Below are 120839 nucleotides of genomic sequence, written 5' to 3'. Positions count from 1 at the left end.
AGTGGAGCTAATGACCGCAGCAAAGACCAAGGAACCAGTGAGTAGACTGGTTCTTTGGAACCTCTCTGGATAAGGGGAGGATGGGAGATTGTCCACATGTGCTCCAGACAGCTGTCCCTTGTGAGGAGAATACAGGGCAGCGGTTTTCCACAGGGTTGAGTGTCAGGAGATCACAGGATTAGCCATCTTGCTCACAACCACAGTGGAGACTTTTAAAGGACGCTAAGTTCACAAACTTCCCTTTCTAATCATTTTTAGAAATTGCTCATCAAGTACTTCTAAGCTATTAGAGAATTCAGAATGAAGAGTTTGAAAATGCAGGGTGAGTCTGCTTTCAGTTGTGAACGAAAGAAAAATTTAATCATAAGCCTAAAAATTTAAAGAATCTGAAATAAACAGCAAAAAGCTAAATAAGATTTTGATCTTAGAATGTTATAAATGGACTAAGGGTCAAGATAAAATTGGATTACTGAAACTTTTACAATAAGATTTTGGAATTGATGATGAACAAACAGCTTCTCATGGGAAATATATCCTGTTTTAGTTTTTACAAGACATAACAAAGATAAGCAATTTTATGATTTCAAAAACTGGACTGTAGTGGGGACTAAAGATTTTAGATAGAGGAAAGATATACAAACCTATAAAAGGATACAAAATATTATAACAATAAAAATACTAAAGGAGACTTTTACAATAAACAATAAAAATACTAAAGGAGACTTTTGAAGAATGGAATCAGAAAATCGTAGCCACAATGTCACTAATGATGTCTGCTTCTATGGGTAGACTATGTCCAAAAGATGTTATTGAAGACATGACAGATGTAGAACAAATTTTACCTGACAAGATAGAGATGGTATTGAAAGTGGATTTACAACTGATAGGCCAAGAGAATGACTTAGAAAAGGATGTTTCACTGAATCTACCAAAGAAACTGGCTGTGGTTTTAAAATTTAAAGCAGAAATACAAATGACAAACCAAGAGAGTGACCTGGATCATTTTTTCCTATTGGATTTACAAAAGAGGCTTGTTAAAGCCTTGAAGAACTCTGTGATGGGACAAAGAAGAAATGAAGAGAAATAAATCCTATGACAATATTTGAATGAACTAAAGATTAAGACTGTTAGAAGTAAAAGGAAGGAATATAAAATTGGTTTATTTGATCAAAGTTAAAACAAGCTATGTTGTTACTTCTAGCAATCCTTTACGGACTTTCTGCTGATACCAGGACTGAAAAGATGTTTTATGGATTTGTTTATAGATAAGAGTTGGAATATGGGATGAAGAGATAAATGTTTGTAACCTTAGAGGGGGTGAACAATAACTAAATTTGTTTATACTTGTTGTGATGAAGGTTAGAAGTCACTTCTTTACGTATTTCTTTATCATATTCTTACTTTTCTCTTACTTCCCCCCCCCTTTTTCCTTGCATTTTTACTCCTTTCTCTTCTCTTTTCTTTCTTGTATTATATATTTTCTTGTATTATATTATTAATACAGCTATAGAAATATAAATAAATGGGGGTTACTGCCAAGATCTTCCCACCTCCAGGGTCTTGAGGCCCAGGGGAGGACAGCAATGATATGATACTACAATAGTCTTAAATTTAAAAAAAAAATCCTGTTTTTTAGATTTTACAGTCTGGATGGTAATATATAAACAGGATGAGGTTTTTTGGTTATGTAACATTTAAAAGAAAATATTAACAACTTTTTCTCCAATTCTTTTCCTCCCCAGGTTTACAATTTTCCAGAAGGGTTGGGGAAATATCTCCCCTTTTTGCATGAAATCTACATCGTGAACCTGGGATTTTTGCCTCTTCTCTTTTGGAAGAGAAATTTCAGTTTCCATGCCTCTTGCTACCAACTGTGGCAAAAGATGCCAACAGGCCAGTGTAACCAGTAAGGCATCCTATTAATAAGTTAGAACAGGTCATCTTGACCCAGTATTTTCAAGCAACTGTCAGGACACGGCCGACCAAGCAAATGCAAGTCCTGGCTCTGAGTGAGAAAAAGTTAATATTTTTTTTAGGTTTTCACAAAGCCCCAAGATATTGTTGCATTGAAGGCACTGTAAGAACATTTAAATGGCAGTTCAGAGTTTTCACTAGGACTCCAGAATAATTACTGTCATTAACCTAAGATGGTATAGAGGGTGCCAGTCTATGCCAAAGAATATCACCTGTGAAGCTGTAGTCCCAGTCTGGCACATCAAGGTACTTGCAACGAAAATATTTTGATCTGTGTAATGCAATGTCATATGGATTAATTATGTGCCATCAAGTCAGTGTCCACTCTGTCCCTCACCTGGTTCTTCAGGTCTTCCAACGATGCATCCATCGCCACTGTAGCCAAGTCCAACCACCTTGCTGCTGGTTGTCCTCTTCTTCTCTTTCCTTCCACCTTTCCCAGCATCAGAGCCTTCTGCGGACAGCCAGGTCTTTGCATAAAGTGTACGAAGTAGGATAATTTGAGCCTGGTCATTTGTGCCTTGAGTGAGACCTCTCGACTGATTTGTTCAATGATCCATTTGTTTGTTTTCTTGGCTGTCCATGGTGTTCTCAGGAGTCTTTTCCAAGGCTGAAGTTCAAAAGTGTCAATACTCTTCTTATCCTGCTTCTTCAAAGTCCAACTTTTGTTTCCATAGATTGTCACAGGGAAAACTATTGCCTGCAGAGTTCTGATCTTTGTAGCTATAGACGCATCACAGCATGTGGAACATTGCATCAAAACCTTGATTTTCCAAGTACCATAAATACCCTTGCGGGACTGTGGATTCAGTAAAGCAGACCACTGTTTCAAACATTTTAACTCATTCCGTTTCTTTGAATATTTATCCTAAATTTCTTTACTTAGAGTGTAAAGTTGAAGCTACCAGGGCTTAATCCTTAATTATAAGTGAAGCAGACATGTATATTTTGTCATCAGGGTCTTTTTGAATGAAACTTATTTTTACTATATATTTGTAAAAGGTAATGCATACTATTGCTTATCCTGCAATGGGCCTGAATGAGAGTAATAGATGGTGCCACAATGAGAGGTAATTATATCTATATATCATTCTATTTCTATTACAGATGAATTATATGTTAATCACCTTCTAGCAGATTAAAAGCCCTAAAATATACAAGCTCTTCCTAAGTGTGCATGTGCAGCCTGTAGAACTCATGCTTTACTAATGTCAAGTTAACTTTGGATTGATGTGGGGTAGAGTGTTGAAACATCCTTAGCTTATTTTTTGTAACTTGGCTTTGCCATTCTGCCCATTTTCTTATCTTATTGCACGTTATCTTACTGCATTTATTTTGATATGCTTGTTGGGTCTGGACCTGTAATGCTGTGTTTCTGAATTACTACTTCTACAGGTTACTTAGACTAAGATAATTCCCATGATCACTTTATAACAATTTCTAGAGTCATCCCACCATCACTGTGCCCAAATAGCAGTAATGAGGACAGGCTTCATATCACTTTAACAATGACCGGATGATGCTGTGATGATGCTTCAGACTGTTAGTGGGGAGTTGGCTTAAGTCAGCCTATTATATTTCTCTGGTTGTGCTATGGGATACAGAAGCCCAGCCCCTTGTTTTTACGGGTAATTCACATTAAATACCACATGGAGGTTGCTGGTGGTCTCAGTATAATGAATATTATACAAAGGCACCCATCAGAGAAGTCAAATGACCACAGGATGACAAATTTGGATTAATTAAAGGACAATATTTGCAAGGACTGTGGGAGCCCAATATGTATGGAAAAGATGGATGTCTACACTATAGCCAGTGGAAGTTGACTTAATTTGATTTCCAGAAATTTTTTTTTTAATCCAAGCAGAAGGTAGCAGCAGTAATAGGAGTAATCATTATTTTTATTACTATTTATTAAATGTATGTATGGCCACCCACCCCAAAAGACAACAATAAGAATAAAAATACAAAGACCTGCAAAAAAAAATAGAATGACTGTGGCAAAAGAAAGCAAAGATAGTCCCAATAGTAATAGGCGCCTTGGGTCCCATCCCAAAAGGTCTGGAGCACCCCTTGAAGACCACCGGCATCGACAAAATCACCCTCAGTCAATTGCAAAAGGCAGCTTTACTTGGAACAGCTTATATCCTGCAACAGTACCTTTAACACCATCAAACAACAACATCTGCCTATCCCAGGTCCTTGGGAAGGGCTCAATAGGTGGATAAAAATGCCAAATCCAGTCTAAACATCTGGCTGACTGTACGACCCATCATCATCATCATCATCATCATCATCATCATCATTAGATTTCTCCCCCGCCCATCTCCCCCCAATAGGGGACTCTGAACGGTTCACACAAAACAATAAAACCATAAATACATATAGATACATAAAACATAAAAATGTAAAAAAAGAATACTAAAAAAGAGGAAGACAGTCCAAGATGAAGAATCTGGGGCTGAAGACAGCAGGCCTCTATGGGGCTAGCCACCTAATAATAATAATAATAATAATAATAATAATAATAATGACACTTTATTATTTTATTTATTTTTATTTATTATTATTATTATTAAATAATATTTAATTATTTCTTGTTGGCGAAAACCCAGACCAGCCACAACAGGCTACAGTCTGTTTGTCCTTGGCCAGTAATTGGCACGTACTGGCAGGAAACAAGCCATGTGACTGGCTGGCCTGTTTTTGCTGGCAAGCATGGAACAAGATGTGTTTTCAATGTGCCTGAGCATGTGCAGGGTTGCCATTACACAAGTCCCATCCCACAGCAGCATCGTAACCCAAGCACATAAAGGAAGAGCTTATGCAGTGATGTCACTGTGGAGCAGGAGTTTAATTTGACCTGCTTTGCTGTGAGTAACAAGAACTCATTTAATGGGATGAGAGAAACCTTCATCAGTCATGCAGGTTGGGAATTTTGGAAAGCAACCCCTGGAAAACCACCATAGACCAATCGTTCTCTTTCAGCCTCAGCCATTTGCTCTGTAAAATGGGAGTAATGATACAGAAAACACAAGATCAAAGTTGTGAAACACTTTGAACCTTTGAAGGATTACATCATCGTAAGGCTGGTCTGGCATTGCGTAATACAATAAATGTTGTTAAAATGGAGAAATCTACTTTGTAGCTGTATGTAGGGGCTTCCAAGGAATGTCCAAAGAAGTCAAGAAGGCTGATTGTGTAATCAAAGCCCCACCCCTGTATTCTGTGTGTTGCATGCATGGGTCATGAAAACAAGCAGTGGGGCTAGAATCATGTGGTTGTGATGGCCAACAACCACGCCCGCAAGCTATGCGAACCCCGAAGGATGGTTACGTGCATCCGGACTATTGGGTTATTCATTAACATGGCTCAGTCCTTGTCCAAAGAATGGGTGGGGCAGCTGGTTAACTTGGTGGCTTGGTTGTTGTGCAAACTTGGGGAAGACTCTTGCTGACTCAGCCTCACCTGCACAGTCGGACCACAAGCAGTAAAGCCAAGGACAGCTAAATCTCCTGGGGACTGACTCCCTGGCCGTACCCATGCTTGGCAACAGCATGGAAGTGGTCGCCGCTCTTTGCCCCAGAATGTTTTGGCGAAGTCGCAGCCCTGCAATTCCCCGGAGGCCTCCCCTCCAAGCCCTAGCCAGGCCCGACCCTGCTTAGCTTCAGACCCCAGTCCCCCGCCTTGGGCCAGGGGACCGAGCCCCACGATCTTCCCAAAGCGCCGGCGATCGCGCTGCGGCTCCGGCTCCGGCTCCGGCTCCGGCTCCGGCTCGGGCTCGGGCTCGGGCTCCTGCCGTTCCCGGCCAGAACAGCCCTGCGCCGCGCCAGCAGGGAACGGCTGGGAGAAAGAGGGCGGGAGCTCCCCTGACTGACAGCCCCGACGAGCTCCGGCGAGTAGCCGCGCCTGGGAGGAGGGCAGCAGGCGAAAGTTAAGGAGCCGAGCCAAGGATGGGAGCTGCGCCGGGAGGCGGCGCCGCCGCCGCCATCCCTGCCTCCCACTGTTAATGGTCTGGTGCGCCCCGGCTCTGCGCGGCTGCTTCTCCAGCGCGAGGCGGGGGCGAGCGGGGGGGCGAGGCGAGGCGGGGTGCATGATTTCCTCTTCCCGCAATCCAGGGAAGGCGGCCCCAGGCACGCAGGGAAATGCAGTTCCTGCAGCCAGGCGCAACGGCGGCGGTGGTGGTGGTGGCGGCGGCGGCGGCAGCGGGGGCCCCCACCCGAGCCCAGTGCAGCAAAGATGGCTGCGTGCGCCAGCTGCTGGAGCGTCTGAAGCGAGGCCCTGCGAGGAGGCACCCCTGAGGCCGCCCCGCTTCGCCCCGTCCTCCCGCCCCCGAAAAGCTCCGGGCCGAGGAGAAGTTGCGCTGGGCCGGGCTCTCGCGGCGGAGATGCAGCCGGGAACGCTTGGCCCGCAGCGGAGCCGCGCTCGCCTTTGAAAAGAGCGCAGGAACTCCAGCTTCGGCCGGGGAGGAGAGGAGAGGAGAGGCGAGGCGCGGAGAGGACCCCAGCCGCGAGCGCGGACCGGGCGGTGGGGAAGGCGGGCGCGCTGCCCGCGGATGGAAGGCGGCCCCGGGCCTTTCCCGGGCTCCCCACCGCGGGTCGGGACCTAGGCGGGAAGCGAAGAGCAACAGTTGCCATCTCTCGGCGTAACTTTGTCCCGAGTCGGTCGAGGAAACCCTCGTCCTCTGCTTCGGAGAGGGGATCGGCGGGCCGGCGCGCCGCGCGCCCCTCCCGCCGCCTGGCCTGGGCGCGGGGCGAAGGGAGGGCGAGGGCCGGCGGAGCCCCGCGCTGCGCCCATTGTCTGGAGGAGGCGAGCTGGGGCGAAAAGTTGCGGAGCTCCCTTGGAGAGTGGGAGGGGCCTCTCCATCGGGAAGGAAGGAGGAAGGAGGGCGACGCGAAGGCGAAGCGGGGCCGCCGCCAGCCCGCCAGCATCTTCTCGCTGCCGCCGCCGCCGCCGCCGCCGCTGCTGCCGCGATCGCGGGCAGGGGAGTCGCGGAGGTTCGGGGGGAGAGGCCAGTGCGGGCGGCGGCGGCGGCGGCGGCGGCTGCCATGGAGCCGAAGCACAAAGAGCTGCTGGCCCAGTGTCACCAAAGCCTGGCCCAGGCCATGACCGAGGTGGACAAGGTGATCGACCTGCTGGAGGCAGCGGCGGTGCTGAGCCCGCGCGACTTGCACGAGCTGCAGGAGGCCGGCATGAGGACGGCAGCCGGGGCAGAAGGCGAAGAGGGCGGCGGTGGAGGAGGAGGAGGAGGAGGAGCGCGGGAGCCGGTCCCCGCCGGCGTCGCCAAGGCCGACCTGCTCCTCAAGCTGCTGCTGGCCAAAGATCGGGACCACTTCCAGGACTTGCGGGTGGCGCTGGAGAAGACCCAGCCTCACCTGCTCTCCATCCTCTACCTGAACAGCCGCGAGGCGCAGCCTGGCGAGTCGGCCGGTGAGTGGAGGAGCGGCGAGGCTCCGGGCCACCTGCGGGGAGGGGGACAGAGCCGGGGCGGGGGCGGCGAGCGCTGGCTGAGTCGCGGGCCGCTTTGCCGCAGCGCCAGGAAGGTGGGAAAAGTTGAAGAAGCGCAGAAGTTCCCTGTGTGGATTCCGCCTTCCAAAGGCCAGGGCAGCGTGTAGACCCAAGCGGGGAAAGCCTCCGGAAATAGTAGGGAACGAGAATGCCCTGGCAGCAGATACAGTCCTAATGACAAACAGATTTTGAACTTCTCGTTGCACTTTGAGGAATATTTTAAGGAAGTACTTCCATGCCATTGGTGGGGTAGAGAAAGGGAAGGGTTGGGTGCACCCGAGTTTGCAATGTTGAGCTTCCTATGGGGACACTAAGAGGTACGCTATGGATTTGTGGCATCTGGATTTGTGGCAGCACTGGACAGGTGGAGAAAGACCTGTGGTTGTGGCTATACGTTTTTTATGCCTTTTGGGGCCATCAAATTGATTGATGGTTGGTCTCATCAGCTTCAGGCCCTAAGACAGTGTTCCTTAACCTCGGGCACTTGAAGATGTGTGGACTTCAACTCCCAGAATTCCCCAGCCAGCTGGCTGGGGAGTTCTGGGAGTTGAAGTCCACACATCTTCAAGTGCCCGAGGTTGAGGAACACTGCCCTAAGACAATGATCGGGCCAGCTGTAAACCCTAGGAGTTAACCACCATTGCATTGTCAGCTGAGGGATGTTGAAACATCTTGCCCACCTCTGGCCTTAATTAGGTTTCTAATCTCTCTCAGAGAGAGTGTATTGTGTGAATATATGGAAGGAACCAGGTTTTCGATCTGTTGAAGATGTCCATAGAGATTGATTTATGCAGCCCATCTCTCAGAGGAGGAAACCAAAGCTTGAAGACTTTCCAGCCGGAAGGACTTAGTCTTCCATTTTGTTCCCTTGGGCTTTGGCAAAGGTGTTAGAAGAACACGGCGAGGGTTGCATTTCTTCTGAAAACCTAACACAGAGAAGTTTGCAAAAGGAGGAATTTTGGAGATTGCAAATAGCTTCACCAGAATTAAAGAACTTGTCCTGCTAAAAGGAGGCGATCCATCTGTGCTCACAGCCAGAGATCCCTGCCATAAGCCTTCCTTCTGGCCCCAAGTCTTGCTTTCATTGTGACACCCCCCCCCCCAATTTTTCAGAGTAGTAATAATACTGATTTGCAGGAATTAAAAACATTTCACTTCCGTTATCTCAGTAACCTTTGCAACAGTGCATTAAGGTAGCTTGGATAAAGACGTAATCCTGACCATTGGGGTTCCAAGGCTGAGAGATCTCTCCTTGCCTAGGACCGTCCCATGGATTAATGTCGGAAGCAAGATTGAGTGGCTAGATTTTCCAATGAGCCTCATTACCCGAGTAGTTTTAGAAATACATTTTGTGTAGGCAGATAATTCCACTGGGTGCTTCCAGAGGTTGGATTATTTGACACCAAGAGATACCTTATTTTTGTCTTTGCAGATGCTCTAGAAATGTCCTGAAATCTAAAATATTCCTGCAATGTCATATTTTCAGAATTTGTTACTCCATGGCTTTCCCACCTCTCCTAGACGTTGGGTCATCTCTGGGCCCAAATTAAAAGTGTTGGTTATTGCCTTGAAAAATGGCATGCGACCATGTCTGAACATTCACCTTCCATGTGATAAGAACAATTGGTGCATCCTGTCGCCCTCTGAAATATAGTTGCTGGAGAAGCCCTCAAGGCAATTTCAACTCTACATGTCTTTGTAGAGACTGTGATTTTCATGACAATAATGTGGAAATCTTCCATGTATTGTTCTGTTTTGTTTTGCTTGACTACCTATTCTAGTTCCTGGTGGTCTCCTATCCAAGGAAACCTAAATCTGTTCTACCTGGCTTTTTAAGCTCAGCCATGGTCAGCTGAGTGCCATCCCCTGCTGAGATGCTTGAGATATGCCTCTGCCTGCTCTTGACATTCCTCTAAAAACTGTTTGCAGGTTTTGGTTCCTTATCTTTTATCTGTAGGTTTGTTTTTTTTAAGGGGAGGAGTTCCTTTTATATTATTATTACTTTTTAGTCTAGTAACAACAAGAAGAGGTAACAAATTATAACCATGGAAGTTTTTTTTCTGGAGATAGAATTGGAGAATAGAAAATGTTTGATCAATAGCTACAGGTGTGTCTTTTTCCAAGGAAAGCATTGATGGTGGATGGAAGTTCGCCTCCTCCATTCGTTTTGTTCCTTGGGCTGTCTAGTAGGGGGAATTGGGAGATTTCCTATTACGAAAGAGAAGATCTTCAGCACAAGACACATTGCCACTGCCATAAGGTGTGGTGGTGATCACTGATTTTCAAAGTCGGTTTGACCAATTTGGGGAGGATGTCTAATCAACTGCTGGTTGCTGCGGTGTGCAATCTTCAGCTTTGGGGATCACAGGCCTGTTGATATCACTAGGAACTTGGGTCTCAGCTGTAATTGGATCCGTATTTCAGTGTTACAGCCAGAAAGAATTGGGGCACTTCCATGAAAGGCTTACATGGCAGTTCACAACCAGCTGCTGATTGATCAGGTCTTACAGTAGAAGCTCATTGGAGGAGCTGAGTCCAGTGATTTCAGGCTGCATGTTCAGGCAGTTGGGAGATCTCTTGCCTCAACTACCTCTTGGCTCAGTGGAATTTTTTTCTCTCTCTTCTTCTACCCTCCCTATAAAGTTTCAAAATTTCAGCATCCTGTTTCTGGTGCCCATCAATAGGCATTCTTTAGAATATATCTCCTCCATTCCAGCAACATGTCAATTAAGGTAACAGCTACTGAGAAAAGTGTGTGGTTGCAAAAATGATGTGTCATCATCTCATCACAGCTAGTAAGAAACTTTTAAATGGAGCACAGTAATGTACTGCTTCTTTGTAGTTGGGAAGCTTCTCCTTGTAGCAGCTACTCAGAGTTCAGCATCAGAACGCACTTAGGGAAGGACCTCCAAAGATCTCAGGAACATACAGGAAAAAGTGTTCAGAAACATACTTCTACTTCTGCTTCTACAAAGTATATTGGGGAGAGGGGAATAGGCCAGCATATTATTATTGTTGGTTGCACAGTCAGCCAGATGTTTAAACTGGATTTGTCATTTTTATCCACCTATTCAGTCCTTCCCAAGGACCTGGAATAGGCAGATGTGGTTGTTTGATGGTGTTAAAGGTATCCCCGCAGGATATAAGCTGTTCCAAGTAAAGCTACATTTGCAATGGACGGGTGGTGATTTTGTCAATGCCAATGGTCTTCAAGGGGTGCTCAAGACATTTTGGGATTGCACCTAAGGTGCCAATTACTGTCCGTACTATCTTTGCTTTCTTTTGCCACTTCTATATTGCCTACTTCTATTTTCAGGTCTTTGTATTTTGTGATTTTCTCCAGTTCTGTCTCTTCTATTCTGCTGCCTCCAGGTACTGCAGTGTCCCCTATCCAGACCTTTTTGTCTGTCTTATCAACAGTTGTTAAGTCTGGGGTATTGTGTGCCAGGTGCTTGTCTGTTTGAATTCTAAAGTCCCAGAGCACTTTAGCTTCTTCAATTTCTGTTACTTTGTCTGTTTTCTGGTCCTACCAGTCCTTGATTGCAAGCAAATGGTATTTCTTGCAGATATTCCGATGCAACATTATTGCTACTTTGTCATGTCATTGTTTGTAGTCAGTCTGTGCCGTCTTCTTACAGCAGCTAACAGGTGGTCCACTGTTTCTTCAGCTTCTTTGCAGAGGCGGCATTTGCTGTCTGTTGCTGTCTTCTCAATTCTGGCTTTATATGCATTTGTTCTTAAAGCTTGATCTTGTGTAGCCAGAATTAGCTCATCTGTGTCTTTCTTCAACCTCCCTGCTCTTAGCCATTGCCAGGTCTTGTTGTTATCTGTTTTGCCTGCTAGTTTCGTGTGTGTGTGTGTGTGCTGGCTATGTAATACTTTGCCTTACCATGTCTCTTTTCTATTCTTCATTTTGGTCTGTCTTGTAGGCCAGTTTGGTCTTTTCAGTATTCGGTAAGCCTTCACGGTGTACTAGCTTCAGTGCATCTTCTTCACTGTCCTTCAGATATTCTTCCAATGCCCTTTTTTCTTCTTCAACTGTCTGGTGTACTTGCAACATTCCACACCCACCTATGCTCCTTGGTAAGTAGAGTCTGTCAACATCACTGCATGGATGGAAGGCATGATTCATCGTCATTATTTTTCTGGTCTTCCTATCCAGGGCTTCTAGTTCTGCTTGAGTCCAGTCCACTATTCCAACCCAGGTGTTAATCCCCTTGATGGTATTTCCTCCACTGAGTTTGGACTTTTAAGTTCTTCTTCATTCTCATGATGTATTCTAACCTCCTTTTTGGTTTCAATGTGCTTGATGTTGTCAGCCTGAAGGATGCCCAGGTATTTGTAGTGATCTTCATCCAGACTCTTGATGTTATTTCCATAGGGCATCTTGATTCCTTCAGTTTTCACTATTTTTCCCCTGCTGATGGTCAGGGTGGCACATTTGTCCAGTCCAAACTCCATTGCAATATCTTGGCTGTATATTTGGACAGTGTTGAGCAGCGATTCTATTCCAGATGGTGTTTTTCCATACAGCTTCAGCTCCTCCATGCCAAGGAGGTGGGATAGCCCAACAGATGTTCTTTGATGTGTGATAGCCATGGCCTGACTTGTTCAGTATTGTTGACAGAGGAATCAGGGCAATGACAAACAGTAGTGGTGATAGTGAGTCTCTTTGAAAGATTCCTCTCTTGATGTTAACCTCTTCCAGTCTATCACCATTGACCAGCAACTGTGTCTTCCATTGTGCCATTGACCTTTGTACAGAGCTTCTGATGTTTCTACTGACTCCTGTTATTTCTAAACACTTCATTATCCAATCATGTGGTAGGGAGTCAGATGTCTTCTTGTAATCAATCCAAGCTATGTTCAAGTTGTTCTTCCTTCTCTTGTAGTTTTCCAAAATCATCTTGTCAATTAGGAGGTGATCTTTTGTTCCTCTGCTGTTTGCACAGTTTCCTTTCTGCTCAGACGGAAAGAGCTTGTTTTCAAGTAGATGCTGTTGGACTGCATCAGCTACTACACCAGTTAGCAATTTGAAAGTTGTTAGTAAGCAGGTAATTGGCCTGTAGTTGCCTGGTGCTGCCCTTTTTGCTGGATCTTTCATTATCAGGTAGGTTTTGCCAGATGTTAACCAATCGTCAATTTCACCTCCTTGCGGTATGTTATTAAACTGCTTGGCAATGAGTGGGTGCAGAGCAGTCAGATGTTTCAACCAAATCCATGCAGTTCATCTTCACCTGGTGCTGACCTATTCTTGATCTTCCTTGCCATTTTTTCCACTGTTTCTGCTGTTGTTACAAGTTCTTTCAACTACATCAAGGTAGTGCCTCATTGGGGGGATATTACTATTGTTGTTGTTTTGTTTTGTACAGAATGGAGGTGAGTGGATTTTTACTATTGCAGTAGCTCAGGGGTAGGTAGTGCCTTCTTGCACACTCTTACTGGTCAGCTAGAGGGTGGACACTATTTGGGTTGGGGTGTTTTCTGTATGCTCTTCACATTTTGAGGCCTACAAAATTGCAAATCAGTTGCGGGTCAATTTTAAACTGGTTTTTCAGGGATTGGAGAGTATAAAAGGTGTGGTGTGAAAGTGTCCTGAAGTTCCCTAAGACAACAGTAGGTAGTATTGCTGCCTCTTTTTATCAGTGCTGATTGAATAGTCCAACCGCAAGCAGAACAAATGTTATGCACCTTCTTTCATTCTCCAGCAGTGCCTCTATTTGCAGAGTTTTAAATGTTAAACATTTCTAGAGGTTTAGACCTATGTCATTCCAGGTTTATTCCTGTCAGCTTCCCTGGGAATAACACTAAAATATGGGTAACCAGATGTCTACATTGCAGATGTTAGTCTTCTGTCTGAAGTTCTGTTGCGACGCACTAGGCTAAGCAGTCGAAATCCTGGAGGCTAAATTGTGCAGCTGAAGATGCTTCTGTTCCAGGGTTGACTGAACTGGAATGGCCTGATGGAGTATGACAGTTTATTCTGACAGCTGGTCTTTGAGGTAATAATTTTTATCCTAAGATCAGCAAGCTGGCCTTTCTCTATGCAGCAGATGTTCCTCCTTGAAACATGAGAGAGATTAAGGGTTACCTGGATCTAGTCAACTGTGTGTTAGAAGGATGAGATGATGGATGAGTGCACATCAAGCAAGTTTCCTCTATGCATAAAAAGACCTTTGTCAAGATGTTTCTTTGCAAACTGTCTTAGAAAGTCATTGTTTTTTCAATCCACTTCTATAGGCTCAAGGCTTCCTATGGACTAAGAAGGTAAAAGAAGGTTGCTCTGGTCTTTTATCTGAACCCTTCTTCTCCCTTCCCTTTCTAGAGCTAAGAAGGTGCAGTCAACTTTTGCCAGCATGTTCCTAGTCTTGGTTGCACACTCTGGTTAGGGTTAAATCGGTGCTCCAGTGGTACGAACCATTAGGGCTATGTGGAACTTTGGAATGATTCAAGCCAAACACCACTTTGGTGTAGCTTTGCAAAGCAACATGTCTCTTTTGCTATGAGCAAAAAGAAGTTGCCATGTTAATTTTCTTTGGTCTGCTTCATAGGTTGCATACAGAGCTGCCCAGAAGCCTTTTCTAAGCTTTTCCAAATGACAGTCAAACAGGACGATGAGGCATTTCATTGAGGCAAACTGTGTGCCTCTCTGGTTGGACAGAAAAGACTGTATCACCTCTGGGCCATGAAGTTGTTGCTCAAGGCTATATATCTGTCCAAATGAAGTCACTGCAAATCAGGGTGGATTTTATTTTAATAATTCCTCAGGGAAGGCTAGAGATTCATGATGAAAATCTTTATGAGGAAGATTCTGTTGGATTGTCCTTTTAGTAAAAGAAAGGGCACAATCACCAGTTTTCAAGAGGTAGGTTTCATTTTTAGTATATAGTTCCCAACATTATAAAGAAATTATTTTGATTTTTTTTTAATTGCTTTTCATTTTAGGAACAGTTATGGTCATTTTGTACTTCTGAAATCATTCGACTGTAAATCAATTCCAATTTATTTAATAATGGACATTTGGGTGATTCTTTCATCATAGAAAACCAAAATTATCATTACCACCAAATGCTTTTTAAATTGTATTTCAGAATTTTTTATTCTGGTTAGTTCAATGAAGAGGTCAAAGATAATTCAACTATTGTTACATTAATTTCTGAATTCACTCAATCCATCAACTGCTTTATGTCAGCTTATTGACCCAACATACGTACCAGCACAATCAAATTAAATACATTAAAATTTCTGAATTTGAAAGTTGGCTTTTAAAAGTATTTTTTTTTAAAAAAAAATCTCCTTAGTTTCACATTATCTATTCTAGTCGTGTGAAATGGAAGTTGGGGGGTGGTCTGATTTTTAAAGAAAAAAATACATGTACAAAGCAGCTGAAACCTCTCAGCTCCTCTCTTTCATATTCCTATGGTGTATTACTCAGAAGTGCTTGATTTTTGTTTTTTTCCTAGCCTAGTATCAAAACTTGGCTAAAGAAAAAAAAGCACTTAATAGAAGTGTGTGAATGCAACTCACAGGCTGTAGCCTAACAAAGATACATGGTCATATTGTTGCTCCAAAAATCAGATTTACCACCTTCCATTTAAATATAATGAGACAGACTCAGCGAAGATAGGCACACTATCATACCTGGTTTGGCCCCTGAATCCTATTGCATTGGGGGTTTTTTAGGTTATTCAGTTTCCTATGTAAACCTTCAAAGTAGACTCCAGAACATGGAGTTAATTGCCATTACTAACAGTTATGAGAAAGATAAGTCACATCTGGTTTCTGGGTTTCCTTTTTCCCCCAAAAATGTAAGCTACCCAGTTGATGTGAAATAAATTGTAGAGCTTTCCAAGTTTGATCTACTTTAGATGGTGGGAGGATAGGGTGCTAGAAAATGGTGTATTCTATAATCATCATAATCATTATCCACCACATGGGTCAGAAGTTTCTTCTCTTTCTTGCACTGAGGACTCAGTGGGTCCTCTGTACTATCTGCTCAGGACTGTAGCTCAGTTCACCATAGTCCGGTGTAGTGGTTAAGGCATCAGAAACTGGGAGACTGTGAGTTCTACTTCCACTTTAGGCACAAAGCCAGCTGGGTGACCTTGGGCCAGTCAGTCTCTCAGCCCTAGGAAGGAGGCAATGGCAAACCACTTCCAAAAAACCTTGCCAAGAAAACTTCCAGGACTTGTCCAGGCAGTCACCAGGAGTCAAAAGTGACTCCAAGGCACCCAAAAAATCCCCCCAAATCACATTGCTCCTTAACAGCCTCCTGGCACTTAGATAGATGTATTTTATTGTTGTGTTTCCATCCCGCCTTTCCTCTTAAGAGCTCATGATGATGTATATAGAGGGACTGTCCCCCTCATTTTACCTCAACAACAATCCTGCAAAATAGGTTGGGTGATTCCTTTTCCTTTAGGACTCACTGTTTCTCCTGTTTGCTTCTCAAACTCTATTTGGATGCTCTGAAATTGACTATAATGTAATAAGCCTTCCTCCCATCTCTACCTTGCATATATCTGTATATCTTCAGGACAGACGTGTAGTGGCCAGCTTTTCTTTGTGGTTATATGTGCACCAACTTCCCTACAATCCCAAACTATGCTAATGTAGAATTCAGACAGAGGTGGAAGCCAGTACTGTATACACAAGAGGTCTCCCTGATTGAGTCATTCATGTTGTACATGTGGCTGCATGTACACCCATCATGAACATTCCAGCCTTGAAGTGGATCAACGTGCCAGGAAAGATCTGAACTCAAAACAGGCTGCGGTTGGAGCAGCCGTTTTCAAAATCAGGCAGCTTCCAGATCACATGGAATAGCTTGTTTTGAGTGGGAATATTCCCAGATGGAGCAATCTGCACATCCTTAGTTGCCATCACTCAAGTGATGTGTACATAGCGTGTTCTGTGAAGCTGAGTAAGGCTTCAGTATCCTGTTGCTTTATTCCTGATGGTCTACACACTCCAATTGCTGTTTATTTATTTTCAATTTTCCTCCAAGTTATTTGGAATCACAATTTGGGGGTGGCTGTTTAAGTGACTTTTTGCTCAATCAGTTTGTTGACACTTTAGTCCCCACAAACTACTACTTCCACTGTTTCCTGGGACATCTTCTTATTGGCAGAAAAGAGGTAACCGCACACCCAAAGATTTTTGTGTGAACTTACCTTAATTATAACAGCCAAATAAAACTAAGGCCTTGGGACACTGCTTCCCATAAATGATTATGAAGCTTCATCTACATAACAGATCTAGGTTCTGGCATAAGCCTTCTTGATCCATGTCTCCATCAGATATGTGAAACTTGGGAGAGATGCACAAAACGTTTCATAGTCAGAATGATCCAGCTTAGAAACTGCTGTTTTGGGAATTCTGAGCATGAAACAAAATATATATATCTCTTGGGAGTCTCCATTTGGTTCCGAACATGAGACAAAACTCGCTTCTTTCAAGTGGTGGCTTTTGAGAGCGTCAATGTTCCAAACACTGTTATTGTGCTGTTGCTTTCTGGTTTGAAAGCAAGTGGCTTTTCCCCATTTTTTTCCAGCCTGTCCAGTACAGAAGCAGGGACCTGCCATCTCCCTGGTGACATTGGTTGAGAGGGGATGGGGTGATGCAGGAATGGAGGGTAGAGATGAAAGAAGCATTTAAGCACATGGCCAGACACTGGACGGCTGTTTGCAGTTGAATGCCTGTCAGACTGTCTGGTCAGTTACTGATGTTTGCTTTTTTAAAAAAATCTTTGCCGTGGGGAAGTGAGAGTTCATGTGAGTGGATGCGGAGTTAAATGTGGTGCTTCATTCTGCAGTTTGGTCAGTAAAAGTATGCTCGTGTGGGTACTGCTGCCCTTTGCACACGTAAGGCTAATCTGATGAGGTTGTGTACATGTAAAGGCTACTAATGTAGTGTTGCTTCAGTTGATGGCTTAAGCATGTGTATTATGTATTTTGTTTCCTACTGATTTTTATCTTCAGAGCGCATTTCAGAATGCACATAGTTTATATTGGTGTGGCCTGTTTTGAGCTTTGGTGCATGTAGGCTCTGTATGTGCACTCTTATTTCTTGCTGTAGGAATATAAATGCTGTTTATGCAATTAGCCAACACCTGCAGCTTTATTATTTTTTTGTTTTCAGCCAGCAACCATCCTTACGTGCAAGCAGAAATAGCAAAGAACAGCATGGTTGCTTTGGCTGGGCTTTCAGGCCACAAGAAGAGAAAGAAAACTTCCCAGATCTGTTACCTGGTTTTGCTTTGTGGCTTATCAGTGCCTACAGAAAAATGAGTCAAGAAGGTAATTCTTAAAAACAAACAAACAGAAATTAAGAAAACTTCATGGAAGTGATGTGTTAATTGAAAGAAACATTTTAAAACAATTGGCTGCTCTTTGTCCTGAAGTCTGTTGGCTGAGAAATCCAGAAGGTTTAGCAGCTGAAAAGATACCTGTCTCCTCCTCTCTGGGGTGGTGCGCAGGAGGAGGGAAAGCTTTTTTGATAAGAGTTTGTAATCTAAACACTTCTTCTTTCCCCAGGGGCAAAAGTAGAACCATGCTCCCTTTGCTTTCTATAGGGATCTATTTAAATATTCCCAAAACATGCCTGCAGCTAAATGTCCTGCTAATTGGGTGGCAGGTAGCTCTCAACATGGTCTACTACCCCACCTGGGGTGAAAAACAGGGAACAGTTGCTGTTTCCAAGATCCCATTGTTTCCTACAGCTACGGTGCTAAAACCTTCCAAGTTTTGTTTTAGTGGTATACAGAAGATATTTCAAGTTTACTTCTCTGAAGGCTGCTTTGTTCTGCGCTCAAACCAAAAGACACTTTCATGCGCACCCTTGCCACTTTGTAGTTTATATGAATGGGCATAATGCATTTTTTTGATGAAGCCCTGTACCATGAAAGTGTAATAACATATCAGATGCACGAAGGCCGTTTGATGAATTTGGACCGACATAGTTATGCCTCTGGGTGGGATTATTACGCTAGCAGGAATGACAGTTTGCTTAGATTGTGCTTGGAGATGAAAACTTGAGTAAATTGAAGGGCACAGCTCACATCGTGTATTTTAAATGGGTTTAACTGATATGGCTTTTTCCCAAAGAACTCTAGGAGTTGTAGTTAGATTACGGTAGTATGACTGCTGTGTAGGAGGATGCGAGGCCCCCTCAGGGTTTCCTGGCAGTGAAACCATATTTAAGATTTTAGTTTAGGCCTGTCTGAACCTTGTACTTCATGGACAACTTAATCTTCGCTTTGCTGTTACTGGATGGCTCAGTCTGTGCTCTTTCACTGCAATTCCTGAACGTGTCTTTTAATACTAAACACAGAGCAAGCACTTCTGTTACATGTAAAGGAAATAAATACTGTGCTTGTATTTGGCCCATCCCACGTTTGTTTCCATTCGCCTTTCTTAGGGCATTTTTCCCGAGCCAGCTCTGCCTTACTTAGAGTATAATTAATGAAGGAATTTAGGGCAAACACAATTAAATTACAGGCTTGTTTAGCGATAGCCAATGATCTGTTTGAATGTGCTTGCTGGAGTTTCACGTGATGAACAGTTTGCTGTGCCTCGAAGATGTCAGCGAGAACCAAAACGGTAAGGCTCCTGGTCCGTTGTATGAGTAAACAGTGTAAGTAACATTGGAGGGCTTGTGTGAGTGATTGGTTGTCAGATGGATTGGCTTGGGGAAAGGTGAGCCAGAAACTATCTACTTAGAAGCTGACTTCCAAAACCAACGTGATCAACTCATTTTTCTTGTAGACTTTAAGAAACAAGGACAGCTCATTTCAGCTGACGCCAGAACATTCTTTTTGAAACCCATCTTTTAGCTCAAAAAGAGCACATTTCCAGCATTATGTGTTACCCTTGGGCTCTTGGCAAACCAGAGAGCACATAAGAATGGCATCTTTCCCCCCTCCCCCCATGTCATTGCAGTTGGGCATACCAGATCCCTTCTATTTTTGCCAGAGGTTGGGAACTAAAAGGCCATAAGGGCCCCCAAGTACAGTGGTGCCTCGGGTCACGAACGCTTCTGTTCACGACCAGTTCGGGTCACAAACAGCTCCGGTCGCAAAATTTTGCCTCCGTTCGCAAACGCTGGATTGGGTCACGAACAGGATCTGCGGCCATTTTCCCTCCCGTGACCCGGTCCGCGGCCATTTTTCCACCCCTGACACATGTTCCGCGGCCATTTTCCACCCCTGACACGTGATCCGCGGCCATTTTCCACCCCTGACACGTGGTCGTAGGGAGGGGGACTCTCCCTCCAAGCAATAGCCGCCTCCCTGTCCTCCACGCCAGAACGGATTAACAGTAATTACATTGAACCTTATGGGGAAATTTGCTTCGGGTCGCGGAACCAATTAAGTTTGTGAACCGAGGTTCCACTGTATATGGCTGGCAATCAGTGTCTTCCATTGCAAATTAAGAACTAATTTCAACTTCCTCAAAAAAAAAAAAAAATTACTCTCTATCCCAGCAGAGGGGATATAATAAGGGCAGTGAGGAAACAGTGAGAGCTAACCAAAATACTTAAAACCTTAATCTTATCTACATTAATCTTAAGGAAGTTCTGTTTTGTTCGAGAGGGCTTATTCTCCACTATTGAACATAACATTGTCTTAATTAATTGCTTTCACAATTTTTTTTTTTTTTTAAGTACTACATTTGAGGCATTGGGTCTGACAGGCTGATAAATCCTTTGCAAAAATCAGTAGGCCATTTATGTAGAATGGGAAAGCAGATTTTTAAAAATCATTCAGAACACCAGTAACTGTCGCTATGTGTTTTTCTAAGTCATAGCATCTGCAGTACTTTGGGTCTACAGCATTATCAAATTACAATTCTCAGTGAGAAGCAAAACCAAAGTTAGTATTTGGAACTTTGACACGCTATCCACAGTTGATACAAATTTGGAAATACGAATTTGGAAGACCATAAGTGGAAGTCTGCTGGACCATACAAAAAAGCTGTCTGGCAATTGCCAAGGAGAACCTCCGAAGCAGGATCTTAGAACAATGGTGGCCTTTATAAGCTGCTTTCCAGGGGCGTATTGCTTTCAATATTAGAGGCAATATATTGTGCTTTACCTTTAGGACTAAGATAACAGGAGCTGAAGATCCTTTGTCCAACAATGGAGAATTCTGTAGTTTAATTACAGAAGGAGATCCTTTTGTCAGTTATAAATACTCAACATTCAGCTTCACCGAGTGATCTGGGGCTCTGTAGCATTATGAGAGAGCTGGTATTTCTTTTCCCTGCACCAGACCGAATATATAATTGTATAATCTTCCATCGTAATTCCCCTTTGTTTCTTCCCCCAGCTACGCAGCCTTCCCTTAAAAGCAAGTTCCTCTAGACCAATGTTTCTCAACCTTGGCAACTTTAAGATGTGTGGACTTCAACTCCCAGAATTCCCCAGCCAGCCATGCTGGCTGGGGAATTCTGGGAGTTGAAATCCACACATCTTAAAGCTGCCAAGGTTGAGAAACACTGCTCCAGACCCTTCTTTTGGGCTATACTCTTCCACATATTTCCCAGCTGTGCAGTTCATGGTGCAATGCCTAGGTTATTTGTTTGTTTGTTTATATGAAACATTGGCGTCTTATTTTCCATTTAAAAAAATCTTGAACCAAATCTCAGAAACCTTTTTTGCAATATATTGAGTGTATTTGTGCCATGAAATGATACAAGCATTGTTATATATATATATATATATACACACACATACACACACACATATACATATATACACATACATACACACACACACACATACATACATATATATATACACATACATACATACATATATATATATATATATATATATATTTAGTATTATTTAAATATTTGTATGCCGCTTTGCATTCCTATAAATCTCAGATTTTTTTCGTGGTTTCCTGGCATGGAATTTGCCATTTTCACAGCAGGTATGCACAATAGGTTTTTTTTTTTTAATCTTCCTGTTTTAGGTTTTTTGTTTTAAAAAAAAAATCTTGTGCCTTGCTTCCCAAAATCCTTTTCCTATTGTTCACTACTAGCTGGTTATGTCTGAAGTTAGGAGTTTAGCCCATTAAATGTTACTTTCCATTTGTCCATTTGGAATTGCACTCACCCAGTTTGGAAATATCCTTTTGGGGAATTTGCTAGCCTAAATAATTTAAGGTCATCAGAAAACCTGGTCTCTTCACTACTCAGCCTGAATTGCAGATTATTCCTGGTTTCCAAAGATGGGGCCAAAGAAAAGAGTTAAATTCCATCTCTTTCTAGAAGCAGTACAGATCCTTGGGGTCAGTATGTAAGCTGAAGTCACCTATTTTGTGGCAAAAAATTGCTCCTCAGCATGGCCATCATGGTACCCAATGGCCTTGCTTAAATATTATAATTATGCATCAGGTTTTATTTATTATATTGGATTTCTGGTTAATGACTATAATAATGATTAGACTTGATCCTTGGGGAAAAACTCCTTTGTTAATCCCTCTCCAGTGAAAGAACTGGCCATTTATTTTCATTCTTTGTCTCCTGTTGTTTTATTCAATCTAAAACTGACCTTGCATCTTATCCCATGATTGCTAAGTGTGCTTGATGTAAGAGTTCATTTTTTTCATGATTCAAAAAGATTTTGACACTGCTTACCAGATCACCTCTACCCGCACACTTGTAGGTACTCCCAAATAATTGGGGAAAAATGACTGAAACAAGACTGGCTTTTGCAAAAGCTGTCTTGATTCTTCTTCAGCAGGACTTGTTCTTCCACACATCCTTTGCTTTTTAAATTCTATAATGCTTTCATCAACTAACCTGGAATAGGTAGGCTAGTAATTTCTTTAATCACTCTTTAAAAACTAGTGTTGCATCAGGCAATTGTCAGACTTCTGGTGAATTCTTTTTAAAATGCATAGATGTACATTGGGATCCAACATTAATAATGATTTCACAACCAGATTTGCTGATTGATTGGAAATAGTTGCAGGGTTGATTATACTATTTTCCAGACGCTTGGAAACAATTGGAAAAAGATTGTTGCTTCTGGTACCTACGCCTACCCAAATGTTATTGTCTAAAAAGATACTTCATTATTTCTTCTCTTTCTCGATCGGCAAAAGGCTTATGAGTTAGTTAATTAAGAACTTTGTTTCATTTGCCACAGTGTAAATGAGTCACATCTGTAGGTCTTACTCCTCTATTTGTAGCCATTTTTTCCAACTGACAAAACTTAAGATATGCTTAGGAGCATCTGGACTTTAGCCATTCCATGTCTACATTCAAGATACTGAATAGTACGCTTTTCTGTGTGCTGCACCAGAAGTATTTTCTATTTTTAAAATGGTGAACTAAGTTTAGAACTTATAAGAAAATAATTGCCTGTATTTACATTTTTCACAAATTTCACTGGCGGGGGGAGATTTCTTCTCCACTCCCCAAAGGTCCAGAATTAATAGAAAATTTACTCCTGTAGAAGGAACCCCATCGTTGTCATTGTCATTGTCGTCATCATCATCATCATCATCATCATCTTTACAATGCTGTGATTTAATCATTATTTAAGCAGCTTAACTTTTAATGCCTGTAAAATAGTGTTGTGCAATTTCTTTAATATAATTGCAAAACAATTGCGAATAAAACTGCATTTTCTCTTCTTGTTCTCCTACCATTGTTTTTTGTTTTTGTTTTTTTCGGTGTAGGGAGTTAGAACATCCACTAGAAAGTGTCTGAAAAAAAATGAGAGCTGTAAATGGAGAAGTAGGTTGGATTCTTCAGGTTGTTCTTAATATTAAGACTCTGCAAAGCATTCAGAAGAGCTTGTTTGTATGAGTGCAACTCCCTTCCTCAAAGTATTACAGCAACCATATCTTCAAGAAATTGCTTAGCTTTTTGCATGTCTATGTATGTTCTTTAAGGAAGGAACTTGATGAGGCAGAAACCAGCAGTTTCCAGGCTAGAGAGAGCTGTTATGTCAGTATAAATCAGGTAACTCAAGTCAGCAAAGGAGTGACCAAATATCCATTAACTTGGAAGGGCAAGAAAAAAGGGCCTAGAATGTAAGCCCTGACTCACTGACCTACATAAAGGATTTGACTCCCCCATACTGCGGTAGTCAGGTCCTCCTTGTTTATGTGGCTTCATTGATGCTGGTCTAAGACCCTAAGAAAGTTTCTACAGCTGTGGCTTCATCATTTGTCTGCAATAAACAAACTGATATAGCCAAGCTGTGTCTGTGAGTCTTCTGCCAAGAAGGCAGTTCCTGAATTCAAGGTTAAGGGTCTGGAGAGTCAAGATTTACTGCCATGTCTGCCATGAATTCCAATGCCTGCATGGATGGCACTTCTCCTGAGACTGTCACTCATATACAGTATGTGTTCATGTGTGTGTGTGCACGTGCACAGATAGTCAGAATGTCCTTTGAACCATCTAACATCAGTGTTCCAAGTGGCACAGCTGTTTTAATGTTTTGAAGGGGTCTGCTGCACTCACGCTATTATGCTTTGGGAAGCACCTCTTCAGAATGTTTTGCACAGTCCTACCTAATAATTAAAAAAAGTATGAACCATCCCCATTTATTAATTTGTAAAGTGTTTGGTACTTACTACTGAAGCAATACCATGCTTTCCTGGTTGTACAATCACATTAGACAGCTTACAACAGTTTTAAAAATGCAAGTTATAGAGTGTATCAGACCAATGCAGCTAAGAGGATTCGAGTTAGTTTAACAGTTGAAACCTTAGAGAAGGAATTTTTTTTTGCCAAAACCTCCTTGAAAAAAAAAAAAACTTTCTATAGCCTGGATTTCACATACAAGAAGGCCCTTGGCTATAAACCTGATTGTTGGTTCCTGGTGGTGGGAGTGTCTTCAAAAGAGCAGACTCATAGCTATTAATGTGTAAACGATCTGTCACAATGAGAGCAGACACACAATACGAGTTGCCTTGTTTCTGTTTAAAATCAGGAAATATGGCTGGTTGTAGTTGAAGCACAGAATTATAAAAACAGATACATGCAGGTTTAAAACATATACAGTGATAGATTGCCAGAGTTGCTCAGATGTTTGCAGAGCAGTTTTGTTGGAACTCTGTTGCGGCTATACATCTGTGCATTGAGCAGGGAACTTTTCATGGAGTCTATCCATGCTGACCTCAACAGTGCAGTTGATTCCCTTATGGATGAATGGTTCCATTGTTCAGTCCTGTGTATGTTGGACTTCCCATGTTTTGGTCCTGTGTGAGGCTGCAGGCTTAAAGGGTGAAGTGAGATATGGAAACTTGCTTCTCTTTTGTAGAAAGATGACTTAAGGCATAGAATATTGCTCAGACTTGCTCTTCTTTGCAAGCTTTGAGTTCAGCTCCAAAAGGGGAGCATCTCTGCTGTAGCTGGGAACAATTTAGCAATTCTGGATAAATGTCTATGTCCCAGGAAGCTAATAAATAAACATTACATCTGACTCTTCAGAGATCTTACTTCTCAGATGACAGTGGTTATGCTGTTAGTTGTAAACTATCATTGCCAAACCCTACAGGGTATATTTACATGACCAGTGGCTGAGTTAGTCATTAAGAGAAATAATAACTACAGTGATAAACAGCTACAGTTCAAGTATTACGTCCTCTTCATTTCATCTAGATAACCCCCAAATTAAGTAGAACTTTAAGTTGTTGATGAGATAATTAGTTTGCATCGAAGACAAAAACTACTAGTCCACAAATGTTTATATGATGAATAAAGTGGGCAGAAGCAGAATATGATGTTGGTAACTCCTTCCCTAACTTGGTGCCTTCCTAACATGTTAGAGTACAATTCCCACCTCTGTCCATCAGGATTCTGGGGGTTGTAACATAATTGGAGGGTGTCTAGTTCAGGGTTGCTGGACTTCACAGGAAGAGCAAAATCCTGATTTGATATCTCCAAGTTATTCCTTCCCAAATCTTTTTGGAAAAATGGAGACTTTGCTGACCTATGAAATCTGTGGAGCATGTGTAGGGTAAAGTGAGATGCTGGAATCTCACTTCTCTTTTGTAGGTAGGTATAGAAAAATGACTTTGTTACAGATATTTGTGGTTGTTCTGGCTCAATGCAGAATTCATCTCTAACAGTGAAGAATGTAGCCTCCCCTTTGTGTTCTTGATGTCTAAGTCCTAAGCAGACCAGCTGAAATTCTGATGTTCAGGTGTTTGTCTATTAACTTGCTGTCTATAAAGCACATAGATGGAAGTGAAGATGGACAGAGACTGACTTCTTTCTATTCTTTTTGTGAAGAATTGTTGGCTTTTGTTTACCATGTTTTCTGCTTTTCTTCCCATAACAAACAACAGGAACTATCAACTGTAAGCCAGCTTGTAGAGCTGGTCTTCATTTGGGTTGGTGTGGTAAGTGAGGTGGAATCAAAAACTTTAGCCTCTTCTGTTGGCCAACTCCAACATATTCTGTAGTGTACCCAGGTAAAGGCACCAAATAAATAAATATTATAAAACTCCCTTTTAAGACATCAAAGTCTGGGTCTCCCAACCTTGGAAAGATATAGGCACAAAACATCTGAGAGGGGGCCCAAGCATCAGAGTTTCAACTGGGGGGGTCAAGGCCTGTGTCGGACCTCAGAGGAGGTAATTGTAGAATTTATATAGAGCGATCCAGTATTCACTGGAAGTAATGAAGTAAATGCCATTCAGTGGATCACCTCTCACATGACTGGGTCTAGAAATACATATTTAATAATATTGGACTACTGTCCCCATAATCTCCAGCCAGGATGTTCTTCACCTGGTTCAGACTGCAGCACTCTCCGTGCATGTATTACAAACTTAGATTAAATTGAACCCATATTTAATTTGGGCTAAATTTGCTTGGATGAAAGGATTCAGAAAGATAGGCAGGCCTAAGAAAAATTGCTTTAGTTTCATGCATTATTTTGAGTATTTTTCCCCCCATGCAGATTGTGAATACTATACATAGGCTGACTCCTTTTTCCTTTTCCAAAAGTTCTGTGAGCCTGGTCGTTTATCACTTCAGCTTAAACTATGGTCACTTTGCAATCTTCATGGCCAAACAGGAATTTGAACCTACTCCCAGTCTCTAGGGGGCTGTATATGGTGGGCAGTCAGGAATAAGAATCCAAATGTTCAGCTTCTACCCCTCAGTTGATTATATAATTCTCAGATCTTCTCTATTCACTTCTGGAAGGAAAGAGATGTTGTTGGGGAAACTGTGTTAGTGAATCTCCTCCTGCTTCATAAAATTGCTTATCTATTTAAGTTGTAGCTCAACAATTGGCATCTAAATGTGCGTTCTGTTCCATGCATCATTATGGAAAAGAATATTTGAATACAGATGGAGCTTTTAAAAGGCAGGTCTTGTTTTGAAGATTAAAAGATGCCTTAGGAAATAGGGCATGTGTGAAGAAATGCAAATGCCAAGGTTGTTTATGGGACATGAACTGAACGGATGTGCCATAACCTGTATTCCAAGGACTTGAAGGTAGTGGTCAATGTAATTTTGTTACATTGTTTATAAAATCGTGGCAAGATGATATTTTATGGTGTTCCCCCCTCATTGGAATTTGGGATTGCTAAGGGGTACACTTTTTGAAAACAAATTGTTAGAGCTATGTGACTAGTCATATTCATGAAAGTTATGGATACCCCTTTCTCCAGTTTGGAGAAACTCTCTGAATTGCAGATCTTCAGGGTTAGGTTTTTTTAAACAGTAGAAGCTATCCTTTTATGATCTGAGCAATTAGCCTTTTAGCAGAGATTAATTGATTTCTTCCTGAGACAACTTTGTTTTTTGAATATAATATGTATTGAAGATTTTTACATAGATAAAAGATAAACATGAAAATATATGAAGAAAAGTTAGAAAGAAGAGAAAGTGCAAAAAACAGTACAGTTAGAAAAAGAACAATCCTTTATTGTGAGCCAATATCAATAGTTAATAAAATAACAACTAAATGAACTGATTAAGCTGGGAGAGATAACATTCCTCCCTTCTCCAACACACATGGGACTGATGTTTTCATCCAAGCTTAAACCCTGGATGAAAGATGGATTGATGTCCCCTTGGCATCAATTATATATTTTTTTCTTTTTCTTCCTTTTGTTGTTATTCCTTTTACTGTCAATCTGCAGGCTAAGGGATAGTTATTTAACTTGTGTTATTTCATTTGCTTCAGATATCCAGTTGGGGACTATCCTGTCTATTCTAGGTAGGTGCTCCCACATTTTGCCTTAAGAGCAATATTCATCGCTCATTGGAGGACTAACAAGAATAGTACTGTTACCCCACAAATATCAACACACAGCACCACCTGTGGTTAGTTGAACTGTGGCATACTGACTTAACTCCATTGCCCAGGCTTGCTCAATACATTGAATTAAGTTAACCACTCACTTTTCAAAATGCACTCATCCAGACTACTGAACCATATTTTAGCTTAGTGTATTGCACAATGCCACCACAATTCTGGGTGTGACTTGTCTTAGCCTTCCTAGAAACCCAAATTTAAGATCTGTTCCCATAAAGCCCATTATGGTTGAAAAGTATAATAATTACGTCAGATACTTGCAATTTCAACAGACTGTTTGGTGAGGAGATTGTCTCTGTTAAATCTGATTTTGCTTCATTCCCACTAGTTTCTGTCATTTGCATAAATACATAGTAACACAGATTGACAAAAATTACGTATATTACATCATTTCCGTAACTACAGAAATAGTGTAACTTGACTCAGGTAACATTTATTTGCATGAGTTGTCCAAACTACTTTGGATACAGTAGACATTGTCCCTTGATTTGATAGGATGTATGGAAGCAAACATGTAAGAGAAACTTTCTTTTTTTCTTTTTCTTTTCTTTAAGGCAAACTGATTTCTCTAGGCAGAATGAGTTAATAAAGCAATTCAAGGGGAAAAAGTGGAGGGATGGTTAACACATCAAAATAAAACATGGTTTATTGAAAAACAAGAAGTGGCTAGGTTAAACCATTGGGCAAAGTTTCCAGACCATGACAGCTGGATTTTCCAGTTGTAAACCGGACCATGGTGTTCTTGTTGGTGGCTTCATGTGCTATATAAACTTAGGAATATGCTAGAAAATTATCCCTGGCACCAAAACAGAACAATGATAAGGATTAAGTGGAATGACTGCAAGCCAAAAGCATCTTTGATCAGTCTTGAGTTAAGCATAGCATGTCTGGTGGATTTTCAGTTCATATCATACCTTCATTTCAAAACTGCCATTTTTTTTTTTTAACTATTCTTCCCTTCTCGGAGGGGGGAACCCCTAAATATTATTACATCTTTATTACAACTGCTAGTTTTTGTTTTACTTTGTTTTCTATTGCTCTGTGTATTCTTTTATCCCTGTTCTTCCCTTTCCTTTCTTTTTCCTTAGCAGGCAGCTGGGATTTCTGAAAAATTCAGTCCTTTGGCCACCTGAATCCTTACTGTGGCATCAAAGGTTTAATAGATGGTATTTGAGTTCAGTAGCTAACAGCTATTTGTATTAGCCAGTATGAAGGTATCCATGAGCCTATGCGTTGTGTTTCCACTTTTTAGTGAATCTGTCCTGCTCTTCCATCACAGGATGAACAATAACAGGACAAGCAGTATTGTTTATCTTCCTCAAAAAAAACGACTCCCTGTTTCTCTCTCTTTTAAATTAAACATTGCCTCACCTCCTTAGCAAGTATTTCATAACACTTGAGGAACATAGACTCCTTTTCCAAAAAACACAGTTGTTACCACTCTCCCAACTCCCATCCAGCAGCTCTACGCAAGAAAAATGATCCACTCCCTAACTTTTGTCTCACAGTCTCTTCATTCTTTACATCCATTCTACCAGCCCAGAGCTTTATTTGAAGTCTGTCAAAAATATTCTTGCAGCATCCAATGAAGCAGAGAGAACACAGGCTTTTCTACCCAGCAGTAGGTTAGTCTGGCAAATCAAATGTAGCTGATGTAATATAACTGTTGCATTTCCATGAATGGAGCTGATTTTTGTTCCAATTAAGTTTCATTTCTTGCTGTTTATGCTGCTATCAGTTAAGCAAACCCATTGATTTCAACAGGCATAGGAATCCCAGCTTAACTTCCTTCTGGAGGACAGCAAGAATTTTGGCTGTGTCACCAAAAGCTCTGCTAAAAAGAAAGTGAAGTGGTTCAAAGATCCCCCTCTGTAAGTTCCACACTACGAGGGAGGAAAAAGATATTCAACAGAGGCAGGAGTTCTATTATTTTTTCTGTCAAATTATGCCCAGCATTGGGGAGGTCAGCAAGTTCTATCGCTGCATTGTTCTATCTCCATAATTTCTTTTGGTGACAGACTATCCTAAGGTATCCACCCCTACTTTTGTGAGAAAAAGACATATTCTCTACTACGATCTCCTGCCTGAAGGAGAGCTCCCATCCATGGTGACCTCAAGGTGATATAGCCTGGCAGAAAAGAGACACAAGTGGTGCATACTGAATTATTCCAAGGGAGAGGACTTGGCCAACAGCTTCCCATCTAAGCAGCAGAGCTATACTGACAACTTTTATGGGGTGGACACCACTTTACTGCAATTGAGAAGTACTTTCTCCATCCTCTCCAGGACAATTTTTCCCTTTCTCAAAAGGGCATCAAACTTGACTGATATTTTTCAGATCATGGGATGATGGCTTCTGACTCCTACTGCCAATAAGACAGTTCCTCTCCATATTTCAGCTACCTCTCAGTTCTTTTTCCTTTGAATATAGGTCACTGAAGAGTTAGCAGAGAGTATTAATCAGGAGGGGTGACTTGAGGGAGTCACCTACCTATAAAGAACAAGCGAACATTAGAAATACAGTCTCTGAAGAGGGCTAGTTAAATGTCCCATGTTTTTACCAGAAGGAACCTGATGGTCATGAAGAAACTGGGCCTGAAAGAGAGCAATTAGTCATGAAGACAAGATACATTAAGAGAGGCCATAGGCCAATGTCACACCATACAAACCAGCCCATATGTTTTGCTAGGCAAAAGTATGTTGGACCAAGTCACAGTTTACTCCAAGTTACTGATGATTTGCAGGAATTGGATAACGCATAAGACCAATCATTTGATTAATAAGCTTGAGCTGACATACTCTTGGCTATTGTATCTCTCATTACTTTGAATTGTTTGCTGACTGGAATGCAGTCTTTTATTTTTTTTTTCCTTCCTTGCTTTTTAAAAAAAAGTTGTTTCCAGCTGCTACTGATAAAACAAAGGTAGTTCATTTTTCAGTTATGCTTCTTGCTTCCCACCATTCTTATTTCCATATTGGTTTAGCAAAGAGATCCTGATCTAATGCTGAAAATCAGCGTGGCCATGGTAAAAGAAATGTTTTACTTCATTCAACATACATGTGTTTGTTTATTTAAAAAAAAAATTATATAGCTACCTATCTCACACAGTGACCCTAGGCAATCAAGAAAAACAAGAACATAAAAACACACCATGCCCTTCCCACAAAGGTTCCAGAACCCACCAGCTGTTAATCCTCTGACTCAACTTCATCTTTACCTACAAATAAAATTTGATCTATGATTGTGTTGTAAAGCAGTATGATATTGGTGGCTTTGTACATAGAGGGTTGTGTGTGTATGTTTAGCCCTTTAAAGGAACTAATAACTTCCACTGAGTAAGACAAACACCCTGATATGAAAGAGGGTAAAACATCTTATACGTGCTCATGTCTGATACTCCAGTTGCATGTTTTCCCCGCTAATTAGGTAGAGGGTGTTTATTGAAGAACAACTCAGTAGTTGAGTCTCATCTGACTTTGACACCATAGACATTGGATGTTTCTGGGAGCAGGGAAGAAGGAATAACAGAGCAGAACTCCTTTGGGCTAAAATAGGACTTACTTGTTTTTCACCTTCAGTGGTTAATCCAACGTTTGGCACTCTTTTGAGCAGGTCCACCAGATCTGGCCTGCAAAACTCCAGGAAACCACTAGGTGGCACCAGGCAGGGCTACAGAAAACTCAAATGATTTGCTGCCATCTAATGGTCATTTGGATTTTTGCTGTCCAGATTTGGAAGCCCTACCTTTGGAGCAGGGGCTGTATTTGGAGTTTTAAGACCAGCCAGCATGGCTGGCTATGGAATTCTGGGAGCTGAACTCCACACATCTTCCAAGTTGCCAAGGTTGAGAAAACCTGGTCTAGACAGTAGACTTATTTCCAACCGAAGTGCTAGGGTGCAACCTATTTATCCCTTAATTTTTTTTTTTTTTTAAATGACTATGAGGCTTACATGGGCTCAGAATCATTCTTAAAATAAATATAATACTGGAGGGTGGCATTTTTCTTTCCCACATGCCAGCTTTCCCTTTAATTTAGTTGGTTAAAAGATCTTTAAAAAAATAAAGCCAAGTGGGGTAGAATTTAGTGACTGCCAAGGGAAATGTGGTTGTAATTTCTTTTTTAATTACTTTGAGTTGTTTGTCGTTTTCTGGTTATAATTTCTGGTTAGATACACAGAGTTGCAATAGCAAGATTGACAGGCTTATAAATTGTTTAAATCAATCAATAAAAAGCATTGCTTACAAAAGAACTCCCAATTTGCTTGTTATAAAAAGTTTTGTGATTAATTTGGTAAGATACACAGCGTCTAACAGGGCTGTGCAGGATACAGATTGAGATGGGCCGCAGCTCCTTCCAACCAACACCAAAATATTGTGCAACCCTGGTGTTTAAATATTTCTGAGCTTGAAATGTAAGCCTGCTTATACAACACCCTTTTTTTTTTATTATTTGAACTGAGTTCCATAATTAATTTAAATATAGACATGCATTTAAACTGAATTCTGAGCCCTGGAATTATTTTATATGTCAGAATTGTATGGGTCTCATAGTTCTTTTCTTCCAAAATTTATTTAATATACAGTTAGATACTGCTGCACTTGTTTCATCTGAAGATATACGAGTAGCCTCATCTTAGTCCAGCATTTTGCTTCCCATGGAGGCTAACTTCTGAGATGCTCATAAGAGGATACAGAGACATGTTCCTGTCCTGGCATTATACTTCTGCAGTTGGAAATTGCACGCTGCCACTTACTCAGAGGTAACAGTGAATCTTCAAAACTGATAACCCTCTGTGAAATGATCCCCTTTTAAAAATTAGTGGGCATTCCCAAATCTCATTGGCATGAATTCATTCATGAAGTCATTTTGTTTCTCCCATTATAAGAGAGTTTACAGTCAAAAATGAAGCCCAATCAGAGATCTCCTCGTTGTTAGAACAAGGCAGAGAAGAAGTTGACAAAAGAATCCAAGAACTAAGAACTATAAGCAGAACTCTTAAGAGACAATCAAAGAAATATAAATGACAAGGGAAAGGAGGGAGCATGAGAAACAGGCTCAAAATAACACCCCCTTGATTCTGTATGGTGTAAGAGGGGGCAGATGGAAACGTTGCCAGTCTTTCAAGTCAAGTTTTGGTTGTTATACCCTGCAGCAATAGAGTTCCAGTAGTTTTTTGCAATGTCTGCTTCCTTACCTGGCCCATCTTGAAGGACTGGCACTAGTAGACCCAGGCCTACGTTTCACCCAACCAGGCTTTCAACTAAAAGCAGTTTTCAAAAGGTGCTCAAGGCAAATCTGAGGTTCTTCATTTAGGAAGTGAAACAAGTTTTCCTGGCAGGTGGCATATCCACCATGACGAACAGTCTTCTGCGGTGGGCTGCTCAACGCAACAGTGCATTTCAGATAAATAGGCACGTGTAGTTTAACAGGCAGGGATTCTCTGGTGAACTGGTAAATGCATAAAGGGTTTCCTGAAGGTAATATATTTGTAAGAACACAGGCATGCATATACACCTACAAAGGGCTTGTTCAGTTCTACTACCATTTGGATGACTTATCAGTAACTCTACACCAACCTACTAATTTGTTGCTACAGTCACAGCAAGTCCCCCCCCCTTCCCTTAAATCCATAAACTTAGCCTTCTGCAGTAGGCCAACTGGTTCAACCGCTGTGTCCCTGCCGGTGTGGGACAAAAGACCTTTGTTGTATGCTTGGCTGTCCAAAGTACATTGTCAGCAGATTGCTCTGTTCAAAAACGTATTTTTTTGAACCTCTCAGAGGATATCCCTGTGATTTAGGTTTCAGTATCTTGTACTGTTTATGGTGGGGTAATAATTAGAAATGAAGCAATTTCGACATAGCTTTGGCTTTCATTACTAGAAGGAGAATCTGAGAAATATTTCTCCCTTTACACAGAATTCCTCTGGATTATACTTTACTTTAGTTTCCATTCTTACTGCTGATGTGAATAATCCAATAAGTTTTGTTTATTCTTGTTTCATTCTTAAAAACACATTGAAATATATTCTCCCTTTAAAAGCTGAGGTTTTGGGTTTTCAGCACAGCATGTATTCCATCTCTAAAATCAAATTTTTTAAAAATACACCCTAACTTCAAAATCCAGGATATGTTTCAAATAAGGGACGGGTAACTTATTTAAAATATCTCTGCTCTTTGAAGCCTGTAGGGTACTGTTGGATGTCAGAGTCCATCAGCCCTAGCTAGCTTGATTAGTTCTCACGAATGATCAGTGTTACACTCGAGTTATTTACTCCTTACTTCTGCTTTAGTGCATAATTAGGGTAATATCACTTTAGCACTTTGTTTATCTACAGCAGTAGAATAATTCCCTTTGAGATTAAAGAGTAAGGTGTTGATGTTTATTTAAATAATTACAAGACTCTTTATGGTTCCATGCACATATAACAAGTATGATTAAAAGGAATCACAGAAATGCAGTGGGCAAGGATTTAGATTCAAATTTTAACTTTGCATTAACACTTCCAAGGTGGTGTAGGGTCTCTTGCTCATTATCTCCTAATGCAGGGATTCTGTGAGTATAAAAATTCATAAATCTCTTTCTATATTGACTTGGAGAGGCTGAGTTTTTGTGAAAAAGATCTGGATCCTAACGTGATTGATAAATGTGCCACAAGTTGAGTTTGACTCTTGACTGCCTGGACAAACATGTTGTTTTGACAACAGTGCTGAAGTGGTTTGCACTGTTGCCTTCTTCACAGGCTCAACCTAGTCTACAAACCTGGGATTTCTGCAGTGTTTCCCATCCATGCACTAACCATTTTTGACTTTATCTTTTCGGAGATCATCCAAAGTCAACTAGGGTTTCCCACCTGCTGTGACACTTAACATGATAGGTAAACATAACTATATTGATAATCTTGTGCCATTAAGTAGCCTTCCGTTATTGTTCTGCTGAAGGCCAAATCCTCTTTGCTGAAGTCCTTCCCCTCTCTGGGTTTTGAATTGAAACGCCATATGCTGCACTTTGGAACTAGCCCATTAAGCCATTAAACTACTTCAGGCAAGGCTGACAAGCCTACAGAATCAACAAAGAGTTTTCAACGTCATAATGAGGGACAGAACATTTGCAAATTGGTCTCTCCTATCAACCTTGTTTCCCTTCAGCTCCTTTTAATTCGTTCTTCCAGCCAGTGGGAGAATAGCATTGGGAGATCCTTGCAAATGGGAATTGTCAAGCATCCAAAAATGTAAGCATCCTTTCCCCTTCGGATACAGCTTAGATATTTCTTTTGATGGTTATTTTATTTGCAGATAATATCAGTGAAAGTGTTAATTGTTATAGGCACCTAATGAGACAGTAGCCAAAATGACTAACAACATGAAATGCTGTGGCAGTGTAATTGAACTTGAAATGCACTGGGAATTTGAGAGGAAAGGGTAGTATAGGAAAAATTAGTATCTTTTCCAATGCTTTAATCCAGATCTGTTGGTTCTCAGTTTCTATTTTTACAGTATGCCAACTAGATTTAGGTACCCTTTGCACATTTGTTGATTAAAAGAGAAAAGTCATCGTGGTTTTCCTTTCAGTATAGCTAACTCAAAGCAACAAAGCCCTCCTCCCTTTTTATGTTAGATTTAACATTTCTCTTTCCCCTTTTTTGTAAAATATAATAGGCTGAGCAAACTTCAAAAATTATTTGGAAGAAGTATTTTAGATCTGTATAGCATCTCTCTGATATGCATTAAAGCCTCTTTTTTCAGGCTTCTGGAAAACTAAATACAGTGATACCTCGGGATACGAACGCCTCTGCTTGCGAATTTTTCGGGTTACGACCAGCTCTGGCCCCAAAATTTTACCTCGGTTTGCGAACTCCGCCTCGGGGTACGAGCCATTTTCCGCCCGTGCCACATGGTCCGCGGCCATTTTCTGCCCGTGCCACGTGGTCCACGGCCATTTTTCCGCCCGTGCCACATGGTCCACGGCTGTTTTTCCGGCCCTGCCGCGTGGTCCGCGGCCGTTTTCGCGCTGCGCCGGGCTGTTTTCGCGCTGCGCCGGGCCGGGCCGTTTTCGCGCCGCGCCGGGCCGTTTTCGCGCCGCGCTGCACCCGGCCATTTTCGCGCCGCACCACGCCGCACCCGGCCGCTTTCCGTGTGGTCCGTGGACGCCAGAACGGATTAACGGTAATTACATTGAACCTTATGGGAAATTGCCTCGGGTTGCGACCAAATTCGGGCGAAGGGCGGAACGGATTAACCGGATTTACATTGAACCCTATGGGGAAATTTGCCTCGGGGTGCGACCAAATTCAGAGGGCGGAACGGATTAACCGGATTTACATTGAACCCTATGGGGAAATTTCCTTCGGGTTACGACCAACTCGGGATACGCCCACAGTCACGGAACGGATTAAGTTCGTATCCCGAGGTACCACTGTAATAAATTTCACAGCTTGTATATGAGAACAAAAATATGAAAAACCAAAATTCCTTTTGACTTTTCGGAAGCTTGGCCATGTTGCTTGAATTACAAATCAGTATTATAAAATGTGAAGTGCCCTAAGGATGTTGTTAACCAGTATTTAGGTGTACTAAATTCAGTTAGTAAACCAGGCATACAAAGCCACATCTGGAAGGTTGACACAGAACTATTGGTGCTGTCAGAAAATGGCTACATTGAAGAACGCGGCCATTCACAAAATGGCAAATTGTTGGGCCTTGCTCATCATAAACATGCATTTGGAAGAAGACCAACTGTTGAGATGGTGCTACAAGTAACTTGTCTAGGAACAACACATCAAAGGTGTGGTTTATTCCCAAGACCTAATCTTTTCTTCTCTAACAGAATATCTATTTCATAGAATCCTTTTTTCCTTTTTCATTTAGGGTTCACCCATCTTATTTAGAGTAAATTTTGAAAAAGCTAGTACTAAAAAGTGAGATTTTCTACCAAAGTGACATAAAAGTAATATACTTCAGAAGTTTAAAAGATGGTGATGTTAATGAGATTATTTAGTGGGTTAGCAGGCTATGTAAATTAATATGCCATCCATGCTAGTAGGCATCCTACAAGAATATATAAATATTGTTTAACATTCTAAAAAAAACATTAAAATGGAATGCTAAAACCTCTAGAACCGTGAAACTAAAAAAAACCTGGAAAAAGATACAGGTTTCAAAATCCCCCAAACCTACAATAATTAACTCCACAATAATTATTTATTATTGTTCCCTGCCATGGAAGAAGCAGAATTTGCTGTGTCTTGTAATTAGAACAAAACAGGCCACCTATTTTGAGTTTTGCTTGGGCCAAACACGTCTCTAAGAGCTGTTTTAGGATAGTAAGGCTTGAGAAGATGGTTGTTTAAATAGACCTTTGAGCTTCTTCAGTTGACCACAGAAAAGCCATTTAAAGGCCCCAGAGGCTGGTAACATCCAACTAAGACTCTTCACACAATACATTTTGAGTTGAGCTGTTTTGTTCCAAGCTAACAAACCAAATATATTTCCAGTTTTGTTCACTTTTGTTCACAGGCCTGAATAGCCTGTGAAAGGAGATATAGACATAGGTATGTGTGTGTATATACACATGTGCGTGCGCACACACACACATAGTATATCCTTTTAAATGCACACACAGAGATTCATATATGCAAGCAATGCTCTTGTTTGATGTGGAAGGAGAGAAGATAAAAGAGGAACATTGACAGGAGAAGTGAGAGACTGAAGTGACCAAACTTGAAATAGATATTAGGTGTGACTGAGATATTCTCGATTACGTTAGTATGTGTAGTGTCATAAAAAAGCTTGGTTCTTAATATATGAGAAATGTTGTTAATCTTCTTGTGAACTCCTGATCAGTTGTTTTGCAGTGAATTCAGTCTCTGTTATTGTTTTTTCCTCAAGGATTGCCACCTTGAAGTCAGGGACAAGGTGTTCTGCAGATTCCTCTCTGGATTTTGATAATGCTCTTTCTAAAGTCAGAGTTGCATTCAAATCTGTTGCATAGTGATTGGCCCATTTGCCCAGTGCAAAGGGTCATGGAGCATTGTTGGCAAAAGGTAACACAGATCAACAAATAATCTACCCTATTGGCAGATGAGCAACTGTATATCTCCCTGATGCTGGGATGACAATTTTAGGTCCTTCAGTAGGGTTGTCAGCAGAAAAGGGGGTGACCTCTTCCCTGTCCTCTCTTTTTAGCTGCTTGGTGACACGTATAAATAAAAAAAATCAAGAAAATTTGCAAAACATACCAGTTTACTTATTTACATAAATATATACAGAACAATAATTTGCAAATACTGATTTTGCATAGTTCTTTCTGTCAAGAATGGAAGCAAGGAACCATCTGTCCAAGGTAGTACTGACTTTGATCCCTAAGTTTTCTTCTGTGTTTTCCCTTGGAAATTCATATGCCGTACCAGTTTTCCTGAGGCTTACAAAAATCTGGTTAAAAAGTTAGATGTTTTTCAGATTTCAAAACATTGTACCCAATGTTAGCTTCCATGGACACTAATCTTCTATAGATTTACTGAATAATTTATAAGCCTTAGCAAGGAATTGGTCACAATTAAATGTAATTGTGCAAGGCTATTAATGCTGTGGCAAATAAAGTTAGAAATGTGAAGCTACCCTGTTGGAATTAAAAATATATAGAGAAAAATGAGTGCATCTTTTTAAATGAAGTGGCTACTATACCATCGTCCAATGGCTTATACCTTTTTTTAAAAAAATAATTATATTAAAAATTAGAATTGCAATAGTAAAATCTAATACAAACTATAAGAAAGAAGAGTTGAATGGAAGAGTAAAAAGTGCAAAGGAAAAAAAAACATGGAAGGGAGGGAGGGAGGGAATATTGTAAAGAAAAAGAAAAGAAATATATAAAGAAGTGACTTCCAACCTTCATCACAACAAATACAGTGGTACCTCGGGTTATGAACGCCTCTACTAACGAACATTTCGGGTTACGACCAGCTTCGGCAGGAAAAATTTACCTCGGGTTACAAACTCGCCTCGACTTACGAACCGGATCCGCGGCCATTTTCCCTGCTGCCACGTGGTCGCGGCTTCCTGTGGGCGAGGTCACGGTAGCAAGGAGACGTTCGGTGAGGCTTGTGTGTTTTGTGGTGTTTTGCGAAGGTTTTTGGTGTGCGTGTTAGCATGGCTCCAAAGAAAATGCAGAGCAGGCTTGGCGGGAGTAAGGCTCTGAAGAGAAAATTGCCTCGGGTTGCGACCAAATTCGGGAGGAGGGTGGAACGGATTAACCAGATTTACATTGAACCCTATGAGGAAATTTGCCTCAGGTTGCGACCAAATTCGGAGGGCGGAACGGATTAACTAGATTTACATTGAACCTTATGGGAAACTTTACCTCGACTTGAGACCAACTCGAGTTGCAACCAGAGTCACGGAACGGATTAAGTTTATATCCCGAGGTACCACTGTATAAACAATTTTTAGTAACTTATCACTCCTCTTAAAATATAGCAGATGAACTCTTCTTCCTTTATCCCATCTCTTATTTATAAACAAGTCCATAGAGCATCATCATTTCAGTCCTGGTGTCAGCAAAAGTCAATTAAGGGTTGCTAGAAATAACACTATATCTATTTTAACCTTGATCAAATAAACCAACTTTATATTCCTTCCTTTTACTTCTAACAATCTTAATCTTTAGTCCATTCAAGTAATGTCGTAGACTTCTTTTTTATCCCTTCTCATAAGATTCATTCAAGCTTTAAGAAACCTCTTTTGTAAATTCAATATAAAAGAATTATCCAGGTCACTGTCTTGGTTTATTATTTGTAATTCCCCTTTTGATTTTTAAAGCATCAACTGATTTCTTTTTTATGTCGAATGAAACATCTTTTCCCATATTCTTGTAGCTTGTCATTTGTAGATCCACTTTCATTGTCAACTCTGTCTTGTCAATAAAACTAGTTCCTCTTCTGCCATTTCTTCCAAAATCTCTTTTGGACACAGTCTGTCTATAAAAGCAAGCATCACTATTGACATTGTTGTTATTAAGTTCTGATTCCATTTTTCAAAAGTATCCTTCAGTATTTCCAATGTTATAATATTTTGCATCATTCTGTGGCTGTTAATCATGTTTATGTATTCTTCTCTTTTAATTAAAATCTTTAGTTCTCTCTAGTGTCCAATTTTTAAAATTGTTTCCCTCTTCTATGTCTTAGAAAAAATTAAAAACAAGTCGACTTTCCCACAGGAAGGATTCTTTATAATTAATTCCAAAATCTTATTTCAAATTTATCTAGACCCTTAATCTGTTTATAACTTTCTAAAATTAAAGTCTTAATTAGCTTTTTGCTGTTTATTTCAATTTTTTTTTTAAGTTCTTAAGCTCGTAGTTAAAAATTTTCTTTCATTAAGGATTGAAGACAGACTCACCTGTTGTTTTCAGACTTGTCAATCCAAAGGTTTCCAATAGCTGAAAAGTAGTTAATAACAAATTTCCAAATGCAATTAGAAAAGGAAGTGTGCGAACTTAGTGTCCTTTCAAAGGCGCCAACCACAGTTTGAGCAAGATGGCTATTCCCTTGCCTCCCAGAGCTTTAATCCTGCTGGAGACGGCTGTCTTGCAGTCTCCTCACAAGGAGCAACTGTCTGGAGCACTTGTGGGCAATCTCCCGTCCTCTCTTTGTCTGGAGAGGTTCGAAGAGCCGGTCTACTCGCTGGCTCTTCATTCTTTACTGTGGTGGTCAACTCTGCTTTTTGTGGAGCTGTCTTCAGTCCGGCATTTCTTCCTCAAGAGGTCCACCAGTGGCTTATATCTGATGCCAACGTATCTGATGTAATCAGTTAAATGCTGGACTAAATTTGAATAACTCTTGCTTGAATTTTTTAAAAAAAAGTTGAATGAGTTACTACTTTTTAAAATGATCTACTTTGAAAGTGAAGGTACAAAACAGTAAGTTAGTATCAGCTTTTTGTTTGTTTGTTCATTTGTTTGTCCCTTCGAGTCAGTGTTGACTCCTGGCATCTGTCTGGACTAGTCTGCAGTTTTCTTGGCAGCATTTTCAGAAGAGGTTTACCCTTGCCTCCTTCCTAGGGCTGAGAGAGAGTGATTGGCTCAAGGTCACCCAGCTGGCTCTGTGCCTAAGGCAGGACTAGAACTCACGGTCTCCTGGTTTCTAGCCTGGTGCCTCATTAGCAGGACAGATATCAAACTGACTGGCCACTTTTAGTTATATTTGTACTTTACCAAGAGTTGGAAAAAAATGGACATTTCTAGAAGTTCCTTGGGTATTGTTTTTAGAAACCAGATAGACTCATTCCCATAATTCTTTAGGAGTATGTTAATGCCATCTAAAAGTTTTGAGATGCAAACTCAATGAAAAATGATCCCTTCATAAAAGATTTGAAAAATATGTTTCTTAGGCGGCTGGTCTTGATACAATTCCATTCAAGTCTTGTGAAATACAGATTTAGTGGAAATTCTTAATGGGGAATGTCGTAAGTTGCACATGGGGAGTAGATCAGAATGGGATTGTTATTTACCAAAAAAGTTTGATGGCAGCTTCTAGTTGACTATTCGCCTAGGAATTAGGTTCATTGTCATTGGAATTGGCAGGGAGGAAGCCTTGTAAATTTGAGTAGCTTGTTAGTGGAACTACCAGGAGGGAAAATGTTCAGTGTTCTCCAAGGTTCAGGGTCTCTAACATGAGCCATTTCTTTATGGTGGGGTATAATTATGATTCAGTTATCCTCATTTCCTGAAGTTCTGAGGTCTTTCAGTGCAACAGAATGCAGTTCTTGGCTGTTGTAACAGTGGATGGCATATGTTTAGTCATAGCTAAATAAAGTATATATTGACATTCAAATAGACTTGTACTGGACCAATTTTTGTTCAAATAATGACAACAATCAGTGCTTTTGATTTTTTTTTTTTTTAAAGCTATGCAACTGTTTGAGGTTCATGACAGAACAACACTCTTTCATTTAATTGTTTTTAGATGAATATGTTAATCTCCTCCCTAAGTTTCTGAATCTTAATTTCTCTGGCACCTGTTAATCTCCGTATGTTATTTTTTTCCCCCTTTGTGTGCCACCAGCTGCTTGTGTTCTAAGTTGCCCTGTAGCTGTAACTAGACATTGTCAAGGAGAAAGGAGACCTGTTTGTTAAGACTTTGGTATTTTGCAAAGACATCAGTTGAAAGCCTTCTTCTTTCTATCCTTTCAGGGAGCAGAGCTAAACTGTTAACCAGCCAGTGGATTAGAGATGTGAAAATGGGTGAAAGAAATACTATCAGAGGCTTGGGGATTGCTATCACACCCATATAATTCTATGTTTTGGAGAAAGAGATTGGAAAAAAACTATGTTTGGTTGAGTTTTCCTCTGTATGAAACTCGGTTAAGCTATGTATACTGTCTCTTTGTGTATGGACTTGAAAAAAAATTATTCTGCTTGGCAAGGTTGAGGGAAATAGAGGCGAGGAAAGGCAATGGATAAGGCAGATGTAGGCAAATAAAGCAGTTAGAAGACTGTCCTTGGACGTGCTGCCAGGTGTTGCCAGGGACTGGATGAGAGGATGAGCATTTGCCCATGGAGTCACCAGCGGTCAAGCCCAACTTGATGGCATCTAACTAAATGGGTACAATCTAAGGTAGACACAAAAGGGGACATAGATTTATGACATTTATTTTCTTTTTCACAAGTCTACTGTAAAAATGATATGGATGGTAATACAGGCAGAGTTAGGTACTGTATGGATAAACTTGGGGGCAGTCATTCAAATCCTTCATGTGCTGAAGGAACACGTGTGAATCTTAATCGTGCTCTTGATAAGCTTCCCTGCTTGGCTGCCTGGAGGAGCAAGTTGCTTGCCATGGGGATTCTACTACAAATTATAGGGTAAATGGCTGTTGACAACACTGAGAAGATACAGGAAGCAGATAAAAGAGAAGGTGCTGCAGACTGGATTTAATCGCCTTTAATCTCCTTTTTTCAGGATCAACGTATAGTGTTCTTTCTATAATGCCATCGGATTCCGAAAGCAGTAGTTCTCTCAGCAGTACTGGTAAGTAGTGAGGTGCATCTGCTGTGGTTTGGTTCTTTGTTCTGAACTGAATGTCAGTCTTGAATATATGTATTTTCTTAGAATTGTGGTAGCTCTTTGAAAACTCTGAATCAATTGTATGTTTGAGAAAAGATGTCTCTGAATGGCTGTTTCTGGAAAGGTTGAGTTTCCAAAACACAGGTTAAAGATTGAGGAAAAATAGGATTAAGGAGTGGAAACCTGCAAGAAGTTTTGGAAATGGAATGAAAAGATAATGTCACTCCCATTCCTCTCACTTTTGGTCTTTCCTATTACATCAAACTCAAAGAGAGTTTTCCTCGAGAGTAGCTGCCACATCTCAGAGATTAATATATGAGCAGCATCAGCTTGAAGAAGAGGAGGTGTGTGCTAGAAGATGAAATCTGTGTGAGAGCCTGTCCCAACCTCAGTTTCCTTCTCTGTACCCTCCTTTCTGGAACAAAGAGAGAACTTTCATTCCTCTGAAGTGGTTGGGCTGGGATGGGCTGGACAGAGATTGCTCAGATGCAGATACAAAGGTGGATGGGATCATTTATTAAATAGGACATCATTGGTAAGCCAACTTGCTTTCAGACTGGCTAATACCTGCATTTGGATTTGTCCATAAATAAGGATTTTGAAGCATAAAACTACTCATATTGATAAATAGGGCCAGCGTCTATGACTGTGATCCTCAAAATTGTACAGATGATTAATTGCACAAATTGGAGCTCTGCTTATTTATATGTGTTTTTTTTAACACTGACATGCTTTCTACATAAAAGGCATTTCTTGTCTTACAATTAAAATTCAAAATGCTTTCCACATCTTAATCAAAAACTAATTGTACTGATGAAATGCTTAACAAAGTCTAATTCCAACAGAATTCACCTTTAGTCCTCTGTACTGATGAGGTAACAACATACTTGGTTAAGCATATACAACCCTGTTGAGAAGCTGGTTGAAATTTTTGCTGAAATTTTGTTTCCAAAATAAATAGACAGGCACCTGTGTATGACAAATCTTTTTTTCATAATTTGAGTGCCATGCAGTGGTTCTTCTCTCCCTCTCTCTCCCTCTCCCCCCACCTCTCTCTCTCTCTCTCTCTCACACACACACACACACACACACACACAGACATACAATCCTTTCTGAACCACTATATATGCTATATATTTATTTGTTTTCTTTTAAAATGGTCTCTACTGGAAATGTTAATGCCAAAAATTGTTTTATAACACATATGTGTGTGCGCGTGCACACATATATCTTTGTGTACAGTCCTGTGAAAAAGAAAGTACACCCTCCTTGAGTTCTGTGGTTTTACTTATCAGGACATAATAAAAATCATCTGGTCCTTAGCAGTTCTCAAAAGTAGGTAAATACAACCTCAGATGAACAACAACACATGACATATTACACCATGTCATCATTTATTTTACAAAAAGAAAGCCGAAATGGAGAAGTCATGTGTGAAAAACTAAGTACACCCTTACTGCTTCCATGGGTATGAAGAGGCTAAGTAGCAGCCAAGTGCTGCTAATCAAATGCCCTTGATCAATTGATATCAGCAAGTGTGACTACCTCTATAAAAGCCGAAGTTTTAGGAGTTGGCTGGTCTTGAGCATTGAGGTGTGGGTTAGCACAATGCCAAAGAGTAAAGACATCAGCAATGATCTTAGAGAAGCAATTGTTGCTGCCCATCAATCTGGGAAGGGTTATAAGACCATTTCCAAACAATTTAAAGTCCATCATTCTACAGTGAGGAAGATTATTCACAAGTGGAAAACATTCAAGACAGTTGCCAGTCTTCCCAGGAGTGGACATCCCAGCAAATTCACCCCAAAGTCAGACCGTGCAATGCTCAGAGGAATTGCAAAAAATCCAAGAGTTACATCTTAGACTCTACAGGCCTCAGTTAGCATGTTAAGTGTTAAAGTTCATGACAGTACAATTAGAAAAAGACTGAACAGGTATGGTTTGTTTGGAAGGGTTGCCAGGAGAAAGCCTCTTCTCTCTGAAAAGAACATGGCAGCATGGCTTATGTTTGCAAAATTGCATCTGAACAAATCACAAGACTTCTGGAACACTGTCCTTTGGACAGACAAGACCAAAGTGGAGATGTTTGGCCATAATGCACAGCACCACGTTTGGACCAACCAAACCAAACACAGCATATCAGCGCAAATGTCTCATACCAACCATCAAGCATGGTGGTGGAGGGGTGATGATTTGGGCTTGTTTTGCAGCCACAGGACCTGGGCACCTTGCAGTCATTGAGTCGACCATGAACTCCTCTGTATACCAAAGTATTCTAGAGTTAAATGTGAGGCCATCTGTCCGACAGCTAAAGCTTGGCTGACATTGGGTCATGCAACAGGACAACAATCTCAAGCACACCAGCAAATCTACAACAGAATGGCTGAAAAAGAAAAAATCAAGGTGTTGCAATGGCCCAGTCAAAGTCCAGACCTCAACCCGATTGAAATGCTGTGGTGGGACCTCAAGAGAGCTGTGCATAAACAAATGCCCGCAAACCTCAATGAACTGAAGCAACGTTGTAAAGAAGAGTGGGCCAAAATTCCTCTACAACGATGTGAGAGACTGATAAAGTCATACAGAAAATGATTACTTCAAGTTCTTGCTGCTAAAGGTGGTTCTACAAGCTACTGAATCATAAGGTGTACTTAGTTTTTCACACATGGCTTCTTCATTTTGGCTTTCTTTTTGTAAAATAAATGATGGCGTGGTATATGTAATATGTCATGCGTTGTTGTTCATCTGAGGTTGTATTTATCTACTTTTGAGAACTGCTAAGGACCAGATGATTTTTATTATGTCCTGATATGTAAAAACATTGAACTCAAAGAGGGTGTACTTTCTTTTTCACACGACTGTATGTATATATGTGTGGTTGTGTTATTATCAAAATGGACATGTTAATTTTTTTACAGCAAAATATTTCAGCTGTTTTGATGTTAATAAAAGCATTGTAGTTAGTTTGTTACAGAGAAGTAAGAAGGATGTACTGTATTAGTTGCAGATAAATGTTTATTATTATTCTCTAGATAAAAGTCACTTGGTGTTCATCAGATATTCAGAAATCTCCTGTTCTTGAGTTAGGTGACATGTCTTCAGAAAAATTGACCAATTTATAGGTTGTGATTATCAAAAGACCTCTGCAATCATTTGCTTGAAATCTGTCAGAAATGCACAGGTACAGGTCTTAAAATGTCCATATAGGTCATACTGAATGAAGCAACCTGGCCTTTGCATTCAGTCATAAATTACATTGCAGGAACTATGGTAATGCTTTTGTTTGAAAGAGCAAATTCTGCTCAAGAGTGCTGTTAAAGGAAACTGTGTCTCTGAGAAAAAGAGCACTAGTGATATAGTACTTGAGTTCACAAGGCTGTGATCCAGCATTTAGATCAATAATTTAATACAGCATTCACAGTAATCTTCATGAATTTGAACACTGTTGGAATCCTGTAACAGGAATTTTGCTCATTGCTTTAACGTAGACGAGCCTTTCTCAATTGGGGTTGCACAAACAAATATGATTGAAAAATAAATCATTTTTTGAACTTGTGCACCATGTAGTGCTGGAATTCCCAGTGGTGGGAATTTTTATGGGTCCCAGCACTGCTTACTGGTCACACTAATGTACCATGAGCTATAGATACAGTAATTTTTATTCAACGGTTCCCTGAGACCCGAAAATTATTTCATGGATTCCTCCAGAGTGAAAAGGTCGAGAAAGGGTGGTGTAGACATTCAGAGTTGCCTAATAATAGGTCATTTTCTCTGAGAGTGGAAAAGAAGCTGCTACAAATTGTGTTTGTGAAAGTGTGTTGGTTTGATGGGTGAAATAAAATACAAGAAGGGCTGCTAGTAAGGATGGCTTTTAATATCCCTCTTTCATAGTTGTGAAGCTCTTACTGGAGATATATGGGAAATATTATGCCATATTAGCTAAACCCATCATTGAGCAGTGACATTATTAGGACTAGATAAAATGCCACAGAAGAAGAGGGTGCAACAGTTAGGATTTCTGGACAGTGTCTTCAGGAAAAGGGGTAGAAAGACAGGACATGAGGCAGGAAAAATCATTCAGACATTAGCCCAGTTATTGCACCATGGTCTCTGTTGCTCTCAGCCTTGCAAGGTAAACCAGACAGGAAACACAGCCAGATGAGCTAATTCTACTTATTGTGAAGTTATATTAACAGAATCTTGCAAGTCTGAAAGTCCATCTCTCCCCCCATCCCCTTTACAGCCCGAGAAACTAGGGAGGGTCCCTTCTGAGCCACTTGCCCCACCCACATTCCTGCTACAGGCTCAGCTGCCTCTTATCTGACCATTCCCTTGGCTGCGTCTCTTCATCCCGTCTCCCGAGGTCTTTCCCATGTACCGTTGCATGCACTCAAAGACAAGATGGAGACTACAGATGGAATATAACATCGCTCGGAACTGAGTGGCAGCATTTTAAGAAGCAGTTCCCTTCTGAAGAGCAGTGGCTTCTGTGTTCCTGATCTGTTTCCTGTCTTAGATGACATGCAAAGGCTACTGGGCTGGCAGAATAGAAAAGAAAGGGCAGGATCGCTATGCTGTCCCTAAGCTTCCCAAGGTAGGGAAACAGCCGTTTGAATGTGGCACTTTTAGGAATCACTTCCACACCAGGCCTCTTTGGAAATAATCAAGCCACGCTTTTTGCACAAGTCCAGAATCCCACCTTGCATATAAGTTAATCATGTACTACATTTTAAACCTTTCACTATGGCTAAAATATATTGGAGAAGAGAAATGTGTCTGCAAGTAGGGTTTGACATGTTTCTGCTTTTTCATCTTTGGAGCATGTGGGGGTCAAGGGAAATGGTTGCTGTTGCAGTTGAGACTCTACAGAAGCCTTTGCTTTTTTTCCCTGTATGGAGTGCCAAGAAATCCTGGGAATTTGATAACTGTAATGAAGTATTCCATTGAAACTGAGTGCAAAAAGTACCATATACTCCAGCAAAGCTACAACCAGAAGAAACCGCTTGGTTTAGCAGCTTTAAGAATCTACTGGATATTTTCTGGCATCACCATCTTTATGATAATATTAGTAATATCACAAGATTTAATCTAGAAAAGGGTTGACATGTTCTACAATGAATTGTTTGCTCTTGGAAATACAGGGGGTCCCCAAATTAAGAACACCTGGGTTACAGAAGACCCATAGTTAAGAACAGAGACTATTGTAGCAAAATTTGAGTTAAATACACAATAGTTTGAATTTATTATGCAATATTACTTATATAGTATTATACAATAATACTGTTCCATCTTACATACAAATTCGACTTAAGGACAGATCTTGGGAACGGAACTCGTTCTTAAGCTGGGAACTACCTTTACTGGTTAAACCTCCCCCCTGCTCAAAAGCAAAGGAAGAAACATAGCCCCCTTTTAGAAGATCTAGTGACCTCCTCCTTGAGGTGCCACTAAACTGTGATGGAGGTTATTTGCTTCCAAAATTGGACAATAAAGCATTTAATGCTTGAGAAGCAGTATGTTTTGTTAGGGGGGCTTATATGGCTTATCCATTTTTCTCCCATTGTTCAGAGCCCACCCTCTTTTTTCCCACTCAGGGTCTGCCAGTAGCAATAGACTCAGCATTGAGTGCCTTTGGTGATTAGGGATGGGGAAGTGATTGGATTGTATGTCTCCAAGGGGGAACTGAAATACGTTGAAGTATAAATATATAATAGGGATTGAATTTTTTCTCTTTTTATTTTCACAGTATCATTAGCCACTTTTAATATTATTGTAATTATAATAAAAGTAATAAACATAAAACATGGAGTACAATCATAATTATATTTTGTATTATTTTAATTTTAAATTGCACAAAGACTTCTTTTTTGGAATTGTGAACTATTTCTTGGAGCTCCATGTATTATGTCTCGCTGGAAGTTTAATTAAAAATAAACCAGTAGCACCAGAAGGCAATCTACCGTTTCTGGCAGAGCTGTGAATGAACAGCAAGGTTTGGTGCTAGGTCTGCCAATATATGCTCAGCTGGCCTTAAACAGTTGTATAGCATAACTGAATCCCAAACTTGTGGGTTGAAATCCAAGAAAATTGTTGAAATTCTGAATCAGAATCTGAGGTTGCTTATAGACAAGGAGAGAAAAAATGAAAATCCAGACAAGGTAGAAATGTATCTTGCCAATTAAACATATCAGGAAATAGTAACTCAAATGGTGATAAATGGAGTGAGGCTTCCCTTGAAAATCTAGGTGTTGGGTTAGCTCACCCGTTGGCTTGAATTTCAAGGTTTCGATGGTCTTAGTTTGTGGCAGCAGAGCTGATTACAAGGTGCTAGACATTTTGGATTTAAAGCTGAAAAGGTCCTTCAGAGTGGGCATGAGATAAAGAGGCACCAGTAAGGTGAGACAAGGTGCTTTGGAGAAGGCATTGCTCCTCATTAGCTCAAATACATATTTTCCTGGTATTGCACTGCTACTGCAAGAAAAGACACAGCTACTTTAAGAAGGGACCTGGGTGTAGTATGTACCCAGGGCTATGCCAGAGTTCAAAGCACAATGCAGCCCTAATTTTAAAATTACAGCTAGTCTTTGCTTAACAATCACAATAGGGACCAGAAAATTTGTTGTTAAGTGGGGCAATTGTTAAGCAAGTTGTGCCCGATTTTATGACTTTTTTTTACAGTGGTCATTAAGTGAATCACCATAGCCATTAAGCAAATCATGTGGTTGTTAAGCAAATCACACAGTTCCCCATTGATTTTGCTTGCCAGAAGCTGGCTGGGAAGGTCGTAAATGGCAATACGTGACCCTGGGATGCTGTAGAGAGCTGATTGCCAAGCGCCTGGATCATGATCACATGACCTCAGGGGTGCTGCAATGGTTGTAAGTGTGAGAACCAGTTGTAAGTTCCTTTGTTCAGCACTGTTGTAACTCTGAATGGTCACTAAGTGAATGGTTGTTAAGTGAGGACTTCCTGTATACACTTGCCATGAGTGACAGTCTCTGACCAAGATTTTGTCAAATAAATTTTTGTACGTTTTTTAAAAAACAGATCATGTCTTGTATGTCTAGACCACTGTCTGAAACCTGTCTTTCAAACCTCTGTACCCTTTTTCACTGCTGCAAACTTTTCATAGATCAATTGTTCACAAATACAATTATAAGCTTTTTTTTTTAACTTTTCTAATTCTTCCTCTAGAATTTTGATCATGTCTGACTTTAATTTATTACAGACAGCTGTTTTTAATACTGAGTACTGTTCCTATCTGAAGATTTTAAAATGTAATATTAACTTTAGTGTTTGTTCCTTTATTTTCATTTGGGCCAGAATTCTGATGATAACATGATTCTTCTGTTTTGGCTGCCAACTCTAAGACAGTAATTCCAATGTCAGAAATCATGAGTCCAAAGGAATTGGCTTGGCCACATGTTTCCTGCTAACAAGAGTGCTTATGTTTCATTTATTACAGAGTACTTCATTAATTATAGAGTTTCTAGCAAGCTTTATGCTGCTCAAGTACTCTAAATAGCGTGTAAAGCTTAGTATTACATGATTAAGTATATGCCCACTTGTATTTTATTTTCAGAATCTGGTTTTAATTCTAGGGAGTCTTGGAAAACTTTGTGTGTCTGGGGCAAAGTCAGGAAACGGATTTGTCCTATAGTCCTGTGGGAGCTGTTCTCACACAGTCAGAAGTAAACAGCCTGATGCCAGATAATTATCAAAACGGGGAATGGATGAACACTGTTCCTCCCCCACAAAAGAAAATCACTTCTGTCCCTTTACATGGAGTGGGAGAGAGCGACAGGTCCAAGAATCTGGACGCTGATTACAGTATAAATAGAAATTGCACTTAATATTAGCAGTCACTGGATACTGACTTTTTAGCTTTTCTACAATAAATGAAAAGTTTCTGTACCCTTGCTAGCCTGTTTATTTGTTCCAGTCTAGCTTGTTGGAAAGCTGTTGTGTCTATAATAGATATATGCTTCAGTAAATGAAATCATTATTCAGCAAATAAAAACATTGGTTCATCCTAAGCTTATGATGAGTGGTTTGCATTGTTTTGCACTTCTGACCGTGTGGTTTAAATCACATTGCAGCGGTCTTTTTATCCCAGTAAGATGACAGTGTTCTGAGAAAAGGAACTTCATTGTTTATTTAAAAGTGAACTCCAAGGAGCTTTAAAAGCTTATAGAAAAACTGTCATCGTAACAGTACTTCCCATAGCCGCTCTTCAAAGATCCTTCTCCCCATCTGCCAGTCAAGAAATCTCTGCCTTCACTAGAAAAAAAAAAAACGAGGTATTTCTCTTAAGTTTCCACAAACTATACTATAAAGAATGTGTGGAATTGTCATGAGAATTTTTGCTTTTTTTTTTTTTTTTTTTTAAGAAAAAACACCTTTTGCATTTCTCTGAGACTGTGTCATTGTTTCTCCAGAAAAACAAACTGCAAATTCAGTGCCTGATTCTGATTCATCATAATGGAGTGGCCTAAGCAGGATCAGATCAGCAGAATAAATACCTAAAAGATAATCTCTAAAAGCTATAGAGTATCTGAGAGTTCTACTCCCACTATCAGATTACTGTCTTCCTGTCTTGCTGTGCTGAATTTGTTCTGCATCATTTACTGCAGAAATGTTGTTAGCCTTTGACATTTTCTGGAACATGTCAGGAAGTTAACGTTAGATTTTCAGGGTAGTCAGATAATCAACCATTTTAATTTTAGCATCACAGTTAAGTTGCTGAAGAATACTTGGAGGGGAATGATGGTATCGGTTGAATTAGGAATGGAAGTATATGTCAGAAAACTTGAAATGATGACAGTTGTAGGTTTGTGTGAAAGTAAAAATCCATCAGCTGGTGATAGTTGCAAGTTGCACTCCAGGGAATTGTGATCATGGAAGAATCAGAAATGTGCATAATTCTGAATGAATGTGATGCAGGCACAAAAGCGCTTCTACTAAAATTACTGGGACATGCTACGCTGAGCAACTGGATTGTGCCTTTCAAAGGATGCTGCACATTGGCACATGGAGCACCAGTTTTCGGAGAGATGCTAGCACATAATGCTTCCCTGATATTCTGCATAGCTCTGTTGACTGCATTTAACATCTATGAATTTCAAAATACGTTAGAATGCCTCTGTTCTCATATCCTGAGAGATATATGGCCTGTGGCTAACTAGGATATGCAGCTTAATAAAATATACTTGAATGTACACAGAATTGTAGGAAGAAGTGTGCTAACCCATGATTGGAAACTATCTTCAGGGCATAGCTCTGAAGGTTCTGACTTTTACCCAGAAAAAGTTCTGTCCCCCTCTGATACTTTGATGCTGATGGCTGTCAGAGCTGTTCAGACTCTTCTCCAAAGTACTAGAAACTTGTTTTATTCCATAATCTAGTTCTCAGGATGTCCTGTTACAAAATTTAGAGTTCTAGGGAGATTTATAATTTCCATATTCAAACTCTTCCTTGTAGAAAGCCCTGTCTTTCTACTGTCTTAGTATTTTTTTTAAGACAGTATCTTATTTACTGTCTTAGATGATCAATCTATTTTATGAATTTATTTATTAAAGCAAACTTATATAGCCATCTAAAGGAACTCTGGGCAGCGAATAGAGATAAATATAATCCAAATTTATAAGCAGTTAAAAAAAAAAAAACTTAAGTGGAGGCCCCTAAAACGTCTCATTACTAACTAATTGTACACACCCATATCCATGCCACAACTCTGTTAACATCCTGCCCCTAAATGCCTGTGGGAAAAGCCAGATCCTCATGTTCTTCTGGAAGCTCAGCAAGATTGGGGCTGTCTGTATCTCAGAGGGGAGGCTGTTCCACAAGACAGACTCTGATGAGAAGGTATGCTTTCTAAGACTCATTGGGTGACACTGCTTCACCAAGGGGACTCATAGCATACTGTCCAATCTGGTGGGATGGCAGAAGCTATAGCACACAAGACTTTTAAGGTGACAACCAGTGCCTTGAAAATGCTTCTTCTAACCCATGTAATTCTGTTCCTGTTTTTATTTGCTGACAGGTACAACAAGTAAAGCATCATCACCCCCACCTGCAGTTGTGGATGTGAGGCAAATGAATGAAAAAGTGGAGACCATTTTGTTTCAGCTTCGCCAGGTGACCCGCGAGCGGGACGAGTTGCGAAAGCGTCTTGCCCTGTCCTCTCCTGGGTCAACGTTTGATGACTGCAGGTAAAATAATTCAGAGTAGAATGCAGAGATTTATTTCTGTACTTGATATAAAATCTACTCAAGCTTGGGTTCTTAGAAATCTTTCAAAAACGAAAACATTTTTTTCCTTTTTTTTAATTGTAAAAAAATTAATGGACTTGGGAGACTCTCCTTGGAGTTGTTTTTGTCCTGTGCTACTGATAGAGTAAAGAAAGAATTGCTTCTAGAGAGCGCCTCCCTTCCTGTGAATCAACTCAGCCTGCACAGTGGAACAAGCTGGTCCATGACGTAGAAGATATCTCAGTAAAAAGTTGTATTTGATCTGGGAAAACCTTAACTCAAATCCTCAACCAACCACAAAGCTCAGATAGTTTTCAGACTTTCTTAATTCTTACCTTGTTCTCATAGAATGGATATAGGTTCCAATTAAAGAAATTGTGAGCATGTAGTGATACCGGGTTGCTGCTTTCTGGCAGTACTACCCTGTTACACTGATATAACAGAACAGGTTGTGACCGTGTGGATGTGTGGAAGAAGCCCGGAGGTGAGCCTTCTTGGTGGCTATTCTCACTCCATGGAAGCAGCAAAGACCATCCTTTCCAAGGGATTTGATGGCTAATGAGCAATGTTGGGCTGCCTTACTGCTTTTGGTTTGATGTGGCTCCATTTATCTAGTTTGGGGGTTGTGTGTGTTTATGTGAGGTTGTTTGAACATACTGTATATGTTTTTATATTTATTGTAAACCACAGTGCATCTTGGAAGTGGAGGGTATATATAATATCAAGGAAGGAAGGAAGATGATATTGGGCATGTAATCTCCGTTTTCTTTGTAAAGCATAAAGTTGCAGACACACGTGTGCAAATCTTGGAATGTTCCGTGGCACGATTGCACTGCTGTTTTCTCCACATTGTGAAGCAGTTCTGTTGTGAAGGGTATGTGGGTATCTTTTCCAAGATTCCTAATCTGATCCAGAATACACTTTTTACCTTCTAGAAAGGTAAATTAGTGGTTTACTCTGGAGAGTAAATCACCTTTGCACCTAGATATCTTGTTAGTGGATACAGAATGAAGGATAATGCAATCCAGGAAACGCGCAAAAGATTCAGAAAGATAACTTCATTGGTAACAAAGCTGAACACAGAAGGTTAGAAGAAAGTTCAGATGAAGTTTGTACATGTTTGCTTAGTGTATTATTTAAAGCACTGTAGGTAGAGTAGTGAGAGAAAATGAAGCCAATGAAAATGTGCCAAAAGTCTCCTAGCTGTTTCAGACAGTTTCCCTTGATAACTCTGTTTCCAAGTCTGAGTCAACTCACTGCAGATTGACAGTATCACCTTGGGATTCCTCATTTCGCCTCTTAGCTTGGCCATTTCAGAGTTCACCAAGAAAGTAGCGCTCACATCTTCCCATTGGCTGGAAAGTTGAGATTTTCAGTCCTCTGAATTTGTAAGCACTTGTAAAAGTTTTTGGAACGTGGGGATGGGGAGGTGTATAAATAAATACAAGACCAAAACACTCAACTGGCACACCCTGCTCTCTACAATTGAAATATAAGCCAAGCATATCATAATTCAACTATTGCATATCACAGAATGTAGGGGAAAATCCTTAGTGAAATTACAAATGTAATTTCACTAAGCCATGAATGCTAAAAAAAAAAAAAAAATGAAATTACCACACATACTATGAAACGTCAGAGAGGAAAGTGGCATCTGTTCCCAGTTCCGGGGTTTCAGTGCCTGTAATCATTTGTTTCTCTTGATCACCCTAAAGAACTAAATTACACAAAATTGAAAGGTTGACAGAACAGTAGAAAATATACAAATTTGTTCAACTTATCACTCAGCATTTCACACTTATATGCATTTTGGATGGCTGGGATGTAGACAACTTGACATGGATTTTTCTCCCTAAAACTACATCCTTTTAGCTTTCTATATTATTCAAGAGTTACATATATTCCTTAGAATGCAGGCATACCACCCAGAGTCACTTCCTCATCTAAATTCAATAAATAAATAAATAATTTAAAGAAGTACATATCTATGTTAGTGTTGTTATCCATCTGGAACCCTGAAGGGTGGAGAAGATAATAAAAAAATAACAGGACTGTGCTGGATCATACTGATTGAATTATCAATGAAGCTAGCTTTAATTCTTTAGACTAGTAGCTCTTAAAATTGAGTCCTCAGATTGTTTAGACTACAAGTCCCATTAGGCTGGCCATGTCAGTTAAGTATAAAAAGAGATGCAGATACACACCATCTATTCAGATGTTTTTATCTGAAAGCTATGGTTGCAGGCAATAATTTCCCTATGTGTTATGTTACATATTTGCTCTCACATTTGAATAACTTCCCCATTATTTATAATCAAACTAAGTCAGAGGTTATCTCCTAAATAATAACTCTGCAATATTAACCTTGCCTTTTTCCTCTCTGGTTCTTCTTGTGGCCCCCCTTTTATTTGCTGCTATTGAAAACAGCCACAACCTGTCAAGCTCTCTGTGTGTCTCATGCTTTAGGGCAGGAAATATGGAATTTTGTAGCATCATGCAATAGTTGTACTAATTACATGCAGGGCTAAGGAGGGAACAAAGTATGCTATTGTTATTTTGGTTACAGCCATGTATTTATTTACTGAGTGGATTTATATGGCCACCCATCTCAAATACATGACTCTGGGTGGGTAACAATACTAAAAATGATAAAAAGCATACAAAAAAACATAAAACACATACAGTAGCAGCCAGGAAAAATGATAGAAGCAGCAATCAAATGTTCAGCAGAACTAAGAATCAGACTCTGTCAAGCACAGATCCAAGCCTTCAGGGTCTTACAGAAGGCCCACAGGGACAGGGCCAATCTGATCTCCAGAGGGATGATATTCCAGAGCATGGGTGCCATGACAGACAAGGGTCTCTTCCTGGGCCCCACCAGCCAACGCTCCTTAGCAGATGGGACCCAGAGTGTGCTCCTTTCTGTAGGATCAAACCAGCCAGATATTGTTAGTCTGCAACTCCCATCATTAACTCTGCTCACTAGCATCGATGGGAGTTGGGATTTTGCAATATCTGAAAGACCACATATAGGTCATTCTTGGTTTATATGTGGCTTACTGGTTTTGTGAAGCTAGATCTGAACCAGGGATGCTCAGTTACAGTACTGTCTCTCACCTATCAGAGTCGATTTCTAACCAAACAGTCCTGTTTAATTTCAAATTAATCTCTATGATGTTATATAACATATAGTTATTGGATATGGCTTGTATCATGTTTTTAATAGATTCTTTGTTTATGGGGAGAAAGTTAGAGCCTTGTGGCATGTCTGCCAGTATGAGTTAAGATAAAATATTTAATGTAGAAAAAATGGCCATTGGGATCTTGATCTAAAAATACTGTGTAAAGAGGATTTGGCAGTGCTCCAGTCCACTGTAATTCCATTTCTGAGTGCAGATGTATTCACTGGTTGACTAGGTCTTTTCTCCCTCAAGCCTGCCGTCTCTTATTACCATGACATGGTCTGCAGTGGTCATGGATCTTGTTGGCTTGGGGAACCTTGGCCAAGAAACCCCATCCCACCGCAGTCGCAAGGCTCCTGATTGAAATCTTCACTTGATCTTTCAGTCATTGCCGCCTAATCCTTACGCACTAGAATTAGACATTTTTATGTGGCTTTCCATGTCGATTGGGATAACTTCCGCAAAACAAGGTTGCTAGAATGCCGTTGGTTTTATTTGCACAAGCTTGTTTTCAAATCACTTTGCAAATGTTACCACGTGCTGGCGTGTGAATATTTAAGCTTTTCCAAGCAGTGTGTCAGTGGGGATCAGTGTGTCAGTGCTATGTTGAATTAGACAACAGATAGGCAAGTTTTCTGAACACCTCTGAAAGTCATCCCATTGTTGCTGATCCCTCAGGAGAAAAACCTTCCTCCCTGTAACATTTAAGGCCAATTTGTACATGGTCCAGATCTGTAAATTTTGTATGGGATGAAATGGATTGGAGTCATGATGTTTCTCACTCTAGGCACAGTTTATAGTGAGACCAGAATGGAAGCCTACCAGGGTTGTAGGCTAGATCTGGAAGCTGAAAAGAGAGCAGTGGTAAATCCCTTGCATACTGTTGCCAAAACTGCATGGACAAACACTCAAAGGAAACTTTAGCTTACTCATATGACCTTCTCTTTGTGGTAGGCCTAACCCCAAACCAAACCATGATTATGAAAGACTGAAGATACAGTGTATGAAGGCAATGTCAGATCTACAGTCCCTACAGAACCAGCACACCAAAACACTAAAAAGATGTGAAGAAGCTGCTAAGGAAGCTGATTTCTATCAGTAAGTAAACATACACATTAGTACCTTCTTTCTTGTTTTTCCATATTGAATAGATTCTCTTAGAGTTTAATATCCAGAGGCTTTCAATACTAGCTTTCTTATCCTCAGCCTGTTTGTCTCTAGAATGTCCTAATTTTAACATCAGTGGAGAGAGAAAATACAGAGCATTTGGTAGCAGATTAAGGATTAGTTTTTTAATCTTTGCAGATAGAAAATCAGCTTCTAAAAACTCTGATGGAATGTAAATTTGGCTTGTAATGGGATGGAGTAGTCTGCAAAGGTGACTTTCCCGGACTTAAAGCAAAGGGTGTGGTTTTTTCTTTTGATTGTTTGTTTGGAGGGCATGGTTGTTTCCTTTTTCTGAATCGTTTTTTCCTTGGTCCAGATTGGAGTGTGGGTCAAAGCGTCCCCATGGGACAGTTAGATAGTACCAAAACCATCCTTCTTTTGTTTTCAGGCTTGAATGTGCAGTTGGTTGGATTCCCTTCTGTTGGGTTCATTGAACAAATCCAAACAAATGCTCTACAAAATTAATTAATTAATTTCCGCATTTTATGCTTCTCAATTTTCGGCACATTTGCTCAGAACAAAACCTGGTCTTATATTTTGCCCTTAACCTGATTACAAGCGGTGTAATAAGTGACAGTGCAATTCCTGGAAAATAATTGTTTGACTGGAGGAACTGCAGATTGGTGTGCCCCTGCTAACTGCAAAGAACTTGTTTGCCTGTGAATCTGAAGTGCCACACAATCTTAACTCTTCATAAGTTTTTCAGGAGTTCAGGAAGTAGTATTCTCTCATCCCTTTCTTTCACTGTTCCTCTCTTTTATAGCTTGCACTTCTGTGAACTCCTTAGTGTATTTGGGTTTACTAAATCCTTCCAAATCCTGTATTTGCCTTTGAGCCTTTAGAAAGAAGGCTGTGAACTTGATGGTGTTTACATGTACAGGACCTGCAAAATTTGACGGCTCTAATCTGTTATTTCTCATCTTCCTATATTGCTGTTAACATACTCACTCCAAGAATATGAGCAGAAGTTACAATGATACATATTTTGATCACATCTTGGAGTTTAAGAACAGGTTAACATTCAATTTCTTCTAAATTTGAGTGGTTTGATTTTCTTCCCATTGATCTGCCCTTTATAGGAAGAGAGTTGTGAAATCTATGTGAAGGTTTCTGGTAATAACTTTTATAACTAACAGATTTATCATAAGGCATAAGATTTCAGGAACTGTAGCTCATTCCATCCAATGCAGATTTACAGAGTGGCTAGACTGATGTAGGATTTAAATTAGGAAGATGATCAACCTGTCTTCCCCTCCCTTTTCCCTCCTGCCTTACCCCAGTTAAACCTTTTAATAAAATGTGTTTGTTGAAAAGATGCTACCAGAGTCCTTATTTTTATCTGCCCGCTTCTTGATCCAGTATCTCTGGCCTTCAGCTTTTGTCCCTTATCATGTCTCTCAACAGGCAGTCTGGTTTTCTAAAAATAATTATATACTGTTTACTTGGCTCAACAGCATTAGGTGAAAATTCGTATGCCACTACGTCTGTTTATACTACAGTTGTCAGCCAAGATTAATACATAATCAATGGCCTACAACATGTCTGGAGCCTAACAGAGGGACCCCCAACCATTTTGCCCTGGTGAGCTCATGTGCAATTGTGCAAGTATGTTACAGGCACTGTCGCAGGGTGATGAAATGTATGCTCTAAGCCCCCTTAAACTGCGACACAAAAAAAGGGAATTTGAAAATATTAGCCTCATCCGCTCTCTGGACATTTGAAAGAGCTGTAAAAGGGGTCCTAGCAGACCACTTTTTTTCACTTCTGTTTTAGACTGTTTCCCAGTCTTAGTCTCCTCTCCTCTTCTGTTGTATAATTAAAAACCATCCTTCTTTTTAATCAATTACTGAAATAAAAGTGTGCAAAGGATAGAAGTTTAAGTACCATGAAAGCTATTCCAAAAAGCTCACTATGGCATTTCAGACATCTTTAAAACATGCAATGAGTCTTGGTCGTCCTTTTGACTGTTTAATCTACTTTCTCATAAACCAAGGGCTAGAGTGAATTTTGTCAAACAAGATTGCTAGTCTTCTTAATCCTTGACATTCAAAAAGGTATCCATCTAGTGCAGTTTAGTTATCCCTTCAATGAATTTCATAATCCTAGCAACAATTTTTCCAGCTATTCCAGCCTTGAGTATCTGTTTAGATGTTTGGGATGCCTCAAGGATATTTTGGGTATCTGAATCTGCCATTCTAGTCTGGAAGTAGCTATGGGATGAAAAGTCTGGATCCAAACAGGATGTTAGACATACAATAGATATAGGGATTTGCCAAGCAGGGGTTTGCTCTAACCTGGAAGCATTTATAGTTCTTCTAGTTCAGGGGAAGCCAGTCAGCTATCTGCATTTATAAAGTTGCTTTGGATGAGAAAAGCTCAGACCAGGGAGTCTTCTCTCTGTTCTGGGTGCTTTTTTAAAATTTCCTTGTCTCTGGGGGATTTTTCTTCTTTGAAGGGTCAAGAACTTAGGAGAAAAACCAACCAGCAATGTGTTTATTACTGACTGAAGAATAATTAAACAATTTATTAAAATTATTCATATTCCTTTTTGTCAGTAGAAGCATCCAGCATGGCTTGTAAGCAAACAACTTGAAATAAAAATATGATAAATACTGTTTAAAAAACAATTCTAGGGTCTGCTAGTGGTAAGGCCAGAGGCAAATGTGTATAGAGTTTCTTCTCTGCTTGCTCCCTCTCTCATTCTTTCTCTCTCTCTCTCTCTTACCCTCTTTTCTATCCTCACGCAGCACAGACCCCAAAGTACTATATGTGAAGTTGTGCTGTTCCCTTCACAGTATAGTCCAACCCAAAGTGCTCAAAATAATGAGTCCATAATAATTGATCATCATTAGAGCTTGTAGTTTCACCACTACAACCTTAGAGAGATACTTTCTGACAATGTCTTACCCGAAGGTAGCACTTCATAGACCTTGTGGGTTTTGAAGCTAAGCATGTCCAGACCTGGTTAGTGCTTAGATGAGAGGCAGCCAGGGAATCCCAGGACCATAGTTTAGCCTGGAGAGTAAATCATCATCATCATAGAATAAGACAGTGGCAAACCACTTCTATATTTTCTCCAAATTACATTGAAGTGTCTATGAACGTGCAAAAAGTTGAGCTAGATTTAAAAGAAATTTTACTTTTTTTATATCAGAATGCTTGACCCTCAACTCTTTTCTGTACTTTAGCAGAGATGGCTATCAGTATGATTGTTTATTAACTATACCTTTAAAAATCACTTTTAATTTCCAAGCACAAGAGAGCATTTTATTTGGACTTACTGGTGGGCATTTCTCATCTTGCCAGTACATTACACAGTCGTCTGCTGAGTGACCAGTCACAGCTGAAGGAAGACATGGACACCTTGAAGCGGAAGAACAGCCAGTTTGTACGAGAGCACAATCACCTCCAGCAGTTGTGTGAGGAAATGAAGAGACTTCATGAGGAGGATCAGAAGGAAATAACAAACTTGCGCAGCCAACAACAGCAGGTAGTTTCTTTCTCTGCTTTTTAATATAGTTTCTGTAGGAAAGGCAGTTTTTTCACAATTAAAATATACATCTAATTGCATAAAATAACGTTAATAGCACTTACTTTTCATTTAATTAGCATTTTGGTTGCATTTATTCCTGATGGCTTTTCGGCTATGATTTTTGCAGAATGTAGGTACTGTGATTGAATGTTTCCTAAGGGACATCTAAGCAATTTAGTCTTTCAATTTACAGACTCTGGTTTTTTAGCTTTATAATAGCTTGAAGATAATGTGTTCCAAATACAATTTCCTGATGTTAACTAGATCATACTAGAAATGTTCCATAGGCCATTCTGTCTATAATTTGGCTGTCTTTATGTTGAATTTCAGTCCTCTGTAATTCTACCTTAGATCAGCGCATGGACCTCTATCTTGTCAGTCTGTAAGGACTTCTTCTGATAGAATTCAGAAGCCTGGCCAGAGTGTGGACTTCTCTCTGCCATGCCTGATTTCATTGCCTTATGTAGAGGATAACTGATGAATTTCCTGCTCCCTTGCATCCTGTTGGCCAAGCCAGTGGGAACTTACCGAGCAGTTAAATGACAGAAACTTAAGCAAAGTTGTCCTTATCTAGACAGAACAGTATAATACAAACTGATGAGCTTCCCCCCCCCATATTAATAGTTGCGAAAGAGAAATACTTACTAAATTACGATGACTCTGCACTGAAAAGTTTCTTTGTACATTATATATTTCATGCACCAGAAAATGGATAATATGTAACGATTGAATATAAATAATAACTGAAATGGAACCTGGAAGTAGCATTAAAATCCACTAATACTTTCAAAAGAGAGGAAGATGCTGTTTGACTAAACATAGTGTATTACTACAGTTGGCCGATTCCAATCAGAGTTCTGGAATGAAAGCAGATTCTGAAAAGGGCCTTCAGTGGGCACAGAAGAGAAACTACAAGTTGGTGGGTGTGGCATTGAAATTGAAGCTTCGCCCTTTTTATGCATGCATGCATAATAGGTTCTTACTGGCAATCCTGCTTTGCTGCTGCTACAATTGACAAATGTGTATACTGCAAAACCTGAACAGTTGCAAGTATCAGATGTTCTGGTAGGCTATCCTTCCTGAACATCAAGGCAGCAAAGTTCAGTCAAAATAGAAATTAATCTTACTGTTGTGTGATTAGTTGTATACCATAATCTTTGTTTCAGTGTTGAAAGATAATGAGTGGGCCTGATAAATTCCATAACCTTATTAGCTCATATCCTGTGTTTAAACTTTACATGAGGGATTGAGTCTCCATGAATCCACTGCAAATTAATTGTGAATGATTATTTTGCTTTTGAGTTGCAAACATCAGATTACAGTGCAGATTTACTAGTTCACTCACTAAGTGGAATATCTTTACTTTTTTCAGCTCAGCCTTTGCAATCGTTGGGAACTATCTGTGCCCAAATCAGCTTTGATGTCAACTACTTTCATTACAGGTCCTCCATAAATCAAGGAGATCAGGACTCAAGGCAGTAGAAATGATAAACTTGAGTGGGGCTGGGCCCATATAGCTAGTTGAAATCAACTTGATATTCCATGGGACATTCAGATCATTATCGACAAATTATTCATATATTCCTACTACAGTTGAGCATAGAACTATTATGCACAAAAATTACAGCACAGTTCTGTTTAACTTAGATCACTCCTTTGTATAGGCCAGAGTGAACAGTCCTGCATTGCAAGAAAACAAACAACTTAAGCATGATATGAAAATCTAAATTTAATATTACTCAATGTAATTAAAGAGATTTGTAATTTTTCCTGTTGAGATTTATACACAGTTATAGAGTTGAGCATATCCTCAGAATATGATGAATTTCTTCAGAAGTCAAAGCTTTGGCAGGGCATCTGTAATCTCAGAAGTCTATCAGTCAGTGTAGTTCTCCCTCTGGGACTCATCCAGCTGTTGTTTATACCATAATTCTTTTGCAACTTTTAGGCCACTCCTAGAGATCTCAGTGTCCCTATTTTCTGTTCTGGCAGCCTAAAGCTTCCCATCACTTCTATTTTTAGATTTCTAGGTAACCCAGTTTTTCCACAAAGTTATTTTCTTTGTATTTTTATGACTTCTCATTCTTGGCCATTCTTCTGCCTCCTGTACCTTTTCCCATTCATCATCCCTTTATCCTCTAAAATACTTACATTGCATATAAGTTGTACTAAAAGTAATCAGTGTATGTAATCAGTAAATACCCATGTCACAGTTATATGGTTCAACAAATCTTTCTGAGTGCAAGAATTAATATAAACTGCACAAATACACTAATAAGTATGGTATGAATGATTCATCAACTGCCCTCTGATATTTTCTCCACCTCCTATAAACAGTTCTGTGGGTCTGTATTGTGAGCAATTTATTGTTTGATTTATGAAGGGACTGTGAGGCAGTGGTAGAGGATACAAATTAGGATAAATATTTTATCCTTTTGTTAGGAAAAATTGTCTTACTCACTCCTGACTGTCATCTCCAAAACTGTGGGGTCTAGACTTTCCTCTTGCTTTCTGAGGATCTTCAGACAGTGTTTTAGACCAGAAGATCATATTAACATAAGCAGTGTAAGACTTGTTGTAAAAGTGATATATGCCATAAGTAATCACATCTATAGCATGGCATTTGAAGGCTTTGAGGGCCCCATGAAGCTGTGCAAAAGAGCTTTTCTGGGTGATTTCTTGTCATCCATCTGCTAGGCAGGGAAGTTGAAAACCATTGTTGAAGAAAGCAATAGCAAACGATTTCCGTAACATTCCAAGAAAACTGCGTGGATACAGTCACCTAGAGTCAAGTTCAGCATAAAGGTTGGGCAGTGCTGAGCTTCAGGCTCATTATAAAAGCTTTGTCAGCTCATATCAAGTAAATCCTGTGTTGGAGGTCTTTAGAAGTTTGCTATGGCAAGATTGGGAAACCCGATGCTAAAGTTGTTTGGCTCCATACTGACTTTCTAATACAGAATCTGTTGACAGATCCAGCACATGAACTGGTCCAATGATATGGGGCTGGTTTCAGTACTGAAGGCCTTCCAAGGGTCTCTTGATCATTGCCCCCTCTCCATTATCAGTATAGTATAGTTCTAGTTACTTGTGGAGTCTGCTTTCTGATCTGGTCTACTTCATAGGACTGACATAGATGAATGGTTGTACCTTGGGAGAATGTTTGTTAAAGACAAGAAAATAGAAACATTTTAAGACATCCCAATGCTGGTAGAAAAGTAGTCAGTAGTTTGCATGTTGTTGTAAGCAAGAAATGTTTGTTAAACGTAGTGAAACTGGCTGTCATGCCAGATTTTTAAAAATTTAATCCATTTATCGAGCTACCTATTCTAGTGATTATACCCTAGTGGGTAGCTAACAAGGGTTAAAAGAGGTAAGGATTATGTAGAAATAAGAGATATGCGTGTCAAGAGAAACATAAAAGTAAATTGAATACAATGGAAATTAGTTACTTACGTGTGTGTGATTAATCAAGAACAGGTGGGACCAAGAATGAATGGGTGGTGAATGAACATGGATTGAATACAAAGGTGAGTGACCAGTAAGAGACAATGAATGAGGTTCAAATCATAAAATAAATACATGAGAGAGGAGGTTGAGAGGAAGGAGAAAACCCAAAAGCACATAGCTGGGTGGAATTGATGAAATCCTCCAAAGGCAGTCAAAAGTGGGTATGGTGAGAAGCATTTTTTTTTTTAAATAAAAAGATAAAATATGAATTGGTATACTAGCAGAGTGGAAGCAAGGAAGATTTGCAAAGGGCTGGCAGGTACGGAGATTTAGTGTAAACTAGATTTTGCTTGCTTCTTTTTCTTTTTTTTTACCCAATGCCTTAGTTTCTTTTCTGTAATTTTTTTTTTGGTGCTTTGCATAATGTTCCCTGAAAAGAAATGGTGTGAACACTGTATATCTATGCTGGTTCAGAAAGATTGGTCTTTTGCAAAAGAAAAACAAAGGGAGTGTGATTCTGCTGATCTGCTTTATGTCTCAGCAGCTTTTGAATTCATTGGCTTTGATACTGTTCTGGATCATCTGCATGGTTTGGAGATTGAAAAGACAGCCCTGTATTACTTTCTCCCACATTTATAGAAGCATTTCCAAAAATGTTATCATACAAGATGATTGTACCACTTCTCCTGGTAGCTATACAGTAGGGTGCTAAATAATTATTACTTATTCCTCAGTGCAATTTGACATCCATATGAAGGTGTTGTCTAGCTTTGGACTGTAATATCAGCCCTCTTTCAGAGTCTCATCTGAACAAAAAAGACTATATATGTTCTAAACCAATTCCTTGATGCCATGTACCCATTCTCCGTTGAGGATAATTTCGGGGTGTGAGAATTATGAAGATGGAATAATCTAGATTATTGGGTTGCAGTCTGTCATTTGGTCAGGGTTTGCTTGGATTCCCTATTATTTAAAGACCCAAGTAGCATCTGTGCCAAGACGCATCCATGCTTAGTACACCAATGATACTGTTTTTCAGTCAGCCAGGTGCCCACTTGTAATTCGTACAAGGTCATCCCACGCTTGGACAACTGTGCTCTATTTGGGGTTGGGAGCTATACTTTTACTTGGTTAGGAAGCTGCTGCTGGTCCTGGCAGGGTTACCTGAGATATCTGGTCATAACATATAGACCAGTGTTTTTCTCAGCCTCAGCAACTTTAAGATGTGTGGACTTCTGGGCGTTGATTGCTGGACCAATTACACTGTTACTTCTTGCTCATAAAGTAGGTTGAAGATCATGCTTTAATTGCTGTTGAATATATATTTCTCTCCCCCCCCCTTTTTTTTAGCATTTCTTTCACTTTCTTATATAAAACTTCAAGTTATATTTCAGATAGGAAGATAGATATATGCTGACAAAATTTGGTGGGAAACAGGCAGAGTTTCCTGCCATTTGGCAGGCAAGGGACAGTGGAACCAAAATGATGCATAAACCAGGGATGATGAAAAGTCTCTTCTAAAGCAGGCATCAGTAAGCAAAGTGGAAAGTTATTTTACTTACATACGAAATAAACTTCCTATGTTCCCCTATGGTATAAATTGTGGATGTCATGAAAACTGCAGAGATCTGATTGTGACAGTAGAAGCTGGGTTTGGAAATTTCTTCACCAAGAAATTGAATGAAAATTCTTCGTTCAGAAAATTCTTCACCAAAAATCCAACTTGGCAAATACTCCCCAGAACCTGTTTAGCAGTGCATTAACATGTCTGGGTACTTGGCAGCTCCTACCCAACCTTGGCTGATGTTAGATATCTAAGCAGGATAATGGGAAAGTTGAAAAAAAACACCCAGAAGGCAGGGGTAAGGAGTGAGGGCACAGCCAGCTCAAACCTGTGAAGAAAGCTGGAGATAGAGAGGTTCTCTTTGTGTTAAGCTGATAGGGCAATTCCTGGGCTTACATTGAAGTTTTTAGGGTTCAGAATGGCACATTTAGCAAACGTCATAGTGTCTTGGAAAGAGAATCTGGGGGCTGCAGATTGCCCACTTCTGGTTTCATTCTCAGCCCAGTCCCTTTTAATTTATAAAATATTTGTTTATGAGTTTATAACAGTTCCTGAAATCACTGCAAGCCATTCTGACTCAAGCATTATTAGCGAGCTCTATATCTCTTATTCAACTCCAGGAGAAGCTGTTTTATTTTTTATATACATACACAAACATGCATATTTTATTACACACACACACACACACACACACACATGTTTGAATTCTGTTACGTTTTGGTGAAAAAAGGTACACACCAAAAATGAAATCCATTCTTGATGGGAAAGATTGCTATATAACTTGGGAGTTAGAGAGAACAATAGAGGTTCTTCATTTCCTCCTCGCAAGATGAGATTTCTAGCCTTGCTGTGCTTGTGGGCTCAGCAAGCAAGCAAACAAGCTGTTTGTGCTGGTTAATCATTTGCTTCCAAAGCCACTTCAAAGAGATGAGAGCTGGAGCGGTACAGGAAATACAGTATATACCACATCTGGAAAACAAGCATGGCAGGGGAAAATGATACCATTTAAAACAAGCAAACAAACAAAAATTGTTTGAAACTTACACAGTTTGGGGATTTCTTTCCCAGCCCCACTTCAGTTTTGCTCCATTCAGTCTCAAAATAACCTGCTGTTTAACCCAATTCAAGAAAAAATGCTTTCCATATACACAATATGTCAAGGCAAACACAAACCCTTATATTATGGCTTCTAACGGGGTCTAAATATTTGTAAATGCTGCAAATCAGTCTGAGTATAAAGAAGGGGGAAGTTAGAAGTCAAATACTTACCTACTTTTCCAAGCCCGCCCACCCTCCCTCCCTCCCTCCCTCCCTTCCTTCCTTCCTTCCATTTTTCTTTAACAAAAAAACATTTATGAACAATTGATTATGTGCCATCAAGTCAGTGTCGACTCTTAGCATGCAGTGCCATACTTAGCTTGAATTGTGTCATTCAAGCAACCTTATGTTTACTGACATTTTAGAAATTATATTTAACATTGATATAAACTTTTTTCCCCCTTACCTTTAAAGGTTGAATTTATCTAAACCATCATAGGGTTAACAAGTTCTGGTTTATATTGCATAAATAGCACTGTACCCAACTAATATCTATATTTTATAATGTGTTCACCTTGTATAATGCAATAAAACAATTACTGGGAGAGGAAAAAAGAACCTGCCGTTTCTCTCCTTGTTAGTCAATACTGGTTCTTTTCTCTTAGAATAGGATGTGTCTCTACTCCCTTCTCAGGAGAACAGGCGGTGAAGTAGACACTCGGATGCTTGGCGGCTTTGAATCTTGTTCAAACAGCTCTGCAGCGGATAGCTTGGAAGAACAGACCGTTTGGGTCAGATTACTTCCCCCAACAGAGATGGCCATTGATTTTCTGTCCAGTCGCTGCCCGACTGGGCTGTCTGCGTCTTGCGTACGAGCTTCCTGTTTCCATGGTGGTAGCCTTTGGCCTCACTCAGATTATTTGCTCTCCTCCTTGTCAGGGAATTGAATGGGGGAACTCCTTGTGATGTTTTCTCTTTTGTTCCTCCACTTTCAGACTCATGTTGACTGTTCTTCTCTACCTCCCCCCCCTTTTTTTTTTAAAGAGCAAAAATAAAGTAGTAAAGTCTCCTTCAAGCGGACTTGACTTCTGGAAACGTCATTGACTCACCCCTGTAGTTTTCCTGGCAATAGTGCAGGAGCAGCCTGGCACTGCACTCTTCTAGGGATTCTTTTAACTTCCCCGTTGAAGCCGCAGCCCCGGGGTTCTCTGATAATCTTCCACCCAAATCTTAACCAGACTCTTCCCTGCCTGTCTGAAGTTGGCGGGTGCTGCACCCTACTGGAACTTTTAAGAGCAGGTCGTTTACAACCCAAATATCTGAGAGATTCTTTGGCCTTCATTTTCACATGTTCTCATTTCCAGCAGAAATTAATATTCCTTCTTAATCATTTACTCCTTTTCCAGAAGAACAAATGCCTTTAAATCTGAATTGCACATAACTGGTTTGTGGGGTTATTGGGGGGGGTGTATGTACAGCTATGTACATATGCATGTATGTATGTGTATGCACGCATGCACACACGCACACACTACATTGTATGGATTTAAACAGTACATTGCATAGCTACATAAAGTAACATAATAAAAACCACAGACATTTTACTTACTGTTCCAAATTCTGTATCAGGGAATTATAGGCCCAGTTAAAACTTAAGGGAAGGGGGAATCAGCAGAAAATAATTAAATCTTCTTGCAAGTTATGTGTCGTTGCTGTTCATTACTGTTAAATTTGTAACTATAGCAGTGCATTGTACTGTTGAGTGATTTCCATTTGGTTGCCCATCCAAGAACTAACCAGGTCCATCTCTGCTTAGCTTTTGGGGGGATCAGTCAAGGTCAGCTAGGTACTGCCACATGCTGTGACAAAGAAGCTGCTACTGTGTAGAAGAGAAAAAGGATCAGATAGGACATCATCGGGCTTAGTCATATTTTGCCTCGTGTGTGCACTCTGATCAGAACTGAAAGCATCTGTCTTTTCCTGTTGAGGAGAAGGCTACTCATGAGTTCAGCAGAAAGTAGTAGTGTATGAAATTTGAGCCTAAACCTAAGCCTGAAACTCCTATATTCTATACTGTGTTTCCCCTAAGTTATGAAATCATCATCATCATCCTCTAGAAATAGGTGCTTCTCTGCAAATAACTCCAAGGACAAGGAATGGCTATAAGTAAGTTTAATAAAACGTTTGCAAATAATCAGTGCCCCATGTACTGGCAATATTTTCTGAATTATGTTATCTCCTTTGACTTTTATGCATATTTCATGGGCTGCAATGGAGAACGTAACTGGTGTGCCATCTTGTGGTTTAGCAGATGTATATGCCTGTGGTCTTCTTTTAATTCCAGTTTGGCCTATAGAATCCTGCTCTGTGCACAAAGATTTTCATTGTTGTCTTGGGGTGGAGTTCAATCTTGTGAAGCCCTCCCTCCTTCTTGCCTGAAGTTAGTGGTGCATTCCAGAAGACTAAGGCAAGACCCAAATCCAGTTTTGGGCATTTACTGTCTTTACATGGTAGAAGAATATCAGGTTTTTCTGCAGTCTTGAGAGGAGAGGAAACAAAAAGGATTTAGAAACAAATTGGATGGGACTTCTGGTTCCCTGCTGCTCCCTGCATTGTATTTGTCTGAAAACTATCCCCTTTGCCATTCCCACTTCCCACTCCACTCACAACTTTGGCTCCATGTTTATTGATTCAGGGTTGGTGCAGCAGTTCTAAACTGCAATTTCTCTCTGAGAAGAATGGCTAATAGGAAAACATTTCAGAATGATGGAGAAGAATGCTCTTTTCCCTGTCGTAAAGGCCCATTTGGAAGGGTGAGCTCTTGAGGGACTGGTTTCGTGCCATTATGTCAGCGTCACTTCTGAGCGACCACATAGAGAGACTGTCTCGTAACCTGTCCTTTCAAGTCTCCCAGTGGTGCACCCATCATTGCTGTAACTGACCGTCCACTTTCCTGCTGGCTGTTCTCTTTTTCTATTTCCTTTCCACCATTCCCAGCATTGTGAGCTTCTCAAGGGAGCTGAGTCGTCATATAGTATCTCTAAAATATGATAATTTAAGCATAGTCATTTGTGCCTTGAGTTGGATTGATCCTTTCTATGATTCGTTTTGTTTTGTTTCATTTTCTTGGCTACCTTTGGTGTTCTAGGAATCTTCTCCAACATCAGAGTTCAAGAGCATCAATACGCTTTCTATCCTGCTTCTTCAAAGTCCAACTTTCTCTTCCATCTGCCTTTTTTTCTTGAACGTTATGGCACTTTAGTATTTTTAAGTTAATGTGTAAGGTATCTTTTCATAGGGAAATGGTGTTTTTGAAATTACACCTAAAAAAAGAGAGAACTCACCTTTTCACCCGACCAGTCCTGTGTAGTACATTGAACCTACCTTTAAATTGCATTGAGACAAGGCATTCATAGTTGTTCACTTTCTGTTTAGTTTTGGGATTCAGCCTACTGTCAGAATGGACCAGTGGATAATTAAGTAAATTATTTACTTTAAAATATATGTGTACAAATAAAAATTCACTGGACTTTCTGTGTTTTAAATGAGACTGAGACCTGTCTCATTCTTGCCATAAAGTTTTGTTGAAAATGTATTTCCTTCTTGCAGGTTATGAAGCAGAATGGGTCATCAGAGATCTTGAATAAACTCTACGATACAGCGATGGATAAATTAGAAGTTGTGAAGAAGGATTATGATGCACTAAGAAAGCGGTACAATGAAAAGATAGCAAGCCACAATACTGATCTGAGCCGGTTAGAACAGACCGAAGAAGAAAACAAACGTCTCCAGAAACAGATGGACATGCTGATGAAACAGCGGGACACAGCAGTCCATTTCCAGCAGCAATGTTCCACTTCTCTGAGAAGGTAAAATAAGTTTCCCAAATTGTTTTTCCACTAGAGGAATCTTAACTCGGTTCCCTCTTTCAGCTTCCTTGATGGTGCTCATACACTCAGGACCAAAGTAGATGTAACGGAACCACCTGCATTTGATTGTCTGTATGTTTTGCCAGTTCACATTTAAATGTGAGTTTGTGTTTATATAGATGCCTGGTTTTGAGATCAACAGTCTGCCAAGGTGGACTGTCCTGACTTCCACGATGTATCTACTCAGTCAGCCTGGCTCTGAAGAAGTGGAAGTGAGGTAGATTTAAAAAGGCAGTTTAAAAGATGAACTAAGGCAAAGCTCAACTCCTTGCATCCACCCACTTTTTATTGATGTTAAATTTAATTCTGCTTTCTAATCATATGAGAACAAACAGATGCATGATTAAAAAACAACATGGTTGACCATGTTAGTTCTACTGTGACATTTTTAAACAGTTTGTGTTCTGGCTGTAAGAGGAGGAAGGATTTTAAAACCCCTTTCTTTTCCTGCAAATGGTCAACCTTGCTATTTTCTTCTAGATTTGAAACCGTGCAACAAGAACTGAGCAAAGCCACTGCCCAGAACAAGGAGCTTCAGAGAGAGATGGAACGGTTGCAGTCAGAAGCAACAAGGTATAAAACAGTGCAGCTCAAGGCAGCAAAGGATGCAGAGAAGTACAAGGAGGAACGGGACTCTGTTTTCAGTGAATATCGTCTCATCATGAGCGAGAGGGATCAAGTTATCAAAGAAGTAGATAAACTTCAAACAGAGCTGGAGCTTGCAGAATCCAAATTGAAAAATACATCTTCAGAGAAGAGAGTGGCTAGTGAGGAAATGGAAGCATTGAGACAGGTATGGTATTGTAAGACACTTTTGTTGGTAAAGAAGTGAAGTCATTCTGCCCCTATAGTGTGGTGCAAACTGAACGGCGGATTTGCTTGAGCAATGAGCCTATTGAATTATTTGCCCATTGCTCAATGAATTTGGGCAAGGAAAAGTTGCAAGGTGATCTACTCATCTGGTGGAACTATTAAGGTCTCATTTCACTGGGCTAGCTAATCCCTTCTGGGGTTCATTCAACCCAGCAGAACACATGAAGGCTTCAGTGGCACACACAATTATCTGTATATAGAAAACAGGTCATAGAGAAGGTTCTAATGTAGATATCTGCTTGACATGCCAAGGAGCTGATTATCACCGTTAAAGCCTTACATGGCACAGGGCCAGGTTATTTGTGGGACAGCCTCTCCCTGAGGGCATTTGCCCATCCCACTACATTAGATAGGGTGGGTTGGTCCAGATCCATTCCCGCAAATGCTGTCACCTAGTGGGGCCTTGGAGGTGCTCTTTCTGTGTAGCTGCCCCAGGATATTTTTTGTTCTTTCTTTTCTTTTTTTAAACTCCCCAGTCCAGCCTATAGCCCTAAGTCTGGTCTCCCATCAAAGTACTGACGGGGTATGACCTTGCTTAGCTTTTGAGCTTAAACGAAGTCAGACAGATGCCGCCACCTTCTGGGACTTAAAAATACTGTCTCTTTCAAGTTTAGCTCAGTTCTGAGCAACTCCATGCACATGCCCAGGTAGTTTTTGGGCAACAGTACATTAGTGGTTTGCAATGCCTTTTTCTGGTATATTTTCCCCTTTGTACTTACATACTTCATGCTCCAAATGTACCTTATAAAGCAGTCTATATAATGGAGCCAAATAGTTTCAGATCAATAGGCGAAGGTTTCCCATCTGAAAACTTAAACTGGTCCAATCCTGGTTAGCTTAGCTGAGAAAAGGTTGCCCATGTGCAACCATCAGTTGAAACCACTCATTGTATCATAAAGGTGATTTTATCAGTTGACCTAGGTATGCCATGCCATTCTTATCAGAGGGCTTTCAGGCATAACAGTATATGAGAAAAACATATGAAAGTGGTACATAGCTGCTAAATAATAATATTATCATCCACAAGAGCACCAGATTCAAGCCAGTCATCTGCTTGAAATGCTGCCTCTGTTGGATCTGTTGACTAATTTTTCAGACTGTGTTCAGTTTCACTGGTCAATGTCCCTGAAAATATAAGCAAACGTGTATTGCAATAAATGTTGGTAGCACTTAGTGGTTTAGGTTTGGACCTCTGGCCAAGCCTTCTGTTTCTACATTGGCCAGCCAGATGCCTTTGAGAAGGCTGCAAACACAACAAAATTCTATTTACATCTCCTGGTATTCAGAAGGATATTGTCTGATATTGATATAGTTATTAATGGATATCACTGGATATTCTTATACATTGACACTTATCTTCCATGCAGCTGTCTGAAAAGAAGGCCTTTTAAAGTTTTCCAAAGCAATAGTTAATGCTGTGACAGGGAAATTCCTAAACTAACAATGTACTTGAATTGAAAAATCACTTCCTGAAATAATTTAAAAGGAACTACAAGTGTTATATTACCTGGAAGAGATTCTGTATACAACAGCAGATTTTAGAAGTTAATTTTGATAACTTGTTTTCTGCTAGGTTAATCACAGATATAGCTTCAAGAAGCTACTGGATTTCATATCAATTCAACCAGATTTAGATATTTAAAAATAATTATTACAAAGGATTGACAAACACTTGAAGAAACATAATTATGATCCTCTTCTGCATTAGATTAAAATAGAACTTGTCATAGCAACAGCTTTAACTCATAATACTTGGTAGAACAGCTGCAGTTAAAATTACTGTACTTCTTATCAACCTTTTTTCATTTCACAGACTCCAAGTTCCATTGGTAACAAATATATATCTTTTGATTTATATATAATTACATATTTTTAGAAAGCCCTAGTTTTATGTAAACCATGAGGTACAAGCAAAAGTACAGTGGAAGATTTGGTATAAGAAATTGGCAATACCATTTGTGTGCCTTTCAGTTAAAAGAATTAATACACGTTATTGGATATTAAGATAATGTCCAATGGATACACACTTAGTTGTTATTGGACTCTATTATTTAAGGTAATACCATTTCCCATTGACATTAGGGAATTAATTTCTATTGTTACCAATGCATACCTAAAACAGAGGTGTGAAAAGGCTGGAAACGATGTGGTTTGTTTTCCCAGTTTTTGACCCCACCTCATCCCTTTTTAAATACCAAAATAAATATTTAATGTAAGGGATGAGAAGAGAGATATTTTAATGGGATTAAATAATTGATTAATGGTAAATCAAACCTACAAGAAGGTTGGTCACAAGTTCTAACTTGGTTTGGGATGAATGACTTGGTTCAATCATTCCTTTATAATACCATCAATTGTTTTTATTTCTTTCTTAATGTTCCACTAAATGAAATTTGCCCTTTTTTTTAGGAGATGTGCACTAGGATCAATCTTTTCATTGTGTTCTTCACCATAATTTTTAAGACCTCAGAAGCTTAGCAGGAAGAATAGCCAGAGGAATAGAAGAAAAAGAAGGATCAATTGTTTCCTTCTGTCTCTTTTTTCCCCCAAGACATTCTACTTCTTCTATTACCTTTTTATAGTCCTCAGGCAGTGTTTCTTGTTCAGCCCTTACCATAGAAGAATACTTAACTTTAAGTTATTAGTTAACAACATTTATTACATGCCCAGTGCTTATAGTTTCTTTTGATCAATGCCACAAGCTTTTAACTTTTCAATGTGTGTTCATCACATGAGAGGTTTCTCTCAGCACTTGATGTTCCTACCGGTGATGGTTTCCATTTTAGGAGCTGAATTCTGCTCTAGTGGAACGAGACCAAGCAATCTGTGAAAGGAATGAGCTTTTGGAAAAGTACTGCCATGAAGTGAAAGACAAGGCTGAGGCCCAGAAGGAACTGGACCAGGCATGTAAGGATATTGAGACAGTGAAGGAAGAGAGAGATGTAGCCAGAAAGGAGAGAACTGAAGCCATTATCCAGAGAGACCACCTGTTAAGAGAATACTATCAAGCTCGCCAGGTACTACTGTTGCTATTTTAAAAATTGCAGAGTGGAATTCTGTTTTCTTGGAGGTGCTTTTTTCTGCAACCATCAGCATTTAGTATATGCTTACTTTATATTGGAATAATGACTGATTTACCAACTTCAGTGGTCTACTCATTGGCATCGATAACAGGTCCTGATAATGTCAAAATGATGACAACTTTCTCATGACATCATTACACAATGGGCCAGTTGTGTAGTTGCACCATGACATCTTGATGCAAGTACACGTGTTGTGTCATTGGCATGATGATGTCATAACCCATATTATCATTTGATCCTTCTTGCCCCCTCCTCCCTGGCAGATGCCCATGGATTAAGCATAACTTTGACTATAAGTTTGGATCCAAATGAGTATGCTAGCATTTCTTTGTTAATCAGCGTTCATCACTGACATCTGGTACAGATACTGGGATTTTGACCTTTTTTGGAATACGTGAGAAATTTTCTGGGATTTTCTATTTTTGTTTGTTTTATTTCTTGTAATTTCCAAATTTTGTTGAAGTTGTTGGGTACTTTCCAATTTGTCTGTTTTTTTAAAAAAAACAACTACACTGAATTGCTTTACATAGATTAAACAAATACATACGAATAATATTGAGATCTTCAAAGGATCACATTAATAATCGAGATTTAATCAGTGTGCAGAATACAGCAGAATGCCTTACTAATTAAGGGGGGAAATGAAATCTTTGCCCCCCCAAAAAAATTGTACACATGCCAATCACAAAATTAATTTTTAAAAAATGATGTAAAATGCATTAGCAAGCAAAGTGAAGTCATGGAGTAACAACAGAATAGATTATGGGAAATCCTTTGGGGTTCTATTGAAATAAATCCAAAACTCCAGATATTTTAAAACAGTGTTACAAGAATGTTTTCATTTATTTTTTTTTAATTCCAGCATGGGCTCCTCCTCTTCTCGCCTTTGTAAACCCTTTTCTGTGTTGTTTTGTATTTCTTGTGATTCTGTGAATTGAATCCATCATTCTACTTTCTCAGATACAAGATTCAGCTACACTGGATATAGAAAGAGCAAACAAAGAAATAGAAATGCTCCGGAAGCAATATGAAGCCATGTCGCAAGAGTTAAAAGAAGCAATGCAAGAGGCAGAAGTAGCCAAATGCAGGCGAGATTGGGCTTTCCAGGAACGGGATAAGATTGTTGCAGAACGAGAGAGCATACGGTAAAATGATACTTTCTAGGAAATCATTCTACATTGCACTACCCAGGAATTTATTTGTATTATAAAAGTTCTAGAGACAAACAGTATGAGTGAATACTTCATAATATTTGTAACAATCATATCACCAACATTAGGTAGGATTGAAGTCTTATACTAGGAAAATTAAACTGAAATTGAAATTCTCTGTAGCATTGCAGACCTGTTACTAAATTAGTAAGTAGGAAATGAATGCAGTGTTGCTTCCATATTCACAAATGAAAATCGGTGTAATGGTATGTGGGACTGACCTTACAAAGCAGGAGGAAGAGCACAGACTAGACAATGGTCTGATAAACAAGCTTTGAGTCTAAAGGAGGAAGGGTGGAGAAAGCATCTTAGAAGGGACTCTCCCTAGTTTCTTAGCCTGTAAAGGCCAAGGAAGAGAAATGTACTTTCAAACTTGCAAGATTCTGTCAATATAACTCTACAGTAAAGGTGGAGTTAGTATTTATGGTTGTGCGTCTTGCTTGGACTACTTTGAATGACTAACTAGGTATAAAAAAGCCTGTTATATTGGTTTGTTTTTCTCTGTTTCATTCATACATTTGTTGCAAAGTGGTTAAATATATTGGAAGACTAGAAATGTATTTTTGAAACCATGGTGAAAAAACAATGTTAGTTTATTTTATCCTGGGGGAGGGGGCATAGGGGCTGGCTGGGATCATTGTGTAGCACTGCAGCCCTCTAATGTTGTGTTTCAATTTGTTTGACTTTGAAGAACTTTGTGCGATAACCTGAGGAGGGAGAGAGACCGAGCTGTGAGTGACTTGGCAGAAGCTCTTCGTAATCTGGATGACATGAGGAAGCAAAAGAACGATGCTGGGCGTGAATTAAAAGAACTGAAGTGTGTTATAGAAAACACTTTGATCTGTAACTTTGCATCCTATCTGTCACATCTTTCTTTCCTGCTGTACTCCTTGGAGTAGGACAGGATCTTTATAGTGTGCAAATACTGTGTAATTTCAAATGCAATAATTTCACACACTGCGTGTGCATGATAGTGAGAGAAATACACACCTACACACACATGTGCATATGCATATGTAGTGTGTGTGTATGCAAATTGCATTTATTAAAACCCATAAACCCACAACAGGAGAGAAAGAAGGAAGGAAAAGAATTGATCTGTCTATCTTTATAGGTCTAACTTTAATTGGAAAGAAAAGTAGACCAGGACTCTCCAGGCTGAATGTGTTGGGAGATTTCATTCTTGGCCTACTTGGCAGTTTTCTTTCAAAGGAGCATCTCTGGATCATCTGCCTATTAAGCAGCAATAAGGATTAAATTAAATTCTGATTTAATTCTAAGGAGCCAAACACTTTGAAATTGGGAAATCTTCATCCTCTCATTCTGAGCATGTAAGGGTGAAAAAGAATTGATTGTGATGTTCAACTTTCCACAGAGAGAAGATGGAGAATCAGTTGGAAAAAGAGGCAAGGTTTCGGCAGTTGATGGCTCATAGTTCCCATGATTCAGCTATTGATACAGATTCAATGGAGTGGGAAACAGAAGTAGTAGAGTTTGAGAAAGACAGGGTAAGTTGAAGACCATGGTCACATGCTAGTGACAGAACTCTACTGCTTGAAAGCTCTCAACAAGCAGATAGGATATAAAGCAATATGTCATATATACTCACATGTCTTAAGTATAAAATCACTACAGATGATGTATTGCATTCATATCTTTTAGGAAGACATGGATTTGAAGGCTCTTGGTTTTGATGTGGCTGAAGGAGTGAATGAACCTTACCTTCCGGGAGACTCTGGAATTTTTGTTACCAAAGTAGATAAAGGAAGTATTGCAGATGGTCGATTAAGGTATACTGTTGGTAGTTAGTCCAAACATTGTCATTATCAATATGTGAATCTGTTCATCTGTGAAGAAAATCAAACTGCATGGACATGAAGGGCCAAAGGGGTAATTGGTGGTTACATTTGCTTGGAGGATCTGTAGATAAATATGAAGCCTATTTATCTATCACTGTCCAAAAAAAACCCCCCCACAAATAGCTAAAATTTTATACCTTGATAGAATGATTGCTAAAGACGGCAAAATGGGTAGAGAAATCTTAAGATGTGCAAATGTTAGAAGAAAGGTGGTGGGTAGTCTGTTGTCTCTTGCAAGGAATGAATGTTGAAAGAAAATGACTCTATATAATAGCATGATTCTGCCCATTTTGTTGTATGGACATGAGAGTTGGACTTATCAAGAGAAATGTCAAAAGGTACTTAAGAAGCATATGCCATAAAACAAGAAGAGATAGAATTAAGAATGAATGAGTACGGAATGACCGTGGATTGCATACAAAACTGAGTGACCCTTAACAAAAGTATGTTTGAGGTGACTTGGTCATGTAGAGAGAATGAATGGATCAGGTTAGAAAACGGGAAGGAAATAAACTGGACAGAATTGTTGAGAGGGATGAGAAGTTTAAAGGCAAAAGGTCAGTATATGGATGTTGAATCAGTATATGAATCAATATATGGATGAATCAGTATATGGTTGTGGGGGAAGCAAGGATGGTTTGGAAGGATAGAAAGTATGGAAAAGTATGGTGAATCTTGTTAATGTAAACTAGGTATAATTAAATGTTCCTTTCTTTTATCTCCTGCCTTTCGTTTCTTTGCTTACTGCTACTTACTCTTTTTCATGTATTACATAATGTTGGTTACCCCAACGGGGAATAGCACAATGTTATGTATGTATGTATCTGTGTGGTGCCACTAATATTGGCATGTTGCTGCTTCTGGAATTCTTAAAGTGTGCTGTTTCCAAATGCTATTTTCAGAAGAAAAAACCATAAATTCTCCCTGTAGGGCATGTAACACAGATGCTTCAGTATTCGAAGGAATCTTTAAAGTTGCTACTCAGAGAAGCACTGAGAAGTCACTTAGTACTGATGTGAATATATGTACCATGGCGGTGTTAGACATGGTTGCAACTCAGGTTAATCATCAGTTGTACATACAACTAGGCCAAAAAAACAACAACAACCAACCCCTATGTTTTGCTCTAATTAATCAGGGTGAATGATTGGCTTCTGAAGATAAATGACGTGGATCTTACCAACAAAGACAAAAAGCAAGTAATAAAAGCAGTACTTAATGGTGGAGGAGTTATTAATATGGTGGTTCGTAGAAGAAAGTCCTTAGGAGGGAAGGTGGTAACACCCCTGCACATCAATCTTTCAGGCCATAAAGGTAAGGTCATCATACGGCTTTAAACTCAATATTTATTGGTGCTGTCAAGTAACAAATACAGTGGTACCTCGGGTCACGAACTTAATTGGTTCCACGACTCTGGTCGCAACCCGCATTGGTCACGACCCAAGTCAAATTTTCCCATAAGGTTCAATGTAAATACGGTTAATCCATTCTGACCCCTACAAATTTGGCCGCCAACCAATTTTGGTCACAACCCGAATCAAATTTTCCCATAAGGTTCAATGTAAATACGGTTAGTCCATTCTGAATCATATGTATTTTCTTTTTTAATCCACAAAAATATGACACAAAGTACAGTACAGTACACTATGAAGAGAGAGAACACTAACCTTGCTTGGCGTGGAGGACAGGAAGGTGGGTGGGGTGGTGGATATTGCTTGGAAGGAGAGTCCCCCTCCCTACAGGAAGCCATGACCACGTGTCACGGCAGGGAAAATGGCCGCGGATCCTGTTCATCACCCAATGCGGAGTTCGCGGACGGAAGCAAAATTTTGCGAACGGTGCTGTTCGTGACCCGAATTGTTTGTGAACAGAAGCGTTCGTGACCCGAGGTACCACTGTATGCAGAGATCAAATAAATACTTCCACTGCATTAATTCATGAATTTGCTATTTAAATTAGTATGTTGGTATGCTTCCCTAGTCTATGTTGAACTAGGAAACTAGACTGAAATACCTGTTATGGAAGACATTTTCTATTGTGTATTAGTGGTCTAATCATCCTCCTTCATGTTTACAACAGCTGTGATTGTATCACTGTGTTGCTCTCAGGATATAGGCTCTGCTAAATTAGAAGGTAAAGTCTCCTATGGGTTGACCTCACTTCTTTGGTAGCTTCATTGACTCTACCATATACTTTTCTTGGCAATCATAGGATGTCATCCTGAATGTTTTTTTGACTTCCTCATTTAGTTTGGCCCCTGGCATTTCTTGGATATTTTCCATCCAAGTACTGACCAGACCAGGCCTTGCTTAGCTTCCAAAGTCACCTAAGTGCTGCTGAGAATACTGAGAACTCACTACAAAATTGTGTGTCTTCAGGAGTCATTGATGTAGACATACATCAAAGACCTCCTCTCCTAGAGGTAATGTAGAAACAAGACAGATCAGCTGCCCCAGTGATCCCAAAGGGATTGTACTGGTCAAATTAGAAGAGCGAGAACCAGTTCAGCTCTATAAAGAAAACATCTTAAACTTCAGAATTCAGAATGCTGAGAATATATAATGCACCGCAATCACCTGAAAACTGAGAGTCCAGCTGGTTCAGCCAGTGGTCTACTTTGGCCAATATGTTTCAAAGAAGATGCTACAAGAAAGATTGGAGGAATGGAGAGACATGGCCTTCCGGATATGTATTATTCTTAATCATGGAGGTTTTGCTGGATTTGAAGGACTCATAATTAATTAAATTTATTTGTTTCTTTTAAAGCTATCTCACTCATATCCTTTAAAAGAAGGACATTTCTTTCTAGAAAATTTTGCATTGGTTTTGGCAAGGAAGCAGGCATGGAACAGACACACACACCCCGTCCCATCCTCCAGATATGGCTGTAGTAAACATTGATTGTGTGTGCTAATAAACTTTGTGTGAGAGAATTGCTCTGTGTGCATGAAATTAATAAAAGTTCACTTAAGCTTTGGTCTTCTCCATTTCAGATAGTGGAATTGGTCTAGAAAATGGAATCTTTGTTGCTACAGTAATGACTGGTAGTCCAGCTGCCAAGGATGGATCCCTCACTGTGGGAGATAGAATAATTGCTGTAAGTTACATTTCAACCTGTTTTAGTCCATAGATGGGATTTGCCATAGAAACTCGAACCAGATAAGAGGCAAAGCCTATTTGGCCAGAAGTGGTGATAATATATTCTAAAGTTACTTTGGAGATAAACATGCTTTAAAATCTCGGTACCATCACCCTCAAAATTATAATCTCAGTATGAAAAAGCTACGTTTATCTTGTCTCTTTGTTTCCAAAAGGAGCTAGTATAGGACACAATTTTTTGATTTAGAATAATCAACTCCTTTTTCACAATCTCTCTCTTCTTTTATATACACTGTTGTTCATTTTTCCTTTCTTTATTCCCCTCTGTCAATCATTTTTCCTCCTCCTCTTCAAATCATTTTAGCTTTTTTCCCAGCTTTTCTTAGAAGGAGCAGTCCAGTTCCATTCTGTTAAAGTGATAATCTACTATTTCATCATAGCTTGTGCCACGCAAACTATCATTTGAACTTCTAAATATGCAAACAAAGTTTGATTTTTCAGTTGCTGAGCACTACAGTTTCTAGGTCATGCTGGTTTCAGGCCATGTAAGCACAAACTACTTTTTGTAATGTCTCTTCCAACGTGGTTTCGTCTAGTTTGGCTAGTTGGCTACAAGCGGTAGTCTGTCAATCCAGACATCACACTGAACAGTAGCTAAGATTTCATAACAGTAGTTTTTGGATCAGTGAGTGACAAGTTTTCTTCATGTCAAGTTTATGATTTGGGGCAAAGAACTAGGCTGGTACTGTGAAGCAATGCAGAGTCAGAAATGCTTGCTGTCCTCCTTTCTGGCTTTGATTGTAATAAATACATGTATATATGTATGCGTGTTGCTGTTCTCCAGATCATTCACAGAATTGCCTTCTCTTCCTATCCCTGGCAAAGGTATGTAGAAAAAAACGTTTGTAGATCATTCTGGAGTCATAAGTCCTTAAAATTCAAGTTTGGTTATGAATTTTCCCAATCAGAGCACATAATACTCCTTGAAGAAACACATGTACATTTTGGGAGCTACACACAAAACCTGCACAGCCATAGTTTCCTTAGAACAGGGCTGTGAATGGAAGCTCCATGGAATCCTTGAACCTTTCTTTCCACTTCAGGAGCTTATTCTGTCCACATTTGCTAAAAATCCATGATGCCAGTTGAAGGAGAAAAACTGCAGTGCTAAACAGGTTTAACAGAAAAAACGAGGGGGTTGGGTGGAAGAATAATATCCTGGTCCTTTCCATGTGCAAGGCATGGTCTGAACCAGTTTGCAGTGTCTCCCTGCTCATTTTGTACCTCCCCTTCCAAAAACTTAGTGTGGCTCAGAAAATTGCTCTCTCTCGTCTTACTATTCTAATACTGAAATTTGATTCAGGCCGTTGCTGTCATTGTGTGTTAGGGTTCCTGTTATTGTGCAAAGTAGAAGTATATCTCTAAGCACTAATAAGCAAGTAAACAAGAACAGCTTGTTTTTAAGAATTTGGTGTGGAAAACCTCTGAATCTGGCAGACCGGTATTGAATACAGTGAACAGCCTAGTAATTCCTTGGCTGTTGCATGTTTGATATGTCTCTGTTTCCTTGCAGATAAACGGCATTGCACTAGATAATAAATCACTGACTGAATGTGAAGCTCTGCTGCGAAACTGCAGGGAGTCTCTTACACTTTCACTGATGAAGGTGAGTGGGAATGAAGAGCATTGTCTTTCGTTGGTACATAATATTTAATAGGAGAGGATTCCATCCTTTGTATCACCCAGCTTTACAGTGTTCCTCCTCTTGTATTCTGACCCTCCCAAAAACCTGCCACCGTGCATAATCCCCATTTCTTCTTCTGAAGAAAGAATCACATACCAGAAGATTAAGCAAAGAGACTCATGTATCATGCTGCGGCATCTTTACTGGTAGAGCAGTAGCCATCGATTTCAGTTCTGATGGGGTGGCCCATTAAAGGACTGAAAAAAGGATCTTTGTAGATTCATCACACAGATTCGTAGTTTATCACCTACCCATCCCCAAGACTCTTTCCCACTTCCACCGTATTCTGATGCTTTCCACTCCTAAAATTTCATAGAAGAGTAACTGCTGTTCATTTTATTTCATAAATGAACCATCCATGTATCCTCCTGATGTGTGCTACAGGGAGAAGAAAGAGAAAGGTTTGACTGCTCCAGATGAGCATCTTTAGTCAGCGGTTCACATGCTTTTAAGTAGATAGATGCACTTGAAAGCATTGATCGCCCCCAAAATCCTAATGTTACTGTCACGAGTCGAGGTCTTATATTCAAGAACAACATTTTTCCAACAGTTTCAAAAAGTACCATAATGCAGAGGTCCATATTTTTCAGCGATCAGTTCCATTAATGAAAATAATATGCAGCCATGTAACATGCAGGTAAGATGGCTTTGGATCAGGCCTAAGGCCATCTTAATCCATTATTTTGCTTCTCGCTGTGGCTGTCCAGATGTTTCTGGGGTGCCCAAAAACAAGAGACAGAGATTTACTTCATTGCCACTGTTTTCTCCTTGCATCTGGTATTTGGAGGCATGTTGCCCCCAACTTTCATTAGACCTGTCCTCCTGAATTTATCAAATCCCCTTTTAAAGCCATCCAGATTTTGGCCATCAGATCTTAGGGTAGGGGAGTGAATTCAACTTCTTTTTGTCTGGTCTAAATCATCTTTAAATCAGCTCCAATGGATGGCCCCTGGTTCTAGTATTTTGAGAAGGGGGGGGGGGAAGTGTTCACTTTCTCCACACCATGCATGCTTTTATACATCTCAGTCATATTCCTCTTTAGTCACCTTCTTTCCAAACTAAAGATTCCCAAACATTCTAGCCTTTTTTACAGGGAAGAAGAGATTTTATCATGTTTGTTCCCTTTTCCTTTTTCCCAGGTCTTTTATTTCCTTTTCTAAATGTGGTGATCAGAACTGTTCGCAATACTACAGATACAGATGTACCAAAGATTAGCATAAGGGTATTACAGTGATGATTTTATTTTCAGTTCCTTTCCTAATGACCCCTTGAAAAGACACGGGATTTGCCTTTTTCAATGCATCATCATCTTCATTGTGCTATTTACCATGATCCCAATATCTTCTTTCCTGTTGTCTGTCAGACAGTTCAGACCCCATTGGTGTACAGGTGAAGTTAGTGGGGCTTGCTCCAGTGTGCATCATTTTAGACTTAATTAAATTAAATTAAATTGGAGTTGTCATTAAGCTAAATTAAAAAGATTCTTCTTTCATTCTTCGTAGTCACTTTTTACCTCCCATACTAGTTTAGTATTCTCCTCAAACCTGGGCATCTGACTCCTTATACATAAGTCAAGATTTTTTGAAGCTAAAAAGCATCAGTCCCAATGTAGATCCTTGAGGGATTCCACTTCATTCTTCCCTTTATTGATAAAATTCCCCATTTATTCCTACTCTTTGCTTCACCAGTTAAGTTTACTCAAAAGCTTTTGATTAGGAACATTGTCAGAGGCTTTTTGAATATCTAGGTCACCACCATCCATGTGTAACACTCTTAGTAAACTCTAAAAGGTTGGTGACACAAGATTTATCTTGGGAGAATCCATGCTGATTTTCCTTTAGCAAAACATCTTTTTTTTATGTGTTGAGTTATTTTTTCTTTGATTAATGTTTCTGCCAATTTGCCTGGAACAGACATTAATCTGAGTGGCCTATAATTTCCAGAATTTCCCTGAGCGTCTTTTTTAAAAAATGGTGGCATATTAATTACCTTCTGGTCCTCTATCGTTGAGCCTGATTTGAGAGACAAGTTACATATATTTGCCTAAAAGTCAGCAATTCCATATTGGCATATACAGCACATATACATGTACAGGACCACGGTTTGGTCCAAGATTGTGGCATTGACTTGATGTGGCCTTCAGTGCTGAAAATCTTGCTTACTTCTGCAATGTAGATATTCAGAGTTCTTCACATCATGGAAGAAGAAGAATGAAATCTCAAAAGCCAAAAGTTTTGCTGAACTAATCAGGAGCCATTGTAATGACCTGTTATAGAAGCTTTTCCCAACCAGGTGCCAATCTACATGCTCTTTGGGATTTTACAAGTTTTAGCTCATCACTTGAGTGGGGTGAGGAAGCTACGTTAAAGCTTTTTCCCCCATCCCCGTAATTAATAGAATAAAGTAATAATACAAATTACAGAATAAATTATAAAAACTGATGTCATATTTTTATATGATTTTCAGAATTCAGTTTTTCTTGTAACAGTATAATGGTATAAAATGATGTACTTTAGTGCAACATGCCAACAGGTTGGTAGATTAATATAGTATTGCTTTATAGTACAACTGGGTAGAGAGAGAGAGATTGACATAAAATTCTGTAGCAGTGGTCTGCTAAATTCATGCTGATGTGGTTTCTTCTCAACCTAGGTTTATCCTCAGAGCTCAAGTTCATCTTGGAGTGGTCAAAACATATTTGAAAACCTTAAGGATTCAGAGAAGATATCAAATTGCAGGGTTCATGCATCAGAAGTACAGGTTCAAAATAAAAGAAACTTAAAGCACAACAGTTCAACCCAAACAGATATTTTCAGCCCCGACATAATGGATGTCAAGAAGGACCAGAGTGATCAAGAGAATGGTTTGTACTGCAGTCTGAAACCATTCCCCAACAGCGTTTTACATACTGACTCCCACCGGAACCCAGTCCATGGGTGCCACAGTAATTCAGAACACAGCCTTGGATCCTTTGGTCCAGATGGGTATGGAGAGCCAGGTTATGGTTTAGTTAACCTGGACAACCAGAGGCTTTCGTTTGAGCCCACAGTTGCAGATTGCATTGTGCTTGAGAGTGCGTTAGACAAAGGACCAGGTGGAAAACACAGTGGTGGCACTTGGCCTAAAGTCGTGGTCAACATTGCTCCAGCAGAAACAGAAAAATTCTCTGTGTACAAAAAGCCCAAACAAAGGAAATCCATCTTTGATCCTGACACTTTCAAAAGACCTCTGACTCCTCCCAAAATGGATTATCTGTCTCCCAATCAGATGTTGGGACTTTCACCCCAGCCTTCCAAAACAGAAGCCATTTCCACTCCTCCTACACCTCCGACAAGAAGTGATTCTATTAAATTTAAGCACAAGCAGCAGGCCAGTTCTGCATCGGAGTCTACTGTCACAACGGGCTCACCACCTCCTAGTCCAGCTACAGTCCAGCCCCCTCTATCCATTGAACTGAAGCCAGATTCTTGTGTTCTCAAGGGGCGAGGTAGACCCTCAGGACATTATTACAGGGAAGAGGGGGTAGACACTGCACATTTGCCTTCAAGAAAATCCTGTGAAGATGACATTGGCTTTCAAAGAGTGGAAGAGCCTGAAATTAAAAGACCAAGGCCCAAATCTGCTCCTGCCTTCAGACATAAACTAACCCCCGTACCCATCCCTAATCCATCTCAGCAGGTAGATATGGGATCCTGAAGAAGGATCCTGGCCAACACTTTCCAGAGTGATTTCAATGTTTAAATTATCTTTCCTACATCAAAGTGAATTGCATCACAGAAAGGTTAACTTCTTGTTAAAGGTGTGCCATAATGCTTTTGAACATCCCCAAAAGTGATTGTTAAAATAAAGCATTGGTGTGGCACTTCCACACAAGATTGCCTCTTTTACGCACTTACTAAGTCTTTCTGCCTTTTGCATAGAAGCAAAGGAATCTGTATCTCAGAAAAATCAGTGAAGCTTGACTTTATTGTTAACTTTGCTGGGGTCTCTCTGGAAATGGCACATTATAGAGTTGGATGGTTTATCATCTTAAAGAAACGTTAATCATCCAACTCTACAATGTGAAGCTTGAGACCTGAATTAAAGCAAACTTAGGTATAAGCGAGCTCTATTTAAACTTCCTAGGACTGACTTCTAATGTAAATAATTTATTTTGATTTATCTAAATCACACCCCCCCCAACCTGATTTAAAGGAACAACTAACTGATTTAGTTCTTCCTTTAAACCGCATTTTCCATTTTGGTAATAGAATTATTTTCTAGTTGAATCAGTTTGATTGATGTATTTTTCTGAAATATGGATGGCTAGATAGGTGGATGGAGCATTTACGTGTGCTACCTAAGAGCGTAAACAATTTCTGCATCTCCATTACAGTTTTACAGCAAAATCACTCAAGAAATGTATGCATTTAGCTGAATGTTCCAGACTATTTTGTAGAAAAATCCCACCAAAATCATATTATTTGAAGACAATGTCCAGTAGGCTTGAGCCTTCTCAGAAGGCAAGTGGCTTCAGCTGAAGAAAGTTCTCTTCTGCATTTGGAAAACAGTTTAACTTGTTCCCATTCCCCCTGCTTGAGTGTAGAATGTTCACAGTGTCACAGAATATTTTGTGACAACTAATTGGCTGCAGATTGTTTTCAGTAATCATTGTGGCTTGAAATCTCTGGCTTTCAGGGGAAAACAAGCATTAAAAGATAGCACCCAAACACTGAACGCCTTCAGAGAAAATCAGCCAGTATGGCTACAGAAGGTTGGTTCTGTTGCTCTATACATAAATAAAATATATTTTTGTTTCTCATCATTATTCCACCAATGCTAGGATTTGAAGGAGAAGCAAATCCAATTTTTCTTAAAGAATTGCATGAAGGTAGCTTGGGGACAATAGAGAACAGAGAGGAAAGGGAGGAGCCATAATTACAACAGACGTCATGAAAGTGTTGTAAACAAAACCCTGTAATGTAAAGGCAGAAAAATTGGCAATCTTCATGCAATGTCTGATCACAGAGACTTTTTTATCAATTTCTCTTGATTAAGCTAGGAAAGGTAATCAGGAAAATTAGCCCAAAATTCCACTACAAAGGGGGAAATGATCAAGCTGTAAGAAAGACATAGCTACGTATTTATTTTGCATCAGACTAGTTGTATGTGAGTAGAAATTATATATGAAGTGGGATATCTGAACACACATATTCCATTCCTGGGAAGACCTGGAATGCTTGTTCTCAGAGGTAGATCCAAGAGTCTGTTACGAGCTCACAGGAGATCATTTTGTTCGTGAACGTGTCCTGATCCGCTGGATGGTGCAGCACACTTTTATAAATACAGATTTTGGCAGTTACTCTCATAATGGATACAGTGCCTTTGGCATTCCAATGAAATATTGCCCAGAACATAGGAAGATGCTTTGGACTTTCCCCACAGGTACAGAAATACACTCCAGCAAGCGAAGAGCTGCTTTCGCCTGAGCTACAGGAATGGCCGACGTATTCACCCAAACGGGCCAGTCGGCACAGTGATGGGTTTGTGTCTGCCTCTTTATACTCCGGAAGCCTGTCAGGAGGTTAGTACCAGTGACTGGCATGTGATGACTCTGTCAGTATGGACTCTTTCTTCTGTTGCATGACATCTGCCCAACTGTGCCCACAGGGCAGCTTTTCTGTCTGGAGATAGAAGCAGTCAGTTGTTTGTTATTGTTGAGCTACTGCAGAGATTACTCTTTGTAACTTTCGTTCCCTCTGCTCTGTAGGAACAGTCCCAAGAAACATTGCGCCATGTTCTGCCGTGACAGCTGTGATGAGAAATCCTATCTACACAGCATGGAGCCATAGAATTAATGCCACCAATTGCTCATCTGCTGCCAATCAATATTGCCACCAACACCTGCATCCCAGGTACTTAGATAAGGAGAATTTTGAACTGAAGTAAAATCCTATGGGTTGTAGCGTTTCTTTTCCAGCCATAGTCAGCCAAAAGGTTCAGAGAAGCCTTCAAGGAGGCATCAGGCCAACTCATTAGGACTATGCGGAAATCCAGATCCAGAATGCACATGACTGAGGGTGTAGCATCAGCCAAGAACTCTTTAAAGCAGCTGTGTCCTTTCCTGGATTTGTGTAACTGTCCTCCACAGCTGGCATACAGTGCCAACTAAATATATATTTGGTTTAAGATTTGGTTCCAGACAAGTGTTACACATATTGCCCTTTGATTCTGGCTCTCAGTACAGCCCTGGTACTCACTGTATTTTTTTCAGCCAGAACTCAGAGGTAGACTGGTGAATCTCTCCATTCTACCACTGTTGTATTTCAGGTCATATTTATTGGACAGAGATGGTGTCTTATGCCCATTTCTGGTGCTTGATGTCGCTGTTCAGTGCATGTGATCAAGTAACCAATTTTCTGTGTATTGCAGTGCTCAACATCAAGGTCATCTGAGTTTGGACCTGAGTCATAAGCACTCCAGCGAGTGTTCTGAAAATACACGCTCAAGATCATCACATGGCTCAAATTCACTGCCTTCTAGTGCAAGACTGGGTAAGATTTCTGAAATTGGGAAGAAACAGTCCATCTTGGTAGTCTAAGTGCGTCAGGTACATGGGTTTCTCTTGGCAGAGGACATTGTTGGAGAGTCAACAACACTCTTGGAATGTTCTAGAGTATGACTGACAAATGTTATGTATCACCTCAAGGAGCTATAGTAAATACATAACTCACCTTTGAATATGCGCAGTGTAGAAGGGTTGCAAATTGCAGCCCACTGAACAGACAGCTCTAAAACACTCCAGGAATATTCTGCAGGTGTGGGAATACTTCTGTGCCTGCTGGGAAAGATTGCCACTTGCAGAACTGTACTTCTAGGTAAGGAGCCTGTGCTCCCTCCCTATTATTTGCTTCCACTGTCTTCTCTCTGCTCACAAAGAGACCAAAAATAATCTAATTCAAAGTAGTCCGTGCCAGTCAGCACGGGTCCAGCTGTGGATGCAACGCACAATTAGAATTGGATTAATGACTGGAACTCCTAAGAAAGCTCAGAGTTCTGCAAATAAAAACTGGGTGGAGAGAACACTGAGAAAGCTTTCTTCAGGTGCCCGAACCAGTGTCTGACTGTAGAAGGAACAGTCTGTTCTCTATCGTCACAGAACACAGGCCACAGAATGCTGTTCTTACATTCCCGGAAAACTGAACCCATTATGTGGAGAGTTGGTGGGCTCCCTCTCGCTACAGGTATTGAAGTAGAGGCTCTCTGTTGGAGATGCTTTCATCTGGATCCCTGCATTGAGCAGGGATTTGGGTTTAATGGCATGAATGGACTCTTCTTACATTTTGGTTCTTTGTAGCTCCACTGACTTCTGTCCCTAAAGTTCTAAGCACTGATTTATATATCAGCCTTGAATATGAAACAGTGAAAGGGTCTAGACTTTTATTAGTGACAGCTTTTGTGCAGAATGTGTCCTATGATCAGGTTACATGCTATTTTTGAAAATGTAAGCAGAGGAATACATGATATCAGGGGCTGTTAACCAGATGTAAGAACTTTCTTCTGCCCTCCAGAGTGCCTTTTATCACACTAGGGACTGGAAAGTGCTACTTGTTCCTTTTTATCCAGAAGCTCAGGAACAACAACACAAAAAAAATGTTCAGATTTATAACTTTCATCTTCACTTTCTAAACTTGGTCAATACCCATGGACACCTTCCAAGTTAGCCAGGCCCGGTTTGAGTTGAGTTCAAGGTGGGAACTCCCATTCTCTATATTGAATTCCCAGTCCTCATACATTTTGATACATATCCACAAGGCTTGGACAGTCCATCAAAAGCTTGGCCAGACCCACCTTGCCATTCTTCTTATACTTCCTGGTACTCTTCCAGAATATCATTACCTCCCATACAGTTCACATGGGAATTATCTCTTGTTTTGGGAACCATCTTCAGTTCTCTCTTTTTTGAACTCTTTGTTCTGGTACTTTTCCATGTTCTTCCTTGGCTCAAACCTCCCTGAGCAAGCCTTTTTGCCTTTCTAGCCTGCTTTGAGTGATTCTCACACAGTCTGTCTTTTGTTTTCATGTAAATACCTATTTGGAAATGATACTTTTTCACTATATCATGGCAAGAGGCTGATTTGCATTATATCTTTGTGATAATATACTGGCATTAATATACTGATATACAGTTCATTTATGTGTTTATGCATAGTTAACATATGCAGAAGTATTGTGTGCATAGCTAAACATGAAACTTCCCCAGCGAGATAAGAACAGAGGTTTTATTTTAATTGCAGAAAAGGGAGGTTTCTATGTGAGAGCCTTCCAACCTAGCTTACAGCCCATCAATAAGGAAAAACCATAATATTTTGTCAGTTCTTGTTGCTGCAACCAAGGGCACTTCAAGCTGGTGAAATGATAAGCACTTTTTGGAGAGAAGTGCTTCAGAGAGATGTAGAGGGGTTGCACTCTTTACCCCTAAATCCCACTTATTTTACAATAAGATGCTCCCTCACCCTGCATTTGATTGAAGTAACTATGTTTATACCTGTGGAGCTATCTTCATAAAGTCTAGTTTGGCCAAATCCAAATGAGAATTCTCACCAATTAAAACTTGCTCCAGAGAGTCTTGTTACCAGCCTGTCTATTTTCTTGGAAGATTCAGGAGCTAAATGAATTTATTGGTTTTTTTCCCCCTTAAGTTTATTTTTTTCTCATTTTCCACTTTCAAGTAGGTTCCTCCAGCAATTTACAGTATAGAACAGAACGAATAAAAATACCTTTGACACCAAGATACCCAAGGTCCATCATTGGCTCTGACAGGGGTAAGTAATGCAGTTATTATTTACATACTTTCTTCTTTTCCATATATTTGGATGGTTAATCCTGATTCTTCTTTAATGAAGAATCTTGTAATAAGAACAGCAGACACCAGTTTCTACATCTTGCAGTATATTTTCCTTCCATCCCATACATCTGTTCACTGGGGTTGTATGAAACCCCCAAGAAAATTCACTAATTCATTCACACTTTTTTTTTTTTTAAGTATATCTTAATTTCTTGCAGTATTGAGTAAGTATTTGGATTGTTCTCAGAAAATGTTGGTGGTAACTATCTTCTCTTTACATCCTATGGAAGGACAGTTTCTTTCAGCCCATCATATATCATGGTTGCAAGCTCATTTCCTGACTTTCTAGGAGCCAAGTATCAGGAAGTGTCTGGTAGCACCTTTTCTGACTAACAAATTCACTTTTCTTTTCTTTTTTTAACATCAGATGCATAGAGTGGCTAGACTGATGTAGGATTTAAATTAGGATGAGATGGGGGTGGGAGGGAGGGGAAGACAGAATGGTTAGCTACTCTGTGCATCTGTTGAGGTGCGCTGCAGCTCACAAAAGCTTAAGCCTTTTAACAAAATGTGTTAGTCAGAAAAGGTGCTATCTGTAAGCCCTGTACATAGATCAGATCAGGAAACTGATTCCACCCAAAGGCTAGAACTATACTTTAATGAGATAGGCTATTGTAACAGAGTCTTGCAAATCTCTCTGCATTTTCCCTTCCCTTCCTTTTATACTCCAGGGAGTTGGGCCGGGGGCAGTCTTGTAATAAGAACAGCAGACACCAGTTTCTACATCTTGCAGTATATTTTCCTTCCATCCCATACATCTGTTCAGCTCTTTCTAATACTCTCTCCCCATCCACCCACCCCTGGGCTTAATCCATGTTTCGGCACCTGTTGTTGTCCTAACGACTTCTGGATCCTTTCTCCAAGGTCATCTCCATGGCTCCCTACCCTACCAGATGACTTCTGATTTTTTTGCCAGCACAGACTAACATGGCTCTCTTCCTACAATCCTAGCCTAATAATAACATTTCTATACAAGAGCTAGGTATCAGTTAACCTGAGACTTGCAGAAATTCAGGGGAAAAAAGAGAAGTAGGATCCAGTGGTATTCAGCAAGAAACAGTAGAAAGGCAATGTTGAATATGAATTAGAGAAGGGCTATAAATGGAAAGGAAGAGAGCATGGCTGGATTTAGATATGGTGGGCCTCTAAGCTGTGTCTAGCTGTTGAGACTCTATTAAGCAAGCACCAACAGAGAATAAGGGTGTGGAAGAACTGAACTTGGCAATAATGCCACCAAGGTGCATACCAAATCCATGACGTGGTGGGGAAGGTCCCTTGATGTAGAGTCAAAGCATATCTTAATCAGTGAGGGTCATGTGAGCCATACGGGAAGGTTTAATTTGTGGAGACTTTCAGATATGAAATTATAATAAAACTATAACAAATGAGAAAGAATCCTGGAATTTTGAGAAGCCACTTCAGACGCTGAAGCCGTAAGCTGCAGCTTACGGTGCTTATGCCTAAATTTGGCTCAAGTGCCAGTCCTGGTACAGCCAAAATAGCATCATCAGTGTCTAGATGGAAATATTGGCCTGTTTGAGGGCAACCCGAAGGGCAAAATATCTTTAAGGGGAAAAAAGTATCTCAGATAAGTAGCATCCCAAAAAGGTCCAATGAGTACTGAGTCTGCTCTGGATTGCTGATCGGCTGTTCTGGAGGAGAAAACCCTGGAAATGGGCAAGGAATGGGATGGAATATCCTAGAAGAGAGTCGGAGTACTTGATAATCCATTGTACAACTTCATGTCAGGTTCTCTCAACATAAACTGCAGAGAGAGAGAGGTTGATTGATTTGCTTTTGGTGGAAATCCAGTGTAAAATGCTTGGAGGTAACCCAGTAGGAATGTGTGAACTACCTGCTGTTTTCATAAAATGAAAGTTTGCAGTTGATCAGCATGAAGGTATCATGGATCCTCATCTGTCGTTTTATGCAGGCTCATTGTCTCATTCCGAATGTAGCAGTCCCAGCCTGGTAACACCTCCCCAGTCACCGCTTAACCTGGAAACCTCATCTTTTGCCAGCAGCCAATCACAAAATTCTCTTTCCACCTTGCCCAGGATTTCAGTGAGCCCAGTGTCAATAGGACAACGTCGAAAAGACAAGTAAGTTGTAGTTGTCGTTATGCCGATACTTTATATCAGAAGTAAAGACTTCGCTTGGGCAAGCTCAATTCCTGGTGACTTGAGATCCATGCAGTTTTCTTGGCAACAGTGTGGAAAATGGTCTTCCATTGCCTTCTTTGGGGACGTTTATTTCAGCTTCCCAGTCTATTTTACACTCTCCACCCTTCCACCCATTCCCAGGTGATCTCTTATTACAAGAACTAACCAATTCCAACTTTGTTTAGCTTTAGAAGCCCAACAAGTTCAGCTAGCTGTTGCCACCATTTCGATTTCTTGCGTAGGGTACATTTTTAAAAAAAATCTGGTCAATTGAAATAGTTTATTGATTGACTGGAATCCACCAGTAGATTCCCCAGACTCAATCCCCTAATTGGCAAAAAGGGCTAATTTAATTATATACCTTTAGAGACAAAGAGAATCCAAACAGGAATGGTTAAGAAACTTAATCTGCAGAGCTAGGAATTTTTTAAAAAAATTCTATGGAATTCTGTGTATTTATTATTTCTCAGTTTTACATCCTACATAAGCCAGAATTTGAGCAGATTCTGCACAAATACAGAATACCCCTCAAATAGATTACGATTAATGAGTTCACCTTTCTTAGGTCATAGATATTGCTTACAAAATTTAACCGTGTAATTACTCAATATTCACATTTCTAAATGGAACAGTTAAAAAAAATAAAGTAATTCAGCCAAAGTGCTACGTTGCTTTGAGATAGTTTCTAGGACAAGAGTCCTTTATGGCTACCTGGGGCAGTCAAAGGTTCATGATCTCTTTCTAAGCTTTTCTGGAAGCCTTACTTTCCAAATCTGAATAAGGGAATCCGTACGTTGGTTGTGGGCCCGTTTTATTTAAATATTTATGGCAGAACCTTACTGTTCGGCCTTGAACAAGTGATCTTCCTTCCAGCTTCATTGAGGTGAAGGTTGGGATTGAGTGAGAGGAGGTGGGTGTGAATCAGAAAGGAAGAGTTGCCAGAGGGGCTAGAAGCAGAGCTGTGAGGAGGGGGGTACCTTTGCCCCAAAACGGGAAGCTCCAATTTCTAGAATGGAGTTTTCTCCACACGTCCCAGGTGTACTGGGACTGTATCTTCCAGATTTAATACCCTGCTAGTTGGGAATGCTGCAATTTGCAGTGCCCACCCATCAGGAAAACTCCAGATTAGTAAACATCTGCAACTCTAAATATGCTGGTCTCTGGTACAGAGCCAAGTAGGCCCATTCAATTGGCAATGTTGATCAACACACAGAAGACTTCTCGGGTGATTCTGGAAGCTGTCCTGTGACCACAAACATGTTCCCCATGAGACCAAAGGATAGTATCCTGTAGCACCGGGTTTACTCTCAATTATAGTTGTCCAGTTTCAGTTTGTTGTTCCTTCCTTCTACTTCATACCATTTCCATAGTCCCATGGTTGCCATATTTTATACGTGTTACATTTTCTCCTGTGCTTAATCTGCCCTGGTTTATCCATGGTCAAGGTATTGCTGTCCTGGTTAGTAACGTGGTTTTGTGGCTTTTGCTGCATTTTAGCCAGGAAACAAAAGAAAGTAGATGATTGTGAAGTTGGTGTCCCCCTCCCTAGCAATTGGTTGCCAAGGAGGGGCCACCAACTTATTTTTGGTTGCTTAGCAAGAATGGCTCATATCAACAGCAGAGCAGTGTACTTAGGGAAGCTTGGGTCGTTTTTTTACTGCATGCGTGGAAGACGGTAGCTCTGTCCAGAATTTTGCATGCTCAGTTAAGGAGTCTACAGTACTCTGTACCCCAGGGGACTGAGGCCTTGTTTAACATGTTTTGCAACATAAACCAGGATTCAAGAGCCTGTAGTGGCACTTGACCGACACTAATGGCATATTTCCCTGCATCAATGTATAGAATTAGCCTTGGCTACTATATTTTTCTCTAAGGCATTTTTTTTCTTTTTTCTTTCTTTCTTCATCCTTCTTCACCTTTCAGATATTTGTTCCGTAATAGGTCTTTTCTGAGAATCCCTGTGGCTCCTACGCCAAGGTTCTGTTCCCTAAGGAGTTTGAGGTTGGCTTGATATACAGGTTGTCCTTGAGCAGTCTTCGTGTGCCATTTACATGTTTGGATAATCCCCCCAAGGAAAAACTGCATGGTAATTGCATTGCTACCATGCGAGCCGCCATCGTTAATGGCTTGAGTTTGCTTTATAGCTGCTTAATTTCCATTGACTAACATTGTGTTTTACCTGCATAGAAATATATAAAATATCGGAATTGAGTTTTCCCTTCTTCATCTCGTGATTCACCACCGTGTACTATAACAATATCTCTATATTGATATAGAAATACATTATTAAGGTTCCAAAACAGCTATAAATCGATGTAAGGCTTTTTTTCTAGAATGTATTCTGAACTGCATATTATATATGCTTATTTATCTATATATAATATGGATAAAGATGTGTTGTATTTCCAAACGTTTCCACCATCATTCAATTTATAATTTATTTTAGCTTTCCATGCCCTTCATATCAGCTCCAACTGCATCAATACTGTTCAGTTGAAGTCCACCTGACCCAGCTTCTCTCCCTTGCATGTGAAAGGAATGTTGCCATTTCCAGCATTTTAGTCACCATTTTAAAGTGGCCGCTGTTCCATTTTTAAAGGGGACGGTGGGCGCAGTGCATGCCCTCCATGTAATTTTTTCTGTCTTCATTTGCTGAAGAGGTGTCCTTGTGCTCTTTTCCTCCAAAGACCATATATGGAAGAACCACGTCATGTCAAAGTGCAAAAGGGCGCGGAGCCCCTGGGGATCTCCATCGTGTGTGGTGAAAATGGTGGAATATTTGTGTCAAAAGTAACAGGTGGCAGCATTGCACATCAGGCCGGCCTTGAATATGGGGATCAATTGTTAGAGGTAAAGCCTTTCCATAGATGTTGATGATGAGTTGGCCATTAGTGTTGTTTCTCAATCAACTGTGTAGGGTAAAACGCTAACTGTTTCTGCAAATACTCAGCTTTGTTGGCATTTTGATTAGTTTTCATTGACATTCTCTACTGCGTGTCCCTGTCTCTATAGCTGGGTTGTTTAACATGCTGTTGGTAGACACTGATTAGTCCAAATGCATCTCCCTTGTCCTTTGTGTGTGTGTGCGCGCGCATGTTTTTGTAGTGTGTTATTTTCATATTTATTTTTTTTCAAAGAAAAACACCAAACTCCAGTATTCTCTTTACTTCCAAGAATGCTTTGAGCCCCTCAAGTATTTGTAGGGAATAAAAATGGCAAAAAGCTGCGCCCTAGGGCTTTGTTTGGTGGAAAGAAAATTGAGGGATCTCATAACAGGTTGTGGGGCTGGCCATTTTCACCTGTGTCCTTCAGCCCCCCCCCCCCCCCCCGGCTGATGCCTTTATCATGGCAGCCATTATGTACAGGTGAAACTCGAAAAATTAGAATATCGTGCAAATGTTCATTTATGTCAGTAAGGCAACTCAAAAGCTGAAACCAATATATGAGATAGACGCATTACATGCAAAGCGAGATATGTCAAGCCTTACTTTGGTATAATTGTGATGATTATGGCGTACAGCTTATGAAAACCCCAAATTCACAATCTCAGAAAATTAGAATATTACATGACATCAATAACACAAGGATTGGAAATAGAACAATATCGGACCTCTGCAAAGTATAAGCATGCATATGTACTCAGTACTTGGTTTGGGCCCCTTTTGCAGCAATGACTGCCGCAATGCGGTGTGGCATGGATGCTATCAGCCTGTGGCACTGCTGAGGTGTTATGGAAGACCAGGATGCTTCAATAGCGGCCTTCAGCTCCGCTACATTGTTCGGTCTCATGTCCCTCATCTTTCTCTTGGCAATGCCCCATAGATTCTCTATGGGGTTCAGGTCAAGCGAGTTTGCTGGCCAATCAAGCACAGTAATCCCATGGTCATTGAACCAGGTTTTGGTACTTTTGGCAGTGTGGGCAGGTGCCAAGTCCTGCTGGAAAATGAAGTCAGCATCCCCATAAAGCTCGTCTGCGGAAGAAAGCATGAAATGCTCCAAAATCTCCTGGTAGATGGCTGCGTTGACCCTGGACTTAATGAAGCACAGTGGACAAAGACCAGCAGATGACATGGCTCCCCAAATCAACACAGCGTGGAAACTTCACACCGGACTTCAAGCATCGTGCATTGTGTGCCTCTCCATTCTTCCTCCAGACTCTGGGTCCTTGGTTCCCAAATGAGATGCAAAAGTTGCTCTCATCAGAAAAGAGGACTTTGGACCACTGGGCAACAGACTAGTTCTTTTTTTCTGTAGCCCAGGTAAGACACTTCTGACGTTGTTTGTTGTTCAGGAGCGGCTTGACAAGAGGAATACGACATTTGAAGCCCATGTCCAGGATCCGTCTGTGTGTGGTGGCTCTTGGTGCACTACCTCCAGCCTCAGTCCACTCCTTGTGAAAGTCCCCAATACTTTTGAATGGCCTTTTCCTGACAATCCTCTCCAGGCTGCGGTCATCCCTGCTGCTTGTGCACCTTTTTCTTCCACACTTTTCCCTTCCACATAACCTTCTATTGATGTGCTTTGATACAGCACTTTGGGAACATCCAACTTCTTTTGCAATTACCTTTTGGGGCTTTCCCTCCTTATGGAGGGTGTCAGTGATGGTTTTCTGCACAACTGTCAGGTCAGCAGTCTTTCCTAGCCTGAGAGACTGTTTAAAGGCTCAGGAACCCTTTGCAGGTGTTATGGATTCATTAGCTGATTAGAGTGGGACACTTTGAGACTAGAATATTGAACCTTTTCACACTATTCTAATTTTCTGAGATTGTGAATTTGGGGTTTTCATAAGCTGTACGCCATAATCATCACAATTATACCAAAGTAAGGCTTGACATATCTCGCTTTGCATGTAATGCGTCTATCTCATGTATTGGTTTCACCTTTTGAGTTGCCTTACTGACATAAATGAACATTTGCACGATATTCTAATTTTTCAAGTTTCACCTGTAGGTGTATCCATAGCATTTTCTCAAAACTCAGAATGCTTTTTCTCCCAAAGAGGTAATTAAGTAATATAAAATCAGTCATTGCGTGCACACACACACACATCTTAATGCAACAGATTTAATAAATAGGGGAAATCTTAATGCAGCAGATTCAATAAATTGGGGAGATCAAGTTTCAGAAAGCAAGATGATGTTAAATGAGGAAGTCTTTATGAATGCATATGTGTGTGGTCCCATCTCCCCCCAGTTTAACGGAATCAACTTGCGGAATGCTACAGAACAACAAGCTCGGCTGATCATGGGGCAGCAGTGTGATACCATAACTATTCTGGCACAGTACAACCCCCACATGTTCCAGCTGGGCAATCATTCACGATCAAGGTAAGCTTCAACCTTGTCCAGGAGGGTCTGTATCCTGTGAAGAACTTTTTTCCAGGGTTGTGTTTGAACTGGAGACCAAGACACCATTGCCTTGAAGCACCAGTTGATTTATTGACAGATTGTAGTACCAGGATGAGGAAGCCTAAAGAGGGGTGGAGCTACAAGCCCTCTTTATAGACTTATGCAAATGATCCTTTTATTTTATCAGTTACAGAATAGATAGCAGATAGTCCCCCAAAGGAATATAATGTTCAATGTGGGTGATAAGGTTAATTCATATACTTTTTGAATGGGTTATAAAGGGTGGAGAGGCTGAGGTAATATATTCCCTATACAATGGTTCCTTTGGATTGAACAAAGAGGTCTAAGAAGTGCATTGGAAATGGTTATTTTATCACAGCCTCTGTCTAAAAAACCTTGAGTTCTCAGTGTTAATTGGTCATTCGTTGTGGCTAGGCTTGCATTTCTGCAATTAGCACTTCCTTTTAGCTTATTATATTCTGTGCACCTGATTGCTTTCTAGCTGAACCAGTGACATTGTGTTGTGCAGAAAAAAATATGTGTGGGTCAGGGTCTTGATTTGGACTTGTCAGTTTTGCCCTACAACATCACACCAAATGGCAGCTTCTGCTTAACAGTGGTTAAGCATCCAGATCTCTTAATTTTTACGACTCTGAAAACTCAGCTTTGTAAGTTTCCTTCCACCTCCAAGATAACTAATTAACTTTGATTAACTATAAAAAGAGTCACTTTATGTGAGATGGGCGGCTATGTAAATATGATAAACAAACAAACTAGCTGCCAAGGCTGATTATGTTTTGCCAGTTGAGACATCACTTTAAAGCATAATTTTAGTGTCTGAATGGAGCTTTTCTGAAAGTTCATGATGTTTCTGCAAATAGAGTAACTTGGCCTCTCACATTGTTCTGGAAAAGAACAGATTGTCACCTACAGTCCCCCCATTTTTGCATTGCTGAAGCTTTTCTGACCATGGATACCCTAATTGGGCTTTGGTGGGGGAAAATCCCCCAAAACAGTAGTGCAAGTCCTAATGTGGGCTTAAGATAGAGGAAGAAGAAAATGGAAGACATTTGCTCTTTCCTGTACTACCCCATCATTATTTTAGCTAAAAAACATTACTCACTTTGGAACACTTTTTCCCAGGGGTATGTTTCAACTGGAGACCAGGAAAAAGCTGGGTACATTTGAACTTAACCCAGAAAAAGCAAGGTATATCCGTTTTTAAAAAACCAGTTGTAGCATCTGCTGATCAGCTGAAGTTCAGGGAGCAGAGGCAACCATTAAAAGCCAACTGTGCAATATTTAATTCTCACTTTGTGACTGTAGTTATTCTTTGTTGGGAAAACTCTTGCTTGAAATTGAAAGAAATTGTCTTCCTTAGTCTCTTTGCAAGGATTCTGGGGTAGACTAAACAACAGTTTCATTTAAAATTCAGAGGCTCTAAGATTTCAAGGACCATTTAGATACCAAAAGTTATGCCGATCTTGAAAGGTGTTGCATTTTAATCACCTTTTAACTCACCTCTCTTATTGCTCCCTTCTTTCCTTTAAGCTCCCGTCTGGAACCTGTGAGTACTCATTCCACTCCACAAGGCAGTGGAACTCCAACCCCTGACAGCCATTCCATAATTGATACTGTGAGTGAACAAGATGAAGGGACCATGACTCCTCCATCCAAGGAGACCACTCCAACCACCAGTCCCCGCAATTCAGTTAGGTAAGCTGCTTCCCAATTCAAGAACAGACAGCACTTATTTCAGCAGGAACTCATCTTTGAACTTGTATTTCTGTCATTTAGCAGAGCCTTCCCCAGTGGTATGTCCATCTTATGTTTGGGACTATTAGTCTCTCTGTCTTTTCCATTAACCATGCTGGCTGGGCTGAGAAGACTATACCCAAAATTTCTGGAGGGCAGCAGGTTGAGAAGGGCTGATTCTAGAGGAGGAATGGGAAAACTTTTCCTGATAGCCCTATTTGGCTGATGATTATGCAGTGTCACAAGAGTGAGGTGAAATTTCTGGACCATTATTCAGTTTAAGAGGTGCAGTTGGTGTCTTATGCCTTGCAGAATAATAATCATGTTGCCCTTTAATCCCTAAAATGAGAAGATCTGCTTGATCTCTCTCCCTCCCTCTCTCTCTCTCTCTCTGTTGGGGGTGTTTAAAGGGTGCTGTGATGGTCTTTATCATCTGCAGGACCTACAGCCCCCATTTTGCCATATGAAATGAAAATCTGCAAATAAAAAAAAGAAAAAGTTTTGGTCCTACTTGCTCTGGGAACACAAATGGACAGTTTGGAGGTGGAGGGCACAAACAGGTGATGAAGTGTTTGAAATGAAAAGAACCTACCTTTACAGGTATTCTGGGCAAGGGTCAAGGGCAAGAGTTGAGTTTTCATGTGGAGCCTGACATCCAACTCTTGAGTGAGGAACAGTTCATTCCTGGCCTAAGGCTCTCAAATCCAACCATTGGAACATCCTTTTGTCTTTATCCCTCTCCTCCAGAAAGGATTAGGGGAGTAGTAGCCAAGGAGGATTAGTTTTACCAACAGGCCTTGAGTCTTTGTCTCTTGTTGTTAAAAGGAGTTCTGCTGACATGATTAAAAGGACACCCGAACCTAGAACAGTTAATATCAAGAAATCCCAAGTGGAGCTTGGAATCCAAATTGGTGGTGGAAACATGTATGGAATATTTGTCTCTGATCTAGAAGATGAGAGCCCAGCAAAAGGACCTGAAGGCCTAATGCCAGGAGATCTAATACTGGAGGTATACTGTCAATATCAAAAGGAGAGGTACCAAGAGGGGCAAAATAAGTTCCAAAGGCCATAAAAGGAGGGTGGTGATGTGAGCTAGGTAGACACCTGTCACATAAATGGGCTTGGTTTGTTTGTTTGTTTAACCACAGTTTTGGACTATTCTGACCATTTTAAACAGCTGTGTTCTGAGTCTTGGAGGAGAAGATTCCAGGAACCACTTAGAACAGGATACTGCAGAGTCCTATCTCAGAAGCCACATGTCATCATGCAAATGACACAAGTTGTCTAATTCCCTCAGTCATGACAGAACTGTGGCATGATGACACCAGTTGTGCTATATCACTTGTACCCCATAACCATACATCTCCATGTGGCCATGGAGAGCCCATATCTCATATAAAATAAAAACAGGTAGTTTTAAAAGCATTGTAAAATCCATGACTGTAGAACTCATTGTCTGTGTGGAAGTTTATGCTTCTGTCTGGGATTCATCACAAGTCTGGGGACATTAACTTATTTAATCAAACTGTAGGGAAGATTAATTTCAGGTCATAGGGTATTGGATAACACAGTTAGCTGCAGTTAACCTGAAATAGGAACAGAAGGCTCTGGTTTCCCCCCTGCAGCTGTAACCAGACTCATGAGCTCAAGGGAAGTTAAATTCCTGTAATATTATCTTCTGTTAAGGGTGCATTTTTTTTTTTAAATAACACATTCAGTTTATTTCCTTTTAAGCATTAGATTAGATATGTGTATTTTTCCTCTTTGCTGATTCTAGCTAAGCTACAATTTTATGTAACTGAGTTTTCCAACTTACTGCTTCAAGGGAAAAAAACCCCAATCCTCTTCAGGAACCCAGAATCACGAGTAAAGAAACAACTCTTTCAATTCCATAATTTGTCCATTTAAATCATTCCTTCACATTTGTCTTCGTGGAGATGAAATTTCCGGATGGAGGATGCAATTTGAGTGGCTAAATTAGAATGGATAAAACACTTGTTCACTTTTCTTCTACCTTATTCCCAAAGGAGTTAGCCATTCACTCAGGCTTCCTCCATTCTGTTGGTGCTTTTGAAGAGGAAATGAAGATCCATCAGAAAAAGGATCTTGTAGATTCACCTGATGTGTAATTACTCTTCCGTAAAATACCGATGAAGAGATTTGAATTAGGCTTGGTCAGGAGATATGTGCTTGAGATCAGAATATTGAAGCTGAAACTTGGTGACTTTTTTATGTCACCGAACAAGATTAGTGTAAGTACCAATTTTGATTGGTAATGAAATTCAGAAGCAACACTTAAACACATGGTATTGTTTTATTTTTATTTTATTTTTTTACAGTATGGATCTGTTGACATGCGAAATAAAACAGCAGAGGAAGCTTACCTTGAAATGCTCAAACCAGGTGAAAACATTAGAATAAAAGCTCAGTACAGAATCGAAGAATTCAACAAGATCAAAGATTTACCTGGAGATGGTTTCTTCGTCAGGTACTTAAAATTTCATGTAGTAACTTCATCAACTATTATGGGCTGGTTACTTACACAAACTTTTCTTTATGGCTTGCTGCTGAAAGTGCAGATAAGCTCAGCCATATGAGTTTTAAGTTACTGCAGCAACTTCATTGGGTCATTTGTACAGGTAAGGAATTTCATGCTATAGTAGGAAGGCAGTGCCACTTAGCTAAATGACCTACTTACTTAAGTAATATCAAACATTTGAGGTGATTAAATCAAACTGCATTAGTAGTAATTTTATACTTCATTCTCCACTGGTAATTCAGTTTCCTGCATTACCTGCAAAATGTAGAACCTAGGAATAAAGATTTTTGAAGCAGGGACATTTTTTAAAATTTCCTGTTGAATCCCAGCCCTCTTAAGTCTTTTCAAAGTTTTTTTTCCCCCTAAGGTTTTTTTTTCCCTTTCCTTCCAGCAGTTCTGAGTCATTGTTTGTTCTCGCACTTGTTTCAGTGGGAGAAAAAATGCCTCTGCCAGGCTGAAGTTGAAAAGATGAAGGGACCCAGTCCCAAAACCTTGCTGGGGAACAGAGATGGGTTCAAAATTTCCCCTAGAATAGGGGCTTGGAAACTTTTTCAAGACAAGGAAGCTGCTAGTTTAAAAAAAAAAAAAACACCGCCACCACAAACAAAACAATACTTGAACCCCTGATCAAGAAAATTAGTTGTGTTCAAGTTAATCTCCCCCTCTCCCATATCTCTCATGGAACCCAATTGAGATCTTGCAGAACCCCAAGGTTCTGGGGATTCCCGTTTGAAAAACCCTGCTGTAGAATGTCAAATGTTGGGAGTTTCTGCTAATTCCTACTCATAGGAATGTTGTTAGCAGTAACTTCATATTCATGGGATAGAGATCTCAGCAACCTTGACTCTCTCCAATCAACAGATCTTGAGGTTTTGATTCTTCTCTTTGTAATTGTGCAAAACCCTTGCATTTCTCACAAGTGCCATGACTACATCTCCATTGATTTGGGAAATAAATATATTTTAAAAACTCACTGTCACCACCCCAACATGATTTGGGACTTCCTTTCCCAAGGATCTAGGATATTGTCATGATTTGTTGTTGTTGTTGTTGTTGTTGTTAATTTTAAACAGAAAAGAAGATAGCAAAGAAAAAAGATTAAAATATGATTCAGTAAATCTGTGATAATTTTTTTTCTCAAGTGGCCCGACGTAAATTTTTGTCTTAACCACAGATTTCAGTATGTTGAAGGTCACTTCTTTTTCTCCAAGTCAGCAGGGATGGCTGTGGGTGACGTGCAAAACAGGAGGTCCTAACTTTTCATCCCGTAATATCTGGAATAATCTGAAAAGGATGCATGGTAATCTCTCTCTCCTTGCAGGGCCCTCTATGACCGACTAGCAGAGGTTGAGCAGGACTTAAGCTTCAAAAAAGATGACATTTTGTATGTCGATGACACTCTGCCACAAGGGAACTTTGGCTGTTGGATGGCATGGCAGCTGGATGAAAATGCCCAGAAGCTGGAAAGAGGACAGATTCCCAGCAAATACATGTAATTCCACCCTAGCGATTTCAATGAGATCTATGGAATTGCTCAAATGAAGCAATTTCAAAGAAGTAAAAATAAAGCTGAGCATTTCACTCTTCAAAGCTTGGTTGGGGGGAGCAATATCCAGTTTCCCACCATGGCTGGTGGAAAGACTTTTAAAGCCATTCAGTTAAAGAAGCTATTCCAGCAAGTCATGTTGATGATGTTGGCAGTTTCCCCCTTCCTAAAAATGGAAAGGACTTTATTTTCTGATTCAGATGGAAGCCACACCAACATCCCCCTAATAATGCTGTGGCATGTTCTCCATGGCAATGGCATCTGTACTTAATTTGGATCATTAGGTAGGGACACTTCCTTCCTTAATCCACTAAATTAGTGCTTGGTTTTTCAAAGATCAGGAAGATCAAGATCAAGGGAAGAAGCAGCCACTACTGCCTAAATTAAAAGCCTGACATCATGCCATTTAATTGGCAACCAGGGTGTCTCATTTCTGGCTGCTGACTTACCCTTTTTGCTGTTTGCACCACATCAGGTCTTTCCTTGGGGAATCACCCATCCCAATTCTGCAACTGGGCCTTTTTATGAGTCTGGGTGTTACTAGAGCTGGTAAACAGTCCAAACGCTCTGACCAGATAAGGCAATGATCTACGTATGTTGCCGCAAAATCAGTGTCCTAAAAAAATGGAATTAGTGCAGAATTGGATGGAGCGTCCTGAGTTCACTCCTGTCTGGATTAAAGTGCAAATAGGTTGAAACACATAATCTGCTCTAATGGTTTCCTGTCTTCCATGAACCTTTGCCCAATACCTGTCATTGGATGACAGTGGGTGAAGCTCATTGTCTATCCCTACTCTCCCTAAATGCTACAACAGCCTGTGTTGCTGTACCCTACACAAAAGAACGTTTAGTACAAGTAAACAAGATGAGGAAAGTGTTTTTCAGGGACATTTGCCCACATTACTGATCTTCACCCTAAAGCACTCAGAGATTCAGCAGAATATAATTTTAAAACTAGTGTGACCTAGTCATCCAGGAGTTGGTGCAAGGAGTGGAAAAAGTGCACCAGCTGGGCGTATTTGGTAGGACGTCTCTTACGAGCAACTCTGTTTTCTTGAGGAATTTTTCTATCACGATCCTTTCACCTCCTGCTTGACTCTCCCAACCATTTCTTTGTAGGATGGAGCAGGAATTCTACAGGAGGCACAGCATGTCAGAGGCCAAAGATGAGAACAGTTCCTCAAAGACATCATCAGCTGCAGCTCGCAGATCCTTCTTCAGGAGGAAACACAAACACAAACGTAGTGGGTCCAAAGATGGAAAAGATTTGCTGGCCCTTGACACCATCAGCACGGACTCCTTCCCTCTCTTGGATGGCAAGTGACAACTGCATTCAGTTAAAACATGGCAGGACAACCTGTATTTGGCTGTACTTTGGTAAAGGAATAGCTACAGCTCTGGGGGACTTTTTAAGATGTTCAGTTATACATGCATTCATACTTCAGTTTCGTTCTTAAAAGAGTTGTTCCATCCCTTAACTTTTTAAATAAGAGATTTGTGTAGGCCATAGCCATTTGTTCTAGTGAGTTTTCTACAAGTGATCTTTCATTTCCCAGCTGGCATTTTCATAGCGCTTCAGTTCCTTCTATATACTGTAGTCTCCATGAAACAGCTTAGATCAGCCTTGGTGTTTTAGAAATAGCATGCTTCATTTCACTTCCACAAGGTACTTAGCCTCACCTCATGGTTGCTTTTAATCTCCACCACTTGGCAAAAGCTGAAAGAGACTTTTCTGCTCAAGCTTTGTGTATTGCAAATGCAGGAGGCTGCAGAATGGATAAGGGAAATAGATGAAGTAAGGTGATATGGCTGCTTTGGTTCATGCTAAGAATGCATGGCTCTGTGAAGCAGTTTCATGCTTTGCTCTGGTTCCAGACCAAATAGGGCTGTAGTGGAAAGATGACACAAAACACTTTTTTTTTTTTTTTTAGATTCCAGATAGGGCAGTAGCTGCATTCTCCATACCAGTCTTAAATTTTCTTGATGTTTTGCAACCAGTTTATTGATGTCAGCCTTTCTAGTCACTGTATTTATAGCAATGCTACCAATAAGACTAATGTAGGTCTTCATTGTTGGCTGTTCCAAGATGTTCTTCAAGGCAGTTTAGTAAATGCATTTTCCCCAGCCTGTTTCTCTTGTGCAGTTAGCATATTCGAAGGAGTGTGGCAGGGCACAGTACCTTGAGATAGAAGGTCTTTCCTTCCCACAGCCATATTTATTTGTATTTCTTATTTCTTTTGCTGTTGCATTAATTGTAGCAGCTCAAGGAATTTCACGTTGAGACGTTCTTCCTGAGTGTTTAGATGACTTGACCATTTAAGCCAAACATGGCACAAAACAGACTTGTGACCACCTTCTGGGAAAGGCACCTCAGAACATGTTGTATCCCCTGCTCTGGTGCTTTCTATAGGAGAAGGTGGTTTGAAGGAATCTCCGAAATGCATAACAAATGCCTTCTTCTGGAGTGTCTTTCTTGCAAATGAACCATTCATCCCACTCAACAGATTTACACCAGCCACTTTGCTGCAGCAAGAAAGCCTCTAAAGCAGTCTTTTGCAACTTTCAGATGTATGGACTTCAGCACCCAGAATTCCCCAGCTGGCTTGGCCTCTGAGAGTGGAGGCCCGTGCATTTGGAAGTGTTCTGGTCCCTCACATGTGATTTAGAATGAGATATTGGATCTGGTGATGGCAGCCGGGCTCTCCTGGCAGTGAATGCAAACATCTATGAGGCATCCTTATAGGGCAGTTTTGGTGGTGGATAATCTTATTGTTAAGAGGAGAAAGCCTTTAGTCCCAGAGCCTTCAGACAGCATTCAAATGTCCTGTAGTCTCCAGAGAGAGATGCCGTATGTTTTGGGTTGTCATGGAAATCAACTCTAAAAGAACAAGCAGACACCTCTTGGAAAATGCTGCTTTCACTTCCTTTAGCATCACAAAAGCCTCAAGGCTATTTTTAGTTTTGGAAAAAAAATGCTTGAAATTTGTATTTGTTTTACAGAACTTGTAGCCCACCCCAGTTCTGAAGGACTCTGGGTAGCTTTCTACATCAAAACAAACAAACAATTGATAATAAAAACTTAAAATCTGTGTTCAAAGTCTGACTCAAAGTGTGAGCAAGAATATCTTGCATGTAGTGTTGTGTAGATGGAAGACGCTCCCAACAGGTCGTGCCCAGAGAGACTTGGGTTTTTATCATATCGAGTGGGAGACAAGCATTATAGAATGCTTGTTTTGATTTTGTTACAATTTAAAGTAAGTAAATGTTTTATAGCAAAGGGAAGAAACTTAAGGGTTACCCGGTATTAACCAGAACTCAAAATATACTGTGGTCAATAAAATTGCCAAATTCTTTAAACCGTTCCCAAACAAATGAGAAGATTGCTAGCTTTTTGCCATTCACAGTAATGTTTTTTTTTTTTCTGCAGATAGTTCAACTTCAAATCTTTTTTTTTTTACCTAGCCAAGAAGTGTAATTGTACAGTTATTTGATGAAGACAATATATAGTTCCCTGAACTGTTCGTAATCATCCCTTTTCACACTTTCTGTTTGGGAGATTTTCAGTTCACTTGTTGAGTTTTTGGAGGGCTCATATTCACTGATTTTATGTTGTCATGGAAATTCAGATTCAGTTTTCCCATCAGGCCACGTTTCAACCACCCTTTCTAGCAAGTGCTGTTGAGTGTTGCATGACCAGGAAAAAACACAGAACCAAATGCAAGCGAAGTTGTGTTTCTTTCCAGATGCTGTAAGCCTGGCTTATCAACGAGTCCAAAAGGTAGACTGCACATCTCCTAGACCAGTGCTTATCCTGGGACCATTACCTGATGCTGTGAAAGATATGTTGGTTAAAGAATCACCAGGAAAATTTTGTAGGTGTCCTCTTGGTAAGTCCATTGCACTGGACGGCTGTCCTAGAAAAGTAAAACATAACATCCATTTATGGAAGGAGGTCCCTAAAAAATATTTGAAAAATATTTTCTCAAGCATGCCCATGTTTAATGTTTATTTATGTGACTTGGATGCCAGCTGCTTTCTCCGTTCCTCGTTGGATGTCACACTATCCAAACCTTCAAACTAGGAGAGGAGAAACAGTACCACAACCATCCCTACCAAGTGGTCCTTCTTAAAATGTTGACTGTTTGGTCACCTCTTGAAGCGCTTTCTGATATTTCTAAAAAAAAAAGGATTCTTTAGCATGGAATGTTTTCTCCATTTACGTTTGTGTCTCCTCTCTTGCTGGCTCTGGCAATTCTTAACTTCTATCCATCTGACACCCCACCTCCTCCAATACTCAGGTTTTTGAAACCTAGACTGTCCATCCAGCAAGAGGAAGTGCTACCCTTCTGAAGTGGTTGACAGGATGTACTAATCTGAATGATTGTGCGCATAAAAGAAAAAGAACCTAACACATCAGGGCTTCGCCCATCTCATTTTTTTACTCTTAATTTGTATTTTCAGAGAGACTTAAGTAGGGGAATACTTTAAAAGGGAGTCTCTTTCCACTTTCGTGGCTCAGCTTCCTGCTATCTTATTCCCATTTAATTCTGCTGCATATATCAAGCTGATCATGTTTTTAAAAAAATGGAAAATCTGTTCACTTTCTCCAGCTTTTGCCCCTTGATTTAATCTACTGAAGCAGATGTTCTGTATTATTGGTGCATATTACAGTTTCCTGTCCTTTATATGCTTAAAAAAACCCAATTACAACTAATTCTCAGTTTAATTCCTTTCGAGAGGATGTCTTCCAAAAGTATAACTCCATCACGGAAGTGTTTAACAAGGTGTATTTTTAAAACACTTCCAGTATATCATATGCTTTGCCATTCTTTGGAGCTGTCTGGTTAACTGCTGCTACAATGGACTCTGCCTCCCACAAGCAACGGATCCAACATTGAATAGATTAAGATAATAACAGGTATCTTTCTCATTCTCACTCACTCACTCAAATACACACACATGCACACAGACATTTTCTCCCTTTAGCAATGCAGTATTTCTGCCTTCTTTGCCATGTTATACATTTAACTCTGATCATTCTTTTGCTCTGCAAAGTGTGCAGAGGATGGAGTTATTCCTTGAAGGCCCCAAAGAGCCTTTCAAGATCCATACCACCCAGAGTTGCACAGGGACACCTGGGTCAGAAAAATGTTTCTGCTAAATGAATGTATTTTGGCTAAAACTGAATAAACAGTTGTTTGTTTTCTTCTTTTCAAACAGAGGTGATGAAAGCTTCTCAACAAGCCATTGAGCGGGGTGTGAAAGACTGCCTATTCATAGATTATAAACGTAGGAGTGGACATTTTGATGTGACAACTGTTGCCTCAATAAAAGAGATAACCGAGAAGGTGCTTTTCTTTCCTGCCAGCCTTATCCTCTTGATAGAAAAAGGCACGCAATTGTAGTTTTCCAGCTGTAGCTAAGCAGGTTTAACCCCACAGGCTTCTTGAATAGGAGACTGGAAAACTGTCCCAAACACTTTTGAAATAGGATAGGATAGAAAGCTTAAAGAAATCAAACAAAAGCAGCTGCTTCTCAGCTGTATCGAAATGCCAGGGTTTAAAAATGGTACAGACACATTGTGGCAAGCTTCATCTGGTTTTAATCATGGTTTCTTGAACAAGCTAGAATCAACCCGTCTTGCAAATGAGCCAAGGAACAATGGTATATTTGGCCAGTTCTTGGCTTCATCTCCTTCCTTTTTTTAGAAGCTGTTGGCTTCATCTGTAAAGATGGTTACAGACTTGGGCAAGGTACAAAGCAAACCAGGAGGGAAACCACAGCCCATGCATCTTTCTTCTCTAATTATGCTAACCACGGTAGCGCCAATTACGCCAACAGTGAACTGTGGCTTCAGATTGTGAAAACAAGCCATAGATTGGGTCATTGACCTTGCTTGCGCAACATGCTGAATCAGAAACAGCCCTAACCAAATGATACCTGAGCTGCCCAATATGTTCATTTCTGTTATTAGAGCATCATAGAGGCTCAGAAGACAAGCTCATGAGTTCTACATTGATCAAAACTCACATTTTTAAAACATTTGTAATAACTAGGCATTGTACACAGAACAAAATAAGAGACGTAAACCTTTTCCCGTAGGGGTGGCTGCATCAGTTCAGATGTGTTCCAATCACAACTTAAGTTAGTGGTGAAAATAATCTGTCTCTCTGTATCAAGGACCCTCCATTATCTTCCTGTCCTCTTATCACAATATGCAATTTTCTGTTGGCTCAGCCTCAGGGTTAGAAGTGAGGACAAGTTCTGTTGTAAAGCCAGATCCCTCCCTTTTGTTGTTTTAGGCATTACTGTAGACCAGTGTTGTCCAAACTTGGCCACTTTAAGATGAGTGGACTTCAACTCCCAGAATTCCCCAGCCAGCCATGCTGGCTGGGGAATTCTGGGAGTTGAAGTCCACTCATCTTAAAGTGGCCAGGTTTGGACAACACTGCTGTAGACAGATGCATAAATAGGTAGACATTGCTGTTGGAGAGCCAGTTTTGTGTAGTGGCTAAGGGGCTGGGCTGGGAACAGGAGACACTGAGTTCTAGTCCTCCTTAAGCATGAAAGCCCGTTGGGTGACTTGGGGTCTTTCACCCTCTCTCAGCCCAGCTCACTTCACAGGGTGGTGGTTGTGGGGAGAACAGGAGGTGGGAGCATTAGGGACATAGGGCCCCTTGACTTGACCAGAAATAAGGATGGGATGAAAATCTAATAATAAATTTAAAAAATAAAGTGCATATTGCTGCTCCATCCCATCTACTTTATTCCTAAGAAATATGACAATAATACCAGATCAAAGTTATGAACATCAGACTGCAGGAACAGTAATTTTTATTATTGTAACCACAGCTAATACAAATATTGACATTCATATTAAATTGATACTAATGAGTGAAACAAAGAGCCCCAACTAATAATGTTACATATATAATTGCAGTAAATGAAGGGAAGGAGGGAATGAACGTAATAAAAATGCAGAATTTCCAAAACAGATCCATAAGTGATAGGAAGAGTCAGGAGTTCTGGGATCCAGGAGTAGGAAGGCAAAGAGGGGAGAGGAAGGTACTGAGGTTCAAGGAAAGATAATTAAGATAATGAGAAGCAGCAGTCCCAGCGAGAGAGAGAGAGAGAGAGAGAGAGTTGTGGGTTTGCTTGACAGCAATAAGCAATATCCCTTTGTGTCAGGCCTCTGCTGCAATATAGGACTATAATACTGATTGACCTTGCAGAATTCTTTGCAAGGACTGTTGAACAAAACTGCAATGCTTTGAATAACCAACAAGAGGTATGCCTTGTTCCTTTGTTAGGACTGTCACTGTCTCTTGGACATCGCACCTCATGCCATTGAGCGACTGCACAGCATTCACATCTACCCAATAGTCATCTTTGTTCGCTACAAAAATGCCAAGCAAATCAAGTAAGTGTGAAGTATGGGGTCATGTCGTTTGGGAATACCTTTCTCCTTCTCCCCATCAATCCTCAGTTTTAAAAAAAGATTAAGACTCTCATTTGCATTCGTGTGCCGTGTGGGGGATTGTTCCTAGTCATTCTTTCTAGCAATCTGATCTCGGAGCAAAGTGAATAAACCCAAGCACTCCGTTTGTTGTATATAACATATAAATAAGACACATGCCTAATCAGTTACAGTCCTTTGCCAGATCGAGAGACCCTTCAGGTGCCCGTTAGGACATGTAATTCTTGACATGAACCCAGATTAAGATAAAACATTGCCCATAGGCAAACATAGGGAAAGGTTTCCCTAGAGTTGACCTTGACTCTGGCTTACTACATGGGCATATCCATGTGGTTTTCTTGGTCACAACATGTGAGTGGCTTGCCATTGCCTTTGGGGATGTATTTTTGCACATTTCCAGCCTAGACTACAGCCATGGGAGTTCTTGGTAGTCTCCCATACAAGGATAAAGCAGAATAGTTTCAAAAGGAGGAAGGAGAAATGAAATCAAAAGCTCCATAAATGAGATGATTTTAGCGTTTACAAGAGGTAAGGAACAAAAATGAGATTGGACATGTGACATGGTAGTAAAATAGAACACTTCCGCTGGCAACCATTTCCACTTCTCAGTCCTTAAGAAAGACCTCCAAGCTGATCCATGGTCATCCTCTCTGCCATTAACCTCAAAACACTTAGAAGCAACAAGCCAGTCAGTTCTTCCTTCCAGCTGACCATTAGGGGAGGACGATGATCACTCCTCCTCAGTGTTCTGTCTCCCCTGTCCACTTCTTGATTTCATGTTGTGTGCATCTATGGGGAGAAACTGGCTTGAGCCCAGGAACTGCAAGTTAGGATGAATTAAGTTCCAGCAAACTGGCCCTTTGCATGGTCTGCAGAGCTGGAGAAGCTAGCAAAACCCTGGTGGAGCTTGCAGAAGCAAGCTAGATATGGAGGCAAAGATTTAAATGTATGTTTTCTAGTAATGCTTGTAAAAAAGAATAGAGGGGGTTAGCAGTTGGGGACTGTAGACATAACGGATTGATTATGAACCAGTCGTGGATACCTGCTGATGACAGCAAATTGCTTTGGGCATTGCGACTGTTGAAAGTCCTTGCTGTTCCTTCCACAGGCACTAGACTGTGCTCTCCTCACATCTTTATATTTGCTCATCAAGTAGCTTTTGCTGTAAATCTGCTCAGCTCCCTATGGTCTTTCATGGGTCCCCCAAAGAAATAAGCATTGAATAAGATATAGATTTATATGTACATATTTGTGTGTTTCAGAGAGCAAAAAGATCCTGTCTTCTTGAAAGACAAGGTGACGCAAAAACATTCCAAAGAACAATTTGAGACTGCTCAGAAGATAGAACAGGAATATAGCAAGTATTTCACAGGTTGGTAATTAAGAAAATAAACACTATGGAATAAACCAGGATTTTGTGTTGCCCCTGGGGCAAAAAGGGAAGTAGGTAGCTGTCCCTCACTTCATCTGCTGCATTTGAATAAATTACAATTAAATCAGCAGGAGAGAACAACCAGTTCCTTCCTGTCCCATGTAGCGGTTTGGGGTATCCAATTGCCACTGGCCCCATCTCCATCATTCCCAGAGTTTGTTCTATCACCTGTGTCTCTGTGGGTAAACAACAATTTAGGAAAAAATCTTCTTATATAAGGAAATGAGAAACATTCGAGAAAATTCTTGTAGCAGACATTTCAGTTAACTTTGTCCAGCTTGAAGCCAAGTTCACGGCCTCCAAGAAAATGGCCAGACAGAGCTTCTGAGTGGGGGAGATTTCGCCAGACCTCTGGTGAAAAACATAATATCACCAGAAGTCCAAATCCCACCACTCTTGTCAATGCTGCTAAGTAGCTACTGTGGTTGACAAAGTTCTAGAGAAGATTCATAATCTATTACTGGATACTAAACATCATCAGAATCAATGGGATTGCCTGGAATTAATAAGAATACAAAGATACACCAGATATTAATACATCTTGAAAATATGACTCTATTTGCTGTGGAGTTTTCAAATAGCTAAAGTGTTATTCTACCTTTAACTCAGAGATGAGAGTAAAGGTTGGAATTTAAGAGCGCATCTCTTGAAGAAATGAAATACTCATATCAATAGCAATATATTTTACATTTCAGTCTTGGGATAAATGTATTTGTGTATGGTAAGTAAGGATGTATTTTAGATGTGCCAATAGTGTAGAAGGCTGTTTAACTAGTAAGCCTTTCCACAGCTCAGAACTTTCTCAGTAAACACTTTTGCTGTATATGCCTTTTTCTACAAGTGATGAAACAATAAGTTAACCCTGATCAGGTTTTATACCTGGAATTTGCAGGTGTGTTGTTCTTATTTCTTCAGAAGAGTAGTGTGCCAGAATTAATTTAATTTCTTTTAAATTAAACCCTCCCATTGTAAGTGGTAACAGCAGAGCAGACTACAATTGAAAGAAAAGTAAATAGCTTTCATGCACATTCTGTATATGCACTAGCTATGTGTACATTTTCTTTAAAATGGATCTTTGGAAACAGGTTGTCTAAAATGTTTCCTTAATTCTTCCTTGGTTTGTGTTTCTTTGTTGAATAAACATCTGTTAAAAATGATATCACATACAGTTGCTTCATTAAGGAAAGTGCTGAAATCTTTTACATATTTTCTCCATATCAGTAAATAATATCAGTTTTGTTGCTGCCACCATCATCTCTGTTTATTGCTCCTTGTCTCCCTTGCTCAGCCTGAGGGTTTGCTGTTCTGTAACCACATCCTTCTAACCATATTTAAATTTAATGTCTAAATTTTATCACTCGATGCCACTGAAAATAGCTCCCAGAAAGCTTGGTGAGAAAACAGTTGTCTTAGGAAGTCTTCATTGTGGAACTTGATTATTTTTTGCTTGTGCTATTTATTTATTTATTTATTTATTTGAATTTGGCCACGTCCATAGCCCTCTGCATCTCCTCCCTTTTCCCTTTTTATCTGCCTGCTTTTCCCTCATGTCCCGTTTTGATCTCTGGGAGGGCTAATTAAGCCGTTCAGATAATTTTAAAAACAAGTGTCTAGCCCATGAGGTCACCAAGGTATGCTTAGGAAATGTTTTATTAAAAACTCAGGATCCAGAGTGGCTGTCATGTGAGGATGCTGGTGCTCAGAACGCGATGCTGTGTTAAACACACACAATGTTATTATGAAATGGCCAAAGACAAGCCATTTTTTCATCTCTTGAGTGGCACGTGTCTCAAGCAGCATGAACCTGTGAAAATGGAGGAAAAAAATCACTCAGACCTGGAGGAGAAGGAAGGGTGGGATACAACTGAACTTGAGTAAATGGCATAGAGTATCTACTACTTTTTAAAACTCAATGTGGTTTCTTGGAACTATTTCATTTATGCAGTTCTTCTTGTTTGCAAATGAACACAGATGGCTTCTCTCCTTATTTTCTTAGGTGTTGTCCAAGGAGGACCTCTTTCAATCATTTGCACTCAAATCATGACAACAGTGGATCAAGAACAGAGCAAAGTCTTGTGGATTCCTGCTGGCCCTCAATAGATCTATGCTGTGAAAATACTGTAACTGCAACAGATTGTACATAAACAGCTGATTGGGGGTGTCCATTTATAGTTGCCTATATGGTAGGTACAAAAGCGTCATGAGCAACATTATCTGTGAAGCGTGTTTGGAAGACACTAATTCATTGCTGGCAGCAGAATTCTTACATATTTGTCTCAGTACAGATGAGCAAATCCAGGATTTCTTTTTTTCAGAAGAAGACTTTGTGATGCTGCAAGAAAAAGAAAAAAAGAAACCCTTTAGATTACGTTTACAAAACCTTTGCCCTGCTCCCCAAGAATTTTGGGTTTGTGTTTACTTGAATTTTTTTTTTAAAAAAAACAAGCAATCGTTTTTGGGTTCTCCTCTGCTAACCCCCCCAGCTACCCCCACAAGAATGGTGTGAGAACTTTTTCATGAAGTGTGGGTCTGTCCTTCAGGAGCAGCCATTTTATGTCAGGATTACATGCATGGATTTTGATGAATGGGCTTCCCCACAGGTACTTCACGGGGAAGAAACCCTTCTCCATGGGCCAGGCCACTGTGTGTATGTCAAACGTTCTTTGTCCAAAGTTACTGGTTTCTTTTATGCATGAATTTTGATATTTAAACATCATGATGTACCCAATGTGCTCCTTGTCTCTTAATCATTGGGGGTTTGGGGCGCTGTATTAAACAGTAAATCAGAAGGGGTAATAAGTTAGGCCTAGACTGTTTATGTTACCATGTGTAGATAGTTTACGCAACAGGATGCTGACATTGTTCTTTGGAGTGAAATAGCCATAGGGATTTTTATTTAATTAGAAGCACAGTTCAGTTTTAGGGATCTGACAGCTTCTAGCGTGGTCTATAACTGTTAGTTTTACCACTGTCGGAAAAAAAATGTGTATGCTTTTGTTTTTTAATTTGTTAGAATTTGTATTTCCTGCCTGTATCAACTTCTACTGTATATTGCTTTTTCCCTTTCCTTTCTTTTTTCGCTTCAAACTTTCTTTTCCAACCATAATTTTATTATATTTTCCTTCATAAAATAATTGCATGTTTTACCTTGATTGCTAAAGTTTTGTTTAGAGTTGCATTTGTGGCTATTGTTCCTAACATTTCATTAGATAGATAGATTTTCATTCTGTTGGGTTTGCCAGTTTTGAATTTTTCCTTTTTTTATTTGCATTAATTAAAAAAAAAAGGGATTCTTCTTGCACAATGGCTCAAAAACAACATTTGATTGGAAATTATACCTTCTGTTTTACAGATGCTATTTTATAGTTCTGAATACCGGAGAGAAAGGAAAAATGTAGAAAGGTTATAACACATGGAGAGTGGAAATATTGTTTATAAGTTGAGGGACAGCAGTTCTATTTTTTTTAAAGAGGGAGGCCTGAGGTGGATTAGTGGTACGACTGAAAGAAGCCAATACTGTTCCAGCAGTAATTTTTCTGTACTAAAAATGTCACTTTATATCAAAACAAAAATAAAAGAAACTAAGTATTGTGTTAAATAAAGGTCAATTTCTATAATTGGAAGGGTATGGAAGTTTGTTGCTTGGTTATAGTTGAGTCTATTTTATTTATTTATTTATTTAAACAGTTTATGTAGCTGCACATCTCACAATAAAGTGACACAATGCAGGCGGCAAACACGGCTGTCAACCAAAATCAAAACACAATATATATCATAAGCAGAAAACCATTTGTTTTGTTATTTGTTTGTTCGTTTATTATAAACATGTATAGGCTGTCCCAATCTTTTACAACTTTAGGCACTTCACCAATAAATAAATAAATAAATAAATAAATAAATAAATAAAAAAAATAAAACCAGTAGAAAATATAAAGGCATTCAAAGGTATTTTTCAGTTTATTACTCTAAGCCACTGGCTATTATAAACTTAAAATGATTGTGTATAAGAAGCTTTAAATTCATACTGAGGTGGACAAATGTTCAAGTATGTAACAGTTGTTTTTCATCTCAAAAAAATTTTTGTTCTACAGAAGTGAACGCCAAGTAAGTTTTATTTAAAGTCTGAGCCCAGGGCTGGTCTGAATAATATTCAGTGCCCTTCCCGCTGGGTCATTTTTTGCACGTTATAAAATGTCCTGCTCGAGGGATACAAGCAAAGTATTTTGCCACAGAGCACAGTTGGCTCCAAACGTATATCATCTATGGCAAGAGAAATATACTTTGAGGAAAGCAATCGCTCATCAGCGGAAAAAGCCAGAAAATAAAACTTTGAACAGGATGTAACGAATTAAAAAACGTTCACGCTTTGTTTGAATGGCTAAGGTTACGAAGACGACTATTGACTGCAAGAATGAACCAAATCAGTCCAAGACCAAGTGAAGACTGTCTGCTCCCTTGACATTACGATCAGCTGTGGGAAACTCATAGTTTTGGGCCTATAGTCCAAAACCATGATGGAATTTATGCTTAACAAGATTGAGGGGAGAAGATAGTGGTTAAAGTGGATAGACAGACTACAGAGATTACTTGGAAGAGCTGTAGATCGTCATGAATGGCAGGTCAAGATGACAAGTATTTGACCAGCATTGGGTTTGAGCCCAACTCAGTTGCACATACTTAATATTGGAATCAATCATTTGAAAAAAAAAATACTGTTACTTACCAAAAAAGAAAAAGTTACAAAATACCAAGGCTCATATGACCCTGTTTTTATCTGGATATTACACTACATAAAAATAAGAGAATGGGAAGGTGGGAGAGTGTACTTGGCGGAATACTTCTAGTGTAGTGTGATTTCAGAAATATATATGCGATTTTTTTTTAAAAAAAAATCTGCGCTCAGTCGTTGCCGACTCTGCAGTGACTGCTTGGACGAGTCCTTGCAGTTTTCAAGGCAATTGTTTCGGGAGTGGTTTGCCAGTGCCTCCTTCCTAGAGCAGAGCCCAGCTGGTGAGCGCAGGAGGCGGGGTTTCCATTGCTTCGCGCCCTTTTCGGGCACACGTTTTTCGCACTTACCGGCAACTGCTCCCGACTCCTTTTTTGCAAGGCGCCGCCAGCATTTTTCCTCCCACCGGAGTGAGAGTCCCCATTTATCTACTCACATGAGTTTTCGAACTGTTGGGTTGACAGGAACTGGGGAGGGAACAGGAGCTCACCCTGCTAACGCGAAGGCTGGACTCGGACCGCTGAAGCGTCGACCATTTCTGGCCGGCAACTTTCAGCATCATTAAGCCGCTGCGCCACCATGTCCCCCATATATGCGATTAGGTAGAAAGAAAATAGAAACTTCTTTGTACAAGGCTGTGCATAGGGTGAAATGAAACCTGTGTTTTGTTTGTACCTCACTGCAAAAATTTGACCTTGGAACCTGACAGAAACAATGCAGAGTTCAAGAACCTAATCTAGATTGGCTATGTCTTAGGAGGCACCATCTGAAAACAAAGTTGGTAGATGTGTGTTTTCCTTCATGCTTACTTGGCTCAAGCAGGAAAAATATTTTCCTAAGTTTTGGGGAATCTTAGAACAACAAAGTCAGGGTACAACAAAGAACCAGATAAGTCAGACTGCATTCCATCTCTATTACTGGTAAGTGTGATGCAAGATGGCTCGGTTGTCTTTATGGTCTAAATTTTTTATGTAACCCCTGTGTGCTACTGCTGAGAACCTGCAAAAGAAGCAGGGCTGCTTGCCTGGAATTGTTCTTCAGAAGTGTGGTCTGATCTTTGCTGGAGAATCCTGAATTCTGGTACCACGTGTGTTTTTTGTGACAGCATGCTGGGCAGAACTGGGAAACCAGGCATGAACACTGCAAGCGATTGTGCTATGTAGGGAAGAGTTGAGAGAAATCCACCCACTCATCTGTCATCCAAATCATTTGGGAAGGTTTTTGCCTCTGCAGGCACATGCCCATGAGGGACTGAAGAAACTCACAAAGAAATACAGCTTACAAAGCAGGCGTTCTCTGCTGTTCTCTTCTAGGAACCGCAATCTGAGTGAGAGCCGTATTGCTTTGGCCCATTAGGAGGCAGGCTTTTCAGTATCCTGTACAAGCGTATTACTGCCTAGACCAGCTCTTGAACAAAAGTTAATGCACAAATGCCAGGTTTGCTTCCAAAGATTCCACTTATTAATGTTTCCCTTTATGAAGACAACATTTGCAGATAGATAGATAGATAGATAGATAGATAGATAGATAGATAGATAGATAGATAGATAGATAGATAGATAGTGTTTTTCATCTAGTCATCCCAGACAACATACAAATATAACAAAAATCTTAAGTTTAGGCTTAGCATATTGGGGCTAGAAAAATCCAGACTACCACTAGATGGCAGCAAAGAGATACAGAAAACTCTTCGTCGCCATTTACTTGGAGGGACCAAGCCTGGAATGGCTTGGATTGGGGTGGGTCCTTGGCTAACAACCAGTAGAATTCACTTAATGGCAATCGGGAGTGCCAGGATTGCAGTTGCTAAGTGATGCAGTCACGTAACATCTTGCTTTACAACTTCGTCACTTAGCTGTGGAAATTTTGGTCTCAATTGTGGTTGTAAGTCGATGACTACCTGTAATGCATTTGGAGGAACCCGAAAGTCAAGCATGAACAATGCAGATAAGAGAATGGGATTTGGAAGATTGAAGGGAGAAAGGCAGTGGGGGGACTTTACAGATAAAGAAAATGAGCATGGTTGAAAGAAGGGTGGGTTAAATAGAAAAGAGAATAAAACAGAGGATCAGCCAAAGAAGAAGGGATCAGTATAGACAAAGGGAAGCAAGTGAGAAATTGCTTCCCACCTGGAGAACCACTTGAT

At 40.1% G+C, this 120839-nt stretch overlaps 1 protein-coding gene across 4 annotated transcripts; it reads left to right on the top strand.

Annotated features, from left to right (window-relative positions):
- The first annotated feature begins 5825 nt into the window (after positions 1 to 5825).
- DLG5 (discs large MAGUK scaffold protein 5) lies at positions 5826 to 117584 on the top strand. Of its 4 annotated transcripts, none has more exons than XM_007435682.4 (33): positions 5867 to 7404; positions 42742 to 42810; positions 52886 to 53054; positions 57230 to 57373; positions 60749 to 60932; positions 70633 to 70892; positions 71433 to 71745; positions 74612 to 74842; positions 75869 to 76053; positions 76811 to 76936; positions 77495 to 77627; positions 77782 to 77909; positions 79117 to 79292; positions 80972 to 81075; positions 82651 to 82743; positions 85474 to 86499; positions 88246 to 88384; positions 88571 to 88715; positions 89233 to 89354; positions 91536 to 91625; positions 93642 to 93810; positions 96558 to 96720; positions 99064 to 99197; positions 100770 to 100934; positions 101799 to 101982; positions 103313 to 103461; positions 104834 to 105004; positions 106178 to 106374; positions 108802 to 108945; positions 110279 to 110406; positions 112369 to 112478; positions 113798 to 113907; positions 115964 to 117584. In XM_007435682.4, the coding sequence occupies exons 1-33, from the start codon at positions 7023 to 7025 to the stop codon at positions 116065 to 116067; spliced, it is 6147 nt and encodes a 2048-aa protein (XP_007435744.2). In that variant the 5' UTR covers positions 5867 to 7022; the 3' UTR covers positions 116068 to 117584. The 4 variants fall into 4 exon arrangements, 3 of the variants coding, with proteins under 3 accessions (XP_087985131.1, XP_007435744.2, XP_087985127.1); XM_088129001.1 differs by having other exon boundaries at positions 5868 to 7404; positions 91533 to 91625; XM_088129005.1 differs by lacking the exons at positions 108802 to 108945; positions 110279 to 110406; positions 112369 to 112478; positions 113798 to 113907; positions 115964 to 117584 and having other exon boundaries at positions 5842 to 7404; positions 91533 to 91625; positions 106178 to 106382.
- The last annotated feature ends 3255 nt before the right edge of the window (positions 117585 to 120839 follow it).

Source organism: Python bivittatus, unplaced genomic scaffold, assembly GCF_059951505.1.
Source record: "Python bivittatus isolate LINGU-HERP-01145 unplaced genomic scaffold, Pbiv_v1 ctg000050_np1212, whole genome shotgun sequence".
NCBI lineage: Eukaryota > Metazoa > Chordata > Lepidosauria > Squamata > Pythonidae > Python > Python bivittatus.
The sequence above is the reverse complement of the archived record's forward strand: the minus strand, read 5'-3'. Positions and strand labels throughout refer to the sequence as shown.

Bases quoted from the DNA above. Each gene is read 5' to 3' on its own strand.
- DLG5 (XM_088129001.1), top strand. From the start codon at position 7,023: ATGGAGCCGAAGCACAAAGAGCTGCTGGCCCAGTGTCACCAAAGCCTG. The intron at 86,500-88,245 runs GTAGATATGGGA...CTTTCCCCACAG, and splicing joins TCCCTAATCCATCTCAGCAG to GTACAGAAATACACTCCAGC. The intron at 100,935-101,798 runs GTAAGCTGCTTC...TGTTGTTAAAAG, and splicing joins AGTCCCCGCAATTCAGTTAG to GAGTTCTGCTGACATGATTA.